This window comes from Zea mays, chromosome 1, assembly GCF_902167145.1.
Source record: "Zea mays cultivar B73 chromosome 1, Zm-B73-REFERENCE-NAM-5.0, whole genome shotgun sequence".
In the NCBI taxonomy this organism is placed as follows: Eukaryota; Viridiplantae; Streptophyta; class Magnoliopsida; order Poales; family Poaceae; genus Zea; species Zea mays.
The window spans coordinates 29,695,708-29,839,886 of record NC_050096.1 but is presented as its reverse complement, the minus strand read 5'-3'; the positions used below and the strand labels follow the sequence as shown (position 1 = coordinate 29,839,886).

General features: G+C 46.9%; 3 protein-coding genes across 5 annotated transcripts; all 3 read right to left on the bottom strand.

Annotated features, from left to right (window-relative positions):
* Positions 1-24,732: 24,732 nt before the first annotated feature.
* Positions 24,733-27,540, bottom strand: LOC100281043 (uncharacterized). The gene is made up of 2 exons (NM_001367970.1): positions 27,055-27,540; positions 24,733-26,668 (listed from the first exon to the last, which is right to left on the bottom strand). Exons 1-2 carry the CDS (start codon positions 27,187-27,189, stop codon positions 24,911-24,913), a joined length of 1,893 nt encoding a protein of 630 aa, NP_001354899.1. The 5' UTR covers positions 27,190-27,540; the 3' UTR covers positions 24,733-24,910.
* A 56,080-nt stretch (positions 27,541-83,620) lies between these two features.
* On the bottom strand, positions 83,621-94,879 carry LOC109940843 (uncharacterized). Its single transcript, XM_020541177.1, has 3 exons — positions 94,828-94,879; positions 91,022-92,027; positions 83,621-85,267 (listed from the first exon to the last, which is right to left on the bottom strand). The coding sequence occupies exons 1-2, from the start codon at positions 94,877-94,879 to the stop codon at positions 91,276-91,278; spliced, it is 804 nt and encodes a 267-aa protein (XP_020396766.1). The 3' UTR covers positions 83,621-85,267; positions 91,022-91,275.
* Positions 94,880-97,551: 2,672 nt separating this feature from the next.
* Positions 97,552-131,581, bottom strand: LOC100283999 (uncharacterized). 3 transcript variants are annotated; one of them, NM_001156897.2, is made up of 9 exons: positions 131,381-131,579; positions 131,207-131,278; positions 131,030-131,104; positions 130,493-130,585; positions 99,436-99,505; positions 99,246-99,337; positions 98,397-98,438; positions 98,102-98,182; positions 97,552-97,999 (listed from the first exon to the last, which is right to left on the bottom strand). In NM_001156897.2, the coding sequence occupies exons 1-9, from the start codon at positions 131,402-131,404 to the stop codon at positions 97,919-97,921; spliced, it is 630 nt and encodes a 209-aa protein (NP_001150369.2). In that variant the 5' UTR covers positions 131,405-131,579; the 3' UTR covers positions 97,552-97,918. The 3 variants fall into 3 exon arrangements, 2 of the variants coding, with proteins under 2 accessions (NP_001150369.2, XP_020408030.1); XR_002269001.3 differs by having other exon boundaries at positions 97,620-97,999; positions 99,190-99,337; positions 131,381-131,574; XM_020552441.3 differs by lacking the exons at positions 97,552-97,999; positions 98,102-98,182; positions 98,397-98,438; positions 99,246-99,337; positions 99,436-99,505 and adding an exon at positions 129,365-129,839 and having other exon boundaries at positions 131,381-131,581.
* Between the last annotated feature and the right edge of the window lie 12,598 nt (positions 131,582-144,179).

Genomic DNA, 144,179 nt, shown 5'->3' with positions numbered 1-144,179 from the left:
AGATAGATAAAATTAATGAATTGATTGATGCCTTGAATGATAAGAATAGGCTTTTAGAAAAGCAAGAGGATTTGTTGTATGAAGAACATGACAAATTTGTAGAAGCACAAAAATCACTTGCATTAGAGATTAAGAGAAATGAAATGCTTTCTTTTGAACTATCTACTTGTCATGAAACCATTTCTACTTTAAAAAGTGTCAACAATGATTTAAATGCTAAATTAGAAGCAGCAAATAAATCTAATTCTTATGTAGAACATGTTGTAATTTGTACTAGGTGTAAAGATTTTGACATTGATGCTTGTAGTAAACACCTAGTTTCAATTTCCAAGCTTAATGATGAGTTGGCTAGTCTTAATGCTCAACTTAAGACTAGCAAGAATGATTTCGATAAGCTAAAATTTGCAAGGGATGCCTACACGATTGGTAGACACCCCTCAATTAAGGATGGACTTGGCTTCAAGAGGGAAGCCAAGAACTTAACAAGCCATAAGGCTCCTATCTCCGCCAAGGAGAAAGGGAAGGCTCCTATGGCTAGTAGTACTAAAAGGAACCATGCTTTTATGTATCATGATAGGAGACAAACTAGAAATGCTTATAGGAGTTATAATGCTTATGATGATTTTGACTCTCATGCCATGTTTGCTTCTAGTTCTTCCTACATGCATGGTAGAAATATGTCTAGGAGAAATGCTATTCATCATGTGCCTAGAAAGAATATTATTCATACTCCTAGGAAAGTAGTGAATGAACCCTCTACAATTTATTGTGCTTTAAATGCTTCCTTTGCTATTTGTAGAAAGGATAGGAAAATTGTTGCCAGGAAGTTAGGGGCAAAATGCAAGGGAGACAAAACTTGCATTTGGGTCCCTAAGGATATTTGCACTAACCTTGTAGGACCCAACATGAGTTGGGTACCTAAGACCCAAGCCTAAATTTGCCTTGCAGGTTTATGCATTCGGGGGTTCAAGCTGGATTATTGATAGCGGATGCACAAACCATATGACGGGGGAGAAGAAGATGTTCACCTCCTACGTCAAGAATAAGGATTCCCAAGATTCAATTATATTCGGTGATGGGAATCAAGGCAAGGTAAAAGGGTTAGGTAAAATTGCAATTTCTAATGAGCACTCCATATCTAATGTGTTTTTAGTAGAGTCTCTTGGATATAATTTGCTATCTGTTAGTCAATTATGCAACATGGGGTATAACTGTCTATTTACAAATGTAGATGTGTCTGTCTTTAGAAGAAGTGATGGTTCACTAGCTTTTAAGTGTATATTAGACGGCAAACTTTATTTAGTTGATTTTGCAAAAGAAGAGGCCGGTCTAGATGCATGCTTAATAGCTAAGACTAGCATGGGCTGGCTGTGGCATCGCCGCTTAGCACATGTGGGGATGAAGAACCTTCACAAGCTTCTAAAGGGAGAACACGTGATAGGTTTGACTAACGTGCAATTCGAAAAAGATAGACCTTGTGCAGCTTGTCAAGCAGGTAAACAAGTGGGAGGAGCGCATCACAGCAAGAATGTGATGACCACTTCAAGACCCCTGGAGCTGCTGCATATGGACCTCTTCGGACCTGTCGCCTATCTGAGCATAGGAGGGAGTAAGTATGGTCTAGTTATTTTTGATGACTTTTCCCGCTTCACTTGGGTGTTCTTTTTGCAGGATAAGTCTGAAACCCAAGGGACCCTCAAGCGCTTCCTCAGGAGAGCTCAAAATGAGTTTGAGCTCAAGGTGAAGAAGATAAGGAGCGACAACGGGTCCGAGTTCAAGAACCTTCAAGTAGGGGAGTTCCTTGAGGAGGAAGGGATCAAGCACGAGTTCTCCGCTCCCTACACACCACAGCAAAATGGTGTGGTAGAGAGGAAGAACAGGACACTAATCGATATGGCGAGGACGATGCTTGGAGAATTCAAGACCCCCGAGTGTTTCTGGTCGGAAACCGTGAACACGGCTTGCCACGCCATCAACAGGGTCTACCTTCATCGCCTCCTCAAGAAGACTTCGTATGAGCTACTAACTGGTAACAAACCCAATGTATCTTACTTTCGTGTATTTGGGAGCAAGTGCTACATTCTAGTAAAGAAGGGTAGAAATTCTAAGTTTGCTCCCAAAGCTGTAGAAGGGTTTTTGTTAGGTTATGACTCAAATACAAAGGCGTATAGAGTCTTCAACAAATCATCGGGTTTGGTTGAAGTCTCTAGCGACGTTGTATTTGATGAGACTAATGGCTCTCCAAGAGAGCAAGTTGTTGATCTTGATGATGTAGATGAAGAAGACGTTCCAACGGCCGCTATGCGCACCATGGCGATTGGTGATGTGCGACCACAGGAACAATTGGAGCAAGATCAACCTTCTTCCTCAACAATGATGCATCCCCCAACTCAAAACGATGAACAGGTTCATCAAGAGGAGTGTGATCAAGGGGGAGCACAAGATGATCATGTGATGGAGGAAGAAGCACAACCGGCACCTCCAACCCAAGTTCGAGCGATGATTCAAAGGGATCATCCCGTCGACCAAATTCTGGGTGATATTAGCAAGGGAGTAACTACTCGATCTCGATTAGTTAATTTTTGTGAGCATTACTCCTTTGTCTCTTCTATTGAGCCTTTCAAGGTAGAAGAGGCCTTGCTAGATCCGGACTGGGTGTTAGCCATGCAGGAGGAACTCAACAACTTCAAGCGCAATGAAGTTTGGACACTGGTGCCTCGTCCCAAGCAAAACGTTGTGGGAACCAAGTGGGTATTCCGCAACAAACAGGACGAGCACGGGGTGGTGACGAGGAACAAGGCTCGACTTGTGGCAAAAGGTTATGCCCAAGTCGCAGGTTTGGACTTTGAGGAGACTTTTGCTCCTGTGGCTAGGCTAGAATCAATTCGTATCTTGCTAGCATATGCCGCTCACCATTCTTTCAGGTTGTTCCAAATGGATGTGAAGAGCGCCTTCCTCAACGGGCCAATCAAGGAGGAGGTGTACGTGGAGCAACCCCCTGGCTTCGAGGATGAACGGTACCCCGACCACGTGTGTAAGCTCTCTAAGGCACTCTATGGACTTAAGCAAGCCCCAAGAGCATGGTATGAATGCCTTAGAGACTTTCTAATTGTTAATGCTTTCAAGGTTGGGAAAGCCGATCCAACTCTCTTTACTAAGACATGTGATGGTGATTTGTTTGTGTGCCAAATTTATGTCGATGACATAATATTTGGTTCTACTAACCAAAAGTCTTGTGAAGAGTTTAGCAGGGTGATGACGCAGAAATTCGAGATGTCGATGATGGGAGAGTTGAACTACTTCCTTGGGTTCCAAGTGAAGCAACTCAAGGACGACACCTTCATCTCCCAAACGAAGTACACGCAAGATCTGCTAAAGCGGTTTGGGATGAAGGATGCCAAGCCCGCAAAGACTCCGATGGGAACCGACGGACACACCGACCTCAACAAAGGAGGTAAGTCCGTTGATCAAAAAGCATACCGGTCAATGATAGGGTCTTTACTTTATTTATGTGCTAGTAGACCGGATATTATGCTTAGCGTATGCATGTGTGCTAGATTTCAATCCGATCCTAAGGAGTGTCACTTAGTGGCAGTGAAGCGAATTCTAAGATATTTGGTTGCTACGCCTTGTTTCGGGCTCTGGTATCCAAAAGGGTCTACCTTTGACTTGGTTGGATACTCAGATTCCGACTATGCTGGATGTAAGGTCGATAGGAAGAGTACATCAGGGACGTGCCAATTCTTAGGAAGGTCCCTGGTGTCGTGGAACTCTAAGAAACAAACCTCCGTTGCCCTATCCACCGCTGAGGCCGAGTATGTTGCCGCAGGACAGTGTTGCGCGCAACTACTTTGGATGAGGCAAACCCTCAGGGACTTTGGCTACAATCTGAGCAAAGTCCCACTCCTATGTGATAATGAGAGTGCTATCCGCATGGCGGAAAATCCTGTTGAACACAGCCGCACAAAGCACATTGACATCCGGCATCACTTTTTGAGAGACCACCAGCAAAAGGGAGATATCGAAGTGTTTCATGTTAGCACCGAGAACCAGCTAGCCGATATCTTCACTAAGCCTCTAGATGAGAAGACTTTTTGCAGGTTGCGTAGTGAGCTAAATGTCTTAGATTCGCGGAACCTGGATTGATTTATAGCATACATGTGTTTATGCCTTTGATCATGTTCCTTTTTGCATTTTGTTGTTTAGTATGGTGCTCAAGTTGTACAAACACTCCCTGGACCTCACAAGTCCGTTGCAAAGTGATGCACAGTTTTAGGGGGAGATGTGTTACAACTTGACCCTTTGAGACTAACCATATGCTTGAGTTTGATTGTTTTAGTCTCAAAGAAGGTTTGAAAGGGAAAGGTGGACTTGGACCGTGAAAGACTTCCACTGCACTCCGATGAGAGGGTAACTTATTCCAAGTTCATCTTTAAACTCTTATTGCCTATTTGCTCTTAATTGAAGATTTTGGTGAGGCAATGGGGTTAAAGGGCCAAGATTGATCCCGTTTTGGTGCTTGATGCCAAAGGGGGAGAAAATAAAGGCCAAAGAAATAAATGGATCAGCTACCACTTGAGAAACTTTGAAAACAGTAGGATAGAGCTTTTGGTTTGTCAAAACTCTTGCATTGTCTCTTTTGTCAAAAGTTGGCCTCTTGTGGGGAGAAGTGTTGATTATGGGAAAAAGGGGGAGTTTTTGGAATCTTGAATCAATTTTCTTTGGAAAACCTCTCTTGATGTCTCTACAAGTGGATTTGACTTAGAGATAGGATTTTGAGGTTAATTTGCAAAAACAAACCAAGTGGTGGCAAAGGATGATCCATATATGCCAAATTGAATCAAAATAAATTTGAGTTTTTTTGAAGTGATATTGCACTTGTTCTAGTTGCTTTATGTTATGTTGGCATAAATCACCAAAAAGGGGGAGATTGAAAGGGAAATGTGCCCTTGGGCCATTTCTAAGTATTTTGGTGATTGAGTGCCAACACAAGTGCTTAAATGTGAATCTATGCCCATGGATGAACAAAGTGCAAATCAAGAGTAAAGGTATGTTTCTAAGCCTTAGTACATTGGTTTTGTGTACTAATATACTTGTCTAAGTATCAGAAACAGAAGGAAGAAGAAAAGAGAAGAGTTGGCTGTGTACAGCCAAAAGGCTGTTTCGGTCTGGGGCACCGGACTGTCCGGTGGTGCACCGGACAGTGTCCGGTGCGCCAGGCTGCCTCGAGCGAAGTGGCCGCTCTCGGGAATTCGCCGACGGCGTACGGCTAAAATTCACCGGACTGCCCGGTGTGCACCGGACTGTCCGGTGAGCCATCGGTCGGCCGAGCCAACGGTCGGCCGCACGATCTGCGCGGGACACGTGGCCAAGCCAACGGTCGGAAGGGGGCACCGGACTGTCCGGTGCGCCAACGGCTCCAAATCTGCCAACGGTCGGCTTCGCCATTTAAGGAAAGAAATCTGGCACCGGACAGTGTCCGGTGTGCACCGGACTGTCCGGTGCGCCAGACGACAGAAGGCAAGGATGGCCTTCTAAATTTGCTCTCAACGGCTCCTAGCTGCCTTGGGGCTATAAAAGAGACCCCTAGGCGCATGGAGGAGGACACCAAGCAACCTTAGAGCATTCTTGATCATCCACACTCAGTCTTTGCGCATTCGTTTGTCATTCTCAGTGATTCGAGCTCCGTTCTAGTGAGAACTTTGAGATAGTCTTTTGAGCTCGATTCTTGGCCGTGTGTGTGCGCATTTTGCTGTGGATTTGTGTGTGTTGCTTCCCTCCCTTACTCCGTATTTCTTTGTGAATCTCAAGTGTAAGGGCGAGAGACTCCAAGTTGTGGAGATTCCTCGCAAACGGGATATTGAAAGGGAAAGCAAAACACTGTGGTATTCAAGTTGGTCCTTGGACTGCTTGAGAGGGGTTGATTGCAACCCTCGTCCGTTGGGACGCCACAACGTGGAGTAGGCAAGCGTTGGTCTTGGCCGAACCACGGGATAAACCACTGTGTCACCTCTGTGTTTGATCTCTTGTGGTATTGTGTTTTGTTGAGACTCCTCTCTAGCCACTTGGCAATTATTGTGCTAACACTTAACAAGTTTTTGTGGCTATAAGTTTAAGTGTCACAGGATCACCTATTCACCCCCCCCTCTAGGTGCTCTCACTTAGGACACACATCCCCAATGGACATGTTCCTTAGCGCGATGCACGGAGCCTGTTCTTCACCTATCTCATCAAGATCAACTTGCTCTACTTGAGAGCCGTTAGTCTCATCAAACACAATGTCACAAGAAACTTCAACTAGTCCTGAGGACTTGTTAAAGACTCTATATGCCTTGTGTTTGAATCATATCCTAGTAAAAAGCCTTCTACAGTCTTAGGAGCAAATTTTGATTTTCTACCTCTTTTAACAAGAATAAAGCATTTGCTACCAAAGACTCTAAAATATGAAATATTGGGCTTTTTACCGGTGAGGAGTTCGTATGATGTCTTCTTGAGGATTCGGTGCAGATACAACCGGTTGATGGCGTAGCAAGCGGTGTTGACCGCCTCGGCCCAAAACCGATCCGAAGTCTTGTACTCATCAAGCATGGTTCTTGCCATGTCCAATAGAGTTCGATTCTTCCTCTCCACTACACCATTTTGTTGTGGGGTGTAGGGAGAAGAGAACTCATGCTTGATGCCCTCCTCCTCAAGGAAGCCTTCTATTTGTGAGTTCTTGAACTCCGTCCCGTTGTCGCTTCTAATTTTCTTGATCCTTAAGCCGAACTCATTTTGAGCCCGTCTCAAGAATCCCTTTAAGGTCTCTTGGGTATGAGATTTTTCCTGCAAAAAGAACACCCAAGTGAAGCGAGAATAATCATCCACAATAACTAGACAGTACTTACTCCCGCCGATGCTTATGTAAGTGATCGGGTCGAATAAATCCATGTGTAGGAGCTCCAGTGGCCTGTTACTTGTCATGATGTTCTTGTGTGGATGATGAGTGCCAACTTGCTTTCCTGCTTGGCATGCGCTACAAACCCTGTCTTTCTCAAAATGAACATTGGTTAATCCTAGAATGTGCTCTCCCTTTAGAAGCTTATGAAGATTCTTCATCCCAACGTGGGCTAGTCGGCAATGCCAAAGCCAACCCATGTTAGTCTTAGCAATTAAGCATGTGTCGAGTTTAGCTCTATCAAAATCTACCAAGTATAGCTGACCCTCTAACACACCCTTAAATGCTATTGAATCATCACTTCTTCTAAAGATAGTGACACCTACATCAGTAAAGAGACAGTTGTAGCCCATTTGACATAATTGAGATACAGAAAGCAAATTGTAATCTAAAGAATCTACAAGAAAAACATTGGAAATAGTATGGTCAGGTGATATAGCAATTTTACCCAATCCTTTGACCAAACCTTGATTTCCATCCCCGAATGTGATAGCTCTTTGGGGATCTTGGTTTTTCTCATATGAGGAGAACATGTTCTTCTCCCCTGTCATGTGGTTTGTGCACCCGCTATCGAGTATCCAACTTGAGCCCCCGGATGCATAAACCTACAAAACAATTTTAGTTCTTGACTTTAGGTACCCAAACGGTTTTGGGTCCTTTGGCATTAGAAACAAGAACTTTGGGTACCCAAACACAAGTTTTTGACCCCTTGTGTTTGCCCCCAACAAACTTGACAACTACCTTGCCGGATTTGTTAGTAAGCACATATGATGCATCAAAAGTTTTGAATGAAATGACATGATCATTTGATGCATTAGGAGTTTTCTTTTTAGGCAACTTAGCACGGGTTGGTTGCCTAGAACTAGATGTCTCACCCTTATACATAAAAGCATGGTTAGGGCCAGAGTGAGACTTCCTAGAATGAATTCTCCTAATTTTGCTCTCGGGATAACCGGCAGGGTACAAAATGTAACCCTCGTTATCCTGAGGCATGGGAGCCTTGCCCTTAACAAAGTTAGACAAATTTCTAGGAGGGGCATTAAGTTTGACATTGTCTCCCCTTTGGAAGCCAATGCCATCCTTGATGCCAGGGCGTCTCCCATTATAGAGCATACTTCTAGCAAATTTAAACTTTTCATTTTCTAAGTTATGCTCGGCAATTTTAGCATCTAATATTGCTATATGATCATTTTGTTGTTTAATTAAAGCCATGTGATCATGAATAGCATTGATATCAACATCCCTACATCTAGTACAAATAGAAGTGTGCTCAACGGTAGATGTAGAGGGTTTGCAAGATTTTAATTCTACAACTTTAGCATGCAACATATCATTCTTAGTTCTAAGGTCGGAAATAGTAGTTTTGCAAACATCAAAATCTTTAGCCTTAGCAATTAACTTTTCATTTTCAATCCTAAGGCTATCAAGAGAAATATTCAATTCATCAATCCTAGCAAGCAAATCAACATTATCATCTCTAGGATTGGAAATTGAATCAATACAGACATGGGAATCAACCTTAGCAATTAATTTAGCATTTTCATTTCTAAGGTTGTCAATGGTCTCATGGCAAGTGCTTAGCTCACTAGACAATTTTTCACATTTTTCAACTTGTAGAGCATAAGCATTTTTAACCTTAACATGCTTTTTGTTTTCCTTAATAAGGAAGTCCTCTTGAGAGTCCAAGAGATCATCCTTTTCATGAATAGCACTAATAAATTCATTTAATTTTTCCTTTTGTTCCATGTTAAGGTTGGCAAAAAGGGTACGCAAGTTATCCTCCTCATCACTAGCATTTTCATCACTAGAAGACTCATATCTAGTGGAGGATTTAGATTTAATCTTCTTCTTTTTTCGTCCTTTGCCATGAGGCACTTGTGGCCGACGTTGGGGAAGAGGAGTCCCTTGGTGACGGCGATGTTGGCGGCGTCCTCGTCGAAGGAGGACTCGGTGGAGCTCTCGTCGGAGTCCCACTCGCGGCACACGTGGGCATCGCCTCCCCTCTTCTTGTGGTACCTCTTCTTTTCTCTCCTCTTGCCCTTCTTGTCGTTATCCCTGTCACTGTCACTTGATAATGGACATTTAGCAATAAAGTGACCGGGCTTACCACACTTGTAGCAAACCTTCTTGGAACGGGATTTGTAATCCTTCCCCTTCCGTTGCTTGAGTATTTGGCGAAAGCTTTTGATGATTAAAGCCATCTCCTCATTGTCGAGCTTGGAGGCGTCAATTGGTTGTCTACTCGGTGTAGACTCCTCCTTCTTCTCCTCCGTCGCCTTGAATGCCACCGGTTGTGCTTCGGACGTGGAGGGTTCATCAAGCTCGTTGATCTTCTTTGAGCCTTTAATCATACATTCAAAGCTCACAAAATTCCCGATTACTTCCTCGGGAGTCATTAGTGTGTATCTAGGATTACCACGAATTAGTTGAACTTGAGTGGGGTTAAGGAAAATGAGAGATCTTAGAATAACCTTAACCACCTCGTGGTCGTCCCACTTCTTGCTCCCGAGGTTGCGCACTTGGTTCACCAAGATTTTGAGCCGGTTGTACATATCTTGTGGCTCCTCCTCTTGGCGAAGACAGAAGCGACCGAGCTCCCCCTCGATCGTTTCCCGCTTGGTGATCTTGGTGAGTTCATCACCTTCGTGCGCGGTCTTGAGTAAGTCCCAAATCTCCTTTGCATTCTTCAACCCTTGCACCTTGTTGTATTCCTCCTTACTTAGAGAGGCGAGGAGTATGGTTGTGGCTTGGGAGTTGAAGTGCTCTATTTGGGCCACCTCATCCTCATCATAATTTTCATCCCCTACGGATGGTACCTGTGCACCAAACTCAACAACATCCCATATACTTTTGTGGAGCGAGGTTAGATGAAATCGCATTAAATCGCTCCACCTAGCATAATCTTCACCATCAAACGTTGGTGGTTTGCCTAATGGAACGGAAAGTAAAGGTGTATGTTTAGGAATGCGAGGGTAGCGTAGGGGAATCTTACTATACTTCTTGCGCTCTTGGCGCTTAGAAGTGACGGATGTCGCGTCGGAGCCGGAAGTGGATGTTGATGAAGAATCGGTCTCGTAGTAGACCACCTTCCTCATCCTCTTCTTCTTGTCCCCACTCTGATGCGTCTTGTGGGAAGAAGATTTCTCCTTCTCTTTGTGGTGAGAAGAGGATTTCTTCTCCTTCCCTTTGGAGTGTGAAGAAGACTTCTTCCCTTTGAAAGAGTCCTTCTTCTTCTCCTTCCTCTTGGTGCGGGACTCTTCCGATGAAGTGCTCCCGTGACTCGTAGTGGGCTTGTCGCCGGTCTCCATCTCCCTCTTGGTGTGATCTCCCGACATCACTTCGAGCGGTTAGGCTCTAATGAAGCACCGGGCTCCGATACCAATTGAAAGTCGCCTAGAGGGGGGGTGAATAGGGCGAAACTGAAATTCTCAAAAATAATCACAACTACAAGTCGGGTTAGCGTTAGAAATATAATAGAGTCCGCGAGAGAGGGTGCAAAACAAATCGCAAGCGAATAAAGAGTGAGACACGTGGATTTGTTTTGCCGAGGTTCGGTTCTCGCAAACCTACTCCCCGTTGAGGAGGCCACAAAGGCCGGGTCTCTTTCAACCCTTACCCTCTCTCAAACGGTCCCCCGGACCGAGTAAGCTTTCTCTTCTCAAATGCTTGGAACACAAAATTCCCACAAGGACCACCACAAGATTGGTGTCTCTTGCCTCAGTTACAAGTGAGTTTAATCGCAATGAAGAATCAAAGAAGAAAGAAAGCAATCCAAGCGCAAGAGCTCGAAAGAACACAAGCAAATCTCTCTCACTAATCATTAGGGCGTTGTGTGGAGTTTGGAGAGGTTTTGATTACTTTGGTGTGTCTAGAATTGAATGCTAGAGCTCTTGTAAGTAGTTGAGAAGTGGAAAACTTGGATACCATGAATGGTGGGTGGTTGGGGGTATTTATAGCCCCAACCACCAAACTAGCCGTTTGGTGGGGCTGTCTGTCGAATGGTGCACCGGACAGTCCGGTGCGCCAGCCACGTCACCAAAGCCGTTGGGTTCTGACCGTTGGAGCTCTGACTTCTGGGCCCGCCTGGATGTCCGGTAGCGCACCGGACATGTACTGTAGAGTGTCCGGTGCGCCAGCATGGGCGTGCCTGACTTCTGCGCGCGCTGGCGCGCAATAAATGCGCTGTAGGTAGCCGTTGGCGCCGAAATAGCCGTTGCCCCGCAGATACACCGGACAGTCCGGTGTACACCGGACAGTCCGGTGAATTATAGCGGAGCAGCTGAAGTGAATTCCCGAAGCTGGCGAGTTCCTAAGGCCGCTCTTCCTTGGAGCACCGGACACTGTCCGGTGTACACCGGACAGTCCGGTGAATTATAGCGGAGTTGCCTCTAGAATTTCCCGAAGGCGACGAGTTTGAGTTGGAGTCCTCTGGTGCACCGGACATGTCCGGTGATGCAACGGACACTGTCCGGTGGCACACTGGACAGTCCGGTGCGCCAGACTAGAGGTGCCTTCGGTTGTCCCTTTGCTCTTTTGTTGAACCCAATACTTGGTCTTTTTATTGGCTAAGTGTGAACCTTTGGCACCTGTATAACTTGTACACTAGAGCAAACTAGTTAGTCCAATTATTTTTGTGTTGGGCAATTCAACCACCAAAATTATTTAGGAACTAGGTGTAAGCCTAATTCCCTTTCAGTTATTCGATTTCAAAATTAAGTAATTTATAGACAGATTTGTTTTAACACTTAAAAATCACACAACATAATAATTATTTATTGAATAAAAAAATTACAAAGTGCAGAATAATTAAAATAAAAGTACGTGAACATTACAAAATTTACATAAATCTAATCAAAGTCATCGATCTCATCATCTTCTTCCTCCTCTTCCCTTTCCGCTTTCGGTTCCTCTTTTTCGTCATCGGCCAAGCCAAGTTCTTTTTCGACCATCTTTACAGACATGTGTATGTCTTTCGGTTGGATTCATATCCCCGATTGATTGACCCTTTATGATGTTTCATAGCTTCAAAAGCATGCCTTTTCTGGGTATGGGTATTTATAGATGGATTGGAGATGAAATTTGTAAAAACAATTTGCAATTTTTTCGAATTTTTTGGTCTCCAAACGATAAAAAAATGTCTAGGTGCAACGACTAGCACACGTGACACAGACATGGCCAGGTGGAAAATCAGAACACACAACCTTGCTCTCGCCCCACGCTCTCGTCCGCACACCGCCTGCACCCGCGCATCGCCTGCATCTCGCCCGGACGCGTGCTCCAATGCGGATGAGAGTAGCACAATCTCGCTCGCTCTCGTCGGGCGCGCTAGCGACGTCGCCTGGGGCGTCCTCTCGCCTTCCTCTCACCTCTCAGGCGATAAGAGCGGTCTGTTGTCCACCCTGCTGCTCTTGTTGGCATAAGCCTTAGTCGGACTCAGACGTACAACCAATATTGTTGTTCCAATTCGAGTTAGAGATTCCAGGCTCGACGGAATCGTAGCCAATCGATCAACCTATTTTTTTTAATATGATGACATGAGCTCTATCTTTTAGTTAAGATAGTAAAAAAGATTTATGTACGGACCAAAGAGAGTCTGTTCTCTATTAGAAACACTCGTATAATCCCAGAGTATTAACACCCCACCACCCAAGTTAAAGCCCTCCCAGAGCATATCCACTAGTTCCAAAAATTTGTCATATAGTTTTGTTTAGGAAAATATTAACAAAAAAACTAATCCAACAGTTCTTTAGTGCATCTGCATTAGTCGTTACCTAAAAAAGTGACCCTAAAAATATCTATTTAGGAAGTTGCTAAATAGGAGAGAGAAAAAGCTTGGCCTCGAACATATCCTTATATTTAAGAACTAACTAAATCAAATTTGAACCTTTGTCAAGGACAGATAACCTAGGCCGATGAGGGAGATTCAAATGTATGTACAATTGAGTGCAGGTGGACTAGGCCGCAGCAGGATCCATCGCCGACATTACCAACACCCTCAAAGTGTATCATCCGTTCAACTACTCAACCGGTTCAACAGATCTATGTACATCCAAATTTTTCATCCTAGTTCCTCCTTCACTAACCTACTTGAAGCCTACTTCCTCTGGTCAAGGTTTCAAGTCAAGGGTTTACACACCAAAAGGGTTTAAGGTGAAGAATGAAGAACCTCTCTCTCACACACACACATTACAAATATAAAAAAGTGCAAAAATACGTTTGAGTTACTTCTTCCCTATTTTTTCATCTCAATTCCTTACTCCTTGACCTACTTCAACCTTACTTCCTATGGTCATGGGGTTCCAAGCCAAGGGGTTTCATGTGCGGGAAGAAGACACTCTTACCCCTAACTAGCCCTTAGAGCAGGAAATAAAAAAATATAAACAACTAAGAGCTAGTTGATAGACATATTTTTCTTATTTCTTACGTGAGGTCTAGTTTATTTTTCAAGTTATTTCCCATTTCACCGTGATCAATATGAGAATGATTCCTATAAAAACATATAAAATAGAACAAATTAGATTTTGATACAAATGATGTGTAAAAGATATTGGGAGGATGGGGCATCACTGCTATAATAGTACTTCTTGGGACAAAGTCCGAACTAGACCTCGATCATCCAATTAAGTGACCAGTGAACCCTTCACTAATCTTATCTATGGATATCAGAGCTGAATTCCAATTTTGAAGGTAGAGACTCCGTGGTGGCCTAATAAGATGACGCAAACTCTGGTAGGTGTCAGCGAAGTCAAGAAGTCTCTAAAGGTGGGCCACAAGCGAGGGCTCAACTTTCCCAAAGGTGAATGCCCCCCAAAGGATTTCGTTAATGTCCCACAAGAAGGAGGTCGCATGAGCCAGAGCGGAGCCCTTGGGCTACACTAAGGACATCATCTTTGTTGGGTGCCTAGGAGGTGCCTTGTGGCATCGAGCATGAAGACTTCAAGATGGTGGCTCCAAGGCAAGGGCCCCAAAACGAAGGCCTCTCAAGATTTGGAACTAGAAGACCAAGTACAAGACAATAAGGCAAGGTGGGCCTACCTCCATTAGTCAAGCTAGCCTACTCTTCAGCCTCCCTCGTGGGTCTAACTCCTAGTGTAATCAAGCTAGGATTGGCATTGTTCTAAAGTTATTCAGTTGTACAATATATTCTTGGAATGTAGTGGCTAACCAAGGGTACAAACGTATTTAGCCCCTGGTCCCCTTGTTAGCCTATAAATACTCCCGCTCGGACCACCAGATGGGACACGCTTGACTGAAAGGTCCCTTATGGGTTTTGGTGTTTTAGATGTCAACATAATTAAAGGTCTAACTAAGGTGTTTTGTCAGGCAAGACACATGGGAATCGTTCGAGTTCCTTAGCCAGTGCCTGTATTTCATGAGTCTGTTCAACTACAGTACGGTTATCCACCATCTTGTAGTCATACAGTTGCTCCATGATGTACAGCTCGCTACCAGCATCAGAAACATCGAACTTCTCATCTAATGCATCCCAAAACCCTTTGGCAGATGTGCACGTTAGATAAGAATCAACATACTTGTTGGCAAGAGCGCCAATCACGGCACCTCGAAATAGGTTATCGGCAACGTCGAACATTCTCTCATCTTCAGGAGTGAACAGTTCGGGTTTCCCCTGTGCGGCGTGATAGTAGTTCATTGCAGTCAACCATAGTATCATCTTACTACGCCACCTCTTATAAAATGTCTCATCAAAAGGTTCACTTGGTTTTAACGCAACAGCAAAACCACTAACAGAAAATTGCCTAATTTCAGGTTTTTGGATTATTAGAGAAATAGACATTTTCAGTTTTAATTTAATCTAGAAAACCAGAGTGATGTATGTGACGACATGTATGTGCATGTGTGTATCACTACTCACATAAGCAGTAAACAACAGTAAAACATGCACAATTACTAAGAACAAAATGTACCCTGCGGAGGACCATTCACACGAGACATCTTGTGTGTATGTTCGATGTAGTCGTACGCAGTCGATGCAGGCAGATGTACGCAGTGCAGTGCAATCCCTCGAACGGCGCCAGCGACGAGGAACCTGATCAGCGCTGGTCGAGCGGACAAAGTGAGCGGTTGCAAGTACACTCCCCAAAAACCTGATCGCCCGCACACCCGTGCAAGTGTAGCTCTACGGACGGCGATTTCGGAGGCCTACTCTCCCACACTCTTTGTGCTTGCAAAAGGTGGGATGGGAATGGTTATGTTCAATGCATCTGAGATTGTTCGTATGTGCTGTTACCAGAAGCAGCCTCACCTCCTCCGTATATGTACACGCGCAGAGGGAGGCGAACAGACAGTAACAATCACCATCAGAGGTACCATTACAACGAGCCAGAAACTGATGCCATCAGTGACGTCTGTTAATAGCTGACAGCCATTATAGCTCGTCTCTTACTAGCCATAACACATGAAACGACCAGTAACAGACGACAGTAATGGACGGTCATTACTACAGGCAAAATGCGCAACCGTTAGGAAGGAATATTCGGACCAAGGTCCGATTTACCACGACCTCGGCCTCGGGCCGGCCCGGCCTGGACGGCGATGACGCGTGTGTGTGGCAGTTCTTCATCCTTTTCTCAGCTTCTCAATAGATGCACCAATGGTCCACCTATTTAAGTTGATTGAATTGTCCCTTTAACTTCTGGTATGGTACTAAAGTACTAGTACATCGTAGCATTAAAGTGGGCCTTTAGCATTGACTATTATTGAATATTAATTTGGGTCAGGCCCACATTAATTCAACACCATCCATACAAAGTCCAACCTAATTGGAGTTCGGATGCATCCTGGGCGTCTGTTCCAGACTCCAAGGAGGAGATGAAGTTGAGTCAAACTTAGATTTCTCTTGTTGAGAACGTCCTAGCTTTTCCTCCTTGACATCTTGGTCTTTTCCAAGTCCTTCTTGGTCCTCTCCAAGGTTCCTAATCATCAAAACATCCATGACACCAATCATAAGCTCTAAAACACAATTGACTAGGTAAGAATGAACATGTAGATTTAGTTGTCATGCACGTGCTCGTGTTGTCGGTCCATGCATTATTTGTATGGGAGTGATGTCCTCATCATCCTCCCTCACTTAAATTGGAGTCACCCTGGACTCAGGTGGTGGCCAAGGGGGTGGTCGAGCAAACCTAGGATGTACAAGGCCTTTAGGGCAAGAAATAGGTGGGGCTAATTTCTAGCAGATTCTGGACGTCATCTTGTTACAATGATTTCCATCAATTCTGAGCATATTTTTACCTGGGACCAGTTGGTTTGGAAAGATTATCTTATTAGATTTCAAATTATATATAGAACGTAAAAAATGGAGTCCATATGTGGTCTGTGCGTCTGTTTTCGTGAGGACTACTCCTGCAGTCCTAACCTGATTCGCGAATAAGCTGGACTTGAACTCCCCTTGAGCTTGGGACTATATGATTGATTGGGCCTTGACCATATAGTTGATGTCCATCTACTCATCACTAGGGGGCTATTGTATCTACTTCCATTGGTGTCACAACCATAGCCTTCATCATTTCTGTTCTTGCCATTATGGCAAGCTTCGCTACCTCAATCAGCACACCAGATGTTGTCGCACCATCGGTCACCTGGGTGCTTTGTTTCTTTTGACCACCCCATCATGTTAATGACATCATATAATTGTTCCAGTGCATTTCCCTTTGTCATGCTCGTTGTGGCTGCCATGACATCCTCAATATTATACAAGTATGGATATATGTTCAACGACCTTGCTATTCTCTCCAGCGCAACATCTTTGCACCCACGGGCTGGAGGCGTGTCTCTAACCACCCACCACTTCACACTCTTTGAACCAACTCACCCACACACTAGTTATTCCCAAACTTACCCCTGGTCACCTTGTCCATGAAGGTGTCATCGTTAACATTGGTGTCGCATGGCGAGCTCGCAGGCGATCGGCACGTGTCAGCTTGGTCAGTGGCGAAGGTAGACCTATTCAAACCTCGGGTTGGGTCAGCATTGGGATGTGGGTCGTTTGACATGGCCCACACCTGACCTGTGCATAGTGTCGGGTCGGGTTGGCCCATGCCTCCCTATCAGATGTGTCGGGACGTGTTTTTTTGGGTTGGGTCGGGTTTTGGGTCAAAAATCATAGCCCATACCTAGCCCATGGATTGTTGTGGGTCAAAAACTGTGGCCCGTACCCACCGTCACATTGGTTGGATCAAGTTTTTTCCGAGCGGGTCGGGTCGGGTTGGTCGGGTAGCCCATGCTCAGGCTTAGGCGAAGGCATCAAACACGGTTTGTGCATCAGCATCGCCCCATGCTCTCGAATGAGGTCATCGTGGGCAGCTAAAACTGGATGTGTGGCGTCTTGGCCTTCGAATCTGCTTTCCCTGCTTTCTACTTTGTTGTAGTGATTGTCCCACTTCCACCTTAACATAGACCACATGTGATACATAAGATAGACCCATCAACCTAAAAACTCGATTCACCTGAATGCAACCTTTTTAGATCTCCAAACTCTTAGCAGCTTCATGGTCCGTCACTAGGCCAACAAGCTTGGTGGCTTCGCCTTCAATCTCATTGATGAAGTCTTTGCCCGACCTAACTTTCAAGTCAACATCAAATGGGGGCTTCGCACCTACCTGGTTAGGTTTGGAATGTCATGGAAGATCACCTCTCCAACCACCTTGTCATGGCTCAGCGACCATATTTCGTAGGTCAGGTACTCTTCGAAAAGGTCCCAGTCCCCACAGACAATCGCGGTGTCACATAAGGCTTTATCATCCAAATCATCCTCCTCCATATTGTATTGAGGGAAGGCATCATAATTGAATGAATTCATTGTACTCGCTTGTGGCTAGCCTTCGGCTTCTCTAACCTGCACATAGAACCAAAAATCTATCCAACTCCCCATCTATTCTTTGCATACGGAACCAAATCAATCACCTTCCCCTTTGTTTTCCCGATATTTAGGGTAAACATGTAGCTTCCAAGCTATTGCACTTGTTTGTTGATAATCTTCTTCTGTCAATGCAAACAATAATGTTTCCCCCATATGTCGTTGTTGTCCACACAAACTTACTTAGGAAAACAATGGCATTTGGAGTCAACTGGTGGATCTGACAGCGTAGGCGAAGCCTTACAATGAAAAATGCCTCGAATACCATACTTTGTCGTGTGGTTAGGGCATTGTATCCAATCCGAAGGCCCTCGCAGACCCTGCCGGAAAGTACCACTATATTTCCATCTCTTGTACCTGATTTCAAAGGTCTTCAATCGCCCAACCTCGAAGGTCTCCCCACCTATGGCCCCTCGGCTCCCTATGACATCGACTAATGAAGACGTGGTGGCGGTGCACAATGCCATAGAGGGTGAACCAATTTCTAGTGTGATTTTGTCTGCCGGCAGCGGTGACACCGTATTGCTCGAGTGAGTCGGAGGAGACATGTCGAGGTCATATTGAAAGTCGCCTAGAGGGGGGTGAATAGGGCGAATCTGAAATTTATAAACTTTAAGTACAACTACAAGCCGGGGTTAGCGTTAGAAATATAAACGAGTCCGAAAGATAGGGTGAAAACAAATCACAAGCAAAAAAGGCGGATGACACGGTGATTTGTTTTACCGAGGTTCGGTTCTTGCAAACCTACTCCCCGTTGAGGTGGTCACAAAGACCGGGTCTCTTTCAACCCTTTCCCTCTCTCAAACGGTGACTTAGACCGAGTGAGCTTCTCTTCTCAATCAAACGGGACACTAAGTCCCCACAAGGACCACCACACAATTGGTGTCTCTTGCCTTGGTTACAATTGAGTTGGAATCAAGAAAGAAGGAAGAAGAAAAGCAATCCAAGCGCAAGAACTCAAATGAACACAAGTATCTCTCTCTCACTAGTCACTATTTGATTGGAATGATCTTTGGACTTGAGAGAGGATTTGATCTCTTGTTTGTGTCTTGTATTGAATGCTATAGCTCTTGTATGAGGTGTGAAGGCTGAAAACTTGGATACCATGAATGGTGGGTGGTTGGGGGTATTTATAGCCCCAGCCACCAAAGGAGCCGTTGGTGGAGGCTGCAGTCGCATGGCGCACCAGACAGTCCGGTGTGCCACCGGACACTGTCCGGTGCGCCAGCCACGTCACACGACCGTTAGAGTTCGACCATTGGAGCTTCTGTCTTCTGGGCCACCGGATAGTCCGGTGGTGCACCGGACAGTTACTATTCACTGTCCGGTGCGCCTTCTGGCGCCTGTCCTGACTTCTGCGCGTGCAGGCACGCACTGTAGCTCATTTATTGTTCCTGGCAGATGACCGTTGGCGCTGTGTAGCCGTTACTCCGCTGGCACACCGGACAGTCCGATGCTACACCGGACAGTCCGGTGAATTATAGCGGAGTGGCTCCTAGAATTCCCGAAGGTGAGCAGTTTGGAGTTCGGTTCCCTGGTGCACCGGACACTGTCCGGTGGCACACCGGACTGTCCGGTGCGCCAGACCAGGGCACACTTTGGTTGTCTTTTGCTCTCTTTGTTTGAACCCTTTCTTGGTCTTTTTATTGGTTTATTGTGAACCTTTGGTACTTGTAAAAACTTATAATCTAGAGCAAACTAGTTAGTTCAATTATTTGTGTTGGGCAATTCAACCACCAAAATCAATTAGGAAAAGGTGTAAGCTTATTTCCCTTTCACATATCGGGGGCGGCAGCGCGAGGTGGTCTTTTGTTAGGTCAGTACATGTGTGGGTCGATGGTGGTCACCAATGAGCTATCAGCAATGACAACAAGCGACATATGCGAGGGAGAGAGAGAGAGAGCGTGCGACGAGCAAGAAATCAAAAGGGTGAAAGGTTGAAAAACCCTAACCAATCATTTTACCTTTTATAGGTGCAACTAAATAACTGGGTGGCGATGATAACATCATGCACTCAGTCACTTTGACCATGCCCCCGATGCAACTCAACTAATGATCGAGGATAGCTTTCGTACTCTTCTCAAAAGACATCGGGATCAGACCATTACGTTGAGCCTCTCCCTCAGGGGGCTACTATTAGGATGAAGGTCAAAGTAGACCTCAATCATCTAGCTAAGCAACTAGTGAACATTGCACTAATCTTATATGCGGATATAGATGTTGAATAGAAATTTCGAAGGGAGATGCTTCATGGTGCCCGTGTAAGATGACATGAACTTTGATAACATGAAGGGCTTCACTAGTGTCAGCGAAGTTTGAAGTACTTGAAGGCAAGCCACAAGTGGGGGCTCGACTTTCTCGAAGGCGAAGGTCCCCAAGATTCTACCATCGTTGATGTCCCACAAGACGGAGGTCGCATCGTCTAGAGTGGGGCCCTTGGGCTACATTAAGGACATCGTCTTTGTTGAGTGCCCAAGATGTGGCTATGGCATCGAGCATGAAGACTTTAGGATGGCGGCTCCAAGGTGAGGACCCCAAAACGAAGGCATCCCAAGATTTGGAACTGAAAGACCAAGGACAAGATAACAAGGCGAGGTGGGCCTACCTCCATGAGTCAAGTTAGCCCACCTGTCGGCATCCCTCGCAGGTATAACTCCCAGTGTAATCAAGGTGGGGTCAGCACTATTCCATAATTACCTCAGTATAGTATATTCCGGGAATGTAGTGGGTAACCAAGGGCACAAATGTTTTTATCCCATAGTCCTCTGTTTACCCTATAAATACCCCACTTCTAGACCACCAGATGGGACATGCTTGACAAGAGATTTAAGCACCCTAGTCTCCTGTTTTGTTGTGCACTATTATCTCACATGCTCTCGAGTGCTTGGGCCCACGTTTCAGGACCCAACATTACCCAAGACACTCAACGATACTTAAGACTCAAGACACTCAAACTCAACACATTTAGTGGTACTAAAACACTTAGTGGTCACGAATGAGAAAGGCTTGGGGAAGCGGTATTTATAGGGGGAACCCCAAGCCAAGATCCGATACTAAAGAACACGTTGCTAAAATAATTTTGGCAGGAATCCAAAACCTTTGGTCGTAAAATATCTTTTAGTACCATTTCCTATAAATAATCGATACTAAAGGTGTCTCTATCACCAAGTGGCATTAAAGAGTTCAACTTTAGTACCGGTTATTTGATAGAACCGGTAATAAAGATATTTCTGCAAATTAGTATCAGTTGATGTATGAAACTGGTACTAAAGATTTGGTATTAGCATCGGTTAGGTATGCAACCGGGACTAATATTCTCTAAATGGACTAGACATTTTAAACCGGTACTGAAGCTTGTATCAATACCAGTTTTAAAACAACCAAGACAAATGATTTTGGACTGAAGTTCCATTCTGCAGTAGTGATAAAGAACCATACAACTTAGGGTTTGTAACTGCAGAGCTCGACAAACTCAAGTAGGCTTGATTTTTTTGCCAAAGATCTTAGATTATGTAGCCAATTGCCATCAAGTAATGACTAGACTTATCCTCTGCCTATGGTGCCCTCCTATAAGTTGTGCAGCGCGGCGTAGCGGTAGGCCAAGTTTGGCATAGTATTGAATCCTTAGTCCTTCTGTAAAACTCTTACTCGTCTTGCTTTGTATTTCGAACTTCACAATGTAAACAGTGCAGTGTGCAGTGCAAAATAGTGTTTTACACGACCACATGCACGATCAGTTGGCCATATATAACATTATACTAGTACAATGATTGTGCCTGGTGATGGTACAAAATCATATTTGTTGGTATAGTATAACATTGTACGACACCCGAGTGTCCAGTGGCAAGCCAATACGATGTACCCTCTCCATAAAAATTTTAAAATTAAAGTGGACTCTCCCCACGAAAAAAATTAAAATTAAAGTGAACATAAGACCTACACACCATATATTAAACTAAAGATGCTGCACTTTATCTTAGCCAAAATACCGAGGAATGTATGAGTTGAAAAGGAGATATGTCCTTTTTATGGCTTGTATAGTCATTCGTACTCCTTTAGTTAACAAGATGGTACTGGGAGCGTTGCAGTGTGTTTGGCTTCATATCATGTTGAGCCTAATTATTTTCTCACGGCCCATCGGGGTGTAACGTTCTAATTATTGGACGAGATGTGAAGAAGAAAAACAAATCTTCTCTACGTGCTTCATGTATGCGCAAGACATATGAATCTATGCATGATGCATGAAACTTGTGTTTTAAAGAAATAGATATTAGGCAGTGTCTTCGGGGCATTTTCGTGTTTGTGCCAAAAAGATCTCATTTTGATGCCCTTTTTTTACCAGAGATTGCAATAGGCTTAAAAAAAGTTAACACGACTTGTAAAATTTGTCAGTTTAGATGATCAACAATATATAATGCATAGAGAATTAACACCACAACTCGTTGACCTAACCAGATGTCTATACTGGTACGTGCTTCTGTTTAAACAGGCTCTGTACGAGAAAAGAAGTGTGCAAAAAAATTTTGAGAAAAAAAACACGAAAAAGATTTTATATGCCATCTAATGATGTTTTCCCAAACCATGAAAAATGACTCAGTTCATGGAAACAAAGGTCCACGAGCACCCACTTTGAAAAAGTCAATATTATATTCGTAATATTGTTGTTCACTCCTGCTTGAATATAATGTAGGCATTTATGCGTTGGCATGTATACTACTATCGAGCACTTTCTATAATTAGTTTTTTTAAAACTTGGAACACTTGACGTTGATAGCCTATTTGTAAATTGGAGGACCGAACGCTAGTTAATTAGACCAAGGAACCAGAGAACACTGGTATATAGTCAACTTACACTATTGAAAAAAAAGTGTTTGGTAGTGGTAGTGGGAGCCGACGCGTGCTCTCTCTTTTCTTCCGGCCCCTTCATCTATATGCGCGCGGTAGGATACTCGCTCGTCCAGCGGTAAGCGTGAGTGCGCGATCGTTGGACCATCCGGGGGAATCGCAAGCGAGATGCAGATTGCAGAGCTCACTCTTGTTGTGGCAATGTGTGCTCTCGCTAGTGCGCTCGATTTCATAAATGGGCGTGGCTAAGATACGTAGCCAAAAAAACGCAAGCAAGTGGAGGTGCTTTCTGATCCTGTACTAAGTTTCGTTTCCTAGCTTTGAAACCGGCCGGCAAAGAACGAAAAGCCACTAGCTAGCTCTGTGCTGTGCTTGTGCTTGTGCTTGTGCTTGTGCTCGGCCATACATGCCTTAGCTTAGCTAGCTTGTTAGGACAGCAATGTAATCTATAATGGGCAAGCTCATGCTATGGAGTATAATATATATGAGTATAATGCAATCGCCTGGATATATATAGCTAATTGTAGGACGATATGTGTGCCGTGACATCACGGCACAGGCCGGATCGGCGAGGTCGTCGTCGGCTTCGGCGGCACGCCATGCACGGGCGCTACTATACAGTACTGCCCGCTGGTGGTAGCATATCCATGCCATGCATGAGCTTGTGTGAGCTGTGATCCGATCTCAGGAACCATGCATGCATTGCCGCCCGTCGTCGCCGGCACACGCACATAGACATAGCCTGCTGCATGCGCTGCTGCCTGCTGGTAGTCGGTCCTGTCGTCGTCGATTTGATCCCCTGGCCGGTACCGAAAATCCGTGGCGCACTTGAGTAGAAGCACTGGCACTGCAGTGATTATTTCTATTTTCTCCCGGGAAAAGGCCTCGCGCGAGCGAGATATGCATGGTGGATTGGTGGTGTCTGGTGTCTACCTTTGCTGTTTGAGAAAAAAAAGGGGGAAATGGTACCATTTGGAAAAGGAATGTGGAAGGTTGGTAATGAGGAGGGGTGCCTTTACACGCCCTTGTTATTTTAAGATTAAGAGAGGGGCCGGGCCGGGGCACAGACATTATATATTTCACACTTTATAAGTCCCACCTTGATCGCTATATAATATATGTACGTCTAAATATATTGGAAATTGTTTAGAACCAAAAGATGTTTAAAGTAGAGATTGACATAAATTAAATTCCTACGTTCCAAACAAACAAACCCACTTCTATAAATTCTACGAAAACATATGCATGACTTTCCACAGGAGACGCACTACGACATAGATTCTTTGTTCATCATACATACATAGAGAGAGAGAGGAAAGGTCCCCTTTTCAATGTCTCCACACCTGTAAACTAATTCATCGGTTCGTGCTAGCTAGTAGCTACTCTCTGATTCCTTTTACACAACACACACATGCGACACCTGTGTAAGTGAGCACCGGCAAATGATGGAGCAACACGCTTTTGCAGAAAAGGATTTCATCTCCATAAATACAGAAAACCCCGATGGGGGAGTAGTGCAGACGCGCACCATGCATGCATGCCCCCCCTTTCTTTTGAAACTCGAACGGAAAAAAAAAAGCTACTAGTGTATGGGCGGCGGGCCTTGCTTCACGAAACCGCTTTTTCCCAAGTGACAGTAGATATCAGGCAGGCCATTCATTTGCCGTGCGACAATGTACAACAAACAGGGACCGGGAGGACAAATGAGAGTTTAGTATGGAAACAGTGCCGGGGGTGGCAGCCATGGGGGCACCCACCATTGGCCCCTCACGTATGTAACCACTGGGGGAACAGCGCGACAGCGGGCAGGGGCTCGGCTAGGCAATGCATCAACTGGAGGCAGGCAGGGCAACAGTGCCATACATCTACTACGCCACACATGCATGTGTTCATTCACGTGTGCACGCACGGCACTACACTACTCGTCAAACCGTCATCATCGATATCTCAGCTGATAAGATCGAGACGACCTTGACCTCCATCGTTCTCTGACATGTGGAGTTGTCGTTTACTTAATTTACACAATATGCATGCCGCGTTCATTTATATATGTATATTAGGGGAATTACTATCTATGTAGATAGCAAAATATAATCCTCTTTCCCGGTCTCTAGTACTATTTTTTTCACAAAATTAAACCTCGATCGCCCCAGTTAATTCAGGAAACAAGGAGAGATTAAATGGAGGCGGATCCAAGCTAAGTCAACAGCAAAAGATAATAAATGGATTGATGGACGCACATCACACGCGCTTAATTAGACCTGGCCGCCACCTCCACGGCCGTCGCCATCGTGCTCCCCGTCCGACACACTGATGAGCGGGCCCCGCTCCGATCCGCCCCTCCTCTGCTCCTTTCCCTCCGTCGTCGCCGCCGTACCAGCAGCGCCACTGTCATTGCAGCAGCTGCCGCGGTTCTCCCTAACCACGGCACCGGTGTCACCAGCAGACGCGCTCCCGCTGACGCTGGCACTAGGGATGTCGTCGCTGCTCATGAGGCCCTCCTCCAGTTTCTCCAGCTCGCTGTCGTTGCTGCAGCGCTCGCTGATTGGCACGTAGCCGTTGTTCTTGCACCCGGCGGCGCTGTTGCTAGTGGCGATCACAGTGGTTATATCACTAGACGCGGAGGTGCTGCTGCTGCTGTTGCACTCGCTGTGGTTGTTGCTGGCGGTCGCTTTGGTCAGCTCCTTGGCGCGTCCGACCTCCACGTCCCAGTCGGTGGCGGCCACCGCGCGCGCCATCCAGACGGCGCACGCGGCCTGCGCCGCCAGGAGGCCGAGCCATAGGCCGGCGAAGCCCAGGCGGGCGCCGAATGCCAGCGCCACGCCCACCGGCATGCCCACCAGGTAGAAGGAGGCGAGGTTGATGCGCGCGCCGCTGCCCGGGCGGGCGCTGCCGCGGAGGACGCCGCAGCCGGCCGTCTGCGGGCAGTTGCCGAGCTCGCAGAGACCCGCGATGGGGAGCGCCACGCCCGTGAGGCGGAGGATGTCCGCGTCCGACGTGAACATGCGTCCCCAGTGGCTGCGCACGGACACCATGAAGGTGGCGGCAACCAGGCCCACGCCGACGCCGATGGAGAGGGCGGCGCCGGCGGCGCGGCGCGCCCCCGCGGGTCGGCCCGCGCCGAGCTGGTGGCTGACGCGCGTGGACGCGCCCTGGCCCAAGGAGGACGGGAACACGTAGACGAGCGACGTGGCCTGGATGAGGATGCCCATGGACGCCACGGTGGCGCGCGGGTTGGCCAGGAGGCCCGACAGCACGATCATGAGCTCGTACCACCACCACTCGAGGCAGACCGCGGTGGCGGTGGGGACCGCCAGGCGGAGCAGCTCCGGCCAGCCGCAGAGGCAGTCGAGGGTGGGGCCCACCCAGGAGTCCCTGTGCGCGCCCGAGATGGCGAGGAAGCAGAGGAGCGCGAGGAGCAGGTTGAGGTCGGTGAGCGCCACGGCGAGCGCCACCCCGGCGACGCCCATGCGGAGGCGCACCACGAGGAGGTAGTTGATGGGCCCGTGCAGCAGCACGGAGAAGAGGGAGCACGCCGTGATGGGCAGCGTCAGGTTCTGCGACCGGAGGTAGACGCGCAGCGGGTGCAGGACGGCCAGAACCGCGAGGTCGGCCGACGCGTACGCGGCGAACGTCTGCGCCGCGTCCGCCACGCCCTCGTCCTGCCCCAGCAGCTTGAGCACGTGCCCCGTGGAGGTGACCCACAGCAGCGAGATGGGCAGCGCCACGGCGAGGAGCAGCAGCACGGTGCGGTGCAGCGCCAGCGCCAGCAGCTTGCCGCGGCGCGCGCCGAAGGCCTGGCCGCAGATGGGCTCCATGCCGAGCGCCAGCCCCGAGAGCACGGAGTAGCCGGTGATGTTGGCGAAGCCAAGCGCCAGCGAGCCGCCGGCCAGCGCCAGCTCGCCCAGGCGGCCCAGGAAGAGCATGGAGATGAGAGCCCGTGAGTACATGACCAGGCCCGTGACCGCCATCGGCACCGACACCCTGCCGATCGCCCGAGCCTCGCCGGCCACCTGCAGGTGCCATCCAGGCCCAGTACATGATGTAAGAGAGAAGAGCTAGGTAGCACAGGTATAGTATACGACTCGACTCCAGCCGGGACGGGACGAGCACGAGCTGCCATTTTCCAACAGCTCGCGCTTTCCTTTTCTTTCCCGTTACTATTACCGCAACATGGCAGTACGAGCTATAGAGCTAGTAAGCTAGTTGCGGTAGACATTAAACAAGCAGCAGCTAGGTGCATGCTGACCACTCGCGCACTGTAGCCGCGCCTGTGCCTGTGCCTGTGCCTGTGCGTGCCACTAACCGGCATAGCTAGCTATCTTCGCAGCAGCTTAGCCTCAGGGGGAAGAATGTGCACGGTCACACGTGTACGGCGGCGGCGCGGGAGGGTATATACCTTGGAGAGCTGCAGTGCATGGGCGTTGGCTTGGTCGCCGTCGACGGGGTGGAGGAGCTGGTGCGCGGAGGCCTTGAGAGAGCCGAGCGGGGGCGCCGGCGCCGGCAAGGAATCTGTCCCGGCGGCGTTGCACATGATGACGATTTGATCGGGGGATGGAAAGTGCCTGTGCGCGTTCTCCGATCCCGAGCGTGTGGGTGTTGTCTCTCTCTGTCTCTCCCACTGTCGAAGAAGATATAGCCACGCAGGGAGAGGGAAGCGCTGTCCTCCGGTGATTGGTGCCGGGCTGCCGGCGCGAGCTACAAGTACGTTTTGACTAACCTGCTCGCGAGCCTTTTAGTAATCTCTCTCTCTCTCTCTCTCTCTCTGTTCTGGGTTGGTGCTGGTGTGCTCGGCCTTTTGGTCTCCTCCAGAGGAGGTGAGGCGGTCAGTGGAGTGCGATCAGGCTTTCAGGAGTCGTGCTGGTTGGTTTGTGTTTGGGTCGCCTTGGGGGGGCTGTGGCCTGCCCATATATATATACGCGCGCGCTTGAGGGGTGGGGTGGGGGGACGGACGGAGACGGACGCCAGGAGCGGCAGCATGCGCCGCCCCGCCCGCCCACGCACCAGCACCAGGCGGCACGGACGTACGTGTCCGCCGTTGGGGGGTCGAACTGGACTGGAGGAGGCGCGCCCGCGGGCCGGGAGGGAGGAAGGCAAGTTCGCGTGCGCCGGCACCGGGCCCGATCACCTCTCGCGTCTAGTAGGCATCTGCATCTATGCGCGCGCCTGGTTGTCTGAAAAATTCCGCTATCCCTTTGTGCGAGAGGAATGGCATATTGGCACGTCCGATCTGTCGGAACAAATGGGTTCCAGTCTCTGGCGCCGCGTGCGTGCGTGCGCGCGCACCCACGGCCACTGGCCCGCCCCCGCCGTGACAGCTCAGTGGTCGATGCAGATTAACTCGACCGCCGCCCGAGTGGTTCGCGGCCGAACTGCACCAACACTGCTGTGACTGTAGAGTAGGCCGGCCGGGGGGGTGATTCGGTCGCAGTTGGCCGCCGGCGCCTCACCAGGAGGGCCACCAGCCCGTAGTACGTAGCACCGGGGCACGGCACCAGCATTCCCGTTCCTCACGGAACAGATGGGCCCTGCCGTGTTTTACTTTACCTTCATCACCACCTTCAATTTCTTCTGGCCTTGGGCCTACGCGCATAGCTCAACTGTCGACGTTGGAACGATGCATGCATGTCGACGAGGCATTGCGCGCAGGGCCGGGGCACACCCCAGTCCCAGGCTCCCAGCCAGAAGTGATGGCTGCACTGTGAAGTGCACAGCATTGAGTTCACGTCCAGCTGAATGACAGGGTGAGCCGCTATGCTAGCTAGGCCAATGGCGGAGACGGACCCTCTCCTCTCTCTCTCTGCGCCTCTAGATGGAGACGGGCATGCGATCGGCTAGGCTAGGATAAGCATGCGATGCGCGCACCCAAGGGCACCGATCGAGGCCTTCTGCGCCCGTGCCGTGCTATCCGTGGCTGTGCGCGCTTAATTGGCGCGCGCATCGCGCTCCCACACACATTGAAGCCGCAACAGCAGCGGGGAGCAGAGCAAGTCCGGCTCGACGCGGTAGCTGCTCATGCGTGCATGCGCTGCACTGCACCGCCCTTGTCGTCTCCGTTGCTCACTGCTACTTGCGCACAGCGACCCATGGGTGTGCATGCTCTGGTGGTCCGTGCCCCTGTGCGGTGCTGTGCTGTGCTGCGCTCTGAATGAATCAAATGAAAGGAGAGAGACAGAGAGAATAGCTGGCTAACCCCGCTAGCTTTTGCTTTCTCCTCTCGCCCGCCCGCTAGCTTCTCACTTCTCCCAGAAGAGCAGCTGGCTGGCATTGATCCCTACTAGTTCTCAGGCAGCTTGCAGGTACAGGTGGGGGTTTTGCAATCTAGCTACCCCGATTTGCGCGAATTTAAGCTCCCCCCCTCCGCCCCTGCGCAGCTAGCGGAATGCAGGCAGGCAGCGCAGGCATGTGTGTACTCTTATTTACTCTTTGCCCTGTCTGTCCTTTGCGTGGCCCCTGCAGCCAGGGGTTAATTCCACCAGAGAAATCCCTGCCGTTTTTAATCTGAATTCTGAACACCCCGGCCGGCCGGTACCATCTGAGATGGCTTGATTGAACTTTCAGTCCTCACTAGTACACACACCAACCTTTTTTTCCCCCACCCTCCTCTCCTCCTTGCTGCTCCATCTTTTTTCCCCGTTCCAGCTAAAGCAGCAACTTTTCTTCATCTGCCCATTACTATCGCAACACACGAAGCGTATCCTCGACATTTCAGGGGTCGACCTCTCAATTGCTTGGCTTCTGCGTATAGTGAAGATTGCCGGATATAAACACTCTGAATTTGTTCCAGGACTCTCCGTCCGTCCCCGACCCCTTTCAGCCAGATGGCCTCCTTTGTGGTGGCGTCAGGAACAATCATCCAATGTACACTCAGATTTTGATGCCTACAACGTGCAGCGTTTCAGTGCGTACCACTTCAGATGCGCATCGCCTCCTTATTGTACATGTACATAGCACAGTAGCAGCTAACCTCTTCATCTCTGCTGTACTGCCTCTAACTAGCTAGATGTCGTTCTAGATAATACTAGTATGATACAATACAATACTTCTACTTCATTATTATAAAATAAAAGCTTGTGTACTTTCATTTTCATTACGATTGGCCGTATTAAAGCTTAATGTGTAAGTATCGTATGGTCTTTATAAATCCTACAGACCTCTTGCGGTGCGTTGGATTTGAAACTAAGGCTCTTGTCTAACAACGTAGCCTCATTACCAACTCAGACACACAACGCATATGTGGCCATTTGAAACTAAATGAGGACTTTTAGTTTCACTTGATTACCACCATACCTAAAAGACAAGAGGGCCTCCTGTGCCCGTAAAATCTACACCCAAAACTAATACTCACATTAGACTCAGGCTCCAACACGACCGGGGCTAAAGATACGGATCGGAGGTCATTTCTGTGCTAGTGTTCTACTACAATAGAAACTAGTAAGGTGGCCCACACAGATACTCCATGTACCTATATTTTTTTATCATAGTATTTGTTTATTCTTATTTACAAAAAAAAGATAATTGTATTTATTTATTTGATTATAATTTTCCTCTCACTATATACTTTTACTGCATCTAATGAATAAACTATATGTATTATTGGGTTGATTTCAAGAACTCAGTCATAGTCTATTTGTTGGCTCCGATTTGAAGCCAAACACTAGGATGAATCACCTGGCGGTGCTTTTTGCGGGAGCGCGGACGGTCCGTGGCTTAGGGTCAGATGGTCCGCGACCTCGCTACTCTTCTCTCCATCATTTCAGACGATCCGCGCGTACGCGGACAGTCTATGGCTTAGGGCCAGACAGTCTGCGACCTCGCTACTCTTCTCTGCATCATTTCAGACGATCTGCGCGTATACAGACGGTCTACAATGGCATAGAGCGTCTTCTTCTCCATGGAGAACCCTAGAACTCGTCTCCTAGGAGGGACCCTGTCGGGGAGGAGAGTTTTAAGGTGTGCCCGGGACGTCCCTAGATGACGTAGAGCCGAAGAGGAATGAAAAATGGGATTGGAAAAGGCTAAACTAGATCCAGATTACTACTACTAAGGTAAGAAAGTAAAGGAAATGATGAATACATTGATTGGATCGATTATGTTGTGCACTAATCGGTTGTACCCCTTCATATATATAGGGGGAGGTCTAGACCCGTTCCTAGCCGTATCCCGATAGATTCCCACGTGATTAGCTTGGATAAATAAGCGTGGGATAATGATTATAGCGTGAGTTAATTTAATCGTGGATCGTCCGGCCTACATCCGCAGACCGTTTGGGGCACAGATTATCTGGTCGTGCCCAGGTGCCAAATATGGTGCTCAACACATGCCCCTGTCTTTTAGGAAAGCTAAGCGAACCAAAAGCATCTGGTACCAGCCGTAAACAACTCGATGTGAATCCATCGATTTTCTAAGCATATTGTCATACACTAGGATGATATTGCTTCACGAAGCAACCATTTAATACATTGGGCAGCTCATCTCCTTGCAATGTCTATAGCATATATGCATTACCAGAGATCACCATCACCTGTATAATTCTATAAGGCCCTTCCCAGCTTGGGGACCACTTACCAAACTTCTGGTCCCTTCTTCTCAATGTCAATATTGTCTTCCACACTAGATCTCCAACATGGAATGATTTAGCCTTGACTTTCTTATTGTAACCTTTGGCAACTACGATCTTGTCCTTTTCAATTTCCTTTAAAGCCATCAACCTCTTGTCGGTCACCTCATCAATATTGTCCATCATTAGGTCCTGATAGTCACTGACAGCTAAATTGTTTTGCCTAGCAAACATTATAACATTTAGGCTTATCTCCATAAGCAAAACAATTTCATGTCCATACATAAGCATAAAAGGAGAGACTTTAGTAGCACGATGTTTAGATATTCTATGAGCCCATAAAGCCTCAAACAAAACTTCATGACAATGCCTAGGATGATCAGATATGTTCTTTTTAATAAGGCTAATCAATGTTTTGTTGCTAGACTCGGCTGACCATTGGCCTGAGCATAATATGGGGATGAGTTGAGCAATTTGATCTTATATAATTCAGCAAACTCGTGTACCTCTTTTGACATAAAAGAAGTCCTTGATTTGTAGTCAAAGTCTAGGGAGTGTTAAATCTATGAATTCAATTACCTCCCTATGTGTCATGTTTTTTAAAGCAATGACTTTTGTCCACTTGGTGAAATAATCTGTGGCAACTAGTACAAATTGATACCCTTTCAATGATAAAGGATAAATTTCCACTACAAAGTCCAAACCCCATCCCCTAAAGGGACAAGGTTTCATAATAGGATGTAGTTCGGCGGTAGGAACCAATTGAAAATCATCGAACTTCTGATATACATGACAACTTTTGTAGTACTTAAAACCATCGGCTATCTTAATAGGCTAATAGAAACCATATCTCCTCAAAAGCCATTTCATATTTGGAGTCGATTGATGAGTACCACAAATTCCTTCAAGAACTTCAGTCATAGCTAATGTATCATCATCAGGGCCCAAGAACATAAGCAAGACATCACTAGGGATTAGACAAGTCGGGTGACCAACTATTGTGGCTGACACCTAGGGACATTAGTTGGTAAGAGTACATAGCAAGAAAAATTGTGATGTATATGTGGTTGAGGACCAACGGGTCACATGTTTAGGTCGAGGGGTACACATATTGACTACGCTACATGAGGTTTGGTGGTTGAGCCTCAAAACCATCCAATAATCGTTTCATGGGTTTGTCCTCAAAACCTTGTGGTACGATTCTAGTGGAAATCAAAGGCAGCATGTGGAGTCATCATAGAGGTTGCGCCAAGGCGAAGCAACTTGGTAAAGGAACCATGGCCATTAGATCTTCCGAATGAGAGTTGGTTCATTTTGCCCCTAACTAAGTGGATAAGATCTATGTATCTAGAGGTATGTTGGGAATATGAAAACATCCTCTTTAAATAAGGAGGAAGGGATGCACCAACCAAACATCTCTCTAGCTTTCATTTTTGGTATTTATCTCTCTATTTTCATTTGTTAGGAGATCCATATATGCTTTTAGATTGTAGCATATATGTTCAGTGAATTAGGAAGCTTAGCCCTAACCACGGTGGTTCCTTTGAGTTCAATACATGTGCAAATCTGAAACATTTGAATTAAGTTTAGGGTTTTGTCTTTTAAGCTCTTTTCGTTTGAGTTTTTGGAGGATTTTTCAAATCTAGGCTTTTGGAGTAGTTTGGACTGTTTTGAAACTCAAATGAATTTCCTAGAATCATTGCCATGAGTGGGTATAGACTGATTCAACTCGAGCTCAAATTTAAGCAGTTTGAACTTCTTTGTTGTTGGGGACTTGTTCTCAAATGCTATGAGTTAAGAACAAGGCAACACAAAATGAGGTTAATGTTTAATGTCCTTCGTCCTTCGAAGCATTATTTCCCTTAGGATATAACGATCTTCGGACGAAGGTCATGAAGGACGTACCTTCATCGTTACAGTAAATATTGATGAAAGACGAAGCATATGGAACATGAGAAATAACATGAATAATTATATGACATTATTTATATATCTTCATTATACTATCATGAATGAATAAGAACGACATTGAATTACATTTGTACCTTCGGCTTGACAGAAGGCAAAAGTACAAGCGTGACGCACGAGCGAGTATAAGTCAGCGTGAACAGTACGGGGGTACTGTTCATCTATTTATAGGCACAGGGCACAGCCTGTGTGAAATTACATTTATGCCCTTCATGTTCACTATTGACTTAAGAACAATCTGTCGGGGACTAGATAGCCTTTTCCTCCTTAATTCGGTTCCTTTTTCTGCTACTGAGCCGAAGCTCCCTTGCGCGCAGCTTCGGCGCTGGTTCAGCCTTCGTTCTAACCATGCTCTCCATATTGTGTACAACTTCATCCCGAGTCCGAAGGTTCTTGTACATATATTATGCTTGGGAAACATTGTTAATCATGTTTTTGAGGACCTTCGGAAGACGAAGGCCCCCAACATTTGTGAAAACCACAAATCGTTTTACTTTTTCGATCTAATCTTCCTATTTTTGAACTTTTTGAGTTTATACTTGGGAACACCTTGGAATGGTTCATTAGAGCAAACCCTAGCAGGGATGATCATAGAGCATCGAACCAAGTGTCGGACCAAGAGTAGAGTAGGGCATTAGACTAGACGACGATAATATTCATGCTTCAAGGAGCGTTCGACTGAGGCAACACAGGAGTGTCAGAGTATTGGACAGAGTCCGACGATAGAAAAGACATTCTAGATAAGAAAAGGCGGCATATGCACATTTAAATTTATGTCATACACTAGGCAAATCATATGGTAGGATTGGTTTCACTCATCCTTGGAGAAAACCTGGAAAGTTTAAATTTTTTTAGTAGCATGACACATAACACTTTTTATATTAACTTCAATTGGTATCAAGTGTTTCTATTCGAACCATACCCTAAGATCTACACCTCTTAGGGTATGGTTCGATGCCTGCAGAATCCTTTTTCACTTTGTTTCTTCATGATCATCATGTCTGGCTTGGTTCCATCTTGTGCCTTGGACTCTTTCATGTACTTGTAGGTCTTCAACATGTCTTCTAGTGTATTGCTTGAGGTGTTGATCATCTAGATCACCCCTTTTCAAGTCCAAGTCCACCTATCCACCCTTTGAACTATATCTAAAAACACTAGCAATGATGTTAGTTCAAAAGGTTATGTTCATAATCAAACACAAAACTTTTACTTTAAATGGCCTCAGTACATTTCCTTACAAAGGAGAAATTTATTATTATAATTGCTTAGCTCTGAGATTTGGGTGACCTAGGACCACCAAGATTATGCTTGGGCCTTGCTCTTCCTTACTTCCAAGTGAGAGTGATGGATTTCACCAAAATCGAACATTTCTAACAAAAAAACATGGAAATATCATACAGAGGAATTTGAGTGATTCATGAGATGATTGAGCAAGAAAGGAACCTAAGTTTACACATGAGATAATGGAACGTCTAGAAATCTTCATCTTGCATCCATGCATAGAGAAATCAAGTGTTAGGGTTTGTGGGATGATTTCAAGGAGAAGGAAGGGGATTTCTTAATAAACTCACCCAAAAAATAGAGATGAGATTCTCCACCTTCTTTGTTGAGATGATGATGCTCGGTCTTCTTTGATCATTTTTCCTTCTTTTCTTTATTTTACCTTTCTTATTTTATAGTCCTTGTCCATTAGTGAGCGGGGCAAGAGCTTGAATGGATGTGAGAAGATCTTTTCAGAGCCAAAGAAGGTTTGATCTAGTGATATGGTCTAGAATCTCTGGATGGATAAAGTATGGGTTCCAAACATGTGATGAGGGGATCCAAGGGATTGGGACAAGGTATAAGGAGAGTTCGGTGAGAGTCATAGAGTACAAGAGGTGTGTCAGAAAAGTCTCAACTGAAACTGTTGTTGGGTCATGACAGAGATTGAGACAAGTCATCAAAGAAAATGAGACATGAGTCATTCTCTGTCCTCCAGTGCTAGATATGACAACCGATAAGACCACATCATAAGGTGAGTAGTTGCTCATATGCACACAATGCGCGTATTTTCCAAATTCATCGCCAAGAAACTAGGAAATGTACTTTGATGTTTAGGTTATTTTCCTATGAGTTGAAGATTTGTCTATCACTACCGGTGGTTCCCATAACCTAGTAGTGATAGGTGATTAAAGGATAGAAAATATGTGTTTTTGGATTTGAATTCAAGACCTCAGTATTCAAGTTCTCGCAAGCACACAAAATAGTTGAGTTAAGCAGCACATATACCATATAGTTGATGCTATTCTTTTAACTACAAATTTCAAATCTTATATTGTATAATTGGCACTTAAGGCATCTCCAGCAGATCCCCTATCTCATCTCTTATTTCAAAATTTATTCTGCAAACAGTGTCAAACAGTATCATCTACAGTCCCACGTCCCTCGATTTTACACGATCCACCGAAGACAGCCTAAACCATCTTAAATGAAAATGTTATTAATTGCAAAGTTGTAGATCTCACTGAGTACTACAACTTTATGTTGACTTTGTCTCCCTTCGACATTGTTAATCAGGTGAAATATAATCTAAGAACTTATATTGAATATTTTGACATGTAAATTATCTTAAATTAATAAGTTGTTAGCTATGAAATATTATATCTCTTTAAACTATAAAATTTGCTACGTTGTAAACTGTCTCATTGCTATGTTGTAAGTAGTAGAGTCAATATTTTTTACCATGAGGGTCTCTGCCCAGTATAATTTAGATGCCCCTGCTATGCTATTTTGGTACTTATCCTTATAAGTATGCCTTTGGTCCTATTTTGTGCCTTTGGTCCTATTTTGTTCTGGGCCCGCCCGTGGCTCCATGTGTGTCTGTGACATGGTTGCATTACAAAGGTTGTTGGTGATCATGAACAGATATGTTGAAGCAGAGAGGGGCCAGGCCGGGGGTTGTAGTAACTAAGGGTGCGTTTGGTTGGATGTATATTGAGGGATGGAAGGGGCGGTCATAGTTTATATAGTGTTTGGTTGAGAGTCATATAGGGGCGAGGTAAACACCAGTGTAGTTTTTGGTGGCGACGTGATCCCAAAAAATCAAGGGGACAGTGTCGCCCCCGCCTCATCCCACTTTAACCTCAAAGCAAACACATTCTAAGTGGCCATACACTACCAGAATCCGGCTCTTTACCGAGTGCTCGAAGTTTTGTCGAGTGCTTTTTGTAGGGCACGCGGCAAAGTCCTGCTCTCGGTAACGACCGCGATTACCGAGAGCAGGACACTCGACAAATAAATCTTTGTCGAGTGCCAAACACTCGGCGAATGGCGGCACTCGGCAAAGGGCCGTCAGCGTCCGTCTACAATTGACGGCCGTTATCTTTGCCGAGCGCCGAGCTTTGGCACTCGGCAAAGAAGCCTCTTTGTTGAGTGTTTGACACCTGACACTCGGTAGAGCATGCTTTGACGAGTGCCATCCTTGGACACTCGGCAAAGTATATTTTATTTTTTCCTTTTCCCAACCAAACTTAAAGGTTCACTACACTATGTAGACATAAATGTTCCATTTTGGCACAATTATAAAAGTGTTTGCTATAACTATTCGATTTAGTTCGTTTAACTGAATTTCTTTGGATAATTCAGATTTGAACTGCAAGTCACTCAAAAAATGGAAACCCGTGAATGCAAAAATGATATCCGTGTTAGTTAACACAAGTTACGACCGATTTCAGGAGCAAACCGGAATTTTCGAGCACCATGCTCACTAAACATGACCGTGAACTTGCCATCAAGTTGTCTAAAAAATGTATAAAACACAAACAAAGTCAAAAAATCATAAAACTTGGCCACATGGCATGATATCATATGTAGAGGTTGTGATAAACATTTGAGAATGTTTCGAGAACGTTGTGACACACTATGTGTAGAAACCTAAGTGACATAAACATGAAATCATAGAGTTTCAATGTAGACCTGCTAGGTTTCTACACATATTGCCTCACAACTTACTCGAAATATTCTTAAATTTTTATCACAACCTCTACATATGATATTATGACATGTGGACAAGTTTTATGATTTTCTGACTTCGTTTGTGTTTTATACAATTTTTAAACAACTTGATGTCAAGTTCACAGTAATGTTTAATGAGCATGGTGCTCGAAAATTCCGGTCTGCTCTTGAAATCGTTCGTAACTTGTGTTAACTAACACAGATATCATTTTTGCATTCACGGTTTTTATTTTTCGGGTGACTTACAGTTCAAATCTGAATTATCCGAAGAAATTCAATTAAACGAATTAAATCGAATAGTTATAGCAATCACTTTTATAATTATGCTAAAATGGTACATGTAGGTCTACAGAGTGTAGCAACATACCACAAAAAATTTGGTAAAGAAAATAAAAAATAAAAAATACTTTGTCGAGTGTCCAAGAATGGCACTCGGCAAAGCATTCTTTGCCGAGTGTCAGACGTGGGACACTCGACAAAATAATTCTTTGCCCGAGTGTTAGACGTGGGACACTCAGTGATTTTTTTAAAAACCCTAAATACATTCTTTGTCGAGTGCATGGCAGTGGGCACTCGGCAAAGACTACTTTGCCGAGTGTCAGATCCAGGACACTCGGCAAAGTGTATTTTTAAATTAAAAGAAATCTTTGACGAGTGCCCTTGATCTGGCACTCGGCAAAGCCGATGGATATTACAGCCGAGTGTCTTCTCTGTTCGCTCACTTCGTCTCTTGCCTCACTCAAACGCCGTCGCCACCCCGCGCGTGCCATCTCCGCTGCCCCCATCCCCGCCGGCACCACGCACAACCACGACCCGCGCCCGGCGCACCACCGCCGGCGCCCATGCCTGTCCCCGGCGTGGCCCCTACCACCGCCGCCGTGCCTCGTCAGTTCCCCAGCCCCCCGACGATCTCCACTGTCTAGGTATGAATTTGTCCATGATCTAGATTTGTATTTATTATGTGTCACTTTGTATTTATTATTGATTAGATGATAGGATGTTAGCCTATAGTCTCGTTGAGAATTTGTGAATGAAACATGTAAATCATGTAAATGTAGTTTTCATATAAATTTAGTTTCCATGTAGTATATATAATATAAATGTAGTTTGCATGTAGTTATGTAGTTTGGTTGTGTTATCTCTCATGAATTGAATATATGTAGATGTGATTGTTGGCCATCGTGTCGTTGAATTATACGTGGATGTCAACCATCGTGTTGATACTTTTATTTGCAGGATTTTGAAACCTCCCCATGTAGGGGAGGTTGAAAGGGAAATAGGGTTTAACCTTTTCCTATAAATAATTTTGGTGGTTGAATGCCCAACACAAATAATTGGACTAACTAGTTTGCTCTAGATTGTATATTCTACAGGTGCATAAAGGTTCAACACAAACCAATAAAAGATCAAAGTTAGGGTTCAAAAGCAAAGGAGCAAAGGAAGCAAGTGTGCCCTGGTCTAGCGCACCGGACAGTGTCCGGTGCACCAGGACCGTACAGAGTCCAACAAACCACTCTCGGGTTTCAGCAGGCGCACTCCGCTAAAAATCACCGGGCTGTCCGGTGTGCCACCAGAGCAAAGGCTACTTCGCGCAACGGTCGACTGCAAAAGCACCTGACGCAAACAACAGTGCGCGGTAGAGTCAGAGGAGCACCGGACAATGAATAGTGCTTGTCAGGTGCGGCACCGGACTGTCCTGTGCCACATGAGGACAAAGACTCCAACGGTCGACCAGCTCCTAACCCTAACGGTTGGGTGACGTGGCGGCGCACCGGACTGTCCGGTGCGCCCATCGCCAGCAGCCTTCCCCAACGGCTACAAGATGGTTGGTGGCTATAAATACCACCCCAACCACCCAACCAGCCACTTCGAGGTGTGGGATCCCAAGCAACATTCCAAGTCATATAGTTAACATATTCAAGCCCTCCTAACCACCTCCATTCATTGATCTATCTCATACACAAGATTTAGGCCACCAAAAGCAATACAAGTGCCACAAAAGAGAGATCAAGCAAAAGAGAGCTACTCGTGTGAGTTTAGCAATAGTGTCTTGTGAGATTCATTGAGAGAAAGTGTGTGCTACATCTTGTGATCATTTGAGCGTGGAGTTTTGACTCCCATTCATTGTAAAGCTAGCAAGAGCCCCTTATCTTTGTGGTTGGCCTTGTGGAGACTTCGGTCTTTTGTTGACAAAGAAGAAGAAGCACTCGCCGGTCTTGGTGATCGGTGGAGAGAGGGAAAGGGTTGAAAAAGACCCGTCCTTAGTGGACTCCTCAACGGGGATTAGGTTCTTGGTGAACCGAACCTCGGTAAAACAAATCACTCGTGTCTCTTGTGTTTATTGCTTGTGATGTGTTTATTTTCTTCCTCTCTAAGTTCTCTTGCACTATTCCTTGCTAATATTATTTTGTGTTGCTTCAAGTTAAATTCTCATTTAGAAGCAACGCCTTGCAAGAAGGAACTTGTGTTACTACTCTTCTTATCTAAGCCCTCTTGTTTCATTCTCCATAAACTTATTAGTTGTATTGATTTGTCAATTCCGCATTCTTTGAAAGCAACACTCTTTGCAAGCAAAGGACTTAGTTTTACACTCCGATAATTGTGCATCTTGTTCTAACCACTAATCAAGGGATCAAGTCTAGGTGTAAAGTTATAATTTTCAGGTTTCGCCTATTCACCCCCCCTCTAGGCGACTTTCAATTGGTATCAGAGCTAGGCACTTCATATTGAGTCTAACCACTCGAAGTGATGGCTCGAAGAAGATCCCAAAAGAACAAGACACATCCGACAGAAAATAATGAGGTAACTCTTGAGATATTACTTTCCGATTGTTCTAGTTATGCTTCATGGTCTACTAAAGTAGTAAATGCTTTTAGAACCATAGACTCACGATTAGAACAAATTTTAGACAAGAGTATTATACCCTCTAATTATGATAAGGAAAATGCTTCCGAGGAAGATCAAAGATGTATACGCTTAAACTATCTTGCTTATGACATCTTAAGTAATTCTCTTAGCAAAGAAGATTATCATGCCTTCATAATGAATTATAATGAACATATTCATGATGCGCATGATATTTGGACTAGAATTAAAAGTAAATTTGATGAGTCCAAACATGATAGTTCATTTGATGCTTCTACTTCCTCTAGTCCTTATGAAACTAACCCTTTGAAGGAAGAAGAAGAAAATGAATGTTGGAGACCAAACGATGAATCCACCTCTCCAAAAAGTTTGTCTTCCCATTTTGATTCCCACATATGTTGTGTTGCTAATGAAAATGATAGTGGAAGCACAAATGAGGATGAGGAGGATGAAAGAAGCTTTACACAACTCTACGCTCATCTAAGTCAAGAAGATAAGGCGGTCATGCTCAAACTTCTAAAAAGAGCGAGAGAGCAAAGCGAAGCTCTTCACATGCTAGAAGATATTCTCACCATAAAAATGCAATGCTTTGAAGAGTTGACTAAAGAACATGAGGAGCTAAAGTGCTCTCATGTTGATTTGGTCCAAAGGTATGAATCTATTTCAATTGAGTAAGATAACTCCTTATTTTGTGTCGCTCAATTAGTAAATAGGAACGCCTTGCTTAAGGACCAAGTAGAAAGGCTAAAAATTAAAAATCTAGCCTTTCAAGAAAAACATGATATGCTTCTATGCTCTCATAAAATCTTATGGATGATCATATCATGTTAAACATTGCTCATGAGGTTGTGATGGAAAACTTAAAATCCCAACAACCTCACTCATGCACATGTATTCAAATTGAAACTATATTACCATGTGCTAATGCTTGTTGCTCGTCAACAAGTAATTCCTCCTGTGAGCTAGAATTTCTAGGAACAAAAGATGACACATGTCAAAAGCTCAAGGAAGAAAATGAGAGGCTAAGAACGAGCTTGACACAACTAAAAGGGAAGTGCACTACCCAACCTTCTCAAGATAACCGTGATTGCATGGTGAAAAAGCTTGAGACGAGAACAACCGTGGCATGCACAAAATCCCTTGAAGAAAAAGTCAAGGACTTGAGGATTGTCAAGAGGAAGGAACAAAAGAAGAAAATCAATACCTCTGCCAAAAGCCTCAACCATGTCTCCATGCAAGGTAACATCCAAGGTAATGATCAAGCCACACTTCACACTAAGAAAAGTAAGAAGTGTAGTGAATGCTTTGAAAAGGGACACTTGATTAGGTCATGTCCCTATATTAAAAATGGCTTGATTATTAACAAAGATGATAAACTTTGTTTTAAATGCTCAAAGAAGTGACACTTAGTTAAGTCTTGTCCATTTTGAAACAAAAAGGCATAGTATTAGAAAAGAAAATATTTACTAACCATGTAGCAAGCAAGAAACGAGGAAAGAAGAAATCTTCAAGACATGAAGATCGCCTTTGCTACATATGCCGAAAGAAAGGACATCAATGTAAGGATTGTCCTATTGGTAACTATCCCGCCCCCAACTTGTCAATTGATTCATATGTAACTAGGCAATCCAAAATTGCAACTTCTGCTACAAAGGTAATGAGTTTACCAAGTGCTAGCACAAAGGACATTTGGGTTCCTAGATCTTTGTTGACTAACCTTGATGGACCCATCAAGAGATGGGGACCAAAATATGCATGACAAGCTTTGCAGGGAAAGGAGATGATATGAAGCTCTGGATGTGCTTGAGAGGATCAATTCAATTCATATTAAATCAAGCTATCAATCTTACAATGATCTATATCTCTAAGATTGACCCAAAGTTATTTTGAGTTATTGTATCTACTCATATCATCTCGAGCAGGATATTGAAGTTGTAGGAATTAAAGGATTATCCTGTGTGGAAAAACTAAAGCCTACAACATAGAGGAAAGCCAAAGGATGGTAACACTTATGTCTTTAAGTGCAAGTATCTTCAATTACCATTTCTCTTGTGTCTTGTGTAGTCATATAGAAAAAAGGAAGCACTTAAGAATATTATCAAATTATGTCACCGTTCTTTGGAAAAAGTTCCTCTCATATGGTAGATTGAATTTTCATCATTTCAATATTATGGCAATCTACATGCTTTAAATTATTGTAAGTACTATATGGCATGTTTTAAACTAATCATCCCATTATTACCATGGTCTAGACATAGAGACATATTCCAAGTTCTTAAAAGAATAAGGTGTCATATAGGGAATTCAAATCCTTAGGACACTTATAAAGGGAATATCTCTTTATGACTAGAATCGTGAGACTAATGCTTTTGTCTATTTGACCTAAGTAGTCTCACATATAGAGAATAAGTTTCTCTATGGAAATGCGTAATCTAACATAAAAAGAAAAATCAATCCAATGATTTATGATGTATTTCCTCTTGCTTAAATTGGATATGATTCTTCTACATTTATCGCTCTCCATGTTATGAATTAGATTTGTTCCCATAATCTTAAGAAATTGGCTATGCTTGTTTTATGAGTTAAAACTGAGCATAACATGATAATCTAGTTCATGATATGAAATTTCCATGCTTTAGTAATCTACTTTTCATTCCTTCTCAAAAGTGATTACAAAAAGGGAAACTAGTGCTTGTGTTACTAATGACATTTCTCTTGAGCATATTTATGAAAATCTACAAAAGAGTAAGTGGATGTTCAATTTATTAAAAGACACAAGCCTCAAGGGTTGCTCTTCACCTAAAAGAAGGAAGGTAAAAGCAAAGGTATGGAAACTTATCTTCTTACTCAACAATAGTTTCCATTCAATTGGTATTTATTCTAAATTATCTTAATCTACCAATGTGACGATTAGATTCATTAGTTAACTTAAGATGGCTAAAAGTGCATATAAACTTGCTTTCATATGTGCACTAGACTATTAGAATCTACTCATACCTTTGCTATATATGTTCTCATATTGATATGCTTCTAAGTTATGTTAATAAATTTAATATGAAGAAGTAAAATTCCTATTATTAATTAGAAATGTTAAAAGGTGCATATTCCTACTTTCTAATGATGTGCACTAATATTAAGGATTTTACTTCGTGTCTGTGTGACTTGTGGATGATGAATTGTTTGTATCTCTTATCTAAAAAAAGCATCATTCATCATATATTCCTCTATGCTGCTAATATCTTTCTTGAGTATTTTCAATAAGTTTGAAAAGAAAAAGAGACAACTTCAAAAGGAGGACACTCAAAAGGGAGACATCAAGAACAACAACACCTACTAGAACACTAAGATCTTCAAATGGTCAATGGTGTGGTTAGGGAGCTCCATTTCTATATCTTGATTATATTGAGACTAGCATTTTATTAGTAATCTCATAAAGTCTCAAGTATGAGAACAAGTTTCTCATGAAGTATGATGCTTCAAATCAATCCAATTTGGTAAAGTAATATCACTTTTATTAAGGATTGTAGCTTTTATTGTTAAAGTAGCATATTTATTGGATTATCCTATTTTAAGCTTATTTGATATTCTAATGTTGTTCTTTTGATCGCAACTGTTATTCATTGAATAACTTCAATTGACTCTTATGTTGCTTAGTGCCTCATATACTATCTATCAATATCTCTCTTGAAATGCACTAAGTTAAAAGAAGAATTCAGGGTAAATGCTTAAAATGTTTATAACATGCTTTCATAAGTGCATAGTATGTCATGAGCATCACACTTATATTATGACACAATGCACTTCACATTGTCTATGATATAGATATGTTCTCATTAACCTCATTATGTGCATTTGGAATTTAAGGCCAAAATATGTATTCCTCTCAAGGAACATATTTAGGGGGAGCAATCTATATTATATAGAACTATGATAAAGCTTAATTGAGATATATTTTGACCATATCTCTTTCATTTGGTACACATCCATATTTCTTATTCTTCATGTGCCAAGGCTAAGACTAATGTGCTTTCATGAGTATTTCTTGTATTAGTCTTAGATTGAAAGGGAAATGGAGTATTCGGCAAAGACAACGCTTCCACTCAACTCCGTCGGTATTATTTACCCTGTGCCGGTATTCCGCCATCTCTCCAATTGGTATAATCTTTCACTTATATTTCTTTTTATCAATGGGGGAGAAAATAAAAAGGTCTCACAAAGTCTCCATTTTTGGTGATTAATGCCAAAGGGGGAGAGAGTATTAGCCCAAAGCAAAAGGACCGCACCACCACCTTTTGAAAAATTTTAATTGATATATTTCAAATTGATATGATTTTCAATTGGTATATTTTCAAAATTAGCATCTCAATATATTTCCAATTGATATCTATTAAAACCCTCTTGAAAGCTAAGAGGAGAATTTCATTCAGGGGGAGTTTTGTTTAGTCAAAGGAAAAACATTTGAAACAGGGGGAGAAATTTCAAATCTTGAAAATGCTTCTCGAAATCATATTCATATGCCATGACTATTTGCAAAAAGACTTTGAAAAGATTTTCCAAAAGAATTTGCAAAAGCAAAACAAGGGGTGCAAGCATGGTCCAAAATGTTAAATAAAAGAAAGCAAACCATGCATATCTAGTAAAAGAGTAAATTGGTTTAATTCTAAGTAACCTATGCACTTACCTTATGCAAACTAGTTCAATTCTGCACTTATGTATTTGCTTTGGTTTGTGTTGGCATCAATCACCAAAAAGGGGGAGATTGAAAGGGAAATAGGGTTTAACCTTTTCCTATAAATAATTTTGGTGGTTGAATGCCCAACACAAATAATTGGACTAACTAGTTTGCTCTAGATTGTATATTCTACAGGTGCATAAAGGTTCAACACAAACCAATAAAAGATCAAAGTTAGGGTTCAAAAGTAAAGGAGCAAAAGAACCAAGTGTGCCCTGGTCTGGCGCACCGGACTATCCAGTGTGCCACCGGACAGTGTCCGGTGCACCAGGACCGTACAGAGTCCAACAAGCCATTCTCGGGTTTCAGCAGGCACACTCCGCTAAAAATCATCGGACTGTCCGGTGTGCGAGCGGAGCAACGGCTACTTCACGCAACGGTCGACTGCAAAAGTACCTGACGCAAGCAACAGTGTGCGGCAGAGTTAGAGAACAGAGTCAGAGGAGCACCAAACAGTGAACAGTGCCTGTCCGGTGCAGCACCAAACTATCCGGTGCCACATGAGGACAAAGCCTCCAACGGTCGACCAGCTCCTAACCCTAATGGTTGGGTGACATGGCGGCACACCGGACAGTGTCCGGTGGTGCCCATCGCCAGCAGCCTTCCCCAATGGCTACAAGATGGTTGGTGGCTATAAATACCACCCCAACCGGCCACTTCGAGGTGTGGGAGCCCAAGCAACATTCCAAGTCATATAGTTGACATATTCAAGCCCTCCCAACCACCTCCATTCATTGATCTATCTCATACACAAGATTTAGGCCACCACAAGCAATACAAGTGCCACAAAAGAGAGATCAAGCAAAAGAGAGCTACTCGTGTGAGTTTAGCAATAGTGCCTTGTGAGATTCATTGAGAGAAAGTGTGTGCTACATCTTGTGATCATTTGAGCATGGAGTTTTGACTCCCATTCATTGTAAAGCTAGCAAGAGCCCCTTATCTTTGTGGTTGGCCTTGCGGAGACTTCGGTCTTTTGTTGACAAAGAAGAAGAAGCACTCGCCGGTCTTGGTGATCGGTGGAGAGAGGGAAAGGGTTGAAAAAGACCCGTCCTTAGTGGACTCCTCAACGGGGATTAGGTTCTTGGTGAACCGAACCTCGGTAAAACAAATCACACGTGTCTCTTGTGTTTATTGCTTGTGATTTGTTTATTTTCTTCCTCTCTAAGTTCTCTTGCACTATTCCTTGCTAATATTATTTTGTGTTGCTTCAAGTTAAATTCTCATTTAGAAGCAACGCCTTGCAAGAAGGAACTTGTGTTACTACTCTTCTTATCTAAGCCCTCTTGTTTCATTCTCCATAAACTTATTAGTTGTATTGATTTGTCAATTCTGCATTCTTTGAAAGCAACACTCTTTGCAAGCAAAGGACTTAGTTTTACACTCCAATAATTGTGCATCTTGTTCTAACCACTAATCAAGGGATCAAGTCTGGGTGTAAAGTTATAATTTTTAGGTTTCGCCTATTCACCCCCCTCTAGGCGACTTTCAGAGGTGCTACTGAAATTTTCTGTTGATAGGCTTCTGTTAGAGGATGGATGACCGTGAGTGGATGTACATGGGTCGTGTAGGAAGGAATGATGTCACCCATGAATGGATTAGAAAGATCGATGATTTCGTGGAACGGGCATATGGCGAAGCTGCTAAAGGAGCGAGTCTAGTCCCATGTCCGTGCAGCAACTGTGCCAACTTGAAAAGAAAATCAAAGAAGTCCATGGTAGAACATATTTGGAAGAATGGATTTACGTCGGGCTATACTCGGTGGATCTTTCATGGTGAAGCGCATCGTACGAGAGAGGAGGTGCTGAGACAACGTGTCGAGCATTATGATGCTGATGCGGGGGTAGCGGATATGTTGAACGATTATCACGAGGCACAGTACGCCAGAGGATGTACGGATGACGAGCCAGAGCCGACTGCAAAGGCGTTCTACGACATGTTTGACGCGGCACAAAAGCCCCTTCATGGCCATCACAAAGGTTTCTCAACTGGATGCCATTGCCGTGTAATGGCGTTCGAGTCGCAGTACAGCATGAGTCGAGACACATTCAATGGCTTGTTGACGGTTATTGGCAGCCTGCTTCTAGAGGATCACATTCTGCCAAAGAGCATGTATGAGGCACAGAAACTCCTTCATGCACTCAAGATGACGTATGAGCTGATACATGCTTGTCCGAAGGGCTATGTGCTATTTAGGAAAGAATACGCGGAGGCAAAGTACTGTCTGAAGTGTAAATTGTCTAGGTTCATGGAGGTAGACTTTGGTGATGGACAGAAGAGGTAGCTCGACATCTCCTTGACAATCCTACGACACCTTCCGTTCATACCAAGGATCCAGCGTTTATACATGACCGAGGAATCCGCGAAACAGATGACTTGGCACAAAAATGGAAAACGATACAATCCTGACAAGATGGTGCACGCATCCGATGGTGAAGCATGGAAACACTTTGATGCCATTCACCATGATAAAGTCGAAGAGGCTCGTAATGTACGTGTTGCGCTGACCACAGATGGGTTCAATCCCTATGGAATGAGTGCTGCCCCGTACACATGTTGGCCCATGTTTGTTATCCCAATCAATATCCCCCTCGGTGTGTGCTTTCAAAGGCAGGATATATTCTTGTCATTGATAATTCCCGGACACTCGGGGAATAAAATGGGCGTGTACATGGAGCCTTTTATCGATGAATTGGTACGTGCTTGGGAGGAAGGGGTATGGACGTATGACCGAGCTACAAAGACAAACTTCAAAATGCATGTTTGGTACCAGTACTCCATGCATGACTTACCGGCGTATGGGCTATTATGCGCCTGGTGTGTTCACGGTAAGTTTCCATGCCCAGTTTGCAAGGAAGCTCTTAGGTTCATTTGGTTGAAAAAGGGTGGCAAATATTCGTCCTTCGATAAACATCGACAATTTCTCCCTCCTGGCCATCCATTCCGCCTAGACATCAAGAACTTTACGAAAGGTGTCATAGTGACAGACCGCCCACCTGCAACGATGATTGGTGTCGAAATTCGTCAACAGATAGATGGGTTCGTGGCCAATACAGAAGGTGGTTTTGTGGGATATGGTGAGCAGCATATCTGGACACATAAGTCAGGCTTGACTCGGCTCCCCTATTATGACGACCTGCTCCTTCCACACAACATTGACGCGATGCACACTGAAAAGAATGTTGTTGAGGCACTTTGGGCAACAATTATGGACATTCCTGATAAGTCAAAGGATAACGTAAAGGCAAGAGTGGATCTGGCAGCGTTATGTGATAGATCAAACCAAAAGATGAAGCCGCCTAGTGCTGAAAAGACATGGAGAAGGCCTAAGGCTGATTTCGTCCTAAGCAGGGCCCAGAGGAAGGAAGTACTTCAGTGGATCAAGATGTTGATGTTCCCTGATGGATATGCAGCTAACCTGAGTAGGGGGTGAATTTATCTACTCTGCGAGTCTTAGGGATGAAGAGTCATGACTTCCACATATGGATTGAACAGATTCTTCCTGCTATGGTTCGAGGCTATGTCCCTGAGCATGTCTGGCTAGCGCTTTCAGAGTTGAGCTATTTCTTTCACCAGCTTTGTGCAAAAGAGTTATCTCGGACCGTGGTTACAGACTTGGAAAGATTGGCACCCGTGTTACTGTGCAAGCTTGAGAAGATATTTCCACCCAGCTTCTTCAATCCAATGCAGCATTTGATTCTTCATCTCCCCTATGAGGCATGAATGGGGGGCCCATGCAGGGACGTTGGTGCTATCCAATCGAGAGATGTCTAAAGGCTATTCGAAAGAAATGTAGAAATAAATGCAAAATCGAGGCTTCCATTGCATAGGCATACATTCTAGAGGAGGTGTCAAACTTCACAACAACTTACTATGGTGACAAACTACCAAACGTGCATAATCCACCCCCTCGTTACAATGATGGCGGCAATGAATCGAACCTCAGCATATTTCGAGGCCAACTCGGAAGCGCAAGTGGTTCGACCACCAAGACCATGACACATGAAGAGTGGCGACATATCATGCTATATGTATTGATCAAACTTGAAGAGGTGACGCCATACATGGAACAATTTCTTCATGAATTCAGGCGTCGACCAAGGGACCCAACTCCACAGGAATATGATACTCTTCTTAGAAATGGTGCGAGAAATGGATTGCCCGATTTCATTTCTTGGTTCAAACGTAAGGTACGTGCTTAGTTTGTCAAAGAGATACGTCTATGAACTCAATTTAGCGTCTTTTAACTTGCGAATACTTGCAGGGCCAAAGAGATTCGTCTATGAGTGCCGAGTTGAGACAAGTAGCCAATATGAACTCAATTTAGCGTCTTTTAACTTGCGAATACTTGCAGGGCCAAAGAGATCCGTCTATGAGTGCCGAGTTGAGACAAGTAGCCAATATGAACTCAATTTAGCGTCTTTTAACTTGCAAATACTTGCAGGGCCAAAGAGATCCGTCTATGAGTGTCGAGTTGAGACAAGTAGCCAACGGCTTTACTTATAGGGTCAAGAAATATTCTGGGTATGACGTCAATGGATACCGTTTTTGCACAACAAACTACGACCAAAGTTGGCCCAATCGAAAACATTGTGTTCTGGAGTCTTTGCGCCCGGCTTTGACGATGTCGATTATTTTGGTCGAATCAAATAAATACATGAACTCAATTTTCATGGTTACAAACCTCTTAGTCCAGTGATATTAAAATGTCATTAGTTTGACCCTCAAGTGACGAGACGAACACATTCTAATCTTGGGATAGTCGAAATTCGACAAGATTCCACATTACCCGGATATGATATCTATATTGTGGCCCAACAGGCCACACAACACTACCGGAATCCGAGGCTTTGCCGAGTGTCGGCCTCTTTGCTGAGTGCCTTTTGTCGGGCACTTGGCAAAGAAGGCTTTGCCGAGAGCCGCACTCGGTAAAGTTAGGCTCTTGGAAACGAGCCTCTTTACCGAGTGCTGGACACTCGGCAAAGACACGTTTGCCGAGTGTTAAACACTCGGCAAAGGCGGCGCTCGGCAAAGGGCCGTCAGCGGCCGTCCCAAAGCTGACGGCCGTCAGTCTTTGCCGAGAGCCGTGGGTTGGCACTCGGTAAAGAGTCTTCTTTGCCGAGTGCCAAATAGTGGGCACTCGGCAAAGTATATTTTTATTTTTTTGATTTTGTCTGCCAAACTTTTTGTGGTATGTTCCTACACTATGTAGACCTACATGTATCATTTGTGGACAATTATAACAGAGTTTTCAATCATTAGTAGATTTAGTTCGTTTATTTGAATTTCTTCGGAAAATTCAGATTTGAACTGTAGGTCACTCGAAACTTGGAAAACCGTGCATGCAAAAATGATATTCATGTTACTTACCATAAGTTACGACCGATTCCAGGAGCGTACCGGAAACTTCGAGCAACATGCTCACTAAACATGGCCGTGAACTTGCCATCTACATGTTTAAAAATTGTATAAAACACAAACAAAGTCAGAAATTCATGAAACTTGTCCACGTGTCATGATATCATATGTACAGGCTGTGATAAAAATTTTAGAATGTTTGGAGAAAGTTGTGAGACACAATGTGTAGAAACCTAAGAGAACTACATTGAAACTCTATGATTTCATGTGTAGTTCTCTTAGGTTTCTACACATTGTGTCTCACAACTTTCTCCAAACATTCTACAATTTTTATCACAGTCTGTACATATGATATCATGACACGTGGACAAGTTTCATGATTTTCTGAATTTGTTTGTGTTTTATACAATTTTTAAACATGTGGATGGCAAGTTCACAGCCATGTTTAGTGAGCATGTTGCTCGAAGTTTCCGGTACGCTCCTGGAATCGGTCGTAACTTATGGTAAGTAACATGAATATCATTTTTGCATGCACAATTTTCCAAGTTTCGAGTGACCTACAGTTCAAATCTGAATTTTCCGAAGAAATTCAAATAAACGAACTAAATCTACTAGATTTGCAAACACAGTTATAATTGTCCCCAAATGGTACATGTAGGTCTACATAGTGTAGGAACAAACCACAAAAAGTTTGGTGGCCAAAACAAAAAAATACAAATGTACTTTGTCGAGTGTCAGATGGTGACACTCGGCAAAGAAGTGTAAATTAATCTTTGCCGAGTGTCACCTGGCCGACACTCGGCAAAGGAGCCTTTGCCGAGTGTCGCCGATCTGGCACTCGGCAAAGCTTATTTTAAAAATAAAAAAAATCTTTGCCGAGTGCCAGATCGCGGGCACTCGGCAAAGAAGGAAAATATACTTCGCGTCCGGCTTCTTTCTTCTTCTTTCTCTCCTCTCACTCTCTCTGTCTCAGCGCAGTGCGCCGCCGCCGCCCTAAACCGCCGCCGACTTGCCGAGCTCGCCCGCCCGCGCAAGCCGCGCCCGCCGAGGCCGCCCGCGCCCCGCCGCGCCCTGCGCTGCCACCGACTTGTCGAGCTCGCCCGCGCCCGCCCGCGCCTGCCGAGGCCGCCCGCGCCCGCCGCGCCGCCCCACCGCCGTCCTCCCGTACGCCACCGTCTCCCCCGCCCGCCATCGTCTCAAGGTATAATTTTATTAAATTATGTATTAATGTTTATATTAATGTATTGATGTTTTATAGATTAATGTATTGATGTTTCATATATTATGTATTTCATAAACACATGTTTATATTAATGTGTTGATCACTCAGTATATGTCTCCCATCCAATCCACCACCGCACGCCGCCACTCGCACCGACCCTCACACAACACACTCCCACAACACACTATCCCATCCTATCCACCACGCCGTCACCGACCCTCACACAACACACTATCCCATCCTATCCACCACGCCGTCACCGACCCTCACACAACACACTCCCACAACACACTATCCCATCCTATCCATCACGCCGTCACCGACCCTCACCACGCCAACGTCTACAATTCCTCATCGCTGTGCCGTTGAATTGAATATATATATATATATATGTGTGTGTGTGTGTGTGTGTGTGTGATTGTCGGCCATCGTGCCGTTGAATTATTAGTGGAAGACAGCCATCGTGCTGATACTTTTATTTGCAGGATTTCGAAACCTCCCCGTGCAGGGGAGGTGCTGCCGAAATTTTCTGTTGCTAGGCTTCTGTTAGAGGATGGAGAACCGTGAGTGGATGTACACGGGTCGTAGAGGAAGGAACGATGTCACCACTGAATGGATTAGAAAGACCGATGATTTCGTGGAACGGGCATATGGCGAAGCTGCTAAAGGAGCGAGTCTAGTCCCATGCCCGTGCAGCAAATGTGCCAACCGGAAAAGAAAACCAAAGAAGGCCATGGTAGAACATATTTGGAAGAATGGATTTACGCCGGGCTATACTCGGTGGATATTTCATGGTGAAGTGCATCGTACGATAGAGGAGGTGATGAGACAACGTGTCGAGGATTATTACGTCGTGTCGAGGATTATTACTTGGATGCGGGGGTAGCAGATATGTTGAACGACTATCAGGAGGCACAGTACACGGGAGGATGTATGGATGAAGAGCCGGAGTCGACTGCAAAGGCGTTCTACGACATGTTCGACGCGGCACAGAAGCCCCTTCATAGCCAGACAAAAGGTTTCTCAACTGGATGCCATTGGGCGTGTAATGGCGTTCAAGTCGCAGTACAGCATGGGTAGAGACACATTCGATGGCTTGTTGACGGTTATTGAGAGTCTGCTTCCAGATGATCACGTTCTGCCAAAGAGCATGTATGAGGCACAGAAACTACTTCGTGCACTCAAGATGACGTATGAGCCGATTCATGCTTGTCTGAAGGGCTGCATGCTATTTAGGAAAGAATACGCGGAGGCAAAGTACTGTCCCAAGTGTACATCATCTAGGTTCATGGAGGTAGACTCTGGTGATGGACAGAAGAGGCAGCTCGACATCCCCTTGACAATCCTACGACACCTTTCGTTCATACCAAGGATCCATTGTCTGTACATGACAGAGGAATCCGCGAAACAGATGACATGGCACAAAAATGGAAAACGATACAATCCTAACAAGATGGTGCACGCATCCGATGGTGAAGCATGGAAACATTTTGATGCCATTCACCGTGAGAAAGCCGAAGAGGCTCGAAATGTACGTGTTGCGTTGGCCACAAATGGGTTCAATCCCTATGGAATGAGCGCTGCCCCGTACACATGTTGGCCCATGTTTGTTATCCCAATCAATCTCCCCCCTGGTGTGTGATTTCAAAGGCAGAATATATTTATGTCGTTGATAATTCCTGGACACCAGGGGAATAAAATGGGCGTTACATGGAGCCTTTGATCGATGAATTGGTACGTGCCTAGAAGGAAGGGGTATGGATGTATGACCGAGCTACGAAGACAAACTTCAGAATGCATGTTTGGTACCAGTACTCCATGCATGACTTACCGGCGTATGGGCTATTCTGTGCCTGGTGTGTTCACGGTAAGTTCCCATGCCCAGTTTGTAAGGAAGCTCTCAGGTTCATTTGGTTGAAAAAGGGTGGCAAATATTCGTCCTTCGATAAACATCGACAATTTCTTCCTGCTGACCATCTATTCCGCCTAGACATCAAGAACTTTACGAAAGGTGTCGTAGTGACAGACCGCCCACCTGCAACGATGACTGGTGCCGAAATTCGTCAATAGATAGATGGGCTCGTGGCCAATACAGAAGGTGGTTTTGTGGGATATGGTGAGCAGCATATGTGGACACATAAGTCTGGCTTGACTCGACTCCCCTATTATGACGACCTGCTCCTTCCACACAACATTGACGTGATGCACACTGAAAAGAATGTTGCCGAGGCACTGTGGGCAACAATTATGGACATTCCTGATAAGTCAAAGGATAATGTGAAGGCAAGAGTGGATCTGGCAGCGTTATGTGATAGACCAAAACTAGAGATGAAGCCGCCAAGTGGCGGAAAGACGTGGAGAAGGCCTAAGGCCGATTTCGTCCTAAGCAGGGCCCAGAGGAAGGAAGTACTTCAGTGGATCAAGATGTTGATGTTCCCTGATGGGTATGCAGCTAACCTGGGTAGGGGGTGAACTTATCTACTATGCGAGTCTTAGGGATGAAGAGTCATGACTTCCACATTTGGATTGAACGGATTCTTCCTGCGATGGTTCGAGGCTATGTCCCTGAGCATGTCTGGCTAGCGCTTTCAAGAAATGTAGAAATAAATGCAAAATCGAGGCTTCCATTGCAGAGGCATACATTCTAGAGGAGGTCTCAAACTTCACAACAACTTATTATGGTGACAAACTGCCGAGCGTGCATAATCCACCCCCTCGTTACAATGATGGCGACAATGAATCGAACCTTAGCATATTTCGAGGCCAACTCAGAAGCGCAAGTGGCTCGACCACCAAGAAGATGGGCTAGAAGGGCGATTTGAGATAGACTTAACCGAAGCTATCGGAATGGACACAGATATTGAAATGGTTGTTGATGAGGAGGATGATGAGGTGCAAAATGATAATGACTTAGTAATCCTTGAAGGCAATGACATTAATGACGAGGTTGCGTCTTCCGATGTTGTTGAGATTGAAATGATTGATAGTGATGATGAGAGTTATGATCCGGCTAACCCCGACACATATGAAGATTATTTTTAATCGATGTAATGCTATATGACTTTTTATTTCGCACCTATTTTTAAATACATCTTTTTATATGTGCTTATTTGTTTAGTCTTAATTGCAGGTTGTTGGACAAATATGGTGGGCGGTTGGCTGAGTAGGAGGAGGGGGAGGAGGTGAAGGACGGCGGACGAGGCAGAGTAGGCAGCGCAGCAGGACGAGGCAGAGCAGGCAGCACAGCAGCAGGCGGCGCTTCAGGACGACGACGACCAACAGCAGGACGACGACGACCAGCAGCAGGACGCCTCAGGTTCAGGCGGCTCTAGTTCGAGGAGCATCTACCTGCGAGGCCCCGCGAGTCTCCCTCAGCGTCCCATACTTCGGGACAGGCGGCCGCTGATTCGGCCGGAAGGGGAGAGGTATGCAACTTTATGTTCTTCATTCTTGTTCATATTATGTGTTCAAAATCATAATATAAACTAATACTTTTTATTTATCACTTGGACAGGTCTTGGACGGTTTTGGATTATGCTGGGGGTCATCGTCGCCCCCCAATGGCATCCTCGGCCTGCTGTGCAGGGAACACTTCCCTGGACTTGTGGAGTACGCCGGAGTGACGGGCCCAGCCTTCACCTTCGACCACTACGCCGTCGCCCCCGATGCAGTAGACTGGGACGGCAGGGAATTCAATAACAAGGCAGAGCAGGTGAAGCAAGAGCTATGGTATAATGTAAAATATGTCGCATTCATTGCAAATTCTTGAAATAATGTATGGATACATCGTTTTTGTATGCAGGATTTCTTCAGATGCGATGCTGGATATGAGGCTAGGGCGGATGTGGTGGCCACCACGAGTTGTAAGAAGCTCGTCGTGGACATGCACTATGAGGCTCGAATCCAGGCCATCATCACCTACCACGGCTCCGTCCTTGGGGAGAGGGTGACCAAACCTCAAGCCCGAACCATGTCGTTGACCAGGGAGCAGTATCTGTAGGTAAAGTCATGCATGTTTGGTACCAGTACTCCATGCATGAATTTTATTTTATCTTCTGATATGCACTTTACGTGTTTACTTTGTAGATGATTCCATATTGGTGCGCCGCACATCCTCTGTGCTGGGAGTAGATGGTGGATAGGTGGTGTTCGGCTGAGTGGGACGAGGCGCACACCGCTAGCCGGGAACGACGTTTGATGATGCAAGGCCCCTCCCACCACCAAGGCAGTCGGAGCCTGGGCCAATATGCCAAAGCATGGGTACGCCATCTTTTTTTATTTAGATATATAGCACTGAGTTAGATATTATTTCTAACTATCTCGTTGGTGTTCGTTGCAGTCGGCGTCACATGGTGGCCGGCCTTGCTCCACCTTCTCGGCCTATGCTATGGCCCATAAGGGTAAGGCGACGTCCGACGTCACCTAAAACCCGGATGACGGGCCCGAGGCCTACACCAACCCCGCCGTCTAAAGCCGCCTCCATGACTACACCGCCATGGCGCAGGAGGTCGATGGCCCAGACTATGATTTGAGCACCGAGCCGATCGACCCCGATGTGCTCATGAGGGTCGGAGGAGGCAAGAGACATGGGCGGTACTAGATTGTCGACGGGGCAATCTGAAAGTCGCCTAGAGGGGGGTGAATAGGGCGAATCTGAAATTTACAAACTTAATCACAACTACAAGCCGGGTTAGCGTTAGAAATATAATCGAGTCCGAGAGAGAGGGTGCAAAACAAATCGCAAGTGAATAAAGAGTGTGACACGCGGATTTGTTTTACCGAGGTTCGGTTCTCGCAAACCTACTCCCCGTTGAGGTGGTCACAAAGACCGGGTCTCTTTCAACCCTTTCCCTCTCTCAAACGGTCCCTCGGACCGAGTGAGCTTCTTCTTCTCAAACAAATGGAACACAAAGTTCCCGCAAGGACCACCACACAATTGGTGTCTCTTGCCTCAATTACAAGTGAGTTTGATCTCGAGAAGGATTGAGAAAGAAAAGAAGCAATCCAAGCGCAAGAGCTCAAAAGAACACAACAAATCTCTCTCACTAGTCACTAAGGCTTTGTGTGGAATTGGGAGAGCATTTGATCACTTGAGTGTGTCTAGAATTGAATGCTAGAGCTCTTGTAAGTAGTTGGAAGGTGGAAAACTTGGATGTCTTGAATGTGGGGTGGTTGGGGGTATTTATAACCCCAACCACCAAACTAGCTGTTTGGTGAAGGCTGCTGTCGCATGGCGCACCGGACAGTCCGGTACGCCACCGGACACTGTCCGGTGCGCCAGCCACGTCACCAGGCCGTTGGGTTCCGATCGTTGGAGCACTGGCGTGTGGGCCCACCTGGCTGTCCGGTGGCGCACCGGACAAGTCCTGTAGACTGTCCGGTGTGCCACCCGCGCGTGCACTGCTCCACTGCGCGCGCAGGCGCGCATTTAATGCGTTGCAGTCGACCGTTGGCGCGAAGTAGTCGTTGCTCCGCTGGCTCACCGGACAGTCCGGTGAATTATAGCGGAGCGGGAATCCGAAGCTGGCGAGTTCAGAGTCGCTCTCCTCTGGAGCACCGGACACTGTCCGGTGTGCATCGTACAAGTCCGGTGAATTATAGCGAAGCGCCTCTAATAAATTCCCGAAGGTGAAGAGTTTGGCTTGGAGTTCCCTGGTGCACCGGACACTGTCCGGTGGCACACCGGATAGTCTGGTGCGCCAGACCAGGGTGCCTTTGGTTATCCCTTGCTCTCTTTGGTTGAACCCTTTTCTTGGTCTCTTTATTGGCTTAGTGTGAACCTTTGGCACCTATATAACTTATATACTAGAGCAAACTAGTTAGTCCAATTATTTGTGTTGGGCAATTCAACCACCAAAATCATTTAGGAAATAGGTGTAAGCCTAATTCCCTTTCAATCTCCCCCTTTTTGGTGATTGATGCCAACACAAACCAAAGCAAATATAGAAGTGCATAATTGAACTAGTCTGCATAATTGTAAGTGCAAAGGTTACTTAGAATTGAGCCAATATAAATACTTATAGAATACGCATGGATTGTTTCTTTTATTTTTAACATTTTGGACCACGCTTGCACCACATGTTTTGTTTTTGCAAATTCTTTTGTAAATCCTTTTCAAAGTTCTTTTGCAAATAGTCAAAGGTAAGTGAATAAGATTTTGCAAAGCATTTTCAAGATTTGAAATTTTCTCCCCCTCAATAAATTTCTCCTCTTGGTGTTCAAGAGGGTTTTAAGATACTGATTTTGAAAATACTACTCTCTCCCTCTTTTGAACACAATGAGATACCAATTTGAAAAATCATACCAATTGAAAAACTCTTTTTAAAATTAGGTGGTGGTGCGGTCCTTTTGCTTTGGGCTCATGCTCTCTCCCCCTTTGGCATAAATCGCCAAAAACGGAATCATTAGAGCCCTCTCCTAACTACTTTCTCCCCTTTGGCAAATAAAACATGAGTGAAGATTATACCAAAGACGGAGAGATGCTTGGAGCGACAGCGAAGGATGAGTTGCGGAGTGGAAGCCTTTTGTCTTCGCCGAAGACTCAAATTCCCTTTCAATACACCTATGACTTGGGTTGAAATTCACTTGAAAACACATTAGTCATAGCACATGAAAGAGATATGATCAAAGGTATATTTATGAGCTATGTATGCAAGACATCAAAAGAAATTCCTGGAATCAAGGATATTTAGCTCATGCCTAAGTTTGTTAAAGGTTTGTTCATCAAGTGGCTTGGTAAAGATATCGACTAATTGATCTTTAGTATTAATGTATGCAATCTCGATATCTCCCTTTTGTTGGTGATCCCTTAAGAAATGATACCGAATGGCTATGTGTTTAGTGCGGCTATGCTCAACGGGATTATCCGCCATGCGGATTGCACTCTCATTATCACATAGAAGAGGAACTTTGGTTAATTTGTAACCATAGTCCCTAAGGGTTTGCCTCATCCAAAGTAGTTGTGTGCAACAATGGCCTACGGAATTTTGCTTCTTTGAAGCCCAAGACACCAATGATCTTCCCAAGAACTGGCAAGTCCCCGATGTACTCTTTCTATTAATCTTACACCCCGCCCAATCGGCATCCGAATAACCAATCAAATCAAATGTGGATCCCCTAGGATACCAAAGCCCAAACTTAGGAGTATAAACTTATCGGCGTTTCGACCCCGGGGGGTCCCTGGACCGATGAGTAAATTGTCGCCGCGTGTCCCAGCCCAGATGGGTCGGCGCGAGATGGAGCACGAAGGGGGGGCAAAAAGGAGACAGGCAGAAAAGGGGAAACCCGCGGCCTTCGTGTTGTCCTGTGCCCAGGTCGGGTGCGCTTGCAGTAGGGGGTTACAAGCGTCCGCGTGGGAGAGAGAGAGCGAGGGGCTTATACGCGCCGGCTCGTCCTCCCGCGCGGCCAACCTTCTCGTACGAGAGCCCTGGACCTTCCTTTTATAGGCGTAAGGAGAGGGCCCTGGTGTACAATAGGAGATGTAGCAGTGTGCTAACGTGTCTAGCAGAGAGGAGCTAGCGCCCTAAGTACATGCCGTCGTGGCAGCCGGAGAGGTTTTGGCACCCTGTTCATGTGATGTCGTGGCCGTCGGAGGAGCGCTGGAGCCTTGCGAAAGGACAGCAGTCGGGGCTGTCGAGTCCTTGCTGACGTCTCCTTGCTTCCGTAAGGGGCTGAGAGCTACCGTCGTCATGGAGCACGCGGGGCGCCATCATTATTTGTTTAACGGGGCGAGCCAGATGGGACGCCGGTCTTGTTCCCTGTAGCCTAAGCTAGCTAGGGGTAGGGTAATGATGGCCCCCCTGTGACGTGGTCGGTCCGAGCCCTGGGTCGAGCGAGGCGGAGGCTCCTCCGAGGTTGAGGTTGAGTCCGTTTTCCGAGGTCGAGGTCGAGTCTGAGCCCCGGGTCGGGCGAGGCGGAGACCATCGTCTGAGGCCAAGGCTGAGTCCGAGCCCCGGGGTCGGGCGAGGCGGAGTTCGTCGTCTTCCGGAGCCGAGGCCGAGTCCGAGCCCTGGGGTCGGGCGAGGCGGAGCTTCCTATGGCGCCCGAGGCCGGACTTGGCTGTTGTCAGCCTCACTCTATCGAGTGGCACAGTAGTCGGAGCGACGCAGGCGGCGCTGTCTTCTTGTCAGGCCGGTCAGTGGAGCGGTGAAGTGACTGCGGTCACTTCGGCTCTATCGACTGAAGGGCGCGTGCCAGGATAAGGTGTCAGGCCATCCTTGCATTAAATGCTCCTGCGATACGGTCGGTCGGTGTGGCGATCTGGCCAAGGTTGCTTCTCGGTGAAGACTGGGCCTTGGGCGAGCCGAAGGTGTGTCCGTTGCTTCAGGGGGCCCTCGGGCGAGACGTGAATCCTCCGGGGTCGGCTGCCCTTGCCCGAGGCTGGGCTCGGGCGAGGCGAGATCGTGTCCCTTGAGTGGACCGAGCCTTGACTTAATCGCACCCATCAGGCCTTTGCAACTTTGTGCTGATGGGGGTTACCAGCTGAGATTTGGAGTCTTGGGGGTACCCCTAATTATGGTCCCCGACAGTAGCCCCCGAGCCTCGAAGGGAGTGTTGTTACTCGCTTGGAGGCTTTTGTCGCACTTTTTTGCAAGGGGACCGTCCTTTCTCGGTTACGTTTCGTTCCGGTGGGTGCGCGCGAGCGCACCCGCCGGGTGTAGCCCCCGAGGCCTCGGAGGAGTGATTTGACTCCTTCGAGGTCTTAGCGCGTTTCGTGATGCTTCGGCCGGTCTGGTTGTTCCCTCATGCGAACTGGCCGTAGCCCGGGTGCATAGTCGAGTCCCAAGTTCTTGGACTGGTATGTTGACGCTGTCAACGGTTTGGTCGGAGCCGGGTTTGCGAGAGCAGCCCCCCGAGCCTCCGCACAGAGCGAGAGGACGGTAAAGGACAAACTCGACTTTTTTACATACGCCCCTGCGTCGCCTTTCCGCAAGGAGGAGGGGGGAAAGCGCCATGTTGCCCTTGGAGGGCGCCGAACATGGTGTCTCCAGTGAGTTGCTAACGGGTAATCCGAGTGGACGCCCGTGCCCCATTCGTTAGGGGTCAGCTAGTGGCCCGAAGGCGCGCTCCAAAAGTACCTGCGGGTGATTTTCCGGACCCGGTCCCCTTCTGACGGGGTCTGAGGGCTCGATGCCTCCCTCTGGTGGGATTCCGTTACAAGATCGTTCCCGTTGGTCTCGGAAATGTCCTAGGGTACCTCGGGAGCGTAGCCCGAGCCTTGGTTATGTATCGAACGTACCCAGGGTCATCCCTCGCTCTGTGTCTGAGGCGGCTGTCGAACCCTTCGGGGGCCAGCCTATGAACCCCTGATCAGTAGTGGGCGTGGAGCCCGAGTGGCCTAGGCGGCCGTTGAACCCTTCCGAGGGGACAGCCTTCGAACCTCTGACCAGTAGTGGGTGCGGAGCTCGAGTGCTCTGAGGCGGCTGTTGAACCCTTCCGAGGGGCCAGCCTTCGAACCTCTGATCAGTAGGGGGGCTCGGGGCCCGCTTCCTTCGCGGAGAAGGATCCCTTTCGGAGTATCCCCTTTCCCGATCCCTGAGGCAAGAGAGAGAAAGAGGAAGTGGAAAAGGATACGAAATCGAATGACGTGGCGCACCTTTTTTGACGTGGTCATTATGGCGGAGGTGAAGCGTTGCCTGCTTCGCCTGCCAAAGGTGCCGCCTGTCCTGCCGCAGAGTTAATGCAACGGGACGAGTGGCTTGGGGGCGGCCGTTGTGCGTGCGCGAGCCGTTCGAGGAACGGGCGTCTCACTTTGAGTTTTGAATCTCGCGGCGGGTTCGGGCAAAGTGTTGAACGGGTCTCGTCTGGGCCTTTATATATTCAGGAGAGGGACTGGTGACGGTTCTTTACTCTGTTGCTCGCCTCCCACTTAGGTTTTTGCAACCCAAGGGAATCGCCAGAGAAAGGAAACCGCGCACCCAGCCCTTTCCGCCGCCACCTCTTCTGCTTGGTAATGGCCGACCGGGTGACCATTATTTCGCCGTGCGACCCGTGGCCTTTCTCCACCGTCACGGGGAATGACCTGGAGGCACTTGTTGCTGATGGTTTGCTTCGCCCTCTCTCCGGTGACTCGCGGCCGGAGTGGATGGCCCCTCCGAGCGGAGCCGCCCCGTCCCCGCCGCCGGGGTATGTGGTGAGCTTCGTCTCCTTTCACGAGCGGGGGTTCGGAGTGCCGGCAAGCCGTTTTATGCGGGCGATTCTGCACGTCTACGAGGTGGAGCTGCACAACCTCAGTCCCAACTCCATCTCGCAAGCCGCCATCTTCGCGGTGGTTTGTGAAGGATACTTGGGGATTGCCCCCCACTGGGACTTATGGACCCATCTCTTCTCCGCGGAGCTTTTTGCCTCGCCGACGGGGGAAAGAAGGGTTCGCATGGCGGTGCGGGTCGGTGGCTGCATCCTCCAGCTGAGGCAGGCGCGGGCGCTGCAGTACATCCCTACCATCCTCGCGTCTTCGAACAAAGGGTGGCAGCGCCGGTGGTTTTATCTCCGCAATGACGACGGGAGGCTCCCGTCGTTTTCTCAGTGAGTGGTGACCGCCGCTGCCGATAACTGGCGCTACGGGACCCCGCACGACAGACAGAAGAATCTCTAGCCCCTTTTGAAGGCCCTGGAGGAGCTGCGAGAAGGAGGGCTCACCGCCGCGGGGGTGGTTGCCGCCATTCATCGCCGGAGGGTGCTCCCCTTGACGGAGCGGCGACTGCCGTTTTGGGAGATGACACCGGGGGTCGACTTGGAGGGTTTGCAGATGTCCTCAGACACCCTTCCCATCGACGACCTCCACAGGTGGGTAGCTGGCACGGTGGGGAAGTTAGAGGCCGGCGCCTTTTCCCAGCCCCCGATGCGTCCCGATCGCGGGTGTGTGTCCCTAGTGAGTGTCCGCCCCTTCTTTCTTCCTGTGTTGGATTGCCCTTGGTTCTCACAGTCGAGACTTTTCGTTCGTCTCCAGGAGGTAGGGGCTCACAAGCCTTCCCTGCCACCGGTCCCGGAGGACGCGGTGGACCGAGCTGCGCGGAGGGTCGCCGTGGAGAAGAGGAAGGAGAAGAAGGACGCGAAGAAGGCTTGGGTCCACGAGCGGACGCGGGCACGGGATGCCTTGGAAAGGCTTCATCGTCGGCAGGAGAGGGATGGGCTCCCGAGGGAGCCGTCGTCGGAGACGCCTGATGATGACGACGACGATGAAGACGATGATGAAGATGACGACATGGCGGCCCGCCTCGGCCTCAGCCCGGATCTGAGGCTGGGCCAGGGGTCGTCGAGCCAGCCCCCGAGCGGGCTGGCACCGTCGGTATCCGGGGCTGGGACGTCGGGGTCCCGGTCCGAAGAATAGGGGCAGACCGAGGGGGTACTTGACCCCTCGGCTGAGATAGTTGAGGTGACCCCGGGGAGTCAGGCCGAGATGCCTGTTCCCCGAGAACCGTTGCCTGTGCCGACTGCGCACGAGGGTGATCCTCGGGTCGTCGTGGCTGCGCCTGGGCAGTCCGTCCCTCGGGTGCCTCGGGCGCCCAAGGCGACGGTACCGAAGCTGGCAGCGGGGCAGGCCTCGGTAGTACCTTCGGGGATCGAGGTTCGAGAGACCACCCCACAGGCATGATTGATCATGGCCCGGAGTGGGTAAGTATCTCAGGATACCTTCGTCCTAGCTCCTCCTCCGTATGTCCTGATCCTGATTTTCCCTTTCTCCTTAGCAAGCGGAGGCACGGTTCGACCAGTCTGGCTCCCCGGAAGGTCCCCAAGACGGCGTCGGCTTCTACAGCTAGTGCCACGCCGGGCCTCGCCGGCCAGCTGACCCCCTCGCAAGACGCCCCACAGTGGGGCTCAGGCGGCACCAGTTGTCGCGGGGTGAGCTCCCAAGGCTGACTCCTCTGTTGAGGCGGCCGTCGTGCTGGGGGAGGCTGCTGGCGCGGCTGTGGCCTCGGGCCCGCCAGACATGTTGCCGGCGCTGGCACCAGCTGCTGCCGAGGCCGTTGCTGTTCTGGCCGTGGAGTCACCCGTCGCCGCCGATGCTGAGATGGTCGAGGCGTCGCTACTTGGTGCCTCGGAGGAAGGGGGCGCGGAACCACGACCCGTCCCGGGGAGCGGCAACCTTGTCCCCGCGTGACGCAGTCCCGACGAGCGGCGTCAGTTGCTCCGGTTCCGGACCCGTGGGGCCTCGGATCCCCTCTTCGTTCTTGACGATGAGCGAGAGGAGCAATCTTGGGACGGGCTTCGTGAGTGTGCCGAGGCAACGGTGGGGTCGCTTTGGTCGACCTTGGAGGTCCTTTGCAGGGACGTTCCCAAGATCCTCCAGGTAATGATTTCAAGAATACCTTTCACGTGATTAAGGCGTTCTTTGTGACGCCACGCTTCCTTCCCTCAGGATCTGACGGATCTGAGCGCCGCCAAGTCGTCGTTCATCCGCCGCGAGGCCGATGTCTGGGGTTCGCTGCGGTCCCTGAGGACCATGCTTGCCGGGGCCACCGAGCGCCTCTCCCAACGGAGCGCCGAGGTGGCGGACCTTCGGTTGCTCTGTGTCGATCTGAGAGCAGTGGCAGCGGCGGCACGCGCAGAGGCGCAGCGACGAGAGTTGGAGCTTGGCCAGGTCGTCGGCGAGCGGGACCAATCTTGGGGCCGAGCCGCCGAGGCTGAAAGCCAGGATGAAGCTCTTGGAGTCCAGTTAGCCGAGGCGTCCGCTCGGGTCGGGGCCTTTGCGGCTGACCTAGCCGTGGCCCAAGCCGCATCCTCGGAGCAACTTGCCCGAGCTGAAGGTATGTCTTGGCTGTTTTAAGATTTTGATTCGGCTTCGTTCCTCAACTCGTGTCTGAAGTCTTCTGCTTTGGCTGTTCGCAGAGCTCGAGTCTGCCCTTGATAAGTCCGCCAAGGCGCTTGCTCAGGCGACCGAGCAGAGGGAGGCCGACCACGCGGCCATGTCCGAGGCCATCTCGGCCTTCTGCCGGGTCTTTGGTTTCGACGACGTCCCCTCGGGAAGCTCCCCTCAAAGTCGCCTGCAGGCCTTGGGTGACCATGCGCACGGCAGACTCCGCGAGGCGCTGCATCACGGCGTCAGGCGGGCCTTCGCCGTGCTCGCTTCCCACTATGACGTGGATCTAGAGTGGGTCAGCGAGGGGTATTGCCTTCCTGACGAGGATGAAGCCGCCCTGGCCGAAGTCCAGAGACTTGACGCGGCCACCGCGGGCCCAGGCGCGGTGCTGGCGACCACCTTCGAGGCAGAGATCCTCCCGCTTGCGCCGTCGTCCGAGGCCGGGGTGAATCTCGCCGAGGGTGGAGATGAAGCTGAGGGCGCGGCTCCTTCTCCGGGCGACGCCTGATTCTGCCGGAGCAGTTTATTTTGAACGCATGTGTGTCTTTTGCGGCCGCCGAGGCCCGAACACTTTATCATCGTAATATAAGGTTGTGTCTCTTTTCCTCCTGTTTTGCGTATCCGGACTCGTTCGTCAGTAGCAAGATTGCTTACCCAAGTAAGAGTTATTTTTCGTGGTAGGCGATGAGTGAGGTATCCGTATCCCAGAGGCGTAGGAATCCCTCGGCTCGATCGGCCTTGCCACTTACATGCACCCTTATTCGTTTCTTGGGGTCCTGTTACTGATATAGCCGGGAGACGCGAAAGTCTTTTTGATGGAAGACTTTTTTCGAGGAAAATTTTGACGCAGAGGGGGTTCGCCCCTTCTAGCCCCCGAGGGAGGGTCGGGCTTTGCCGAGGCAAGGCTGACCCTTCCTTGATGGTTAGACTTTGTGTGTGAACGAGGTGTACAAACAACTTGAAAGCATCTTAAGGGTAGAAGCGACGTAGTTGTCGGATGTTCCAAGCGTTGCTGTAGACCTCGCCTTGACTGTTGGCCAGCTTGTATGTCCCGGGCTTTAGAACCTTGGCGATGACGATCGGCCCTTCCCAGGGAGGCGTGAGCTTGTGCCGTCCTCGGGCGTCTTGTCGCAGCCAAAGCACCAAGTCGCCCACCTGGAGGTCTCGAGACCGAACCCCTCGGGCATGGTAGCGTCGCAGGGACTGCTGATGTCGCGTCGAGTGTAGTAAGGCCATGTCCCGAGCCTCTTCCAGCTGGTCCAGTGAGTCTTCTCGGTTTGTTCGATTGCTTTGGTCGTCGTTGGCCCTTGCCCTCGGGGAATCGTATTCTAAGTCTGTGGGCAAGATGGCCTCGGCCCCATAGACTAGAAAGAATGGTGTGAAGCTCGTGGCTCGGCTCAGCGTCGTCCTCAGACTCCAGACCACCGAGGGGAGCTCCTTCATCCATCGCTTGCCGAATTTGTTGAGGTCGTTGTAGATCCTCGGCTTGAGTCCTTGCAGAATCATGCCGTTGGCACGCTCTACTTGCCCATTCGTCATGGGGTGAGCCACGGCGGCCCAGTCCACCCGGATGTGGTGATCCTCGCAGAAGTCCAGGAACTTTCTGCCGGTGAACTGGGTGTCGTTGTCGGTGATTATGGAGTTCGAGACCCCAAAGTGATGGATGATGTTGGTGAAGAATGCCACCGCCTGTTCGGACCTGATGCTGTTTAGGGGTCGGACCTCGATCCACTTGGAGAATTTGTTGATGGCGACCAGCAGGTGCGTGTAGCCCCTGGGTGCCTTCTGCAAGGGACCGACGAGGTCCAGACCCCACACAGCAAACGACCACGTGATGGGTATCGTCTGCAGAGCCTGAGCGAGCAGGTGGGTCTGCCTTGCATAGAATTGACACCCTTGGCAGGTGCGGACAATTCTAGTGGCGTCGGCCACCGCGGTCGGCCAGTAGAAACCTTGTCGGAAGGCGTTTCCAACAAGGGCTCGAGGCGCTACGTGATGACCGCAAGCCCCCGAGTGTATTTCTTGTAAGAGCTCCTGGCCTTCGGCGATGGATATGCATCGCTGGAGGATGCCTGAGGGGCTGCGGTGGTAGAGCTCCTTCCCGTCCCCCAGCAAGACAAACGACTTGGTGCGCCGCGCCAGTCGCCGAGCTTCGGCTCGGTCGAGGGGCAGCTCTCCTCGGTGGAGATATTGCAGGTATGGGGTCTGCCAATCTCGATTAGGCGGGACCCCATTCTGCTCTTCCTCGATGCGCAGTGCCTCACCTTCGGGGGCCGAGGGTGCCTCGGGCTCGGCCGAGGCCTTCTCGGGATCGGGCGTGTCGTCGGTCTTGACTGAGGGTTGATGTAGGTCTCGGGAGAAGACGTCCGGGGGAACCGTTGTCCGCCCCGAGGCTATCTTAGCCAGCTCGTCCGCAGTCTCATTCTATCATCGGGCGATGTGGTTGAGCTCGAGCCCGTAGAACTTGTCCTCCAGGCGCCGAACCTCATCGCAGCAGGCTTCCATCTTCGGGTCGCGGCAGAGGGAGTTCTTCATGACTTGGTCAATGACAAGCTGCGAGTCGCCGCGAGCGTCGAGGCGTCGAACCCCTAGCTCGATGGTGATGTGCAACCCGTTGACCAGAGCCTCGTACTCAGCCACGTTGTTGGATGCCGGGAAATGGAGGCGCAGCACGTAGCGGAGGTGCTTCCCGAGGGGCGAGATGAAGAGCAGGCCCGCGCCCGCTTCTGTTTTCATCAGCGACCCGTCGAAAAACATGGTCCAGAGTTCCGGTTGGATCGGAGCTGCTGGAAGCTGGGTGTCGACCCATTCAGCCACAAAGTCCGCCAAGACTTGGGACTTGATGGCCTTCCGAGGGGCAAACGAGATTGTCTCGCCCATGATTTCCACCACCCACTTTGCAATCCTACCCGAGGCCTCTCGGAACTGGATGATCTCCCCCAGGGGGAAGGATGACACCACAGTCACCGGATGAGACTCGAAGTAGTGTCGCAACTTCCGCCGCGTCAGAATCACCGTGTACAGCAGCTTCTGAATTTGTGGGTAGCGGATCTTGGTCTCAGACAGTACCTCACTGATGAAGTAGACTGGCCTCTGGACGGGCAATGCATGCCCCTCTTCTCGTCTCTCAACCACGATCGCGGCGCTGACCACCTGAGTGGTAGCGGCGACGTAGATCAAGAGGGCTTCTCCGGCAGCGGAGGGCACCAAGATGGGCGCGTTCGTGAGGAGCGCCTTCAGGTTCCCGAGGGCTTCCTCGGCCTCAGGGGTCCAAGTGAAGCACTCGGCCTTCCTTAAGAGGCGGTACAGAGGTAGGCCTCTTTCGCCGAGGCGTGAGATGAAGCGGCTCAGAGCCGCAAGGCATCCCATGACCCTCTGTACGCCTTTCAAGTCCTTGATGGGCCCCATGTTGGTGATGGCCGCGATTTTCTCCGGGTTGGCCTCGATGCCCCGCTCGAAGACGACGAACCCAAGAGCATGCCTTGGGGGACTCCGAAGACGCACTTCTCGGGATTGAGTTTTACGCCTTTCGCCTTGAGACACCGGAATGTCGTTTCAAGGTCGGAAAGGAGGTCGGAGGCTTTCCTCGTCTTGACTACGATGTCATCGACATAAGCCTCGACCGTTCGACCAATGTGCTCGCCGAACACGTGGTTCATGCACCTTTGGTATGTCGCACCCGCATTCCTCAAACCAAATGGCATGGTGACGTAGCAGTACATGCCAAAAGGTGTGATGAAAGAAGTCGCGAGCTGGTCGGACTCTTTCATCCTGATTTGGTGATACCCTGAGTAGGCATCAAGGAAAGACAGGGTTTCGCACCCAGCAGTGGAATCCATGATTTGATCGATGCGAGGCAGAGGATAGGGAACTTTCGGACATGCTTTGTTTAGACCAGTGTAGTCTACACACATCCGCCATTTCCCTTCTTTCTTCCTCACAAGCACAGGGTTGGCAAGCCATTCGGAATGGAATACCTCTTTGATGAACCCTGCAGCCATCAACTTGTGGATCTCCTCGCCTATGGCTCTGCGCTTTTCTTCGTCGAATCGGCGCAGAGGCTGCTTCATGGGTCAGGCTCCAGCTCCGATGTCCAGCGAGTGCTCGGCGACTTCCCTCGGTATGCCGGGCATGTCCGAGGGACTCCACGCAAAGACTTCAGCGTTCGCGCGGAGAAAGTCGACGAGCACTGCTTCCTATTTGGGGTCGAGCTCGGAACCGATCCGTATCTGCTTGGAGAAGTCATTGCTGGGGTCGAGAGGGACGGACTTAACCGTCTCTGCTGGCTCGAAGTTGCTGGCATGGTGCTTCACGTCTGGCGCCTCCTTGGAGAGGCTCTCCAGGTCGGCGATGAGGGCCTCGGATTCGGTGAGGGCCTCGACGTACTCCACGCACTCCACGTCGCATTCGTACGCGTGTCGGTACGAGGGGCCGACGGTGATGACCCCGTTGGGGCCCGGCATCTTGAGCTTGAGGTAGGTGTAGTTGGGGACGGCCATGAACTTGGCGTAGCACGGCCTCCCCAGCACCGCGTGGTAGGTTCCTCGGAACCCGACCACCTCGAACGTGAGGGTTTCCCTTCTGAAGTTGGAGGGAGTCCCGAAGCAGACGGGCAGATCGAGTTGTCCGAGGGGCTGGACGCGTTTCCTGGGGATGATCCCGTGAAAAGGCGTCGCGCCCGCCCGGAGCGAGGACAGATCGATCCGCAGGAGCCCGAGGGTCTCGGCGTAGATGATGTTGAGGCTACTGCCTCCGTCCATGAGGACCTTGGTGAGCCTGACGTTGCCGATGACGGGGTCGACGACGAGCGGATATTTCCCCGGGCTCGGCACGCGGTCGGGGTGCTCACCCTGGTCGAAGGTGATGGGCTTGTCGGACCAGTCTAGGTAGACTGACGCCGCCACCTTTACCGAGCAGACCTCCCGACGCTCTTGCTTGCGGTGCCGAGCCGAGGCGTTCGCCACTGGCCCACCGTAGATCATGAAGCAGTCGTGGACCTCGGGGAACTCCTCTGCCTTGTGATCCTCCTTCTTGTCGTTGTTGTGGGCCCTGCCACCTTCCGCAGGTAGCCCGGCCTTGTGAAAGTGGCGCCGAAGCATGACGCACTCCTCAAGGGTGTGCTTGACGGGCCCCTGATGATAGGGGCACGACTCCTTGAGCATCTTGTCGAAGAGATTGGCACCTCCGGGAGGTTTCCGAGGGTTCTTGTACTCAGCAGCGGCAACAAGGTCCGCGTCGGCGGCGTCGCGTTTCGCTTGCGACTTCTTCTTGCCCTTCTTCTTGGTGCCGCGCTGAGTGGACGCCTCGGGGACATCTTCCGGCTGGTGGCCCTGGGGCTGCTTGTCCTTCCGGAAGATGGCCTCAACCGCCTCCTGGCCAGAGGCAAACTTGGTGGCGATGTCCATCAGCTCGCTTGCCCTGGTGGGGGTCTTGCGACCCAGCTTGCTCACCAGGTCGCGGCAGGTGGTGTCGGCGAGGAACGCGCCGATGACATCCGAGTCGGTGACGTTGGGCAGCTCGGTGCGCTGCTTCGAGAATCACCGGATGTAGTCCCGGAGAGACTCTCCCGGCTGCTGGCGGCAGCTGCGGAGATCCTAGGAGTTCCCAGGGCGCACGTACGTGCCCTAGAAGTTGCCGGCGAAGGCTTGGACCAGGTCATCCCAGTTGGAGATCTGCCCCGGAGGCAGATGCTCCAGCCAAGCTCGAGCGGTGTCGGAGAGGAACAGGGGGAGGTTGCGGATGATGAGGTTGTCATCGTCCGTTCCACCCAGCTGGCAGGCCAGCCGGTAGTCCACGAGCCACAGTTCCGGCCTCGTCTCCCCCGAGTACTTTGTGATAGTAGTCGGGGTTCGGAATCGGGTCGGGAACGGCGCCCGTCGTATGGCCCGGCTGAAAGCCTACAGACCGGGTGGTTCGGGCGAGGGACTCCGATCCTCCCCGTTGTCGTAGCGTCCCCCACACCTGGGGTGGTAGCCTCGGCGCACCCTCTCATCGATGTGGGTTCGACGGTTGCGGTGGTGGTGCTCGTTGCCGAGGCGACCCGGGGCCGCAGGCGCTGTGTTGCGCGTGCGCCCGGTGTGGACCGAGGCTTCCCGCATGAATCGGGAAGTCGCGGCGCGATGCTCCGAGGGGTATCCCTGCCTTCGGGAGGCAGAGCTTTCGGCCCGTTGGACCGCGGCATCCTCCAGGAGATTCTTGAGCTCTCCCTGGATACGCCGTCCTTCAGTGGTCGATGGTTCCGGCATCGCGCGGAGTAGTATTGCTGCCGCAGCCAGGTTTTGGCCGACCCCACTAGAAACCGGTGGCGGCCTTGCCCTAACGTCGTCGGCAATGCGGAGCTGGATGCCCTGGGGCAGATGACGCGCTTCTCCGGGTGAAGCTTGGTCTGCCCATTCCTGCCCGGTGTTCCGCCAGAACTGCTCAAGTGTTCCTGCTCCCCCGTCGAGCCTGGCCTGCCCCTCATGGATTTGCTCAAGCTGTGAGTCCTGACCCCCCGCAAGGACTGGGACCACAGCTAGCTCCCGAAGGATGTCAACGCGAGGCGCGGGCCTAGGGGGATCACCGTTTTCCGGTATACCAAGATGGTTGCCTTCGCCGGGACCCCCTAGATCGACGTGGAAACATTCACGACTTGGGCCGCAGTCCTCGTCGCCGAAGCTGCGGCTACCGTCGGAACAATCGGAAAGGCAGTAGTCGCATGCGGTCATGAAGTCCCGCATGGCACTGGGGTTACCGAGCCCGGAGAAATCCCAACAAAGGTCAGGCTTGTCATCTTCCTCGGAACCCGAGGGTCTGTAGGTCGAGACGACCGTCAGCCGGTCCCAGGGTGACTGCATATGATACCCCGGAGGGTTTGGACATGCCTCTATGAAGGCCTCCACCGAAGCGGAGTCGCTTGGTGGGTCGATGCTGAATCCAAAAGGCACGAGATGGGAATCGGTCGGTACCTCTTGGTCGACGGGCGGTGACGAAGTCGCGTCAGGGGCAGACTGCACCGTCGTCTTAGGTACGAGGGTGACGCCCAGCAAGTCCCTTGCGAGCGTGCTGGCGTTGGTCGTTTGCTCGGAGTTGGCGTGTTGCGGGGAAACGACGCTCGTCTTCGTCTCAGACGCAAGGTCGACGCCCGACGTGTCCCCCGTTGGGGCGCCGGCGTCGTCGACTCGCTCGACAGCCGACGAGGTGCCGCCTCCTGCTTGGCCTTGGTTGCCCCGCCTCCTCCTCCATCGGCGGGGGAGGCGACGGGACAAACCCGAATGTTGTTCTTCCGCCACGTGGGGAAGACGTCGTTGATTCCGCCGCCGGCGGGCGGGTTGTCGGCCGCCATTGTCGCTGTCGCGCGGCGGAGGAAGGAGTATCATGTCGGCGATGCCGTCGAGGGACATGAACTCGAGACTCCCGAAATGGAGCATCGTCCCGGGCTGGAAAGGTTGCTGGAGACTACCCATCTGGAGCTTGACGGGAAGTTGTTCGTCAACACGCAGCAGGCCCCTACCTAGCGCGCCAACTGTCGGCGTTTCGACCCCGGGGGGTCCCTGGACCGACGAGTAAATTGTCGCTGCGTGTCCCAGCCCAGATGGGTCGGCGCGAGACGGAGCACGAAGGGGGGCAAAAAAGGAGACAGGCAGGAAAGGGGAAACCCGCGGCCTTCGTGTTGTCCTGCGCCCAGGTCGGGTGCGCTTGCAGTAGGGGGTTACAAGCGTCCGCGTGGGAGAGAGAGAGCGAGGGGCTTATACGCGCCGGCCCGTCCTCCCGCGCGGCCAACCTTCTCGTACGAGAGCCCTGGGCCTTCCTTTTATAGGCGTAAGGAGAGGGCCCAGGTGTACAATAGGAGATGTAGCAGTGTGCTAACGTGTCTAACAGAGAGGAGCTAGCGCCCTAAGTACATGCCGTCGTGGCAGCCAGAGAGGTTTTGGCACCCTGTTCATGTGATGTTGTGGCCATCGGAGGAGCGCTGGAGCCTTGCGGAAGGACAGCTGTCAGGGATGTCGAGTCCTTGCTGACGTCTCCTTGCTTCCGTAAGGGGCTGAGAGCCGCCGTCGTCATGGAGCACGCGGGGCGCCATCATTATTTGTTTACCGGGGCGAGCCAGATGGGACGCCGGTCTTGTTCCCCGTAGCCTGAGCTAGCTAGGGGTAGGGTAATGATGGCCCCCCTGTGACGTGGTCGGTCCGAGCCCTGGGTTGGGCGAGGCGGAGGCTCCTCCGAGGTTGAGGTCGAGTCTGTCTTCCGAGGTCGAGGTCGAGTCCGAGCCTCGGGTCGGGCGAGGCAGAGACCATCGTCTGAGGCCAAAGCTGAGTCCGAGCCCTGGGGTCGGGCGAGGCGGAGTTCGTCGTCTTCCGGAGCCGAGGCCGAGTCCGAGCCCTGGGGTCGGGCAAGGCGGAGCTTCCTATGGCGCCCGAGGCCGGACTTGGCTGTTGTCAGCCTCACTCTGTCGAGTGGCACAGTAGTTAGAGCAACGCAGGCGGCGCTGTCTTCTTGTCAGGCCGGTCAGTGGAGCGGCGAAGTGACTACGGTTACTTCGGCTCTGTCGACTGAAGGGCGCGCGTCAGGATAAGGTGTCAGTCCATCCTTGCATTAAATGCTCCTGCGATACGGTCGGTCGGTGTGGCGATCTGGCCAAGGTTGCTTCTCGGCGAAGACTGGGCCTTGGTCGAGCCGAAGGTGTGTCCGTTGCTTGAGGGGGCCCTCGGGCGAGACGTGAATCCTCCGGGGTCGGCTGTCCTTGCCCGAGGCTGGGCTCGGGCGAGGCGAGATCGTGTCCCTTGAGTGGACCGAGCCTTGACTTAATCGCACCCATCAGGCCTTTGTAGCTTTGTGCTGATGGGGGTTACCAGCTGAGATTAGGAGTCTTGGGTGTACCCCTAATTATGGTCCCCAACAAAACTAAATATCTCAAGATTCGTTTTACGGCAGTAAGGTGAGCTTCCTTAGGGTCGGCTTGGAATCTTGCACACATGCATACGGAAAGCATAATATCCGGTCGAGATGCACATAAATAGAGTAAAGAGCCTATCATCGACCGGTATACCTTTTGATCGACGGATTTACCTTCCGTGTCGAGGTCGAGATGCCTATTGGTTCCCATGGGTGTCTTGATGGGTTTGGCATCTTTCATCCCAAACTTGCTTAGAATATCTTGAGTATACTTTGTTTGGCTAATGAAAGTGCCCTCTTGGAGTTGCTTCACTTGAAATCCTAAGAAGTACTTCAACTCCCCCATCATTGACATCTCGAACTTTTGTGTCATGATCCTACTAAACTCTTCACATGTAGATTCGTTAGTAGACCCAAATATAATATCATCAACATAAATTTGGCATACAAACAAATCATTTTCAAGTGTTTTGGTAAAGAGTGTAGGATCGGCTTTTTCGACTTTGAATCCATTCGTGATAAGGAAATCTCTAAGACATTCATACCATGCTCTTGGGGCTTGCATGAGCCCATAAAGCGCCTTAGAGAGTTTATACACATGGTTAGGCACTACACGACGGTTCACTTACAGCGACCTACGGTTGGTTGCTAAAACGGCCTTCAGCGACTCACTATTTTCAAAGCCGGGAGGTTGCTCAACATAGACCTCTTCCTTGATTGGTCCATTGAGGAAGGCACTCTTCACGTCCATTTGGTAAAGCTTGAAGCCATGGTAAGTAGCATAGGCCAATAATATACGAATTGACTCAAGCCTAGCTACGGGTGCATAGGTTTCACCAAAATCCAAACCTTCGACTTGGGAGTATCCTTTGGCCATAAGTCGAGATTTGTTCCTTGTCACCACACCATGCTCGTCTTGCTTGTTGCGGAACACTCATTTGGTTCCTACAACGTTTTGGTTAGGTCGTGAAACTAAATGCCATACCTCGTTCCTAGTGAAGTTGTTGAGCTCCTCTTGCATCGCCACCACCCAGTCCGAATCTTGTAGTGCTTCTTCTACCCTGTGTGGTTCAATAGAGGAAACAAAAGAGTAATGCTCACAAAAATGTGCAACACGAGATCTAGTAGTTACCCCCTTATGAATGTCGCCGAGGATGGTGTCGACGGGGTGATCTCGTTGGATTGCTTGGTGGACTCTTGGGTGTGGCGGCCTTGGTTCTTCATCCCCCTTGTCTTGATCATTTGCATCTCCCCCTTGATCATTGCCATCATCTTGAGGTGGCTCATCTCTTTGATCTTCTTCTTTATCAACTTGAGCCTCATCCTCATTTTGAGTTGGTGGAGATGCTTGCGTGGAGGAGGATGGTTGATCTTGTGCATTTGGAGGCTCTTCGGATTCCTTAGGACACACATCCCCGATGGACATGTTCCTTAGCGCGATGCATGGAGCCTCTTCATCACCTATCTCATCAAGATCAACTTGCTCTACTTGAGAGCCGTTAGTCTCATCAAACACAACGTCACAAGAAACTTCAACTTGTCCAGAGGACTTGTTAAAGACTCTATATGCCCTTGTGTTTGAATCATATCCTAGTAAAAAAGCCTTCTACAGTCTTAGGAGCAAATTTAGATTTTCTACCTCTTTTAACAAGTATAAAGCATTTGCTACCAAAGACTCTAAAATATGAAATATTGGGCTTTTTACCGGTTAGGAGTTCATATGATGTCTTCTTGAGGATTCGGTGTAGATACAACCGGTTGATGGCGTAGCAGGCGGTGTTGACCGCCTCGGCCCAAAACCGATCCGAAGTCTTGTACTCATCAAGCATGGTTCTTGCCATGTCCAATAGAGTTCTATTCTTCCTCTCCACTACACCATTTTGTTGTGGCGTGTAGGGAGAAGAGAACTCATGCTTGATGCCCTCCTCCTCAAGGAAGCCTTCGATTTGTGAGTTCTTGAACTCCATTCCGTTGTCGCTTCTAATCTTTTTGATCCTTAAGCCGAACTCGTTTTGAGCTCGTCTCAAGAATCCTTTTAAGGTCTCTTGGGTATGAGATTTTTCCTGCAAAAAGAATACCCAAGTGAAGCGAGAAAAATCATCCACAATAACTAGACAATACTTACTCCCGCCGATGCTTATGTAAGCAATCGGGCCGAATAGATCCATGTGTAGGAGTTTCAGTGGCCTGTCAGTCGTCATGATGTTCTTGTGTGGATGATGAGCACCAACTTGCTTCCCTACTTGGCATGCGCTACAAATCATGTCTTTCTCAAAATGAACATTTGTTAATCCTAAAATGTGCTCTCCCTTTAGAAGCTTATGAAGATTCTTCATCCCAACATGGGCTAGTCGGCGGTGCCAGAGCCAACCCATGTTAGTCTTAGCAATTAAGCAAGTGTCGAGTTCAACTCTATCAAAATCTACCAAGTATAGCGGACCCGGTAACACTCCCTTAAATGCTACTGAATCATCACTTCTTCTAAAGATAGTGACACCTACATCAGTAAATAGACAGTTGTAGCCCATTTGACATAATTGAGAAACGGAAAGCAAATTGTAATCTAGGGAATCTACAAGAAAAACATTGGAAATAGAATGGTCAGGAGATATAGCAATTTTACCCAATCCTTTGACCAAACCTTGATTTCCATCCCCGAATGTGATAGCTCGTTGGGGATCTTGGTTTTTCTCGTAGGAGGAGAACATTTTCTTCTGCCCTGTCATATGGTTTGTGCACCCGCTGTTGATGATCAAACTTGAGCCCCCGGATGCATAAACCTACAAAACAAGTTTAGTTCTTGACTTTAGGTACCCAAATGGTTTTGGGTCCTTTGGCATTAGACACAAGAACTTTGGGTACCCAAACACAAGTCTTTGACCCCTTGTGCTTGCCCCCAACATATTTGGCAACTACTTTGCCGGATTTGTTAACACATAAGATGCATCAAAGGTTTTAAATGAAATGCTATGTTCATTTGATGCACTAGGAGTTTTCTTCTTAGGCAACTTAGCATGGGTTGGTTGCCTAGAACTAGATGCCTCACCCTTATACATAAAAGCATGGTTAGGGCCAGAGTGAGACTTCCTAGAATGAATTCTCCTAATTTTGCTCTCGGGATAACCGACAGGGTATAAAATGTAACCCTCATTATCCTGAGGCATGGGAGCCTTGCCCTTAACAAAATTGGATAATTTCTTAGGAGGGGCATTAAGTTTGGCATTGTCCCCCTTTTGGAAGCCAATGCCATCCTTAATGCCAGGGCATCTCCCACTGTAAAGCATACTACGAGCAAATTTAAATTTTTCATTTTCAAGTTCATGCTCGGCAATTTTAGCATCTAATTTTGCTATATGATCATTTTGTTGCTTAATTAGTACCATATGATCATGAATAGCATCAATATCAATATCTCTACATCTAGTACAAATAGTGACATGCTCAGTGGTAGATGTAGAGGGTTTGTCAGAATTAAGTTCAACAATCTTAGCACGCAATATATCATTTTTATCCCTAAGATCGGAGATTGTAATATTGCAAACATCAAGTTCTTTAGCCTTAGCAAGCAATTTTTCATTTTCATTTCTAAGGCTAGCAAGAGTAATGTTTAATTCTTCAATCTTAGCAAGCAAATTATCATTATCATTTCTAAGATTGGGAATTGAAACATCACAAACATTTGAGTCAACCTTAGCTAACAAATTAGCATTCTCATTTCTAAGGTTGTCTATTGTTTCATGGCAAGTGCTTAGCTCACTAGGTAGTTTTTCACATTTTTCTACTTCTTGAGCCTAAGCATTTTTAACCTTAACATGCTTCTTGTTTTCTTTAATAAGGAAGTCCTCTTGGGAGTCCAAGAGATCATCCTTTTCATGGATAGCACTTATCAATTCATTTATTTTTTCTTTTTGTTGCATGTTTAGGTTGGCAAAAAGGGTACGCAAATTATCCTCCTCATCACTAGCATTATCATCACTAGAGGACTCATATTTAGTGGAGGATTTGGATTTAACCTTCTTCTTTTTGACGTCCTTTGCCATGAGGCACTTGTGGACGACGTTGGGGAAGAGAAGTCCCTTGGTGACGGTGATGTTGGTGGCGTCCTCGTCGGAGGAGGAGTCGGAGGAGCTCTCGTCCGAGTCCCACTCCCGACATACATGGGCGTCGCCACCCTTCTTCTTGTAGTATTTCTTCTTCTCCTTTCTTCTCCCCTTCTTGTCATCGCCCCTGTCACTGTCACTAGAAATAGGACATTTTGCTATAAAGTGACCGGGCTTACCACACTTGTAGCAAACCTTCTTGGAGCGGGGCTTGTAATCTTTCCCCCTCCTTTGCTTGAGGATTTGGCGGAAGCTCTTGATGACGAGCGCCATTTCCTCATTGTCGAGTTTTGAGGCGTCGATTGGTTGTCTACTTGATGTAGACTCCTCCTTCTTCTCCTCCGTTGCCTTGAATGCAACCGGTTGTGCTTCGGATGTGGAGGGATCATCTAGCTCATTGATTTTCTCTGAGCCCTTGATCATATACTCAAAGCTCACAAAATTCCCGATTACTTCCTCGGGAGTCATTAGTGTATATCTAGGATTGCCACGAATTAATTGGACTTGAGTAGGGTTAAGGAAAATAAGTGATCTTAGAATAACCTTAACCATTTCGTGGTCATCCCATTTCTTGCTCCCGAGGTTGCGCACTTGATTCACCAAGGTTTTGATCCGGTTGTACATGTCTTGTGGCTCCTCCCCTTGGCAAAGACGGAAGCGACCGAGCTACCCCTTGATCGTTTCCCGCTTGGTGATCTTGGTTAGCTCATCTCCTTCGTGCGCGGTCTTGAGCACGTCCCAAACTTCCTTGGCGCTCTTTAATCCTTGCACCTTGTTGTACTCCTCTCTACTCAGAGAGGCGAGGAGTATCGTTGTGGCTTGGGAGTTGAAGTGCTCTATTTGGGCCACTTCGTCCTCATCGTAATCCTCATCCCCTACGGATGGTACCTGTACACCAAACTCAACAACATCCCATATACTTTTGTGGAGTGAGGTTAGGTGAAACCGCATTAAATCACTCCACCTAGCATAATCTTCACCATCAAAGGTTGGTGGTTTGCCTAATGGGACGGAAAGTAAAGGTGTATGTTTAGGAATGCGAGTGTAGCGTAGGGGGATCTTACTAAACTTCTTGCGCTCATGGCACTTAGAAGTTATAGAGGGCGCGTCGGAGCCGGAGGTGGAAGGTGATGAAGTATCGGTCTCGTAGTAGACCACCTTCCTCATCTTCTTTTTCTTGTCGCCACTCCGATGCGACTTGTGGGAAGAGGCTTTCTTCTCCTTCCCTTTCCCCTTTTTGTGGGACTCTTCCGATGAAGCCTTCCCGTGGCTTGTAGTGGGCTTGTCGCCGGTCTCCATCTCCTTCTTGGCGTGTTCTCCCGACATCACTTCGAGCGGTTAGGCTCTAATGAAGCACCGGGCTCTGATACCAATTGAAAGTCGCCTAGAGGGGGGTGAATAGGGCGAATCTGAAATTTACAAACTTAATCACAACTACAAGCCGGGTTAGCGTTAGAAATATAATCGAGTCCGAGAGAGAGGGTGCAAAACAAATCGCAAGCGAATAAAGAGTGTGACACGCGGATTTGTTTTACCGAGGTTCGGTTCTCGCAAACCTACTCCCCGTTGAGGTGGTCACAAAGACCGGGTCTCTTTCAACCCTTTCCCTCTCTCAAACGGTCCCTCGGACCGAGTGAGCTTCTTCTTCTCAAACAAATGGAACACAAAGTTCCCACAAGGACCACCACACAATTGGTGTCTCTTGCCTCAATTACAAGTGAGTTTGATCTCGAGAAGGATTGAGAAAGAAAAGAAGCAATCCAAGCGCAAGAGCTCAAAAGAACACAACAAATCTCTCTCACTAGTCACTAAGGCTTTGTGTGGAATTGGGAGAGGATTTGATCACTTGAGTGTGTCTAGAATTGAATGCTAGAGCTCTTGTAAGTAGTTGGAAGGTGGAAAACTTGGATGTCTTGAATGTGGGGTGGTTGGGGGTATTTATAACCCCAACCACCAAACTAGCCGTTTGGTGAAGGCTGCTGTCGCATGGCGCACCGGACAGTCCGGTGCGCCATCGGACACTGTCTGGTGCACCAGCCACGTCACCAGGTCGTTGGGTTCTGATCGTTGGAGCACTGACGTGTGGGCCCGCCTGGCTGACCGGTGGCGCACCGGACAAGTCCTGTAGACTGTCTGGTGTGCCACCCGCGCGTGCACTGCTCCACTGCGCGCGCAGGCGCGCATTTAATGCGTTGCAGTCGACCGTTGGCACGAAGTAGTCGTTGCTCCGCTGGCTCACCGGACAGTCCGGTGTGCACCGGACATGTCCGGTGAATTATAGCGGAGCGGGAATCCGAAGCTGGCGAGTTCAGAGTCACTCTCCTCTGGAGCACCGGACACTGTCCGGTGTGCATCGGACAAGTCCGATGAATTATAGCGAAGCGTCTCTGAAAATTCTCGAAGGTGAAGAGTTTGGCTTGGAGTTCCCTGGTGCACCGGACACTGTCCGGTGGTGCACCGGACAGTCCGGTGCGCTAGACCAGGGTGCCTTCGGTTATCCCTTGCTCTCTTTGGTTGAACCCTTTTCTTGGTCTCTTTATTGGCTTAGTGTGAACCTTTGGCACTTGTATAACTTATAGACTAGAGCAAACTAGTTAGTCCAATTATTTGTGTTGGGCAATTCAACCACCAAAATCATTTAGGAAATAGGTGTAAGCCTAATTCCCTTTCACAATCGACTCGTCCTCCACTCCCACTCTGTCTCAGGTGAGAGCAAGGAGCACGGGCTCGAGTCCAGCCATACGACCTCGGCACGACAGCTCACAACATCGCATACAGCAACTCGAGGTTAGTGCTTCTGTAACTCGTCCTTCCTTGAGTTATATACCTACTCTTTGAGTTACTATAACGTTGGCTTGTAATATTACAGAACCAACTAGAAGAAGAGAGGAGGGAACGTCACGAGATGGAGGCGAGGATGATAGCGGAGCGGGAGGCGGAGCGCCGGGCAGATCATCAGAGGATGGCGGAGATGTTCCAGTACATGCAGAGCCTTGGCGCCGCACAGGGCATCGCTCCGCCACCTCCATTGTTCCCTCCAGTTGACCCTGCTCTCTTCCACACTCCTGTGAGTATCAAAATTGTAGTTAGATGTTTGTAATGCATCTGGTATAACACATGCAATCTCTTCTCTGTGCAGGGCCAATCTGGGGCGGCATCCAACAACCCTCCGGAAGGGTTCAGCCCAACGCAGCCCCGGTCAAGCCGTCCACCTCCATGAGTGTTGTGTTTTCATTGTTTTAGACTTCAGTACTTGTGTATAATACTTATGTCTGTGTTTGATACTTATGTGAGAGCTTGCGACGTTTGAGACTTATGTTTGTGTTTGATACTTGTGTTGAACACTTATGTTTGTGATGGATATTTATGTTTGTGGTGACGGTTTTATGTTTGTGTTGGCTATTTATGTCTGTGATGATATCTGTGATGTATATATGTGATATCTTCTGTTTGTGTTGATGGAATACAAAAAAACAAATAAAAAAGGTATATACTGGTCACTTTGCCGAGTGTAACACTCGGCAAAGAGGGGCTTTGCCGAGTGTCAGGGTCATAACACTCGGCAAAGAGCCAAAACCTAGGCACCGGTTTAGGTACTTTGCCGAGTGTTATGTCGCTGGCACTCGGCAAAGAGGCAGGCTTTGCCGAGTGCCACATAGAGCACTCGGGAAAGAGCCTGACATGGGGACCCTCCCTGGCGGGCTCTTTGCCGAGTATCCCAGAGGGCACTCGGCAAAGATGTATTCTTTGCCGAGTGCTTCTGGGAAGACACTCGGCAAAGGTGCAGCCTTTGCCGAGTGTCGTCCTTGACACTCGGCAAAGAAGCCGTCTCCGTTACCTCGTCGCCGTAATGACCACTTTTCTTTGCCGAGTGCCCGAGAAAAAGTACTCGGCAAAGAAAGCTTTGCCGATGTACTGTTTGCCGAGCCTTCTTTGCCGAGTGTTTTTGGGGCTTTGCCGAGTGCTTCGGGCACTCAGCAAAGCGCCCGTTTCCGGTAGTGCAAGTGTATTATCTCCCATATACGTGCCAAACGAAAGAACATTTTAAGGGTTAGGATGTTGTATCACACTCGGCAAAAGCTTTACTGAGTGTTTTGTAGGCTTTGCCGAGTGCTTCAGTCACTCGGCAAAGCGCTCGATTCCGGTAGTGATATACATATACCACTATGAAAGCAAGGTATCAACATCAGTATCTCATGGTATAGGTATAGGAGGATCTAATAGGCTACCAATTCCCGTGGGCTGTGGATGCAAATGTATGTTGACGGTGCCCATCTCAAGGTCACGAGGGGGGCGCGAGGGATGAGACAAGAAAGCTTCAATCAAGTGGACACAAAGTCCATGTGCAATGACTCGATCGAGCCCGGGGGACCGGGCACTTTGCCATTTAACTGCCTACCCATCGTCCGCGCGCGGTACCACATGCATGCATGGTGATTGATGATGCATGGACGACTATGCCACACCGCCATGCACAGTTGATGAGACAGTAGAGAGGATGAGTAAATAATGCGAACAGAATCGACAACTTGCTAGCATGGAGGGAGCAACTGCCCTCTCGGGGAACACACAAACATTACCTCCTCATACATTGCATGCGCACGGCTAGCTAATAAGTAATACATTGCAGGTAGTGTGCAACAAAAAGTAAAAAATCAGGTCGGATTCTTCGCTCGCTAGCTCCGTACGTAATCTGGTGTGGCCGCGCATGCACGCACGTACGTACGGCGTTCCATCATGCACGGGCACGGCACATACGGCGCACAGCAACACACGCCAAAGCCGGCCATTACGCCGCAATTAATAGGCTGCCCGGGTGCCGGGCCTTGCAGGGCATCGGGAGACAGTCTGCGCCCGTGCGCTGCTGCTTCCGGCCGAGCATGCAACGCCCTTTGCGATCCACTCTTTGGCGTCCGACACGTCGGCCTCGACCCTGCACGGCCACGGGGCCGGGTACTACTTCCCCTTGCACATGCACAAGCATATACACATGCATCCACGGTGGTATAGTGCGTGCTCTGAGAGGATGCGTGCCCGCCCATGTGGTGTCGGAGCTAGTACGTGTACGTACGTGCGTACTGATGGATGGATGGAAGATAGATCCATGTACGCGACCATGCACCGGCCACAGTCAGTCCTGTGACTCGATCACTGAAGACGGACAGATCGATTGATCGGTCGCTCGAGTCGAGCAGTCAGTCGATCGATCATCGGTCAATCGAGGGGTACACAGTAAGCTGGACGCGCGACCGACGTGTATGTACTTGCTCCTATGTAAAGCTAAGGCTGCCCCCGCGCGCGCGCACAGGCACAGTGCGCAAGCTAGCTAGCACGTACTATAGTAGAGTTCTTCGTGCGAACTCTACGCTTGACATGAGATCCCGGCCTCTCACTCGCGGGCGCCGCACGTGGCGGCATGCATTGCATGGGCACAGTCTCGGCTATAGCTAGCTAGCCCCTATGAATGGACGCACGAGATCTGTGTGGTACGTGCTCTACGTATAGCTAGGAAGCAGGTCAGGACGACTGAGTGAGGAGTAGCTCCTCGTAGCTGGCGGCTGGCGCCTACTCCGGCCAGGGGTATTCCCCGGCCCCGTGGTACGTAGTGGTACCGCGGCATTATCGCGCTGTCTCTCGCGGGGCAGGCAGGACGCCCCCCGCCCGTGTCACGTCCGCGTCGACGGACGCAGCCGAGAGCGGCTGGTTGGTTGGCCTCGTGGGCGCGCGCGCCGACGGCGGCGTCGTTTCGGCCGCTGATTGGCTCCGGCCTCCGGTCCGCCGGGGACGGACGGACGCTCCATCGATCGCTGCAGCTCGCTCTGCTGCTCAGAGTTGGTGCACCCGTACGTACGTGCGCAGGCTGAGGGGTGCGTGGAGGCGTCCGTGTCTCGTCAGCCAGGCACGCAGCACCAGCGACCCATCACATGCGCTGATGCATTGCACACACACTACTACAGCGGTGCGCTCCCAAGTACCCTCTCCCTGTACGTGCGACATGACATTCCTGTTACCGCCTTCGGCAGCTGCAAGCTCTGCTAGCTACACATTCCTGTTACAACCATCTTCTGCTACATGTTACGGATCGACGCAAGAAGAGGATGGGGCCCCGCCCAGCCTTGTTGGTTCCATGCCGACACGGGAGCAACTTCTTCCATCGGGTATTGTTAGACCACACGTACGCTAGCTTGCTGAGAACGGCCAGGCCACAGTCGTCTGATGGATGGTACTTGAATTTCTTGAGAAAGAGAAGGTACCGTACACGTGCAAATAAATGTCAAACATGAAAACTGTAAATATTAACACGGCATCAGGCTACATGAACACTCTTTTTTCTCTCCCATGCAGACAACATGATCCTGGCAAACCATCATCTACGCGTTGTGTCAGAGAGGCAGAAAGAGGAGCCTCAACATTACCACACGTTTGTCGGGATGCAAATGACCTTCGGTGAGTGCACAATAAAACCGAAACAGGTTAATCTCTCTCAGGGCCATATGTTGGTCCATTTCTGCAAGCGAATGATTTTTCATCCTCTTGCCATATATATGAATCATGGTCCAGCATATGCACAATCATTTTACTGTTTGCAAGTCATATGGCAAAACTCACACAGGTCACGACAAGGGAGGTTTTACCCGCTACATGTATGTGCATGCACAGTCAAGTTTTCATTCTGGCTCTTCCGGGGCCACAAAGTGAACAATGGACTTGGATTCAGATCACAAGCTGCTGCCAGCCTTCATGTGCGTTTCGATTATGACATCAATGTGTCTAGCCGAAAACAGACCAGAACACCAAACCAAATTATTTAGCAACCCCACAAGAGAGCCTTCCATTTTTTTTTTTTGGGTGGGTGGGTGGGGGCAAGGTTTCATGGATGATAAGGAGAAAAACAGGAACCCTATTGACGAGGCATCATCCTTTGAATCTTGTTATCACAAACCCCAGAGAGAGAGGATCGGATGCATGTTAAGATAAGCCACTTTAACCCCCACTCCAAGAGAAGAATTCCTCCCTTAGTCCATTCTACCTTGTTGGACCTCTCCACTCCACTTGCACATCTTTTCTCCCCACACTGCCGCCAGGATTTCTGCCCAGCCTGTATCAATATAGAAAGGCTTTAGAAATGTTTACAATTTACAAGAACGGCATAAAGTAGGAACACAAAAGTTCCGCTGGGGGTGGGGTGGGGGTAGGACAGCAATGGTGAATGCAGAATAAAAAGGCAGAAACTGCAGGGTAATGTGGGTACACACGACAACTAAATCAATTTGCAAATATATTGCAGAATAAAAGAACTCCTTGAAAAGGCAACGTGACAACAGAATATGTTCCAATGGTGAATGCATCTGCCGGGACTAATGTAGCAAGTTTGCTTGGTGTGGGCATATGTGTGTCATGCTCCTCACTGTTGTGCCCCACTACCAGCTGGACATGGTGCTCCTAAAATCTGGCTATGTGTGACCACCGTTCACCTAGTTGATCAGATAGCTGGCATCTTGTGATGGGCACACAGGGGCTCACCTCCTTTCCATTCTATCAGTCAAGGCTACATGCTTTTATCAATGATATGTGAAGAAAATGCAATCAACTACAGTTGGCTTAGAAGCCATAAGATTTGCTTCCTTCCTAGATCTTCTTTACCTGAAATAAAATTTCTAAAGTCTTCCTGTCAATATCTTGCATCAACAGCAAAGAGATGATGTGCAGGTCAAAAACTTCTTTTTTATGCAGAGATAGTTTCAGCAGTTTGTTCTATCAATTTAGATTGTGATGAGCTTGTAAGGTACCAGTATTGTATGATTATTCCTAAAAGATGAACATAGTAGAAACGACACAATGGTATTTGCTTGATAAAATTTTGAGAACATTTAATTCACTGTGGCATGGCATTGAAAGCAATCAGGTGTGTTCAGAACCTTATACTGGCTCCTAATGCAGGAATTTATTCCAGATAATGATGGGTGTGCATTTAAAAGGAAAATGCCAAAAATTAAAGTCCTCGAAAAAGAAGAGGTATCTGTCTCTATCTGCCATGATGATCAGCATTTGCCATATCCACATCTCGGCTGTCAGCCACTTGAGCAATTCATCCAAACATCAACAGCAGGAACAATCATCAGCACACCACACCAAACTGAACCCTGGAGAATACATTTGGAACTGTGATTGCTATTATGCCGTATGATGAAATCAAGTATGACCTTGAAGTATACAAAGTGCAATTCAACATTAACAAGTACAGACGACTACAAGTTTATGCTGAAGTGCAAGTCAAAGCCTTACAAGAAATATACCTTCGAGAAACATCCTCTCTGTCTACCCCAATCTCCTTTTGATGACATCTAAGGGGTTTTCTCAGACATTAATAATGGGCTGAAGCAAATGCATCCAAAGACTGGAACTATATGCAAGTTGAATATAAATGATCAATAACAATGTTTGATAAAAAAAATTACATGGAAGGCCCCACAAACAACTCAGCAAGAACAAAGCATCAATTATCAGTTCGCTTTTCATGACAAGCATAAAAGGTAATTACAGTTACAGGGAACTCTTTATGCCAAGTACGACAAAGGACACAGCAAAAGTACCTAGCTAACTAGGCACGCAAAGGACATGTAGCAGAGATGAACCGAAGTGTTACCAATTGACTAAACATTTAAATTATTTACACCAAATAGCAGCTCCGCAACAGCAGCATGCAAATGGTGAGCAGTAGCATATGATCTTTCAGCAGTTTGATCCCATCCTAGCAATGTAGGAGTTGGTGACCCTAATAATTGCCGGTTACCACCAAGCACAATGAAAAGCTGCAAACCTGCTGCTCCAGAAAAGGCTGGCAAAATCACTAGGTTCATATAATTGATCACAGTACACCTCACTGAGGCAGAACACTAGGCCATTTCTCTATCAGTCAAACTAACAATCTGCTACTCTGTTCCAAATTATAGTTCACTTTATCTTTTCGAAGTTAAAACTTCTCTAACTTTGACCAAGTCTATAAAAAATATATTGGCATCTACATGTTCAAATAAATGCTATATCAGGACATAATTCATGAAGAATTCAATGTTGTAGATATTGGTGCATTCCATTATAAATGTGGTCAAAGTTAGAGAAGTTCGACTCAACACAGCTAAAGTGACCTAACATTTGGAATGGAGGAAATAATAATTAATCGACCATACTAGAAATTAGAAAAACATGAATAGATCCTCTGGTATTCATATTCCAAATATGAGTACTGATCTGATGAACAGATCAGTTGCAATAGAATAAAAGCCAAATTATTTTTGCAAGCATCTTTTTTCTTTGTTAAAACATAAAAGAAATCCACCAGGGCAAGGAATAGGTATTTTGAATTTGATTTCGAAAATAGTTCAAGGTTAATTATAATTAGTTAAGAATGCAGTAAGATATCCCAATCATTAACAAAGTAGATCCCAACAGAAAGCAAAAAAAAAAAAAACTAATGCATTAGTTGATTTGGTGCCACTATTCTGGATCTGTTAGTTTTGACTTTTGAACCATGCAAACTGATTTCAAAAACGTGGGCTCATAAGAAATGTCAAATTTTTCTACTTAGTAGCCCATAACAGATGTTGGAAAGCCGGTCCTCATGCTTGACACTTTGACAGGGTTTACCCACATCCAGATCGCTGCGCACTTTATTATGAGGAAGACAAAATTATCCATCAAATCCTAGTCTCTTGTGTATTTGCACAGGAGACCTGATCACTCTTATTTAACAATTAACATGTTGGTCTCCCCAATCTATCACCCCAACCCAACCATCCACAATGCACTTCTTTGAGTGGTGGTCCAGAACCATAACTTTGGTGGCAGGGTCATTGCAGACTGAAGTAAACTCCTTGATCACATTGGGTGCTTGGACAATCTGGAAACAACAAAATGATAGTGTCTTCAATACAGTTGTGTGCTTGTTTGTAATCTATCTGCATTTCTTCTTCTTAATGCAACTATGTGCAGTTGTCGTGAGTATTTGAGGGAGAAACACAAAAGAGAGCGTTAGACATGCAGAGAGAACTATGATCAAGTTTGCACCATGGTTGAGCAAGTTACAAGCTTCTCCATCTGCCCATCGAAGCATGGCGTATTTTAGTATTAGGTCTTCAAACAAATTATCCTACAATATATTGTCAATTTTACAAATTACTGAACGCAAATCCATTGACGGAACTTTTGAGCACTAAACACCCTAACTAACTGTACAAAACTTGCAAAGTTTTCAGATAAAAATACACCTTAGGTTGATGGTGGACATAAAATCTGAACCAAACTACAATAATCGCTTAACTGGAACACAGGGTAGCCTGATCTGGAATAGAACATAGTGAAATGCCTTGTAATGAATAGGTTAAAAAGCAAGCGGAAACAACATACAGAATTTTTAGACATCTCCAATCAGCTCCTGGATACTTTCGATTTCAACTAGAAAATTGAAGCACTTACAGCTAATCTAAGCTAACATTTCTAGCAATAATCACGGAGATCGGCTTAGAAACAACCACGCCTCATCACGATAACATAGTTCACTTATTCAAAGCAAGGAGCATTATACAGCTAACAAAATGAATCTAAATTAAGCCAATATTTTTTAGCGAATTTTGAAATTATCGTTTTTTCCTCGAACATAACTGTTTAGCTTTTCTTATACAACTCTGTTAACCTTTCAAATTCCAATTGATATAACCACAAGGCATTGAAGTAAAACCAGTAGCTGTGATCTATTGTTGAGGTGTAATCTAAGCATGAGACAATCATCTCATTGGTTGCTTTTCTCCGGAACCTGATCAGTCATGAGCCTTAATCCCTTAACAATGTCAGTCTATCAATGAAGAATTCAATCGTGGTAGCATTTCCTTTGAGTACTGACTATGTAGCTAGTTTCATATCAAAACTTTCTAGGCTCCTAAATCCTTATGATGAAGCATTTGATTAATAATGGACATAATTGTAAAATCAAGAAGTGCACTTAACCAACTACCAAATTGATGAAAAAGAAGACAAAAATGATGATTGATGAAAACGGAAGGGAGAAATAAGAAACCTAACATTTCCTATAAATGTCTGCTTTTTTGTTTGAAAAGGAACATTGCCTTTCAGAATCCTACGGGATGTCACTGGGATGGATACTTCATCTCATTACAGTACTTCAACATGTATCTTGTGCAAGTCCAGTTTTAAAGGCTAAAAAAATACTAGAATCTGATCTACCATGGAGCCAGAACAGGAACATCAGAATCATTATGGAAACCATGCATGCATCATCCCGTCCATATTAGATGTGTAAAAGTCCTACTCAATTAGATCGGTTTTTGTTGACAGCCCAAGAATTATTAGTATCTAAAAGAAGGATAAGAGCTATAACGGATTTGCTAGTCTGTGATGTGTTAGTTAGCAGGAGCCTAAAAAGTACGATGGCATAATGAGGTGTTCCGCATAGGGATCAATCAACCAAAGGGCTTCACCTATAAAATTGGTATCATCATAGCCTCTTCTCGACAGGAGAAGCCCAAAGACCAGAGGCCAGAGGGTGATCTGACCTTGTCTCACTATGGCCATCTGGTACTGTATAATTATATGAATCCTGAACTGAAAGCTGAGTGTTCAGACTACACACGAACAACATATGGAGATACACAGATCATTAAGGCAAAAGGAAAAGGAGCTTGCATCCACAGTTTGTGTTCAGCTCAAGTTTGCAGTATTGGAGAATGGGGATAATGTAGAGCAGGAAGCAGTATATTTTGCATTTAGTTTAGCAGGGCTGGGAGTGACTAATCTTCGTACTGGTCCATTGATGCATAATTGAAACGATTTATATCTATGGTCCATGAAGGCACGGACATAAAGATCCATATGCCAAATTGTCTTGTTCAATTCCATTAAGGATGGTGGTTAGCAGGTGGGGTTGTAATGGATCGCGATCCAGATGCTTTTTCACAAAATGGTAGGGCCCTAAATAAATTTTAGTTCAAAAATGAATAGAAATAGGGTTCAATCCTAATCCGATCCGATCCTTAAATCTTAGTGTAAAATTTAGAGTCCATTGTCACCTCTACTAGCAGGAAGAAAAAACAGGTACAACAGAGAGGCAATGATGGATTGCAACAACAATAACAACAAAGCATTTTGGTCCCGAGCAAGTTTGGGTAGGTTAGAGTTGAAACCCAACTGAAACCACAAGTCAAGATTCAAGCACATGGATAGCTATTTTTCATGCACTCCTGTTCAAGGTCAAATCTTTAGATATTATTACATCCTTTGAAGCCTTCTTTTATTGTCTCTTCCATATAAACTTGTCTTCTGCCTCTCTTACCATTGATATCACGTCTTAGGATCTGACTACACATTGATGTCTTTGAGGTCTCAATTGGACATGTTCGAACCATCTCAACAGGTATTGGACAAGCTTGGTCTCAAATAGTGCACGTCGAAAAGTGCACGTCCAACATGTTCTCACAGGGGGATGGTCATCTACCTAGCCATGGTTGTTGATCTTCCAGCTTGGGCCCTTAAAGCCATTGATAAATCCGTCGAGGGTTTCTATGGAGAGGCCGTAGAGACGCAAAAGGTGGCCACTGTCATGTGGCTTGGGGAATTGTTTGTAGGCCTCGTGAGTTGGGTGGGCTGGGCATTTCCAGCATGAAAGAACTTGCTTGGTCGCTTCGAATGCATTGGCTATGGCTGGCAAAAACTGAGACAAATCGCCCATGGGCCTCTCTTGCCATCCACGTCCCTAAAAAAGTGAAAGATTTCTTCTCAATGGCTATGCAAACTGAGCTTGGTAATGGGGCTACAACTCTCTTCTGGACCGATAGGTGGCTATTGGGGGCTGGGGCACAGAATTGTTGACTTTGCCCCGCGATTATTTGGAATCATTCCTAAGAAAAGAGTTAACACGAGAACAGTGGTGGATGCTATCTCTAATCAGTGTTGGATTTCTGACATTCAGGGAGCCCTTTCTGTTGGATATCAATGAGTTTCTCATCTTGTGGGATTTAATTGACACAATTGTTCTAAGACCTCAAGTTGAAGACAAAAATTTTTTTGCCTAGCTGCAAATGTAAAGTTCTCCTCTAAGGAGACATATAAGGCTCTCTTTATTGGATCTTCTGAGTTTGAGCCTTTTCATAGAATATGGAAAACTTGGGCTCCTCCAAAAACCAAGTTCTCTGGAATTGCAAGGGATGGCCTCAATTCTCTAGTCATCCTAGGTGTTTGGACCTTATGGAAGCATCACAATGGCTGTGTTTTTGACAACAAGAGCCCCAGTATTAATGATGCTATTAGAAGAGTTGGGCTGGAGGTTGAGCTTTGGGAGATGGCTGGTGCAAAGAAGTTGTCTTTGCTTACCGCCCCCATTCTGGGCCACCCTGCTAATTAGCTAGCACCGTGGTAGTTCTTGTTAGTTTTTTAGACATGGATGTATTTCTGTATACCTGCTATTGGCCGCCGTAGGGGTCCCTAGTTTGTTTTTTGTTTCCTATATCTGTTCCTCTTCTTTAATATATTATCGCGCAGTTCTCATGCGCTTTCGAGAAAAAAAAAATCTAGTATAGTAGCCTATAGTGTACAGAGCAGACATGAATCTGAGATCTGTCCCGGCAACTATTGCAGTCAGTAGCCAGTGCGCCCATCATTCCAAACTACAGATTGATGTTCCTTCCGAGTCCTAACTCAAGTAGTTGTTCCAATACATCCTTGGTTATTTTGAGACCTACTAATTCTAAGCCGATGTGAATAATATCCTAGTGCAGCACTCTATTCTTTTTTTTTTGTCTTGTAAGGAGTAAGAAACATTCAAACACATGTAACTGAACAAGAAATTGAATCCATTCAGAAGCAACAAAGATTGGATATCAACTTACATTGGGCCAGGGTCGCCTGAGCCTAGACCGGCGCAACACCTGCAGCTGGCCAGCGTTGACCACTTCGAGCGTGGCTGATTCGTAGGTGCTGATGTCAACGACAATTCTTTTATAGGGTGTTTTTTGATGAACGAGCTAGTTCTCACTTCTCACTTTTTTTCATTTGGTTTTTGGATTGTAATAAGTTGATCCATCACCACCTCATTTCTCATATTTAGTTAGTACTAATATGAATGAGCTCATCCACCAAATTTCTAATATGAATATGATTCATCAAACCAAACATCACCAGCAGGCTCACGTACGCCTCCACGGTAGCCGGCGGGAAGGGGGGTTCCCACTTCCCACTGCCTGGAGTGAAACAGGAAGCCGAACTCGGCGGGGACGAAGCCGAACCCGCAGGCGGAGACGATAAGCGAACCGCTCCTGGCGGTGGGCTCGTGGAGCTCGGCCTCAACGCGCTCCATGAACTCGGGCTCCTCGGAGATGTCGAGGCAGTCGGCGCCCACGGCCGCGCAGGCTGCCGCCACGGCGTGGCCGTGGAGGCGGAAGAGCCCCGCGCAGGAGAGAACGACGCGAGCGCAGGTGGCGAGCGCCGAAAGGAGGCCGGGTCGGAGGTGTCGGCGATGAGGATGGGCACGTCCTCGCCTCCTCGGGCGGCGGGGCCCGCGCGGTTGCGACGCGGTCACGACTGCAGCCAGTGACCGCGAGGCGGCGAGAGAGCGGAACGGGGAGGAGGATGACAGGATGAGGCGTTGAGGAACATGGGGGCCTCGCGAATAGCGTACTTGCCGGTGAAGCCCGAGGCCCCGAAGATGACGACGTCGAACATCTCCGGCTCCGGCGGCGCCATGGAGAGCGGCAGGGGCATGCGCGGCGGCGGTTTGGTGAAAGATCGATGTGCCAGGTTGCCTGAAGGCGGATGCGGCGCGGGCGAACGCGGAGTCGAGGGCGGACCGACCCAGCCAACGGTCGGAAACGGTATTTATTCGGTAATTAGTTTTTACTTTGATTGCGAATAAATAGGATATCGAATATATAATACAAATTTGTATTCTTGTTTTTAACATCCAGCTTGTTAAGATTCATAAAAGGTAAACCTCAAATTCATCCTACATTTTCTCAAATAATAGATATAAACTTCGGTATGGATTCGGAAACAAATTCGGTAATTTTTTCAACTTTTTGTGTTGTAGGGAGCATATAATACATAAAACAATTTATATAATATTTTATTTATATTTGTACTAATGTGCTTGATAACATAAGAAAAAATCAACATCAAATTTTATACATATCTATTTTAAAATATTAAATTTGTTCTAACAGTTCGGATTACCACTTTCATCCCTAGACCCAGGGCAGTTTCTCCGACGGAAAAACGAACTTTAAGGGCTAGTTTGGCATCCCCATTTTTCGATGGGATTTCCAATTTTCCAAGGGAAAATAAACTAATTTCCCTTGGAAACATGAAAAACCTTTGGAAAAATTAGGTTCCCAAACTAGCCCTAACCATCAAAGTCCATGTAAATAGTCGTATACTGCTGTAGATTGTATTATTTACACAATAAAGTTTAAATAGAAGTGGGATAGAGAGTAAAGTTTAAAACAGAAGTGAGAGAGAGTGGAACAAGTGAAAATAGTCTAATAAAATCATACTAGTTAAATTGTCTATCAGTTTCTATGTAAAAGTAGATCTTACTTAAATTAGATACTTATTAAAATATCATTATATTTTTATTTTCAAAATATTAGTATCGGGCTGTCACGTCTCGATATATCGAGATCAGGATTTGGTCGAGGGTGTGCACGGGCACGACCTATTTAAGGCAGGCACGAAATAGCACATATAAAGGCATGAAATAGCTCATATCTATACTATACTTAAAGCATCAGTTTCAACGGTCGTCTCGCGTCATCTTTTTACAAATAACCCTTCACAGCTATTTAAAATTAATCCGCTGCACGCCTATAGATGGCCAAATGGCGGCCCGGCACGAGCCAAACGCCCGTGGGCCACAACTCTGACACAGGCACGTCATGACGATGCAGGAGGTGAGGTTCGAACTCATGCCCTAATGGAAGAAGGGCGGGAGACACTCGGTGAAGCTGTCTAACCAGTAGAACAAGATGCTTAGATGTTTTTAATATTGAATATAAATTGTATATATGTATATACGTTTTTTTAAAAAATAAAAAAATATAATCGTGTCGGACCGGGCCGAGGCTACAGCCCAAGCACGGCACGACGTTCTTGGCTTTTGCAAGCATTAGGTCGTTTCTGATACCACATTGTCGCAATGGACTCCATGATGTTTGAGATTGCTGAATTGGATGAAACAACAATGATTTGTCACACTAACAGTAAAATGAAAGGTTATTTGTTGGTTTTAAACGTTAGTAATTGCTACGAAGTAACATAATTTATATGGAGCGTATCCAGATTTTATTGATGCCTAACTTTAGCAATCACTCCATATTTTGATCTATATTTTTTATAAGTTTGAGTTCATGTGACTTATTTTAGAAACTTGAGCTCACAAACTTTCTTTTATTTGGTCTCTGTATGGTGGAATTATGTCATTTTGTAATCTCTGTTCGTTCAATCAGTCGTTGTGAACTCTCTTCTAATCGCTCACTTCGTTGGGCGTGTTGTACCAAGACATATTGTATAGAGTAAACAATAATATCAGTTAGCCAAATCAAAAAAAATATTATACGGAGAGCGAAAACAATCAATTAAAAATCTTGAAATTTTTTTGGTGGATAGTTTACGTTGGTATTGCTATAAGCCGTCGCAACGCACGGGCAACCGACTAGTATTCATTAAAATCACACTTCAATCCACACTTTTATGTACTTGATAAAGAACACAAAGCTAGAGATGATGCTATTTAGATGTTTTTTGTAGCGTTGAATTAGAGTATGTGATGTAATTTTACTTTTGTTATGAACATTAAACAATGAACTAAACTTACGAACTCACATGGAGCTGATTATACTCTTTTTCTTTCTAATAAAAGGATTTTTAACGAGCTACTCATTGCATAGCTCTAGTAACTTAATAGAAATATTAAATTTTCTTTTGGTCAAATTTAATTGTCTTATCTTTTATTTGTTTTATTAAATTTGTTTTGAATTTTGGGCTCTGATGTGAATTTCGGGCCAGAATTGAATTTCAGGTCGTCTCAAATGAGCCCGACACGTTTAAGCAATTATGTGCTACGCTGTGGTCGAGGACTAGGCCTGTGGACCGGCCCGACACGATCCAAAATAAATACGGGTCAGGCTGGCCCGAAATTCAAACACGTCAGGCCAGCACGAAATTCAAACGGATCAGGCCTGCCCAAAATTAAAACGAGTTGGACCTTTTTGGGCTTGGGTCGGGTCAGGCGGCCCGAATGTACACCTATACCTCCAGGTCGGGGTGACGCTAATGGAGTCGGCTATGGTGGGGCGGTTGCGCTAGCCTAGGACTCTGGATTCTCCGTCTTCGTGGCCGGATCCAGGACCTTGGGCTAGGTGCAACGCCCGGTGGCGGGGCACTCGCGTGTGGTGGCAGCTAGCTACGGTGGTTGTGGGTACCAGGGCGCCGGCGAAATCGGCTTCGACGCATGCTTGTGTAATGCGCGCGGAAAGGTTTTTTGCCCGATTTCGTTTGGCCAGACAGAGGGGTGGCGACCGACGTAGCTTTACGGCCGCTTCGGTAGCCGGCGTGTTGATGCCCTCTCGACGGGTTTGTGTGGGATGTCAGGGCAGCGACGACATCAGAGGCGGCTTTGTTGTGCCCTGGTGTCTTGGCCTACCGATGTGTTGTAGGACTTCTTGGGCAAAAATCTCGGCGACGATGACGCCCATGGACGTCGCTTCCCCTGTCGTCCATGGGTGAAAGCCCGATCCATCGCGGACAAACGACGGTGGTGTCACAGTGACGTCACTCCCTTCCTGAAGGTGTCGCTATTGAAGTTCGTCCCCACCTCGACGTCGCCTTCGGTTGATGCTTTCGCTTCTTGACGCCTAGTGTGCGGGTGGAGGTGGGTCTTTGCAATGTGAAGTCGGAACTGCTACGTCAGGGGATGTGGCTCAACAACGATGACATGAGGCGAACCCCCCTTCTTCGTGGGCTAGTTTGTTTCGGAGGCTAGACAAAAGACGGAGATGGTGCAGAGGTTAATGTATGAGAGTCGGAGCTGCTCTTTGGCTTGAGCTCGACAATGATGGCCTATTGTGACCTTTCGCCTCGAGGCGTCTATCTGTTTTTGTTTGGATCGTCTGGAAATGCCATATGAAGTCATAGCTTGTCGGGTACCTAGGAACGAGGTACCCAAGGCAAGGCCCATAAACCTCGACCAAGTCCTCGTTGGGTGAGAAGGAGGCCAACCCTGAGGTGGGCAGACGTTGTCATGGCTCGCTCAAGGCCAACCTCAAACAGAAGATGAAGTCACGGCTCACCCGATGCTATCGTCGGGTAGGAGACGATCACGACTTGCCCGAGGCCAACCTCGGATGGAACACGAAGTTACGGCTCGGTCGAGGCCAACCCCAAATGAGCAGCGCGTTACCGACTTGCCCGAGGGCATCTCGGGCGATGCTTCGGAAGGTGGCCGACTCCGCCGACCAACTCTGCGAGGTGGACCAACCGACCAACTCTCTGACTCGCCCGAGGGCGTCTCGGGCGATGCTCCGGAAGGTGCCCGACTCCGCCGACCAGCTCTGCGAGGCGGATCAACCGGCCAACTCTGTGACTTGCCCGAGGGCGTCTCGGGCGATGCTCCGGAAGGCGACCAACTCCGCCGACCAACTCCGCAAGCAGACCAGCCGACCAACTCTCCCACCAACTCATTGTCAAGCAACCCGACAAGGCAAAGAGCTGAGTCCAGCGCTACCGATCCATGTCAACTACGACGAGATGCATCACCATCGAGCCACGCCGGGACATACGCACAACACACTGAATGGGCGTCGGGGTCTCTATAGTGACCCATACATCGGAAGGATGTGATAGCGCGCCATACCAGTGTACGCCTACGCACGCTGACAGGTGACAAAGGGCTCATGACGACAGGAGAAGCCACGCCGCGTACGATTGCATCATGAGATTGATTCGTGGGACCCACCACGTACCACTACAAGGATGTCAGCGATGAACTCGCTAGAAGAGCCAGAGTAACAGACGACGCCATACCAGGAGTACGACTACACATGACCCACCACGACAACCCGAGGAGCATATCCCCTCTTTCTCTATCTTTCTCTCTAGTAGAATGCAATTTCCCACTGTAAAGTCCTACCCTTAAGATATAAAAGGGAAGAGACCCCTCCTTCGGAGAAAGACATGACCACACAAGCACACCCGCTGTAACACGCTCTACTGCAAAACTACAATCAACACTACAGTAGACTAGGGCTCCGACCAGAACCAGTATAACCTCTGTCTCAGATCCACCTCCGAGCCCCCTGGCTCACCATTCGGAGTGAGTCCGCGTTTGCATCCCCACCGAACACAAATCTTATTGCCATCCGGTTACGGAAACCACGACACAGCTGCTGGTTGATTTTGCAATCATGCTTGGCAACCATGACTTCATAGCAGATTGTGTGCTCTTTTGCGTCATGTTGGTGGGTTAGCCCTCTGTATGTCCTTTGTTTGCTCCACTTAGGCAAACTTCTCGTATTTTGTTAGATTTTGGGCTCGGTTTTTCTTAAAACAAGGCCAATTCTATTTCTTCTTAATTGAGAGGCAGAGCTCCTGCCATTATATCAAAAAAAATAAGAATGCTTCTAAAATATTTTTTGGACTAGTATCAGGCAAAGTCTATTGAACTCTCTCCACGTCCAAATTATAGATTATTTTAAGATTTTTTATAGATACTTATGCACCTATATATACTATCTCTGTAAACATGAAAAGCCAAAGTGATTTATAGTTAAAACGGAAATGATATCTCAAAAAACACCATTGTACATATACAGAACTTATAAGTTCTAATCAATAGCCTCTTCGGACGAAACTATACTCTAAAGAAATATAGAGACACTGTTGAGTTATCTATATATAGAGTTTCTCTCCACTTCTTTATCCATTATTATAATACTTTAAACAATAGATTTAATAAAACTAAAAAATTACAATAAGTATGATAAACACATACGTACAAAAATAAAAAATAAAATGTCTTCAATATAGATATTTACGTATAGAGGATGTTGCTGAAAAGATATAGAGAAAAATATCTTTTAGAGAAGCCGATAAATAAAGAATGAATATAGAGGATACGAAGATAGCCAAGGCAAATATGTTTGTACTTTGACCCCTACCCGCAGGCCACGTGTGGTAGTTGTGGCATCGACGATTCCATCATGAACAAAACTGATCAACCAAATGAACTCATTGCCATATTCGATAGAATTTGATGATATATAACTATGAGTGACAATAGACTCTAAATTTTACACTATAAGAAGAATCAGATCGGATTAGAATCGGACTCTATTTCTATTTATTTTTTAACTAAAATTTATTTAGTACCCTACTATTTTGTAATAGATCGTGATCCATTAACACCCCTCTATATAACAAAGCAAGGCAGACAGTACATACCACAGAGCACCTAGCACGAATTCATTGATCAAATCAAGCAATCTGCCAGGCGTTAAAAATCCTTGCGGCCGAACACATCAGAAAACAAAACGAATGATTCAGCAGACCTATGGTCATGGAAGCCAAGGATGAATTCCATTCATAGTGGGCTGATCACATGACGGCCTTTTTTGTTGGAAAATAGGAATGATTACATGATTCTCACACTACATTGCTGCCAAACTGATTTAGCCACCGCCAGTCCGCCACCAATATGATTTCTGTATCACAGGTCAGTTCAGTCCATATGATTGTAGCTATGTCTCTGAAAGGGATTCCTTGATGAGCTTCTCCGTGAGCGCCTTAGGGAGCCCCATTACACTATCAATTGTACCAACCTGCAGAGTCCCGGTCTTCAGACATAATGCAATACAATGCCCTCTGGACTCCCCATGTAGAAAATCAATATCCAAACAAGAACAAGAACATGTGTAACTCACAATGGCTTCCACGAGAGGTGAAGTTAAGGGGTGCTCCACAAGGAGACCACCAGCGACATAGAACACATCGCCCTCCTCAATCTAAAATGTACAAAAGTGTGAAGTTTCTCGTGACAGCGAGAATAGAAAAAATACCGACATACTTTACATCGTAATCTCTGTGACAATGAGACCATCACATTGTGACTCATTCAAAAGAAGAGGTATATCTAACAATGGCAAAGCATATCAACTGTTGCAAAGCACAGAAAAACAGAATAGTGTGTAAAGTGTTGTAGAGTGCGTGCAGACTTACCAAACTCTCCACAACTTTGTCAGGAATTTTGTGGAAATAAACCTGAACAACATTTACAGTGTAAATGTTAGCAGGACAAAAAAGAACTGTGCATCGCAACTGAAAAACTATGGTTCTATCCTGCCAAATACTCCTGTTTCAAATTATAAGTCGCTTTGACTTTTTTGCTACATTGAATTTATTATGTATCTAGACATACGTATGGAGTATTAGCTATAGTTCAGAACCAAGGGTAATATAATGTCAGGACCTTTTATCTCATGAGGGTCTAGAGGATTAACATCTACTGCCTCCGTATCAAAACAAAAATGGCATCCTAGTTTTGTCAAAAGTTACTATCCTATGTTTGACTAAGTTTATACTTTTTAGAGAAAAGAATCAACATTTATGAAACCAAACATGTATTACTGTAAAAATATACTCCATGCCAAATCCAATGGTGTTAATTTGATATCATAGATATTGGTCTCAGTTTTATAAATTTGGTCAACTTTATGATGTTTGACTTGGGACAAAGCTAAAATGACATTCTTTTGGGGACATAGGTGGTATCAACAAAACCAAATACAGCAAATTGTATTTCTAAATAGAAAGACATCTAGTTTCAAAACTTCGATTTCGGTCTTTTTCTAAATAGAAAGACGTCTAGTATCAGCGAAAGCTGAGGGTGAGGTTCATTTAGGCAGATAGCTAACAAGACATTGCACAAAATGACAACATCATACAAAAACAAGCAACTAAAACCTACGCCAAGATTGGTGGGAAAAGTTGAAGATTTCAATAAACATAATACCTAAGCATAATGGTACTCATTCCTAAAATAAAACACCAGGGAAACTTAGATATTACTTCTGCTTTATCCCATCCTTCCCTTCTAGCCCCAGTCTTCACATTTGTAACAAGCACAGATCCAATCGTCGCAGCATGGCTTTCAGAGTACCCTGAAAGCAAAATGTGTCGTCAAGCACCACAGGGCAAGGACAGGTCAAATAAAGCAAATTATTAAATAACTCGAGTTCTTCTACAAAATAACACAGACCTTTGATGAATTTCCGTGCCTCTTCTGGTGTGCTAGGTTTTTCTCTAATCACTCCATCATGCAACACAACCTCCATAAAGCGTGAGAAGCAAATCAAATAAGCACTAATGTGTGTATTAAGCAGTAATAACATGTGCAAGCATGTGACAAAACTATAATTATTCTCAACTTGGAATTTGTTGGCGATCAAATTTATTAATTTCTAGTCATATTGGGCCTCAATACCACTATTTCATATTTTGTCCAGTACAATCTGAGCAAAATTTTGGTTTCAATAAGTTAACGAATGCTAGCCATGACCTATATGAATGTATAAGGAAAGCGCTAACACGAGTTATTATTCTTAGGTATAATGTGATCCCTTAAATAAAAAGCAAAGTTAACATATTAGGATATGAACATGGTCCAGGTAGCTCCTTGATTAGTTCAATAGAGAGCCAGTAACAATGAGGGTGCCGTCCACTCGTGTGCTGAACATGCGCCCTACACCTTCCTTCAAAGCATCAGCCACTGTCAACTGTCGCTTTTGCTGCTCCATTGGAGTCGACCTCCTCCACAAGTGAGCTCTGGCACAATACCTCAATCCTTAAGTACCCCTAGCAGTCCTCAATGCCTCTCTTTTGATCAATTCCAGAGATCCATGGCCGTGGAAGGCTCGCAACAGAAAATCATCACTGCTTTCTTTGTTTCTCACCGTGCGGCCATTCTAGAGCTCTTGCACTTTCCTCGGCGCCAGGCAGCCAGGGTGTGTTGCCAGTTGCCACATCCCAATGAACCTCTCTGCCACCTCAGGCAGACTTGAGCATGCCCGGAGCAGAATTCGCCCATCTCCATGGGCCGCCATCGCTTCTTTTCTTCCCACCGGCAGCTCCAGTGACCCCAAGATCCTATGTGTGTCGTTGTTCCAATTGGACTCATGTGCGAGCCCAATTCCAAGCTAAACGCGCATCAACCACATGCATCGGTCGCTGTGCTGCTCTATGTTCGTCAACCCACCTGTTGGGGTCGTGCTTCGGTACGCCGAAGGTCTCACACGAAGAAGCAGCTTCGGCCAAAGTCGTTTCTAAGAGATGGCCGAAGGTCCCTTTTCATGGAGCTTCGGCGTTTTAAACCGACATAGAGGCAGAATGACCTTTTTATACATGTATGTCCGAGTCAATGTTGTAAACTTCCGCAAGGGGCATAATTGTAATTTGTCACAGGCTGCGACCTGTGTCTATAAATAGATGAACAGTACCTCTGTACTGTTCACGCGAACCTGCTTTTTGCCTTCGCATCACATTCGTACTTTTTGCCTTCCGCAAGACCGAAGGTACATTTGTACTTCAAAGTCATTTATATTCATTAATACAAGTAGAGATAATTCTATGATAATATTTACATGTTTATTTCATGATTTATGTGAATGCTTTATGCTTCGTTGTTATGCTTACGAAGGTATGTTCTTTGTAACCTTCGTCCGAGATGCTGTATATCCCGAAGGGATATATCGTTATGAAGGACGAAGGACCTTAATACTTAACATTTTCCGTGTTGCCTTGTTCTTAATTCGAAGCATTTGAGAACAAGTCCCCAACATTGGCGCCCACCTCCGGTGAACTCACTTCCACTTCGAGTTTTTTGAACACCTTCGGAAGCTATAGACCCTCGCTATGGCGCCGAAGAAAGCTTCAGCGACTGGGGCTGCAGCACCGCAACCGCTGGACCCCAACCAGCTCAATACTTTGCTAGGAAGCCTCCTCAGACCCTGGAGAAGCTGCTCCAAAAGATGGACGAGTACATTCGTGCTGACAATGACTTTCGCCAAAGAAGGGAGGAGGCCTTCAGATTTTCTGAAATGACCAGGGGCTTCGGAGGAAGATCCTATCCGAGGCATGTCAGGTCCATCCACAACTCTACTCAGAATGATGATAAGGGGAGTCAGCAGAACAGACCGCAGTGCTCCTCACAGGCTTCGGGGCAACAACAAACTTTCTTCCGGCCACCAGCTCCAAGAGGCAGAGGCGCCAGGGGCTTCGGCGGAAGATTCGGAGATCAACCAAGGAAACTGTTTTGCTTGTTCTGTGGAAAAAGCAAGGGCCATACCACCAGGACGTGCCATATTACAATCCAGAAGCAAAAGGAAATAGCCGAAGCTGCATCTCAACAAGCTCAGCCGAAGTAGGTCATGCATACTGCTTCGTATCATCCATCTTACATCCCACAATACATAGACAACCACCCTGCAACTTCTGTAGCTTCGGCAAGTCAACCTCAAGCTTCCTGGCAGCAGCCTCCGCCTCCACCTCCACTGCAACAGGGTCAACAGCCAGAAGGGAGTCAATATGCCCCACACCAAAGGGACTTCAGAGAACAATCCGAAGCTCGCACAGTCAACAGCACTGTGCCAGAGTCGAAGCACATTTATTGACACATATCCTACCTTTGATAGCAGTCTTTTCTATTCAGTTTTATTTTCTGTGAAACAAAGAACATTGTTAGTTTTCATGTAATAATTTCGTTGTTTCCCACGAGGAAAACCCATTTTCTTCACAGGCTTTACCCCATTCAAGTTATTATTCGGAGACGAAGCAATAACCCCGGAAGAAGCCAAAGCTGGATCAATAAGAGTAGTAGCTTCGGCAGAATCAGGTCCCGAAGATGCTTGCCTTGTGGAAAAGGATGCTTTAGAAGGGATCAGGCTTCAGGCCGTGGAGAATATCAATAAATATCAGGCTGAAACAGTTAAATGGCGAGATAGAAAAGTCCGGTTAAAAAATATTGAGCCGGGACACTTGGTGCTTCGGAGAGTGGCTAACCCAGAAACAGTGGGTAAGCTACAGTTGAAATGGGAAGGACCATTCTTAGCAGGCCTGGATCGTACAGATTGAAGGACATGGATGGCAACGAAATTCCAAGGTCTTGGAATGCGGATGAGCTTCGGCGATACTATGTATAACATGATGTAATTTTTTATGTTTTTTCTTTTCTTTTTCATGGCACCCTTTTCCTTTCCGAAGGGGGAGAAAGGTTTTTTATGGGGCCATCATGTGTAATTTCCTTTTTTAGTCTTATAAGAGCAAAATCCCCCAAAAAATATAAATGTAACAGCTGAGAACGCACCATCGAGTGCAGGAACTGAAAAAGAAAAAAGAGAAAAAGCTCCGAAGACGTCCCTAAGGGGATGCAGAGCTCACAGCGAAAAGTCAACGCTGATTCCGCCGAAAGTAAAAGGCGAAGAAGCTCCAAAGTCGTTCCTAAGGGAATGCAGAGCTTATACCGTCTAAGTAAAAGACGAAGAAGCTCCAAAGACGTCCCTAAGGGGATGCAGAGCTTACAGCGAAAAGTCAACGCTGATACTGCCTAAGTAAAAGGCAAAGATGCTCCAAAGTCGTTCCTAAGGGAATGCAGAGCTGACGTGTGTTTGCTCCTAAGAAAATGATGGATAACTGTGGCTTCGGACATACGCTTCGGACATTCATTTGCACATTACATCATGGCATTTGCATGCATAAGCATTCATTCATAGCATTTGTGTTCCTAAATGGTTGCTTCGGCACAGAGAAAAATTCGGATAAATGGTTTGTTATGATTCGTTATGTAAAAGAAAGGTTTCGAAGAAGTGGTTTTTTATGAATCGTTGTGTAAAAGAATAGTCTCGGCATAGGGGAGAATTGGTTTTTTATGAATCGTTGTGTACAAGAGTAGTAGTCTTTTATGTTTTGTTATGTAAATAAAAGCTTCGGCAGACAAGAGTAGCATTCTTTTATGTTCTGTTATGTAAGGAAAGGCTTCGGCAAAAAGAGGAAGCGGCCTTTTATGCTTCGTTGTGTACGAAAAGAAGGGAAGGTGTTTTTTTCGCTTTCGGCTCAAAATACTGATTTCGTACACATCAAAGCGCTTCAATCGAAGAGTAAGAACATATTACAAGGTATGTACAAAGTTCCTTGAATAACAATTTAATTCTATTTACAAGAGTTGTTACAAAATTATCTTGAGTTTTTCTATAGCACACTTCTGCTACTCTTCATTAAGTTTCAGCTTCGACGACAACTTCGGCGACATATCTTAGGCATCATCTTCACCTTCGTCATCCTTCATGAGTCAAGGAATCATGAGTAAGAATCAAGCCCAAAGAAAAAGGTAAGCACGAAATGTCATTTCTTACTGGTTCAAGATGACTTCGGGCTTCGTCTCCAGCTTTCTCTCGCCCGCCCTTTGTCCATACCATTTTTATAAATCTATTGGAGATACTTCGGGCGAGGTCGGGCATATCATCCAGGATTGATGAAGATAAGGTGAAGTTGGGCCTGTTGACAACCTTTCCATGTTCGCAGCCGGCCTTCAGAAATGCAGCAGCGGTACCCCGAGAAGCTACCCAGGCACAGAAGTCGCCGTGCCCGGCTATAACTTCGTCAAGCTCTTCGATTTCAGCTTCAATATGATCGAAGGCCTGGGGTAAATTTTCCGCCGAAGGGTTAAATTTCCCACTGCTGGCTCCAACAGAGTAAAATATCTTCTTTAATCGTCCAATACAATTATTGCCAAAGTTCAAGCATTTGTCTTGAAGGCTTGTTAATGCTTTCTTCAATTCTGAGCTGGTCTGGACTTCGGCTTTAAGCTTCGAATTCAGTTCTAGCTTCTCCTGATCAAATTGTTTTGATTGATTGATAAGCTTCGAATTTAACTCTAATATTTTAGCCTCAGTTTCAGCCAGCAAGCCTTCGGTCGATTGGAGCTCGAAGTCTTTCTTTTCAATGATGGCAGATTGCTCTTTTATTTTGCTTTCCAAGTTTTCAATTATAGCTTCGAGCTTTTTGTCCTCCAAGTCTTGTTGCATCTTCAGAGCTTTGCTCAGTAGCATGCTCTGAACAGAAACAACTTATGTTAAGTAATATTTTCATTGTTAACGGCAATAAAAACCAGAGAAAAAGGTTGTTTACCTTGAAGTTAGAATAAAACAAGCTGCCGACGATATGTTGTCGTCGGTAGCGGCTGATGTCTGTCTCTAACTTCGGAAAACCGATACTCTTCGATAGAGTACAGATTACCTTAGCTCCAGTCTGGTCTCGAATACAGCCTAGTTTTTCATCATCTACACCCCCAAATAGAAGGGCTCCTGGCTTGTAGCCGCAAGATTTGGCATAGTCTTTGAGTTCTTCTATTTCGTCCTTCGTCAGTTTCTGCCCAATTAGATTCTGGAAAGAATAGGCTTCGTCGTCCGGAGTTTCTTCGACTATTTCTTTCCCTTTCCCTGGCACTGTGGCCAGGATTTCTTCAGTAACGGTGGCAGCTTCTTCAGTGTTTTCCGTCAAAATTTTGTCAATATTTTCAAGAGTAGTTTCTAAATTTACATCTTCGGGTGTGGCAGCTTCGGTAGCCGCGACTTCCGAAGCTCTACCTTCAGCAGCTGCCGTTTTCTGAATTGACAACCTAGGTGGAGTTTTGTCGATAACCTCAGTTACCGCAATAATTCTTTGTCGTTTGGGTTTGTTTATCTTCGGTTGATCCGGCTCGTCCACCTTTTCAAAAAGCTTCGTCAGTTGGAGCCCTAGTGGACTTAGCTTCGTAGGCATGGGTTCAGTCATTACCTTTAAAATTTCCTCCACGTCGCTGGTAGAAGGCGGTGTGGGGGTCTCCTCTTCTTCGGGTGATTTGCGCTTCGGAGCAGATATTTTTCTTTTCTTGAGAACTTTCTTCTCCTTTGCTGGTATTTCTTCATCCCTGATCAGAGCTTCGGCTACTCTTTTTCTTTTGAGGCCCTCAGCGCCCTTGTTCAATTGTTCGTAGTCTGGGTATTCGAAGCCTAGGGCGTCAAGCACTCGGTTCAGCCTTCGTTTCGGTCGAGCACCGAAGGCTGCTGTCATTAGTTGATCCTCTTTTTTGGAGTAATTCCCCAGGATTTCGTTGCACATCACCTCAACAGTGTCTAACCATTCTTTGCAGGGTTTTTTGAAGAACTTCTTGAACTTGAAGTAATAGGGAAGCCGGACAAGCTCCCCCTTCTTCTTCTCTCCCTCCAGCTTCGGCATCTCCCACTCTTTTAGAGTAGGGAAAACTCTGAATGCCAAGAACTCTTGAACTAGATCCCTGGTGCCAATATGTTCTGAGATAATTTCAAATTCACCCAGAGCAGCCCAGGTGGGACCTTTTAGGTCGCCAATGCGGCATTGTGGCCTTGTCTCTCCGAAGATTAACTCCAGAGGGCTTTGTACCAATTTTTCTTTGTCTTCATCGACTTTTACATAAAACCACTCAGATTTCCAACCTGCTGGCCATTTGCTTCGGTAGCTGATGACAGGACACTTTGTTGTCTTCCGGTAGGCAAAATTATAGCAACCGAAATTATCATGTAGCCCATCTTTTCTGGCCTTTGTTTGGTAATGTAATTCGTGAGCTCGGCAGAAGCTGTCAGCAAATGGTTCCACAGCTTGGCTTCGGAGGGCCCAGATATAAACATTGAGCCTAACGATGGCGTTAGGAGTCAATTGATGAAAGTAGATACCAAACCTCCTTAGTATCTCCGCAACAATATCGTGGAGAGGGAATCTAAGCCCGGCTTTTAAAAAACTCTTGAAAATAACAATCTCATCCTTCCTTGGCTTCGGGGTGGTTTCTTCTTCCCCGAAGCGGAGTAGCTTCTTCTGGTCCTCATTGAAATAACCTGCTTTCACCATCTTCGAAAGGTCAGCTTTTGAAACAGTTGATTTCCCAAAATCCAGGTGACTGGGCTTGCTGGGCATAGCAAGGTGATAGTCATCTTCGGAGTCAGTCCCTTCAATGTTTTCTTTTCCTTCGGCAGTTGTTGGGCCTGCTTCAGCAGCAGGCATTTCTTCTGTAGTCAGTAGACCGGAACGCTGCATTGCTTCGGAGATGGGCACAGTGTCTGAACCTTCGGCTTCGTCTCCCTCACGTACAACTTTGGCAGTAGATCGTATTCTCGCCATTTGATTCTAAGTTTGGGAAGTCAAAAACTTTTTCCTTTTTTTCTTTTCTCCGAAGCTCTTCTTTCTGACGAAGCGGACGTTGAGAAGCACCTTCGTTCGATTCTGAGACTTAAGCTTCGGCTATGGTGAAAAATTTTGGCAGCGAAACAGTGCAAATAGCAATGAATGCTGTGGTAACTTCACACCCACCTGTTTGTTTATATAGTGCTGCAGGTAGAAAGGCGAAGCGGTGGAACTGTTACACCAGGCGCGCAGTAACTCATACCCGCTGTGCAGTGGACCGCAAAGACCAAACAGTAACTCTACAAAGTGGGCTTGGCACGCGCTCGGAAGTCGGATCGTTTCTCCGCAACGAGCTCAGGGAAGGTGTTTTTTGGACCTTCGGCTTCCCGAAGCTGAAGAGGTTTTTTTTTTCACGGGCCAAGCTCGTTACGAAGAACGATCTAGCACCGCGAAAGGGGCTACTGTTGGGGTCGTGCTTCGGTACGCCGAAGGTCTCACACGAAGAAGCAGCTTCGGCCAAAGTCGTTTCTAAGAGATGGCCGAAGGTCCCTTTTCATGGAGCTTCGGCGTTTTAAACCGACATAGAGGCAGAATGACCTTTTTATACATGTATGTCCGAGTCAATGTTGTAAACTTCCGCAAGGGGCATAATTGTAATTTGTCACAGGCTGCGACCTGTGTCTATAAATAGATGAACAGTACCTCTGTACTGTTCACGCGAACCTGCTTTTTGCCTTCGCATCACATTCGTACTTTTTGCCTTCCGCAAGACCGAAGGTACATTTGTACTTCAAAGTCATTTATATTCATTAATACAAGTAGAGATAATTCTATGATAATATTTACATGTTTATTTCATGATTTATGTGAATGCTTTATGCTTCGTTGTTATGCTTACGAAGGTATGTTCTTTGTAACCTTCGTCCGAGATGCTGTATATCCCGAAGATGCTGTATATACCTACGAAGGTTACAAAGAACATACCTTCGTAAGCATAACAACGAAGCATAAAGCATTCACATAAATCATGAAATAAACATGTAAATATTATCATAGAATTATCTCTACTTGTATTAATGAATATAAATGACTTTGAAGTACAAATGTACCTTCGGTCTTGCGGAAGGCAAAAAGTACGAATGTGATGCGAAGGCAAAAAGCAGGTTCGCGTGAACAGTACAGAGGTACTGTTCATCTATTTATAGACACAGGTCGCAGCCTGTGACAAATTACAATTATGCCCCTTGCGGAAGTTTACAACATTGACTCGGACATACATGTATAAAAAGGTCATTCTGCCTCTATGTCGGTTTAAAACGCCGAAGCTCCATGAAAAGGGACCTTCGGCCATCTCTTAGAAACGACTTTGGCCGAAGCTGCTTCTTCGTGTGAGACCTTCGGCGTACCGAAGCACGACCCCAACAGTAGCCCCTTTCGCGGTGCTAGATCGTTCTTCGTAACGAGCTTGGCCCGTGAAAAAAAAAACCTCTTCAGCTTCGGGAAGCCGAAGGTCCAAAAAACACCTTCCCTGAGCTCGTTGCGGAGAAACGATCCGACTTCCGAGCGCGTGCCAAGCCCACTTTGTAGAGTTACTGTTTGGTCTTTGCGGTCCACTGCACAGCGGGTATGAGTTACTGCGCGCCTGGTGTAACAGTTCCACCGCTTCGCCTTTCTACCTGCAGCACTATATAAACAAACAGGTGGGTGTGAAGTTACCACAGCATTCATTGCTATTTGCACTGTTTCGCTGCCAAAATTTTTCACCATAGCCGAAGCTTAAGTCTCAGAATCGAACGAAGGTGCTTCTCAACGTCCGCTTCGTCAGAAAGAAGAGCTTCGGAGAAAAGAAAAAAAGGAAAAAGTTTTTGACTTCCCAAACTTAGAATCAAATGGCGAGAATACGATCTACTGCCAAAGTTGTACGTGAGGGAGACGAAGCCGAAGGTTCAGACACTGTGCCCATCTCCGAAGCAATGCAGCGTTCCGGTCTACTGACTACAGAAGAAATGCCTGCTGCTGAAGCAGGCCCAACAACTGCCGAAGGAAAAGAAAACATTGAAGGGACTGACTCCGAAGATGACTATCACCTTGCTATGCCCAGCAAGCCCAGTCACCTGGATTTTGGGAAATCAACTGTTTCAAAAGCTGACCTTTCGAAGATGGTGAAAGCAGGTTATTTCAATGAGGACCAGAAGAAGCTACTCCGCTTCGGGGAAGAAGAAACCACCCCGAAGCCAAGGAAGGATGAGATTGTTATTTTCAAGAGTTTTTTAAAAGCCGGGCTTAGATTCCCTCTCCACGATATTGTTGCGGAGATACTAAGGAGGTTTGGTATCTACTTTCATCAATTGACTCCTAACGCCATCGTTAGGCTCAATGTTTATATCTGGGCCCTCCGAAGCCAAGCTGTGGAACCATTTGCTGACAGCTTCTGCCGAGCTCACGAATTACATTACCAAACAAAGGCCAGAAAAGATGGGCTACATGATAATTTCGGTTGCTATAATTTTGCCTACCGGAAGACAACAAAGTGTCCTGTCATCAGCTACCGAAGCAAATGGCCAGCAGGTTGGAAATCTGAGTGGTTTTATGTAAAAGTCGATGAAGACAAAGAAAAATTGGTACAAAGCCCTCTGGAGTTAATCTTCGGAGAGACAAGGCCACAATGCCGCATTGGCGACCTAAAAGGTCCCACCTGGGCTGCTCTGGGTGAATTTGAAATTATCTCAGAACATATTGGCACCAGGGATCTAGTTCAAGAGTTCTTGGCATTCAGAGTTTTCCCTACTCTAAAAGAGTGGGAGATGCCGAAGCTGGAGGGAGAGAAGAAGAAGGGGGAGCTTGTCCGGCTTCCCTATTACTTCAAGTTCAAGAAGTTCTTCAAAAAACCCTGCAAAGAATGGTTAGACACTGTTGAGGTGATGTGCAACGAAATCCTGGGGAATTACTCCAAAAAAGAGGATCAACTAATGACAGCAGCCTTCGGTGCTCGACCGAAACGAAGGCTGAACCGAGTGCTTGACGCCCTAGGCTTCGAATACCCAGACTACGAACAATTGAACAAGGGCGCTGAGGGCCTCAAAAGAAAAAGAGTAGCCGAAGCTCTGATCAGGGATGAAGAAATACCAGCAAAGGAGAAGAAAGTTCTCAAGAAAAGAAAAATATCTGCTCCGAAGCGCAAATCACCCGAAGAAGAGGAGACCCCCACACCGCCTTCTACCAGCGACGTGGAGGAAATTTTAAAGGTAATGACTGAACCCATGCCTACGAAGCTAAGTCCACTAGGGCTCCAACTGACGAAGCTTTTTGAAAAGGTGGACGAGCCGGATCAACCGAAGATAAACAAACCCAAACGACAAAGAATTATTGCGGTAACTGAGGTTATCGACAAAACTCCACCTAGGTTGTCAATTCAGAAAACGGCAGCTGCTGAAGGTAGAGCTTCGGAAGTCGCGGCTACCGAAGCTGCCACACCCGAAGATGTAAATTTAGAAACTACTCTTGAAAATATTGACAAAATTTTGACGGAAAACACTGAAGAAGCTGCCACCGTTACTGAAGAAATCCTGGCCACAGTGCCAGGGAAAGGGAAAGAAATAGTCGAAGAAACTCCGGACGACGAAGCCTATTCTTTCCAGAATCTAATTGGGCAGAAACTGACGAAGGACGAAATAGAAGAACTCAAAGACTATGCCAAATCTTGCGGCTACAAGCCAGGAGCCCTTCTATTTGGGGGTGTAGATGATGAAAAACTAGGCTGTATTCGAGACCAGACTGGAGCTAAGGTAATCTGTACTCTATCGAAGAGTATCGGTTTTCCGAAGTTAGAGACAGACATCAGCCGCTACCGACGACAACATATCGTCGGCAGCTTGTTTTATTCTAACTTCAAGGTAAACAACCTTTTTCTCTGGTTTTTATTGCCGTTAACAATGAAAATATTACTTAACATAAGTTGTTTCTGTTCAGAGCATGCTACTGAGCAAAGCTCTGAAGATGCAACAAGACTTGGAGGACAAAAAGCTCGAAGCTATAATTGAAAACTTGGAAAGCAAAATAAAAGAGCAATCTGCCATCATTGAAAAGAAAGACTTCGAGCTCCAATCGACCGAAGGCTTGCTGGCTGAAACTGAGGCTAAAATATTAGAGTTAAATTCGAAGCTTATCAATCAATCAAAACAATTTGATCAGGAGAAGCTAGAACTGAATTCGAAGCTTAAAGCCGAAGTCCAGACCAGCTCAGAATTGAAGAAAGCATTAACAAGCCTTCAAGACAAATGCTTGAACTTTGGCAATAATTGTATTGGACGATTAAAGAAGATATTTTACTCTGTTGGAGCCAGCAGTGGGAAATTTAACCCTTCGGCGGAAAATTTACCCCAGGCCTTCGATCATATTGAAGCTGAAATCGAAGAGCTTGACGAAGTTATAGCCGGGCACGGCGACTTCTGTGCCTGGGTAGCTTCTCGGGGTACCGCTGCTGCATTTCTGAAGGCCGGCTGCGAACATGGAAAGGTTGTCAACAGGCCCAACTTCACCTTATCTTCATCAATCCTGGATGATATGCCCGACCTCGCCCGAAGTATCTCCAATAGATTTATAAAAATGGTATGGACAAAGGGCGGGCGAGAGAAAGCTGGAGACGAAGCCCGAAGTCATCTTGAACCAGTAAGAAATGACATTTCGTGCTTACCTTTTTCTTTGGGCTTGATTCTTACTCATGATTCCTTGACTCATGAAGGATGACGAAGGTGAAGATGATGCCTAAGATATGTCGCCGAAGTTGTCGTCGAAGCTGAAACTTAATGAAGAGTAGCAGAAGTGTGCTATAGAAAAACTCAAGATAATTTTGTAACAACTCTTGTAAATAGAATTAAATTGTTATTCAAGGAACTTTGTACATACCTTGTAATATGTTCTTACTCTTCGATTGAAGCGCTTTGATGTGTACGAAATCAGTATTTTGAGCCGAAAGCGAAAAAAACACCTTCCCTTCTTTTCGTACACAACGAAGCATAAAAGGCCGCTTCCTCTTTTTGCCGAAGCCTTTCCTTACATAACAGAACATAAAAGAATGCTACTCTTGTCTGCCGAAGCTTTTATTTACATAACAAAACATAAAAGACTACTACTCTTGTACACAACGATTCATAAAAAACCAATTCTCCCCTATGCCGAGACTATTCTTTTACACAACGATTCATAAAAAACCACTTCTTCGAAACCTTTCTTTTACATAACGAATCATAACAAACCATTTATCCGAATTTTTCTCTGTGCCGAAGCAACCATTTAGGAACACAAATGCTATGAATGAATGCTTATGCATGCAAATGCCATGATGTAATGTGCAAATGAATGTCCGAAGCGTATGTCCGAAGCCACAGTTATCCATCATTTTCTTAGGAGCAAACACACGTCAGCTCTGCATTCCCTTAGGAACGACTTTGGAGCATCTTTGCCTTTTACTTAGGCAGTATCAGCGTTGACTTTTCGCTGTAAGCTCTGCATCCCCTTAGGGACGTCTTTGGAGCTTCTTCGTCTTTTACTTAGACGGTATAAGCTCTGCATTCCCTTAGGAACGACTTTGGAGCTTCTTCGCCTTTTACTTTCGGCGGAATCAGCGTTGACTTTTCGCTGTGAGCTCTGCATCCCCTTAGGGACGTCTTCGGAGCTTTTTCTCTTTTTTCTTTTTCAGTTCCTGCACTCGATGGTGCGTTCTCAGCTGTTACATTTACATTTTTTGGGGGATTTTGCTCTTATAAGACTAAAAAAGGAAATTACACATGATGGCCCCATAAAAAACCTTTCTCCCCCTTCGGAAAGGAAAAGGGTGCCATGAAAAAGAAAAGAAAAAACATAAAAAATTACATCATGTTATACATAGTATCGCCGAAGCTCATCCGCATTCCAAGACCTTGGAATTTCGTTGCCATCCATGTCCTTCAATCTGTACGATCCAGGCCTGCTAAGAATGGTCCTTCCCATTTCAACTGTAGCTTACCCACTGTTTCTGGGTTAGCCACTCTCCGAAGCACCAAGTGTCCCGGCTCAATATTTTTTAACCGGACTTTTCTATCTCGCCATTTAACTGTTTCAGCCTGATATTTATTGATATTCTCCACGGCCTGAAGCCTGATCCCTTCTAAAGCATCCTTTTCCACAAGGCAAGCATCTTCGGGACCTGATTCTGCCGAAGCTACTACTCTTATTGATCCAGCTTTGGCTTCTTCCGGGGTTATTGCTTCGTCTCCGAATAATAACTTGAATGGGGTAAAGCCTGTGAAGAAAATGGGTTTTCCTCGTGGGAAACAACGAAATTATTACATGAAAACTAACAATGTTCTTTGTTTCACAGAAAATAAAACTGAATAGAAAAGACTGCTATCAAAGGTAGGATATGTGTCAATAAATGTGCTTCGACTCTGGCACAGTGCTGTTGACTGTGCGAGCTTCGGATTGTTCTCTGAAGTCCCTTTGGTGTGGGGCATATTGACTCCCTTCTGGCTGTTGACCCTGTTGCAGTGGAGGTGGAGGCGGAGGCTGCTGCCAGGAAGCTTGAGGTTGACTTGCCGAAGCTACAGAAGTTGCAGGGTGGTTGTCTATGTATTGTGGGATGTAAGATGGATGATACGAAGCAGTATGCATGACCTGCTTCGGCTGAGCTTGTTGAGATGCAGCTTCGGCTATTTCCTTTTGCTTCTGGATTGTAATATGGCACGTCCTGGTGGTATGGCCCTTGCTTTTTCCACAGAACAAGCAAAACAGTTTCCTTGGTTGATCTCCGAATCTTCCGCCGAAGCCCCTGGCGCCTCTGCCTCTTGGAGCTGGTGGCCGGAAGAAAGTTTGTTGTTGCCCCGAAGCCTGTGAGGAGCACTGCGGTCTGTTCTGCTGACTCCCCTTATCATCATTCTGAGTAGAGTTGTGGATGGACCTGACATGCCTCGGATAGGATCTTCCTCCGAAGCCCCTGGTCATTTCAGAAAATCTGAAGGCCTCCTCCCTTCTTTGGCGAAAGTCATTGTCAGCACGAATGTACTCGTCCATCTTTTGGAGCAGCTTCTCCAGGGTCTGAGGAGGCTTCCTAGCAAAGTATTGAGCTGGTTGGGGTCCAGCGGTTGCGGTAATGCAGCCCCAGTCGCTGAAGCTTTCTTCGGCGCCATAGCGAGGGTCTATAGCTTCCGAAGGTGTTCAAAAAACTCGAAGTGGAAGTGAGTTCACCGGAGGTGGGCGCCAATGTTGGGGACTTGTTCTCAAATGCTTCGAATTAAGAACAAGGCAACACGGAAAATGTTAAGTATTAAGGTCCTTCGTCCTTCATAACGATATATCCCTTCGGGATATACAGCATCTCGGACGAAGGTTACAAAGAACATACCTTCGTAAGCATAACAACGAAGCATAAAGCATTCACATAAATCATGAAATAAACATGTAAATATTATCATAGAATTATCTCTACTTGTATTAATGAATATAAATGACTTTGAAGTACAAATGTACCTTCGGTCTTGCGGAAGGCAAAAAGTACGAATGTGATGCGAAGGCAAAAAGCAGGTTCGCGTGAACAGTACAGAGGTACTGTTCATCTATTTATAGACACAGGTCGCAGCCTGTGACAAATTACAATTATGCCCCTTGCGGAAGTTTACAACATTGACTCGGACATACATGTATAAAAAGGTCATTCTGCCTCTATGTCGGTTTAAAACGCCGAAGCTCCATGAAAAGGGACCTTCGGCCATCTCTTAGAAACGACTTTGGCCGAAGCTGCTTCTTCGTGTGAGACCTTCGGCGTACCGAAGCACGACCCCAACAGACTGTTGGGGGCCTTCGTCCTCCGAAGGTCCTCAAAAACATGATTTGACAATGTTTTCCGAGTGGATTATGTGAACAGGTATTTTCGGATCCAGAATTATGAATATGGAGCACGGCCAGGACGAAGCCTGAACCAGACGAAGGTCGAGTGTAGCCGAAGCTGTGCGCAGGGAAGCTTCGGCGCGATGGCAGAAGGGGGAACCGACTTAAAGATGAAAAGATTTCGGGGGCCTCGACAGATTTCCATAAGCCGTTAACAAATGTAATGGACATGGATGTAATTTTACGTGGGCTGCGTCCCGCGTCTATAAATAGATGAACAGTACTCCCGTACTGTTCACGCTGACTTGGCATTGGCTTTTGCATCACGCTTGTACTTTTTACCTTCTCTCAGGACCAAAGCATTTGAGAACAAGTCACCAAAATGGGCAGCAGTGATATTTATTTAGAATAAAAATTCTTCGCTTTCTGGACACCATATTTTATTCGAGGTAGTGTCCACAAGAAAATATCCACTGAGCCGTGTTGCCCAGAAAACATTCGTTTTCATGATGTTCACCAGCCAGTTGGCATTGTTTTGCATGGCAAGGAGCAAATTTTGCCTAACATATTTGATGGTTGATATTGTTAAGGCCCATAATGGCCCATATTAGTTGTGCCTATATATATTCTAACAAGTCTAAGGACTAATTGCTCTCTAATGGGAGCGTATGCTGTGCAAGCACAGACTACGTGCAAACATGCAAGCCGCCATTCTAGACCATTTAATAGGCATCCGACGGTGAGTGAGTATTTTACAATTATATCCTCCCACCTGACCGGCTGACCGCGGCAGACTTGCAAAACTCCCCTAGTGAGATTCAACAAACCAACGAAGCCACCGTATTTTTCTACCGAAGCCGCCGCCGTATTTTTCTCATCAAAGCCGCTGTCGTTCTCTCGAACGCTTGGCTGCAGAGACCGAATCGATTGATCTGTGTCGCAGCCGTTCTGTCGGCCATGCCACAACCTCATCAGTATGATGCAGCAGCAATTATCCCAAGTGAGTGCAGCTTCGTGCAAGTGCCTATGCCCATGGAACTCCAGGTACAATCATATGATGATGCTCCTGCCGCACGTGAAGATAGCTTCGACGAGCAAGGTACACGGCATGCCAAAACTTTACTGATTACCAGGTTCGAGTGCATGTTCACGTGTGTGATGGATGTCCATGTTCACGTGTGTGATGGATGTCGTAAATTGTTTTAATGTAGATCACAATCATGCTGATCACGTCCGAGAAGTCAACTTGAACGTTGAATATAGGACACCATTAAAGAAAAAAATATATACTTAAGGTGATAATTTATGTTTGAATTTTCATATAGTGCATCATGCATCATTTTATTAATGACATATACTTTGCATCTTTCCAGAGAGGAATGTCATTTGACGATGTAGAATCTGTTGAGAAATTTTATAAGGAATATGCACATGAAACTGGTTTTTCTGTTCGTATCGGGCAAAAGAGATTTGATTCTAATGGAGTGCTTAAATGGAAGCGTTTTTGTGTGCAAGGGCAGGATATAAATCAAAAGAACAAACTAAATTCACAGATCCTTCTAGGAATATGCGCAGAAAAAGGGAGACATGATGTGGATGTGAAGCTTATATTTATATTAAGCGCACAAGTGAAGGCAAGTACCAAATAACAGGTCTACATGAGGGACATAACCATGAGTTTGTGACACCCAGCAAACGCCACTTACTTCGATCCAATCGTTGTGTCAGTGAGCAGGTAAAAACTACTCTTTTCAATTGCCATAAAGCAAGCATAGGCACTTCACAAGCATACAGGCTACTTCAAGTTGGTGCAGAAGGTTTTGAGTATGTGGGCTGCACAAAAAGAGATCTACAAAACTACTATAGTGATTTTAGGAACAAAATCAAAGATGTTGATGCTCAGATGTTTATTGACAACTTGCATATGTTGAAGGAATTGGACCCGAACTATTTCTTTGAATATGAAGTTAATGATGGTCGGTTGGTACGAGTGTTTTGGGCTGATACAACTAGTAGGAAGAATTATGTCCATTTCGGCGATGTGTTATCTTTTGATACTACTTACAGCACAAACCAATATGACATGAAATTTGCACCTTTCTGTCAAGGGCTGTAATGCCCAAGTGAGCAGGTCCCCGACTACGGAGATCGTAGTCGTGGTCCGTTGTCGCCGGCTGGGTTATGCCCCCTAGCCGTCCTCGTCGATCAGGCTGTGTTGCCCTGATCGCCGGCTTTGGGTAGAGAGGAAGAAGATAGAATAGAGATGACAATATTCTTAATTAATTTCCACCATCCGGTCTCACGGTATATATGGCCTATGGCCCAACTAAATTACTGAACAAACTCCCCTATTTTAGGAACTAACAGATAATAACAAATCCTACTTTTCCTCCTAGCCACTGATTGTGTTTGCTCCCTGTACGTCCCTTGCGTGTCGCGCTTCCCGTTCCTGCGCTCGACGTACATCACGAGTCCTGTGGCGCCTCGTGTAGACGCGCCCGAACATGACATCTCCCTCCCCGTCGAGAACCAGCTCGTCCTCGAGCTGGAACTGAGGGAACTTGGCGCGTAGCGGCCCGACGTCCTCCCAGGTGGCTGACGCCGACGAAGCTCCCTTCCACTGGATGAGGGCTTGAGGGACCCCGCGAGCGAGCCGGTAGCGAACAACACGCTCAGGTTCTGGGTCGATGGCGCCATGATGCAGTAAGGGAAGTTGTGGCGGCTCGCTAGGCGGCGTGCCCTGGAACTTCTTCAAGAGCCCGACATGAAAGACATTGTGGATGCGGGCACGAGGTGGAAGCTCCAGACGTACTGCAACTTCGTTGATGAGTTCGACGACGCGGTATGGCCCGAAGAACCGCGGCTTGAGCTTGCCACTGACCGCTTGTGGAAGGGATGATGCAGCACGTTGTCGTAGACGAAGCAGCGCCCAATCGCCCACCTTATAGTGAATCGGTCGGTGCCCACGGTCATAGTGCCGCTTCTGAAATGTTTGAGCTTGTTCCAGGCGATGGCGCATGTCTGCCAAAAATTCTGCGCGTTCCTCCATATTCTTTGCGACGGCTGGCACCCTGGTGTCTCCCGGCTCGTATGACCGGATGGTCGGCGGATCGCGCCCATAAACCACCCTGAACGGAGTATCTTTCAGCGAAGTTTGATAGGCTGTATTGAACAGATACTCCGCCCACGGCAGCCATCTGAGCCAATCCCGCGGTCTGTCCCCCGTAAGACAGCGTAGATACATGAGGATGACGCGGTTGGCCGACTCGGACTGCCCATCAGACTGAGGATGAAATGTTGTTGTCATCCGCAGCTTAGTGCCCATCAAGCGCATGAGTTCTTGCCAAAAAATGGATGTGAAAACCGTGTCACGATCGGAGACCATGGATTGGGGGACACCGTGAAGACGAACGATGTCGTTGAAGAAGGCCTGGGCAACTGATTCAGCTGAATAAGGGTGTGCCAGTGGAATGAAATGACAATATTTGCTGAACCGATCCACCACAGTGAGAATCACTGACTTGCCACGGACACGGGGAAGAGCCTCCACAAAATCAAGCGCAATATCCGTCCACACTCCATTGGGCACTGGGAGCGGTAGGAGGAGCCCTGCTGGGTGCACATGCTCCGACTTGTAACGTTGACAGACACTGCATTGACGTACTTTCTCTTGCACCAATTGCTTCATTTGAGGAAAATGAAAATCACGTCGGAGCCGGTGGAGGGTACGTTGGACACCCTCATGACCATCCTCATGGACTGCCCCCAGGATCTCCTGTAATAGCGGGGAGGTAGGAGGAATGTACAGGCGCCCCTCGAATTGCACCATGCCGTCGACGATGGACCAGGGTGCTGCTCGGTCCCCTGAAGTGATCGCAGTATGGAGAGCTACGAGGGTCGGATCCTCGAGCTGGGCCTGCCGGAGTTGGTCGATGAAGTCAAACCGTGGAGTGGACATGGCGAGCAGCTCTCCCTCTATTGTGTCACGCCTGGACAAAGCGTCCGCGACAGCATTTGTTGCGCCTGGCTTGTATTCAACGGAGAAATCGAAGCCCAGCAGCTTGCCGACCCAATGATGTTGGGGAATGGTGGCTAGGCGCTGGTCCAGCAAATACTTCAAGCTGTTGTGGTCCGTCTTGACGCTGAAGCGGCGGCCCCATAGGTACGGCCGCCAGTGGCGCACCGCCTGCACCAAGCCGTCGAGCTCGCGCTCGTAGGCCGCCAATGCTCGGTGCCGGGGCGCCACAGGTCGGCTGAAGAATGCCACGGGATGTCCCTCCTGAATGAGGACGGCACCAAACCCGTGGGACGACGCGTCGCACTCGACGACGAACGGCTTGGCGAAGTCCGGCATGGCAAGCACCGGTGCCGTTGTGACGGCGTCCTTGAGCGCGGTAAAGGCCGAGGCCGCCTTGTCATCCCACGCAAATCCCTCCTTCTTGAGGAGGACAGTAAGTGGCGCCGCGATGATGCCGTAGTTGTGGATGAATTTTCGGTAGTATCCCGCGAGGCCGAGGAAGCCGCGCACTGCGCGCGCCGAGCGAGGTACCGGCCAGTCCTGGATGGCCTGCACCTTGGCGGTATCCATGGCCACGCCCTCCACTGATATGGTGTGTCCCAGGTACGCGACGGAGGAAACCCCGAACGCACACTTAGAACACTTGACGAAGAGGACGTGCTGGCGCAGCGTGCTGAGGACCGCGCGGAGATGGCGAAGGTGATCCGCCCAAGACTTGCTGTATATGAGGATGTCATCAAAGAAAACAAGTACAAATTGACGAAGGAAAGGCCGCAATACGTCGTTCATGAGTGCTTGAAATGTGGCCGGGGCGTTGCAGAGGCCGAATGGCATGACGAGGAACTCATATAGTCCGTCATGGGTGCGGAACGCCGTCTTATGGATGTCGTCCGGCCGCATGCGCACCTGATGGTACCCGGAACGCAAGTCGAGCTTGGAGAAGAACTTGGCACCATGGAGTTCGTCCAACAGCTCGTCGACAACCGGTATTGGAAAAGCGTCCTTGATCGTGAGCGCGTTGAGAGCGCGGTAGTCCACGCAGAACCGCCACGAACCATCGGCCTTCTTGACGAGGAGGACCGGCGAGGAGAATGCCGAGTCACTGCGCCGCACAATGCCCTGCTCGATCATGGCTGAACATTGTCTTTCCAACTCGTCCTTGTGAGCAGCTGGATACCGATAGGGCCGGACGGCCACAGGACCAGCGCCCGGCTTGAGCACAATGCGGTGGGTGCGGCCGCGGTCTGGTGGTAGATTGGTCGGCTCGGCGAAGACGTCGGAGAACGATGAGAGCACCCCTTGCAGCAAGGGCTCAATTGTCTCGGCGACGTGTAGATGCGGCGTGGTTGGTGTCGCGACGCCATGCCAACAGATGTCCTGGCCGGCCTGCTTGAATGTCATGGTGCGGGCGGCCATGTTCCACACGATGTCACCCAAGGTGGCCATCCAGTGCGTGCCCAACACCACATCGTAGCCTGCTAAGGGCATGACGTACAGGTCGACGTTGAAGGCGCGATTGTCGATGAGGACCGCTGCCTGCCGAATGACGCCCAGGCAAGCGATGCGCTCCCCGTTTGCCACCGTGGCCGTGAGACGCGGGTACGGCTCGATGGGTAGGCCTGCGCGCCGTGCGGCCTCTTCTCCAATGAAGTTGTGCGTGGATCCCGTGTCTACGAGTGCGATGAAGTCCGCAGCGCCCACCCGTACACACAGCTGGATGGTGCTGCTAGCCGGTGCACCGACGACCGCGTGTAAAGAGAACACGGGGGCCTCGTCCGTCGTTTCCTCCTCAGCAAACTCCACGCCACCGATATAAAATATCCGGCGGCAAACCCGGTTGTGGCCTCGTGTATAAGGCTGATCACAGTTGTAACAGAGCCCAAGTCGACGACGTTCGGCCTGCTCCTCCGTGGACAGGCGTTTTACTTGGCTGCCCACTCCCGAAACAGGTGGCGCAGGGAGCGCGAGTGGCTTCGCAGGGGGCCCCGGGGGCGTGGGCAACGTGATCGCTGGGAACGGCGCCGGACGTTGTGATGGTATTGGCAGTATAGCACGCGGTGCCGCCTTGGAAGACGCCTGGCTCAGCCGGTCCAACTCGACGAGCTCCAGCTGGCGTGCCAGACTCATGGCCGCTGCCAGAGACGCTGGATTGTGTACCCGCACTTGATGACTGAGAGGCGGAAGCAGGCCACCCGTGTAGAGTTGGACCCTCTGTTCGTCGCTGAGGTGCCCGGCGCGAGGCAATAGAGCTTGGAACCGATTGGAGAATTCCTCGACGGTCCCCGTGCGACGGCACTCGGCGAGCTCGAACAAGGGGGCGGACCGCAGTGGTGGCCCGAACCGTAGATTCAGCATCTCCTTGAAACGCTCCCATGTTGGCGTGCCATGCTCATCCTCCTGGAGTTGCATGTACCATAGTTGTGCCACATCCTCCAGGTTATAGGAGGCCATCCACACCCGTTCTTCGGCCATGATGCGTTGTTGACGGAAATATGATTCGCATTTGTTGATGAAGAGCATCGGATCGGACTTGCCATCGAAGCGGGGAAAGTCCAATTTCTGGAATCGTGGGGGACGATCAGTGTGGGGTTCGCCGAAGGGCGGCCTGCTGTTGTTGGAAGACGTCGTCTGCTGGGCCACCAGATCTGCGATCGCCCTGGTATTGGCCTCGGCAGTGGACTGCAATGACTTCACGATGGCAGCTAATGCAGCCACGGTGGTTTTGAGTTCATCGGAGTCGCCCATCTCGACGGAGTATGATGCCACGGAGGAAGTAGGCAAAGACGGCGTGGTGGCTGGCGGTGAGGGTGGCGTGGCGGCTGATGGCAGAATCGGAGAGCGGCGTGAGGAGGAAGCCCTGGATCGCGATACCAGGTTGTCAAGGGCTGTAATGCCCAAGTGAGCAGGTCCCCGACTACGGAGATCGTAGTCGTGGTCCGTTGTCGCCGGCTGGGTTATGCCCCCTAGCCGTCCTCGTCGATCATGCTGTGTTGCCCTGATCGCCGGCTTTGGGTAGAGAGGAAGAAGATAGAATAGAGATGACAATATTCTTAATTAATTTCCACCATCCGGTCTCACGGTATATATGGCCTATGGCCCAACTAAATTACTGAACAAACTCCCCTATTTTAGGAACTAACAGATAATAACAAATCCTACTTTTCCTCCTAGCCACTGATTGTGTTTGCTCCCTGTACGTCCCTTGCGTGTCGCGCTTCCCGTTCCTGCGCTCGACGTACATCACGAGTCTTGTGGCGCCTCGTGTAGACGCGCCCGAACATGACACTTTCACTGGGGTCAATCATCATATGCGTTCTATTTTCTTTGGTGCTGCTTTCTTAGCTGATGAGAAGATTGATAGCTATATGTGGTTATTTCAGAATTTTCTACAAGCTATGGGAGGGAAGGCTCCTGCATATATTGTAACTGATGAGGATGCTAGCATGAGGGCTGCTATAGCTAGTGTTCTTCCAAACACCATTCATAGGTTGTGCATGTGGCACATTATGAAAAAATTGCTAGAGAAAATTGATGCTCATCTTCTAAATAATGACGAGTTTAGGAAAATGATTAACTCATGTGTATGGGGTTCAGAAACAATAGAAGAGTTTGAGAGTAGATGGCAATATTGGATAACAACATATCATTTGGAGAACAATGAGTGGTTGACAGGAAGGTATCACATCCGTGAGTCATGGATACCGGCATATTTCAGAGAAATTTGGCTTGGAGGCATTCTTCGAACAACATCAAGGTCTGAAAGTGCAAATTCATTTTTCAACCTTTTTATTGGTCGTAAGCTTGCACTTGTCGAGTTTTGGATACGATTTGACACTGCATTGAAATCATTGTTATTAAAACGTCGTTTAAACGTTGTTTAAACGAGAAAACGTGTTTTTTTCGGAAAACGCAGGAGAGCTGCGCATCATTATATTAAGAAGAAGGGGAAATTAAGGTCCAAGAGGACCAGTACAAAAAAACCACCCTATGGTGGCCAGCAACAAGCATAAATAAAACTATCCATAGGACTAAGATACAAAAAGACGACCAAGGAAAAAATTAAGTCGGGCCTGCTGCGCCCAGAGCAGCGGCAAGCCCAAGGCTTCCGAGGTGTTTGGCACCAGCCAGCACCCATAAGGGTAGCTCGTCGACGAAGCTTCTATGCACCTTGCCAATGGTTGGTAAATCTCCATCGAAAATAACTCTGTTTCTATGCAACCAAAGGCACCATGCTCCCAAAATAATGGCACTGTTGACTCCCTTTCTCTTGCTTCTGTGCACCTGAATGGTCACTAGTCCCCACCAATCAGCAAAATTAGTATCCTCTGGCCCTGGAGTTAAGTGGCCCATACCAAAGGGGGAGAGGATGCTATGCCAAAACTGCCTGGCGAAGACACAACCAGTCAACAGATGCTGAACTGTTTCTTGCTCTTGATCACAGAAAGGGCATGCTTCCGGATGGGGAAGACCTCTTTTTTGCAACCTGTCAGCTGTCCAACACTTATTCTGCATGGCTAACCATAAAAAGGTGTTTAAAAGTTGGAACGTCCGAACGTTTTAGGTTTAGGGCGTAGAACGTTCGTTTCAAGTGTTTAAACGACGTTTAAGCGTCCAAATAGTGTTTTAGGGCGTTTTAGACGTTCTACCCGTCCTGGGCCTTTAGCATTTTCTAGGTCATTTTCCTGGGCACTGGGACGCGGCGCCCTCACTCCCTCAGCCAGTCGCCGCCGCTCTGCTGTGCTCTCTCCTCTCCTCAGGCACAGCCGACCGCCGCCCTCTTCTTCTGCGTCGGCCGCCGCTCTGCTCTCCTCTCCTCAGCCATAGCCAGCTGTCGTTCTCCTCTCTCCTCTCCTCTCCTCAGCCAGGCAGCCAGCCGCTACTCTCTGACGCCCACAGCAGCCCAGCCGGTAGCCGCTGCTCTCCTCAACCATCAGACCACAGCAGACCGCCATCGGCCCTCCACGAACTGTAGCACTGCGCCCACAGCAGACCATATTGGTGAGTACGGATTTTGTGCAACCATATTGCCCAACAGTGAATCAATCATTCAAGCTCTATTTGCTCAACCATATTGGTGAGTACTGATTGTGCAACCATATTGCTCACGGTGAATTTCAATGGCAACAAATAGTGAGGCAAATGACTCCTATGACCCACTCAAAGATCAATCACGAAGGCCAAAGTCAAATGATCCAGAATGGAAATATGCATACTATGTTGAGGCGGGAAAGCGAGAGCTGATTCAATGTGCTTTGTGCCCCAAACAAATAAAAGGAGGTATCAAGAGGGTGAAACAGCATGTAGCTGGTGGCTATGGAGACATTGTCAAGTGTCCTAACACTACTAGAGAGATTGCTAAAGAGATGAACGAAGCTTTGAATAATGGGAAGCGGGCTAGGACATTGTACCTAGATGACGATGTACTGGAAGATGAAGCAGGACAAGATGATGATGTCCAAGTTATGGAAAGCAGGTCAATGTAAGCATATCCAAGGCTTCCTCATGTTCCAATTATGTTTCTGTCATGGACCTTCGGTCCATGGAGATAGTTGTCTTCTCCGGCGAGGTTATACCCCTCTGCCGCAGGCTTGGTTCTAGGGTAGCAGCCCTAGGCGCTTGAGAGAGTCATTGCAAGGGAGAGAGATTGGTTTGATAATGATCTTGCTTGATTTATTCCCTGCTGCCATGCGACTTATAAATAGCCCTATGGCTAACCAACTTCTCCTACAAACTCTCAACTAACTCCTATTTTCTTGGACTTATCTGATGCTAACCAACTCTCCACAATTCTCTCATCTCAATCTTATTCTCTAGCCTTATCCCAGCTCATCTCAATCTTATTCTCTAGCCTTATCCCAGCCTGGCTGTTGCCTCTCGCTCCCTATGATGCCCATGACATCTCCCCCTCCCTTGAGGACCAGCTCGTCCTCGAGCTGCCATAGACTTACCTGACACGACTTAAGGTTAAGCCTTTTACATCTCGGCTTACCTTTATTATTTAAGATGAAAATACAAAATAATTGTGGAACTAAAATATAAATTTGAACTGCAGCTATGTCCTCCTGTCCTCCTGGATCCCAAGGAAAGAGCTGAACTGCGGACTTCACGTTGGATGAAAGGTGAAGGAGGAACCAGCTCGTTCTTATGATGGGTCTGTCCAGCACCAAGGCAGTTGCCCGAATGAAGGAGACGACCCTCTTTGGCCGTGCAGGGGGGCTGCATACCCAGATCTCGACTTCTGCAGGGGGTTCAAAAAGTATAGACGAGACCTGGTGGTTGGGCGCGCAGGTTGCGAGTTGGTGCAGCGATGAGCTGATCAACAAGTGTAGCTTCCGCACCGCCCGCCTAACAAGGAAGCCGCGTACTGCGGCTTGCAGGCGCACCACGGCCTGCTCATGTGATGACGGCCATGGGGTGGCCCTGGAGGCCACAGCAAGGTGCTTCTCCCTACGAAGGGATTGTACCTGGCGGCGTGCCAGGAACCCTCGCGCTGCCGCCTGAAGCCGCACCGCTGCTTGGAGTTCCTTCTCTGTCTTCTCCTTGTAGCGGTGGAACATCACAACGAATTGATCCCACTTCTCTTCGAGCCGAGTGAATGCATCTGGAGTTGGAGAGGGCGGGTGGGAGGGCGTTGCGGCGGCAGATGGCGCGGCGGCTGGTGGTGGTGAGGGATGGGCGGCTGGTGGTGGTGAGGATAACCTGGAGCTGATACCAGGTGTCATGGACCTTCGGTCCATAGGGATAGCTGTCTTCTCCGGCGAGGTTATACCCCTCTGTCGCAGGCTTGGTTCTAGGGTAGCAGCCCTAGGCGCTTGAGAGGGTCATTGCAAGAGAGAGAGAGATTGGTTTGATAATGATCTTGCTTGATTTATTCCCTGCTGCCATGCGACTTATAAATAGCCCTATGGCTAACCAACTTCTCCTACAAACTCTCAACTAACTCCTATTTTCTTGGACTTATCTGATGCTAACCAACTCTCCACAATTCTCTCATCTCAATCTTATTCTCTAGCCTTATCCCAGCTCATCTCAATCTTATTCTCTAGCCTTATCCCAGCATGGCTGTTGCCTCTCGCTCCCTATGATGCCCATGACAGTTTCCCTAGTATTGTTTATCCCACACCTTACAAACATATGAACTAGTGGGTAGATTTGCTATTGCTCTACTTCGTTTTGGGATTAATGTTACATTTGAACTATAACCATGTTCCAATTATATTGTTGTTATTAATTATTGTTCATGACAAGATCATTGTGTTAATTGGAACTTGGAGCTTAACTTGAGATAATCGTGCTACCACAAGGGTGGAATGGGACACCATTGGCCAAGTAATTAGGAAAGCTAGGGAGAGATTACATTACCTAAAAGGGGCAAGCAGGGAGGCTTCACTGCTAGAGTATAGGGAGGTTCTCGGGTCGAACTGCTGTGATGGCAGTTCGGATGAGGGATTCCTATGCTTCCTTCGTCCTGAAACTGTAATGGGTATTCTCGAACTAGTAGAACTTTGGAAAGGCCTCGTAGTGCTACTCTGCCTCGCTTTCTCGGTAGAGGTGTATGGGTCCGATCAACCCCGTGGCAAATGGGTAACACGGCTTGTGGGTAAAGATGCAACCTCTGCAGAGTGTAAAACTGGTATATCAGTCGTGCTCACAGTCAAGAGCAACTCAAGACTCTCGCATGATTAATTTATGGAACTAAACTTAATCTGTCATATGCATTGCATCGCGGGTGTTATTATTTATTGCGATCTCTTACTTAATTGGGTTGGTATCTACTTATACTTAGTAACTGCTAATAAAATTTTGACCAACTCTAAAAGCAATGCTCAGCTTTAACCATCTCCTTTGGTAAATCATACACTTCACATGAGCTCCCACCTTTGGCGAGTTCATGCACATTATTCCCCACAACTTGTTGAGCGATGAATGTATGTGAGCTCACCCTTGCTGTACCCACATCCCCCAAGTCAAGATCGGGTACCATAGGATGAGGCGCATGAAGGATGTTGTGATGAGTTCGTGAGAGGTCTAGGTCGTCGTCTCCCAGTCAACTTTGGGTTGCTGGATCGTTGTCTTCGTATGATGTAATCATTGTGCTAGACCATTTGATCTTGTTTTTTCCTCTCGAGACGCGCAGGAGAACTGCGCCCCATTATATATTAAGCAGAAGAAAATAGAAAAAAAAACAATGGTTTACAGACAAAACCTCCTTACGGAGGCCAGAAACAGGCATACAAATAAAGATCCATAAGGGGATCAAAAAACATACTACTCAAACTTCCTAAGCCTCTATCACTGGTGCAGCCAAATGAACAAGGCCTTTTGCACCAGCAACTTCCCATTTTCTTCTTTCCTCATCCGCAGCTCTGAGACTTAAGGACAAACTTGGATTGCAGCCATCAAAAATGCAGTTATTTCGGTGATTCCATAAAGTCCAAGCTCCCAAAATGATGAGAGAGTTAAGGCCCTTTTTTGTGAGTCCAATAACTGCTCCCCCCACCACTTCCCACCATTCCAGGAAGGAGTTTGCAGTTGGCTGTGGTGCAAGTGAATGAAGACCAAATTTCCTAAGTAAAAGGTACCAGAATTCCCGCGAGAAGGAACATTGTACAAGGAGGTGGTCTATAGTTTCTTCCTACCATTTGATCTTGTTGACTCTGATGTTTGGGGCCCAGCTCCTTTGGTTTCAAAAGGTGGATATAAATATTATGTTATTTTTGTTGATGATCATTCTCGTTATACTTGGATTTATTTCATGAGACGTCGTTCTGAGTTGCTTTATATCTATAAGTCTTTTGCTCGCATGATTCACACCCAGTTTTCTGCTCCTATTAAGATTTTTCGCTCTGATTCTAGTGGTGAATATTTATCCAATTCTTTTCGACAATTTCTAACTTCAGAGGGTACTCTTGCTCAGCTTTCATGCACTAGTGCACATGCTCAAAATGGTGTTGCTGAACGCAAGCATCGTCATAACATAGAAACTGCTCGCACCCTTTTGATATCTTCTTTTGTTCCCACACATTTTTGGTGTGAAGCAGTGTCTAGCACTGTCTACCTCATCAGTATACAACCATCATCAAAACTCTCAGGGAATACTCCTAGTGAAGTTCTTTTTATAACTCCTCGCTATGACCATCTTAGAGTTTTTGGATGTGCATGCTACGTGTTGTTAGCCTCTCGTGAACAAACTAAATTAACTGCTCAATCTGTTGAGTGCGTTTTTCTTGGATATAATCCGGAGCACAAAGGCTATAGATGTTATGACCCTTCAGCATGTCGCATTCGTATTTCACCTGATGTGAGTTTTAATGAAAATTGACCTTTCTTTTATAACTCTCTTATACATTCATCTTCTTTTTCTACAGAGTCAACCTCTTTCATGTGCCTTCCTCCCATCCATGCTCCATCTGGGTCTTCATCTTCCACTACACCATCGTCTACCACATCCTCACATGAGGTTCTCATTCCCATTACAAGTCATTCTACCTCAACACCCACTTCCCACTTCGCTTCAAAACCACCAGTTACCAAAACCTACATTTGTCGTCCTTGCACTAGTCCCATGGCCAGTCCTGATGGCAAACATGTTGTTGATGTTTGTACTAACAATGATGACTCTTCATATGTTTCTGATGATCTATAGATTGTTGATGGGTCACAGTTTGTTGATGCGTTACCAAATCACCAGGGATATCATCTTCGTGATTGTAGTACAATTGAACCTCCAGATTGCTATGGATTTCCTAGTGTTGTTGATGTAACTGTTGAACCATCTAATTATCAAAAAGCTTCTGGTATTCATGAATGGCGGCTTGGTATGCAAGAAGAGTTGGATGCTCTTGATCGAACGGGTACTTGGGATCTTGTTCCTTTACAATCACATGCAGTCCCTATAACATGTAAATGGGTCTTTAAGATTAAGACCAAATCTAATGGTTTAGTTGAGCTATATAAAGCTTGTCTTGTGGTCAAAGGTTTTCAACAGACTCAGGGAGTAGATTATGATGAAACCTTTGCATCGGTTGCACAAATGACCACAATTAGTACTTTGATTGTTGTTGCAGCATCTTGTTCATGGACTATCTCTCAGATGGATGTCAAAAATGCATTTCTTCATGGTGATTTACACGAGGAAGTTTATATGCATCCACCACCAGGAGGTGATATTCCTTCCAGACATGTCGGTCGTCTGCGTAAAGCTTTATATGCATTGAAACAGGCCCCTCGTGCTTGGTTTCAAAGGTTCGTCGCTGTCATAAGGGCTACTAGTTTTATCCCTAGTGACCATGATCCAACTTTATTTCTTTATTCCTCTTCACGAGGGCGCACCTTGCTCCTATAATATGTTGATGACATGCTCATTACGGATGATGATCCAGAACATATTTCTCAAGTCAAACAACATCTTAGTGAGTAGTTTAAGATGTCTAATGTAGGCCCTCTTGGACATTTCATGGGTATTGAGGTACTACAATCTACAAAGGGTTATCTATCACAGTCTAAATACATACAAGAACTTATTGCTCGCTCTGGTCTGACTGATGATTGTACAGCTGCAACACCCATGGATATTCACTTACAACTTTGTCCGGATGATGGTTCACCACTACAAGACCCATCCAGATATCGGTATATAGTCGGCAGTCTAGTCTATCTCACTATCACTCGACCGGATATTGCACATGATGTTCATATATTGAGTCAGCTTGTTTCTGCGCCTACTTCAGACCATTATGGTCACTTGCTTCGTGTATTAAGATACTTACGGGGAACCACATCTCGAGGCTTGATTGTAATATTCCTCTTCGGCTTCATGCCTACTCTGATGCCACTTGGGCAAGTGATCGCACTGATCGCTGCTCTATTACAGGTTATTGTATTTTCCTTAGTTCCTCTCCTATTGCATGGAAATCAAAGAAGCAAGTTGTTGTATCAAGATCTAGTGCAGAAGCAGAACTTCGAGCTCTTGCTACCACTACTGTCGAGATTATATGGCTACGATGGTTATTGGTTGATCTTGGTGTCTCTTGTGATACTCCTACACCTCTTCTGTGTGATAGCACTGGAGCCATTCAAATTGCAAATGATCCTGTGAAACATGAACTTACAAAACATATTTTTTTCCGAAAACGCAGGAGAGCTGTGTATCATTATATTAAGAAGAATAGGTGAGGCAAAATAAACCTCATACAACTCCACACAAACCCACATACACTGAATTATAGGTAGAAAAATAACAACAAAAGACATCTAGACCCGTGACCATGGAGACTCTAAAATAAAGATTACCGACTGGTTCACTGGAGCATAAGGATGCTAGATAAATCACTGGCTCCAACCCTACACCAGATGTGAGACTCCTCCTTGACCCAATTGATGACCATGCTGGAACTAGACTGCACACCATTAAATACACAACGGTTGTGGTGATTCCAGATGGCCCAAGCACCAAGTATGATCAAAGAATTCAAGCCCTTGTGCAGCCCCTTGTATGCTGGATCAGCAGGAACTGCGACAACTCCTTCCCACCAATCCTCAAAGGAAGAGCTCTCAAGGTTAGGAGCAAGGTGCTGCAACCCGACAGATTTCATAATCTGAAACCAGACTTCCCGTGAGAAAACGCAGGAGACTTACAAATGGTTTAGCGTCTCTTCCTCTTGATCACAGAGGGGACAAAATTGAGGGTGAGGCAGTCCTTTCTTTGCTAGGCGGTCTGCTGTCCAGCAACGACCGTGAGCCCTCGGAAATGCAAGTTGCAGACTTCTTCACAAAAGCACAAACAAGAGAACAACATCGTCTCAACTTATTCAAACTCAATGCTTCAGATCCTCCGCTTCCACCTTACGTTTGAAGGGGGGTGTTAAGACCCATAATGGCCCATATTAGTTGTGCCTATATATATTCTACCAACTCCTAAGGACTAATGGCTCTCTCTAATCCAAGGTTGACAGGTATTACTATCCTTTAGCTCCACAAATATCCTGACTAAACTACAAAAGTGGCTAAGTAAACATATATTCAAGAGTCTAGCACACAAGCATGTTCCCACAGCTGCAGTGCTGCACCTAAAAAATTACTCGGGCACTAGCTCTGTAAATACTATGGTAGAATGCCACGATTTCACGTCATTCAAATGCAGCAAGAATGATGGTTTCTGGACACATCCATACATTTTGATTGTAGATAAGTACACAGCTCATGAAAGATTATCAAGCAAAGCATGCCAGAAAAAATGAAGGCTGCATACCTGATCAGCAGTTATCATCAGAGTAGTATCTTGAGAATCAAGAATCTCTTTCATCATCCCATTGTTCTGCATCTTCTCCAGAATAGCGTCTGCCTATAACATTGACAAAATAGACTAAGCAAATCGGTTATCCAATTGCAACTGACTTAAATCAACCATTATGTAAACAAAATAGACTAAGCAAACCGGTTAATCCAATTGCAACTGACTTAAATCAACCATTATCTAAACTCTGACATAACTAACAAAGGGAAAATGTTAGTAAGAACTACGACAACTAAATAACAGATTCTAACAGTAAAGACCCTTGTTACTTTGACAAAAGATAAGAGCTATGCGCTATGCCTAGGTGCCTACCAACCGTAATTACAAAATACCAGTATATATAATTGTTGGCTTGCTGTGCCAGCTCCAGTCCCACAGTCCCATCCCCTAAAACCCCCAAATATCATTTTATGTATAATCATGAAAAGCAACCACCAAAAAAGGGAAGGGGCAGCATAATCCAGTTCATGAAGAAAGAAAAGAAGGAATTACTTTCGCATGAGCCAAGGCGACCACCAGTTCCTCTGGGTTCTCCTTTCTGATCGCTTTCTCATCGATATCCGCACTCTAAAGCCCCCGGAGAAAAAAGAAAATGAATGAACTGAAAGGTGCGGGAGAAGAAATTACTAAAGCAAACATCTCAAACGATAGGGCGCAAAAAAAAACAACAATAAGCGTGAACTTGTATCCCATCTCGGACAGAATCTGGCGACGCGACGCCGACGAGGAGCCCAGGATTAGCTGCGTTATTCCAGCGCCAGTGTAAGCACAGGTTAAAGAGGAAATACTGACGATGGAGCAAAACGGTGAAATTTTGCTGCGCATGCATGCCCGCGCGCGTACCCTGAGAGCCGAAGAGGCAGCCATGGTCCAGTTCCAGTCCTCTCCTCGTCTCGCCGCCGTCTCCAAGATGCCAGGAAAGAAAGAAGAGCAGCGGAAGCCGGAAGGAGAGAGGACTGACTGGTTCCGTGGGCCGTAGGATTAGTTTGTGGGCGAGGCCACGGCAGACTACTGGCAGAGGCGAGACCTAGCAAATACTGCTGGGTACGTTGTCCCCGTCCGTAGATATGTTATTGGGCTGGGCTGCTCCCAAGAAAGGCACGGATGCGGGTCTCGTCCCATCCTCTTTTCGCTCCACTTTACACGCGACGAGAATTAGGGCTGCTTAGAGTAACTCCAACAAGTCTCAATATCGTATTCCTAAATCATGATATATATTGGATGATATATATTGAGTTTGTGATCCAAATTCTGAAGAAGAAGACCAAGTTGACGAACGAAGCAGAGGTCCGTCACCAACCTTATTGTAAATCTCCTGTGATCTGTAACCACCCGAAAAATCGTGATATTGTTATTGGCTGGCGTTCGTGGTTTTTTTCCCTTCGCTTTGGAATGGATTTCCACGTTAAATTTGTGTCTTCTCTATGTTTGATCTACTTTGTGTAGTATTGATTCATAACAATATAGGGGAAAAAAGAAAATAGAGCTCCAATCACTCTCTAGACCGGATCCCAATCCTGTCGCACGCGTAAAACGACCTCTTTCCTGCTTAAATTTGCGCCGCCGACAGTAGCTCCCAATCAACACAATTTTATTACTTTTCCCGCGCAATGCCGCATCGTCGAGAGTGAGGCTGCTGGGGGTGCTCCTTTCGGGGCCTGTCATCTAGATGCATCTCCGTCTTCAAGGCGTGTTGCAGTGCTGCGGCGGCCTCCTGCGATATAGCTGTAGGCCTGTATGGCTGTATCCCTCCGTCCTGTCATTCGTTGGAGGCAAAGTATGGCACAATGCTGCACCTTTTTTCCTGACAGAGAGAAGCCCTCGACCCAGTACAACTGCAACGACCTCCACAAAAAAACACCTACGAGAAAGCCCACATTAAGAAGGTTTTTAGGAAAATTATTGGGAATTATTGGAGTACTAGTTAGTTGCCCGTGCGTTACAACGGTATTTATATATCATACAAGTACACCTTACTTAAATGAAATATTTGACCGATCTATCTTTTGTATAACACAAAGAAACATGAGCTACAGAGGTAGAGGATGGGCACTCTGATCCAAACGACCACGATTTGATCCTAGCATCCTCCATTTTTTCAACAAAAATCACGCTTTAAAGGTGTAGAGAGAGATAGTTGTTTCCTCAGTCTACACACACTCGATAAATCAGCCACTTGTTCAATACGGGAAGACCCCAAAAGAGGGTTGTCATCCTTCAAGCGAGCAACTGAAAAGAAACAGAGACATGTCGTCAGCAGCGAAAAAACAAGAAATAATTAAATTGGAAAGCATGGATATATATACCATAGCGTGCAATAGCATTACTCTAAAAAACATGGCCATTAGAGCAACTCCAAAAGTTCCCTTAAAAATTATTCGCCAAAACTTGTGATTGGGGGCTGTTAGAAAAAAATTCCTAAAAAGATGTAAACCTACACCAGAATGTTAATAACTTCCCTGAAAATTTTTAAAACTAAAAACTGGGCTACAACAAACTGTATTGGGCCACCGAAGGCTGTTCGACTGACTCATTTCCCCAGCCCCTCCCCCTCTGTTGATTCAGTATCAGACAATAGGGATACAGGTACAAATGAACACACATGTTGCTAGGAAAACAAATGATAAGTGATTCTACAGATGCTTAAAGGTTGCCAGGAACACACAAGTTTCCAGGGAACACCTTATCAACAGTTCTAGCTGACGTTGAGTTAGCTCTAGCTCATCCTTCTATAGAACTTATATGCATTTTATCTATCTTCCCCTTTGTGTTGTAAGGGAAAAAATAACTGTTCTTCCCATTAACGTAACAAAATAATTCTCAGGGCACAACTTAGTTGAAGGTTGAGATAAAGAACTGCATACTGTTGGTTGTGTGCTCCATTGCTACAGAAGAGAACACGGAAAGGTCCAGTTAGTTTCGATTCTAAGCCGACAATTAGGTTTTGGGATGCATTTTGGTCGCCTCTTGGAGGTGCTCTTAGGAGTCTCCAGAACAGGAACCTGAAGATAAATTGTTAGTTCGTGAACCAAAAGTATTCAAAGATCCTAAAAGAACTTGCTGATTTTAACGATTCTTAGAAAAAACTAATCAGAATTATTATCAATATGGTTGCTCAGACAGTCCCTACCGTTGTCATAATCAACCTTCTCACCTTTCATGGTTAAAAAATATAAATTCCCCCAAAACAAAAAATGTGCACATGAATCCACACTTTTACCCCACCCGAAAGAACCCAAAAGAGCAAAACTAAAAAAACAATAACCATAGACATAGCAATATGATGCATGTCTTATTATTGTTCATGATAGCATTCCCGACGAGGTCCAGAACCTGTTCACAAAAGGAAACAAAGTGAATCGACACTCGAGAATTAATATCCCAAATTTGAACAATGGAAAGAGATCTGACTTTTCAGATCATCGATGGATAAGAGAGTTGGTCAAGTGAGAGTAGTTATCTCTAGAATTATTACCACAAATCATTGGATTTCCGGCCATGCTATATAGACAAACAATAAAATCAAAGTGTGACTACACAAACAGCAATCCTCTGCACGCGTACAAAACGCACCACACTTGCAAGCAAAACTCTATGGCATGGTGACTGTGAGCAGAAGGCAACCCGCCGCCGTGAGAAGAACCACTCAGAAAAGGCCCCTCTAGATCAACACCGGGAATCCTAGATCGAGCAAGAAGCCCGGGCCTTTGCACGTGACCATGCTGGCCACGCCAGGGTTGGGCCACCTGATCCCGCTGGCGGAGCTGGCCAAGCTCCTGGCGGTGCGGCGCGACATCCCGACCATGCTCATCAACTTTGCGTCCGCGGCGTCGGCCACGCAGCGCGAGTTGGTGTTGAATTGAATAGAACTGTGATAGGTTGGTATTTGTGTAGGAACTTTTCTTGAAAGAATTTACAAGGGTCGATTCCTGCAAGTATTTGTAACTTGACGAATTGAAAGAGTGCAGGTCTATCCAAAGGCATCAAACTTACCAAACCTAACAGCAGCCATTGTCATGCTTCAAAGACCACCATGCTCAAAAGAAATTTAATAGAGTGATGCAGGTAAGGGCCAAGCTCAATAGATCAGGCTGTGCCACTTAATCCAATAGTCCCCAGCAACTCCTACATAAGTGAAATTAAAACAAAATATAAATGAAACTGTAACATCTTTAGACATGCGAACCAAATTTCACTGCAAGAAAATAGAAAACAATGAAATGATAGACTACACATGTTAAGAATTATTTGTAACAGATACCTGTTGTTTCCCAGGGAAGGGAATGGATTGGTAAATGCGGTGCTAGTATCACTGACATCAGAATAAACAGTTCTCGCGTCGTTGCCGCCGTCCGTCACCTCGTGGGTGATGCCGCCTGTCGACCTCTCCGAGACTCCGACCTGCCCCGCATCGCCGCCTTCGAGACGCTTGATAGTCGCCTAGAGGGGGGGTGAATAGGGCGAAACTGAAATTTACAAAAATAATCACAACTACAAGCCGGGGTTAGCGTTAGTAATAATAAATGAGTCCGCAAGAGAGGGCGCAAAACAAATCGCAAGCAAATAAGGAGAGTGACACGTGGATTTGTTTTACCGAGGTTCGGTTCTTGCAAACCTACTCCCCGTTGAGGAGGCCACAAAGGCCGGGTCTCTTTCAACCCTTCCCTCTCTCAAACGGTCCCTCGGACCGAGTGAGCTTTCCTTCTTCTCAATCAACCGGGAACAAAACTTCCCCGCAAGGGCCACCACACAATCGGTGCCTCTTGCCTCGGTTACAATTGAGTGTTGATCACAAGAGCAAAAGAGAAAGAAAGAATGCGATCCAAGCGCAAGAGCTCAAAAGAACACGGCAAATCACTCTCTCTAGTCACTAGGGTTTTGTGTGGAATTGGAGAGGATTTGATCTCTTTGAATGTGTCTAGAATTGAATGCCTAGCTCTTGTAAGTGGTTGAGAAGTGGGAAAACTTGGATGGCTATGAATGAGGGGTGGTTGGGGTATTTATAGCCCCAACCACCAAACTTGACCGTTGGCTGGAGGCTTCTGTTCGATGGCGCACCGGACAGTCCGGTGCACACCGGACAGTCCGGTGCCCCTGCCACGTCATCGTTGCCGTTGGATTCTGACCGTTGGAGCTTCTGACTTGTGGGCCCGCCTGGGTGTCCGGTGCACACCGGACATGTACTGTTTGATGTCCGGTGCACCGGTATGGGCGATTCTGACTTCTGCGCGCGCTGCGCGCGCATTTAATGCACCGCAGGGAGCCGTTGGCGCCGCAGGGAGCCGTTGCTCCGCTGGCACACCGGACAGTCCGGTGCACACCGGACAGTCCGGTGAATTATAGCGGAGCGGCTGCCGCGCGAACCCGAGGCTGGCGAGTTCAGGAGGCCGAGCTTCCTTGGAGCACCGGACATGTCCGGTGCACACCGGACAGTCCGGTGAATTATAGCGCGCCGGCCTCCACGAATTCCCGAGGGCGAAGGGTTGGAGTCTGAGTCCCCTGGTGCACCGGACAGGTACTGTTCACTGTCCGGTGGCACACCGGACAGTCCGGTGCGCCAGACCAGGGGTGCCCTCGGTTGCCCCTTTGCTCCTTTATTGAATCCAAACTTGGTCTTTTTATTGGCTGAGTGTGAACCTTTTACATCTGTATAATCTATACACTTGGGCAAACTAGTTAGTCCAAAGATTTGTGTTGGGCAATTCAACCACCAAAATTATATAGGAACTAGGTGTAAGCCTAATTCCCTTTCAATCTCCCCCTTTTTGGTGATTGATGCCAACACAAACCAAAGCAAATATAGAAGTGCATAATTGAACTAGTTTGCATAATGTAAGTGTAAAGGTTGCTTGGAATTGAGCCAATAAAACTACTTACAAGATATGCAAGGAATGTTTCTTTCTTATATAACATTTTGGACCACGTTTGCACCACTTGTTTTGTTTTTGCAAAACCTTTTGTAAATCCTTTTCATAGATCTTTTGCAAATAGTCAAAGGTAAATAAATAAGAGTTTGCAAAAGCATTTTCAAGATTTGAAATTTCCTCCCCCTGTTTCAAATGCTTTTCCTTTGACTAAACAAAACTCCCCCTAAAAGAGATCCACCTCTTAGTGTTCAAGAGGGTTTTGATATACCATTTTTGAAATACTACTTTCTCCCCCTTTTGAACACAATAGAATACCAAATGATAAAGACTTTTGGAAAGCACTAAGTTTTTGAATTTGGTGGTGGTGGTGTCCTTTTGCTTTGGGCTCATTTCTCCCCCTTTTTGGCATGAATCGCCAAAAACGGAATCATTAGAGCCTTTGGAGAGCCATCTTCCCCTTTGGTCATAAATAAGTGAGTTAAGATTATACCAAAGATGAAGTCCGGTCCTTTTGCTTTTGAGCTTTTGCTCTCTCCCCCAAGGATGAAATCCTTTTCTTTGATGCTCATTTCTCCCCAAGGAATAGAGAGTTGCTCGGAGTGATGGCGAAGCATGAGTTACGGAGTGGAAGCCTTTGTCTTCGCCGAAGACTCCAATTCCCTTTCAATATACCTATGACTTGGTTTGAAATAGACTTGAAAACACATTAGTCATAGCATATAAAAGAGATATGATCAAAGGTATTCAAATGAGCTATGTGTGGAAGCTTAGCAAAAGAAATTTCTAGAATCAAGAATATTGAGCTCATGCCTAAGTCTGGTAAAAGATTGTTCATCAAGTGGCTTGGTAAAGATATCGGCTAATTGATCTTTAGTATTAATGTAAGAAATCTCGATATCCCCCTTTTGTTGGTGATCCCTAAGAAAATGATACCGAATGGCTATGTGCTTAGTGCGGCTATGCTCGACGGGATTGTCGGCCATTTTGATTGCACTCTCATTATCACATAGCAAAGGGACTTTGGTTAATTTGTAACCGTAGTCCCGCAGGGTTTGCCTCATCCAAAGCAATTGCGCGCAACAATGTCCTGCGGCAATGTACTCGGCTTCGGCGGTGGAAAGAGCGACCGAATTTTGCTTCTTTGAAGCCCATGACACCAAGGATCTTCCCAAGAACTGGCAAGTCCCCGATGTGCTGTTCCTATTGATTTTGCACCCCGCCCAATCAGCATCCGAATAACCAATTAAATCAAATGTGGATCCCCTAGGGTACCAAAGCCCAAACTTAGGAGTATAAGCCAAATATCTCAAGATTCGTTTTACGGCCGTAAGGTGTGATTCCTTAGGGTCGGATTGGAATCTTGCACACATGCAAACGGAAAGCATAATATCCGGTCGAGATGCACATAAATAAAGCAATGAACCAATCATTGACCGGTATACCTTTTGATCCACGGACTTACCTCCCGTGTCGAGGTCGAGATGCCCATTAGTTCCCATGGGTGTCTTGATGGGTTTGGCATCCTTCATCCCAAACTTAGCAAGAATGTCTTGAGTGTACTTCGTTTGGCTAATGAAGGTGCCCTCTTGGAGTTGCTTGACTTGGAATCCTAGAAAATACTTCAACTCCCCCATCATCGACATCTCGAATTTCTGTGTCATGATCCTACTAAACTCTTCACATGTAGACTCGTTAGTAGACCCAAATATAATATCATCAACATAAATTTGGCATACAAACAAGTCATTTTCAAGAGTTTTAGTAAAGAGTGTAGGATCGGCCTTGCCAACTTTGAAGCCATTAGCAATAAGGAAATCTCTTAGGCATTCATACCATGCTCTTGGGGCTTGCTTGAGCCCATAAAGCGCCTTAGAGAGCCTATAGACATGGTTAGGATACTTACTGTCTTCAAAGCCGGGAGGTTGCTCAACATAGACCTCTTCCTTGATTGGTCCGTTGAGGAAAGCACTTTTCACGTCCATTTGATAGAGCTTAAAGCCATGGTAAGTAGCATAGGCCAATAATATTCGAATTGACTCAAGCCTAGCTACGGGTGCATAGGTTTCACCAAAATCCAAACCTTCGACTTGTGAATACCCTTTGGCCACGAGTCGAGCTTTGTTCCTTGTCACCACACCATGCTCATCTTGCTTGTTGCGGAAGACCCATTTGGTTCCTACAACATTTTGGTTAGGACGTGGAACTAAATGCCATACCTCGTTTCTCGTGAAATTGTTGAGCTCCTCTTGCATCGCCACCACCCAATCCGAATCTTGGAGAGCTTCCTCTATCCTGTGTGGCTCAATAGAGGAAACAAAAGAGTAATGTTCACAAAAATGAGCAACCCGAGATCGTGTAGTTACCCCCTTATGAATGTCGCCGAGGATGGTGTCGACGGGGTGATCTCGTTGGATTGCTTGGTGGACTCTTGGGTGTGGCGGTCTTGGTTCTTCCTCATCCTCCTTTTCTTGATCATTTGTATCTCCCCCTTGATCATTGCTATCATCTTGAGGTGGCTCGTCTTCTTGATTTTGCTCTTCATCATTTTGAGCCTCATCCTCATTTTGAGTTGGTGGAGATGCTTGCATGGAGGAGGATGGTTGATCTTGTGTACTTGGAGGCTCTTCGGATTCCTTAGGACACACATCCCCGATGGACATGTTCCTTAGCGCGATGCATGGAGCCTGTTCTTCACCTATCTCATCAAGATCAACTTGCTCTACTTGAGAGCCGTTAGTTTCATCAAACACAACGTCACAAGAGACTTCAACTAGTCCAGTGGACTTGTTAAAGACCCTATATGCCCTTGTGTTTGAGTCATAACCAAGTAAAAAGCCTTCTACAGTTTTAGGAGCAAATTTTGATTTTCTACCTCTTTTAATAAGAATGAAGCATTTGCTACCAAAAACTCTAAAATATGAAATATTGGGCTTTTTATCGGTTAGGAGTTCATATGATGTCTTCTTGAGGATTCGGTGAAGATATAACCGGTTGATGGCGTAGCAGGCTGTGTTGACCGCTTCGGCCCAAAACCGGTCCGGTGTCTTGTACTCATCAAGCATGGTTCTTGCCATGTCCAATAGAGTTCGATTCTTCCTCTCCACTACACCATTTTGTTGTGGCGTGTAGGGAGAAGAGAACTCATGCTTGATGCCCTCCTCCTCAAGGAAGCTTTCAATTTGAGAGTTCTTGAACTCCGTCCCATTGTCGCTTCTTATTTTCTTGATCCTTAAGCCGAACTCATTTTGAGCTCGTCTCAAGAATCCCTTTAAGGTCTCTTGGGTTTGAGATTTTTCCTGTAAAAAGAATACCCAAGTGAAGCGAGGATAATCATCCACAATAACTAGACAGTACTTACTCCCGCCGATGCTTATGTAAGCGATCGGGCCGAATAGATCCATGTGTAGGAGCTCCAGTGGCCTGTCAGTCGTCATTATGTTCTTGTGTGGATGATGAGTGCCAACTTGCTTCCCTGCTTGGCATGCGCTACAAATCCTGTCTTTCTCAAAATGAACATTGGTTAGTCCTAAAATGTGCTCTCCCTTTAGAAGCTTATGAAGATTCTTCATCCCAACATGGGCTAGTCGGCGGTGCCAGAGCCAACCCATGTTAGTCTTAGCAATTAAACATGTGTCGAGCTCAGCTCTATCAAAATCTACTAAGTATAGCTGACCCTCTAACACACCCTTAAATGCTATTGAATCATCACTTCTTCTAAAGACAGTGACACCTATATCAGTAAAAAGACAGTTGTAGCCCATTTGACATAATTGGGAAACAGAAAGCAAGTTGTAATCTAATGATTCTACAAGAAAAACATTGGAAATAGAATGGTCAGGAGATATAGCAATTTTACCCAAACCTTTGACCAAACCTTGATTTCCATCCCCGAATGTGATAGCTCGTTGGGGATCCTGGTTTTTCTCATATGAGGAGAACATCCTTTTCTCCCCGGTCATGTGGTTTGTGCACCCGCTGTCGAGTATCCAACTTGTGCCCCCGGATGCATAAACCTACAAAACAAGTTTAGTTCTTTGTTTTAGGTACCCAAACGGTTTTGGGTCCTTTAGCATTAGATACAAGAACTTTGGGTACCCAAACACACGTCTTGGAGCCCGTGTGTTTGCCCCCAACAATTTTGGCAACTACCTTGCCAGATTTGCTAGTCAACACATAAGATGCATCAAAAGCTTTGAATGAAATGGCATGATTATTTGATGCATTAATAGTTTTCTTTCTAGGCAACTTGGCATGGGTTGGTTGCCTAGATCTAGATGTCTCACCCTTATACATAAAAGCATAATTAGGGCCAGAGTGAGACTTCCTAGAATGAATTTTCTTAATCTTATTTTCAGGATACCCGGCAGGGTACAAAATGTAACCCCCGTTATCCTGAGGCATGGGAGCCTTGCCCTTAACAAAGTTAGACAAGTTCTTAGGAGGGGCATTAATTTTGACATTGTCTCCCTTTTGAAAGCCAATGCCGTCCTTAATGCCCGGGCGTCTCCCATTATAGAGCATGCTTCTAGCCAATTTAAATTTTTCATTTTCTAAGTCATGCTCTCTAATTTTAGCACTAAGTTGTGCTATGTGATCATTTTGTTTTTTAATTAAGGCAAGGTGATCATGGATAGCATCAACATTAATATCTCTACATCTAGTGCAAATGGACACATGCTCAATATTAGATGTAGAGGGTTTGCAAGATTTTAATTCAATAACCTTAGCATGCAACAAATCATTCTTAGTTCTAAGGTCAGAAATAGTAGTATTGCAAACATCAAAATCCTTAGCCTTAGCAATTAATTTCTCATTCTCATTTCTAAGGCTAGCGATGAAAGCATTCAATTCATCAATCCTAGCAAGCGAATCAACATTATCATTTCTAGGATCAATGCAAACATGAGAATCAACCTTAGCCAACAAATTAGCATTTTCATTTCTAAGGTTGTCTAAAATCTCATGGCAAGTGCTTAGCTCACTAGATAATTTTTCACATTTTTCTCTTTCTAGAGCATAAGCATTTTTAACCTTAACATGTTTCTTGTTTTCCTTGATTAGGAAATCCTCTTGGGAGTCCAAGAGATCATCCTTTTCATGGATAGCACTAATTAGCTCATTTAATTTTTCCTTTTGTTCCATGTTAAGGTTGGCAAAAAGAATACGCAAGTTATCCTCCTCATTTTTATCATCCTCATCACTAGATGTTTCATATTTAGTGGAGGACTTTGATTTTACCTTCTTTTTGCCGTCCTTGGCCATGAGGCACTTGTGGCCGACGTTGGGGAAGAGGAGGCCTTTGGTGACGGCGATGTTGGCGGCGTCCTCGTCGTCGGAGGAGTCGCTTGAGCTTTCGTCGGAGTCCCACTCCCGACAAACATGGGCATCGCCGCCCTTCTTCTTGTAGTACTTCTTCTTCTCCTTCCTCTTGCCCTTCTTGTCGTTGTCCCTGTCACTGTCACTTGATAATGGACATTTAGCAATAAAGTGACCGGGCTTACCACACTTGTAGCAAACCTTCTTGGAACGGGATTTGTAGTCCTTCCCCTTCCGTTGCTTGAGGATTTGCCGGAAGCTTTTGATGATTAGGGCCATCTCCTCGTTGTCGAGCTTGGAGGGGTCAATTGGTTGTCTACTTGGTGTAGACTCCTCCTCCGTTGCCTTGAAGGCCACGGGTTGCGCCTCGGATGTGGAAGGCTCATCAAGCTCGTTGATCTTCTTGGAGCCCTTAATCATGCATTCAAAACTAACAAAATTCCCGATGACTTCCTCGGGGGTCATTTGTGTATATCTAGGATTGCCACGAATTAATTGTACTTGAGTAGGGTTAAGGAAAATAAGGGCTCTCAGAATAACCTTAACCACTTCGTGGTCATCCCATTTTGTGCTCCCGAGGTTGCGCACTTGGTTCACCAAGGTCTTGAGCCGGTTGTACATGTCTTGTGGCTCCTCCCCTTGGCGAAGACGGAAGCGACCGAGCTCCCCCTCGATCGTTTCCCGCTTGGTGATCTTGGTGAGTTCATCACCCTCATGCGCCGTCTTGAGTAGGTCCCAAATCTCCTTGGCGTTCTTCAACCCTTGTACTTTGTTGTATTCCTCCTTGCTTAAAGAGGCAAGGAGAATGGTTGTGGCTTGAGAGTTGAAGTGCTCGATTTGGGCCACTTCGTCCGTGTCGTAGTCCTCATCCCCTACGGATGGTACCTGTACACCATACTCAATAACATCCCATAATCTTTTGTGGAGAGAGGTTAGATGAAATCGCATCAAATTACTCCACATAGCATAATCTTCACCATTAAAAGTTGGTGGTTTGCCTAATGGGACGGAAAGTAAAGGTGTATGTTTAGGAATGCGAGGGTAGCGTAGGGGGATCTTACTATACTTCTTACGCTCTTGGCGTTTAGAAGTGACGGACGCCGCGTCGGAGCCGGAGGTGGAGGTCGATGAAGTGTCGGTCTCGTAGAAGACCACCTTCCTCATCCTTTTGTGCTTGTCCCCACTCCGATGCGGCTTGTGAGAAGATTTTTCCTTCTTCTCCTTATGGTGAGAAGAGGAAGATCTTTTCTCCTTCCGCTTGGAGGATTTCTTCTTCTTCTCTCTTCTCTTGGTGCGGGACTCTTCCGATGAAGATGAAGTGCTCCCTTGGCTTGTAGTGGGCTTGTCGTCGCCGGTCTCCATCTCCTTCTTGGCGTGATCTCCCGACATCACTTCGAGCGGTTAGGCTCTAATGAAGCACCGGGCTTTGATACCAATTGATAGTCGCCTAGAGGGGGGGGGGTGAATAGGGCGAAACTGAAATTTACAAAAATAATCACAACTACAAGCCGGGGTTAGCGTTAGTAATAATAAATGAGTCCGCAAGAGAGGGCGCAAAACAAATCGCAAGCAAATAAGGAGAGTGACACGTGGATTTGTTTTACCGAGGTTCGGTTCTTGCAAACCTACTCCCCGTTGAGGAGGCCACAAAGGCCGGGTCTCTTTCAACCCTTCCCTCTCTCAAACGGTCCCTCGGACCGAGTGAGCTTTCCTTCTTCTCAATCAACCGGGAACAAAACTTCCCCGCAAGGGCCACCACACAATCGGTGCCTCTTGCCTCGGTTACAATTGAGTGTTGATCACAAGAGCAAAAGAGAAAGAAAGAATGCGATCCAAGCGCAAGAGCTCAAAAGAACACGGCAAATCACTCTCTCTAGTCACTAGGGTTTTGTGTGGAATTGGAGAGGATTTGATCTCTTTGAATGTGTCTAGAATTGAATGCCTAGCTCTTGTAAGTGGTTGAGAAGTGGGAAAACTTGGATGGCTATGAATGAGGGGTGGTTGGGGTATTTATAGCCCCAACCACCAAACTTGACCGTTGGCTGGAGGCTTCTGTTCGATGGCGCACCGGACAGTCCGGTGCACACCGGACAGTCCGGTGCCCCTGCCACGTCATCGTTGCCGTTGGATTCTGACCGTTGGAGCTTCTGACTTGTGGGCCCGCCTGGGTGTCCGGTGCACACCGGACATGTACTGTTTGATGTCCGGTGCACCGGTATGGGCGATTCTGACTTCTGCGCGTGCTGCGCGCGCCTTTAATGCACCGCAGGGAGCCGTTGGCGCCGCAGGGAGCCGTTGCTCCGCTGGCACACCGGACAGTCCGGTGCACACCGGACAGTCCGGTGAATTATAGCGGAGCGGCTGCCGCGCGAACCCGAGGCTGGCGAGTTCAGGAGGCCGAGCTTCCTTGGAGCACCGGACATGTCCGGTGCACACCGGACAGTCCGGTGAATTATAGC

Excerpts from the sequence above, each read along its gene's own strand:
- LOC100281043 (NM_001367970.1), bottom strand. The coding sequence starts at position 27,189 with ATGTGCAACGCCGCCGGGACAGATTCCTTGCCGGCGCCGGCGCCCCCG. Across the intron at positions 26,669-27,054 it reads ATGCACTGCAGCTCTCCAAG|GTGGCCGGCGAGGCTCGGGC; the intron begins GTATATACCCTC and ends TGGCACCTGCAG.
- LOC109940843 (XM_020541177.1), bottom strand. The coding sequence starts at position 94,879 with ATGGGCGTCATCGTCGCCGAGATTTTTGCCCAAGAAGTCCTACAACAC. Across the intron at positions 92,028-94,827 it reads AGAAGTCCTACAACACATCG|TAAAAACTAATTACCGAATA; the intron begins GTAGGCCAAGAC and ends TCGCAATCAAAG.
- LOC100283999 (NM_001156897.2), bottom strand. The coding sequence starts at position 131,404 with ATGGCTGCCTCTTCGGCTCTCAGG. Across the intron at positions 98,439-99,245 it reads AAGGATGGGATAAAGCAGAA|GTTTATTTCCACAAAATTCC; the intron begins GTAATATCTAAG and ends AATGTTGTTCAG. Across the intron at positions 98,183-98,396 it reads ACAAAGTTGTGGAGAGTTTG|ATTGAGGAGGGCGATGTGTT; the intron begins GTAAGTCTGCAC and ends TGTACATTTTAG.